Source organism: Corvus moneduloides, chromosome 12, assembly GCF_009650955.1.
Source record: "Corvus moneduloides isolate bCorMon1 chromosome 12, bCorMon1.pri, whole genome shotgun sequence".
Classification (NCBI taxonomy): Eukaryota; Metazoa; Chordata; class Aves; order Passeriformes; family Corvidae; genus Corvus; species Corvus moneduloides.
This window is the reverse complement of record NC_045487.1, coordinates 19,512,477-19,638,739: the sequence shown is the minus strand read 5'-3', so window position 1 is coordinate 19,638,739 and position 126,263 is coordinate 19,512,477. Positions and strand designations below refer to the sequence as shown.

The 126,263-nt window shown below is 42.9% G+C and overlaps 6 protein-coding genes across 7 annotated transcripts; 2 read left to right on the top strand and 4 right to left on the bottom strand.

The window, feature by feature from the left end:
• Positions 1-6,065: 6,065 nt before the first annotated feature.
• Positions 6,066-23,137, bottom strand: UBA2 (ubiquitin like modifier activating enzyme 2). Its single transcript, XM_032121944.1, has 17 exons — positions 22,956-23,137; positions 19,383-19,466; positions 19,046-19,116; positions 17,865-17,929; positions 17,325-17,425; positions 17,058-17,179; positions 16,316-16,383; positions 13,935-14,056; positions 13,078-13,177; positions 12,395-12,555; positions 11,380-11,473; positions 11,177-11,289; positions 10,560-10,715; positions 9,923-10,019; positions 9,257-9,362; positions 8,323-8,459; positions 6,066-7,402 (listed from the first exon to the last, which is right to left on the bottom strand). The coding sequence occupies exons 1-17, from the start codon at positions 23,097-23,099 to the stop codon at positions 7,119-7,121; spliced, it is 2,025 nt and encodes a 674-aa protein (XP_031977835.1). The 5' UTR covers positions 23,100-23,137; the 3' UTR covers positions 6,066-7,118.
• Positions 23,138-24,491: 1,354 nt separating this feature from the next.
• Positions 24,492-30,135, bottom strand: PDCD2L (programmed cell death 2 like). Its single transcript, XM_032121937.1, has 7 exons — positions 30,022-30,135; positions 29,762-29,925; positions 29,582-29,651; positions 28,108-28,547; positions 26,958-27,071; positions 25,177-25,325; positions 24,492-24,651 (listed from the first exon to the last, which is right to left on the bottom strand). Exons 1-7 carry the CDS (start codon positions 30,130-30,132, stop codon positions 24,521-24,523), a joined length of 1,179 nt encoding a protein of 392 aa, XP_031977828.1. The 5' UTR covers positions 30,133-30,135; the 3' UTR covers positions 24,492-24,520.
• A 2,394-nt stretch (positions 30,136-32,529) lies between these two features.
• Positions 32,530-42,771, bottom strand: LOC116450047 (fatty acyl-CoA hydrolase precursor, medium chain-like). Its single transcript, XM_032122097.1, has 13 exons — positions 42,675-42,771; positions 41,045-41,249; positions 40,082-40,226; positions 39,504-39,637; positions 39,037-39,190; positions 38,041-38,142; positions 37,101-37,205; positions 36,282-36,422; positions 36,111-36,197; positions 34,990-35,137; positions 34,671-34,802; positions 34,305-34,377; positions 32,530-33,902 (listed from the first exon to the last, which is right to left on the bottom strand). Exons 1-13 carry the CDS (start codon positions 42,745-42,747, stop codon positions 33,731-33,733), a joined length of 1,671 nt encoding a protein of 556 aa, XP_031977988.1. The 5' UTR covers positions 42,748-42,771; the 3' UTR covers positions 32,530-33,730.
• A 4,286-nt stretch (positions 42,772-47,057) lies between these two features.
• On the bottom strand, positions 47,058-56,710 carry LOC116449983 (fatty acyl-CoA hydrolase precursor, medium chain-like). The gene is made up of 13 exons (XM_032121993.1): positions 56,516-56,710; positions 55,754-55,958; positions 55,296-55,434; positions 54,898-55,031; positions 54,268-54,421; positions 53,927-54,028; positions 53,074-53,172; positions 52,467-52,607; positions 51,206-51,286; positions 50,239-50,386; positions 49,461-49,610; positions 47,679-47,751; positions 47,058-47,529 (listed from the first exon to the last, which is right to left on the bottom strand). Exons 1-13 carry the CDS (start codon positions 56,589-56,591, stop codon positions 47,340-47,342), a joined length of 1,692 nt encoding a protein of 563 aa, XP_031977884.1. The 5' UTR covers positions 56,592-56,710; the 3' UTR covers positions 47,058-47,339.
• A 2,323-nt stretch (positions 56,711-59,033) lies between these two features.
• Positions 59,034-61,091, top strand: CIAO2B (cytosolic iron-sulfur assembly component 2B). Of its 2 annotated transcripts, none has more exons than XM_032122013.1 (5): positions 59,034-59,273; positions 59,349-59,428; positions 59,632-59,757; positions 60,237-60,282; positions 60,484-60,781. In XM_032122013.1, exons 1-5 carry the CDS (start codon positions 59,135-59,137, stop codon positions 60,639-60,641), a joined length of 549 nt encoding a protein of 182 aa, XP_031977904.1. In that variant the 5' UTR covers positions 59,034-59,134; the 3' UTR covers positions 60,642-60,781. The 2 variants fall into 2 exon arrangements, with proteins under 2 accessions (XP_031977904.1, XP_031977906.1); XM_032122015.1 differs by lacking the exon at positions 60,484-60,781 and adding an exon at positions 60,788-61,091 and having other exon boundaries at positions 59,046-59,273.
• Positions 61,092-75,725: 14,634 nt separating this feature from the next.
• RRAD (RRAD, Ras related glycolysis inhibitor and calcium channel regulator) lies at positions 75,726-79,744 on the top strand. Its single transcript, XM_032122048.1, has 5 exons — positions 75,726-75,844; positions 75,973-76,310; positions 76,458-76,531; positions 77,043-77,247; positions 78,736-79,744. Exons 2-5 carry the CDS (start codon positions 75,977-75,979, stop codon positions 79,011-79,013), a joined length of 891 nt encoding a protein of 296 aa, XP_031977939.1. The 5' UTR covers positions 75,726-75,844; positions 75,973-75,976; the 3' UTR covers positions 79,014-79,744.
• Positions 79,745-126,263: the final 46,519 nt, after the last annotated feature.

Genomic DNA, 126,263 nt, shown 5'->3' with positions numbered 1-126,263 from the left:
GGCAGGTATCCTTACAGCAGGAACTGCAGAGCTGAAGCTACAGCTCACACTTACAGCAACAGTGTCCTGTAGCTCTGTCCTTCTGAGCCACAAATCTGCCCTTTTGAGGCGGCTCAGTTCTGTGCTGCTTCTTCTGCCAGCAGGTAGCAGGTTTCTGCACTAAGTCTATTGGTACAGAAGTCATGAAAGCATGTGCTTTGTTGAGTATGCACTCATGGGAAAAACATACTGCAGAGTCTAAGGAAACAGCCCATTTTAGTAAGCAGTGTGGATCAAATGATAAAAATCACTTACTGTTTGAAAGCTTATGCTTGATAAGTAACTCCTGGGCCAGAGCATCCTGGTACCGTGTTCCCATCTCAGCCCTGCTGCAGGGGCAATGCTCCTGGCTCCCTTTTCACTAGGGAGTTGTACTTCTGTCACATGCATGAAGAACATCACATTTATCTGCAGTACAGCCCCAGGTGTGGACCATACAGGTGGAATAAATATGCTTGCAGTGGTACACGGCACACAGAGCATTGCTGCATTTCTCACAGAGGACCGTCTGTACCAGGCTGTGCAAACAAAAAGAGTGGAGTTAAAGCTGCTGTTGCTGTACTAAGTAGCCCCATCATTCTCCTCACTTTTAAATACATGAAAATCCAAAGTATTGGGTAGTTCCAGCTTGACAATCCTGATGTGGTTTTCTCCCCACATAATTTTCCATATACTTGCTTGATTATAACAACCATCAGTAACGTGTATATACTGCAAAAAGACTGACACTTCTGCAACTAAGAGCACAAGAGCTATGAGAGCGTTATAAAAGCTGAACTTCATTTCATGGTTTGGTGTGGTTATCCTTATGCCTGATTTTAAGTTATTTCAGTAAATCAGATATTAAGTAAAGCCAGCTGCTTCTGTTAAATAAACTCCATTGTCTAAGACTCAGAGGGAGCAAAATAGCCAGGTGGAGTTATTGATCTGTGAATATCAGCTGGCCAGGCCTCCCAAGAGCACTCCTGTTCCTTGTAATTGCCAGCGTCTACAAGGAAGCACTGCCCAGGCCAGCAGGCAGGGAGACCTGCTGCTCTGCTAGGCTTTGCTTCCCGAGCTGCAAACAGTTTATTACCAACAAAGCAGGGAATCTGTCAGTGTAAGAACTCCCCGTGGAAAAGTCAGCTCGGTTGAAGACAATGGCAAAAATCCCATTACTTGTGTTGTGGTGTGTGTGTGTTATATCAGACCTGACACAATGCAGGAGGGAGTTCTTTGTCTCACTTCATCAACTGAACAATTTGAAGCTGCTCCACAGATTTGCCTACTGAACTGGATGCTACCTGCTTTTTTGCAATTTCCTTCTTTGTCTCCAGCATTAAGAAATCAATGAAATTGTATGACATCCACAAGGTAACTGTTTTCCGCTTTTAAAATGGATCGGTTTCTTGGTAAGGAACATAAATGATTATTCTTTTATCTCTGGTGTGTTTTAAACCTGATGAAAAAAACTCAAACCCAAACAAACACAAAACCCCCAAAAACTTTGTGAAATTAATTCAAAAATTATGCTAAGAAGTGTTTTTATTTTGGGGTGGGAGACTGAAGCTTTGATTTTCTTTGAAGTGGTAGCTGTATTGGGTTTATATTGCTTTGTTTTGCATGTTTGGATCCTGTATGTTAATTTGTGTTGCAATACTTTTAAGTAGACGCAAAATTTTTGGAATATGAAGTTTGGATATTAATATGTATTTGGACTTGGGTGATTTGTTTGCAAATCTCTCTGCTCCGACCTGTTTTTTAAAATTCTCATTTGCAATTGATTGCAGCTTCTAAAAATTGTAATTCTAGAGTGTGTTTTAGGGCACCATCTTCTGGCAGACAGCACACACTGTATTTGAATGGCTGCCCTCGCTAGGCACAACTATTTAAAATATTTCTGACTAACACCACTCTGCAGGCTTACAGGTCATTTCTCCTTCTAAATCTGCAATAAAACACTATTTAACATTTTTTACATTCTTCTTATTCACTGCAACTGCAGCTATTCACTGTGCTGCACAAACATAACTTGGGACAGACCCTGTAAAATTCCAGTCACAACAGGCGCTTTGTGAACGTGCTGGGGCAGACAGACAACATCTGTCCAAGCACTTATGATTAATGCACCATATATGTATCTTATTTCTTTTATAGCTTCATCTTCCACTTCTTACATATTTCAGATAACCACACTTCTGTCCAGTACAGTTTATAGGCTCATACTTTGGAGGCTGCACAGGGCACTGGCCATCATTCCTTGCACTCACAGGTCACAGTCACTGTATATTCCAATGCAATCAGTTAGCAAATACTACAGTTGCATAAATCCACATTTTATTTGGCCAGTTCAGTTAGCAGTGCACTCACTTAGTACTTTTAAGGAGGTCTGAAGTTACATAGCTTCTGATTTTAGAGGCTTGGAGGAGCTACAATTTCTCTTGATATGATAAAAAAGAAAGTCCTGATTACAGTACTGCAAACCTTCATCCAGCAGAGGAATCAGAGAGCACTAGTGCACTGAATAAAGAATAGAAACACTGCATGAGGGTCAGGCTGCCAGACACATGCCCTGCTCTGCTCTGGTGGTGAAAAGTATCAGCCTGACTGTATGTGCCTCTTTATAGCCATTAAAGAAATGAGGCAGGCTATGAGCACTGACCTCCTGACCTGGCAACACAACACACTTCAGCTGTGATGAGAAGGATCATTTCAGAAGGAAAAGGACATTGATTTGTTAAGAACACCACTTACATTTACATTTCATTGTATTTTCCATATAAAATGGTATTATAGAGGTATCACTTGTTAACTGAAAATAATGCAAAATTTGCAAGGATAGAGCTGTTCCATAAGCATGACTAGTGAAGCCTGGTCTCTGCGTTCCAGCATCCTCTGCACTCTCCAGCTTGTAGCTCCTCTCCAAATCCCCAATAATGCTTCAGTCCGATGAGCCCTGTGTCCCACAGAGCTCTGGCCCTGCACTTACCCAGCAGCAAAGGTGTCAGTCCCACACCTCCAAAGCCAAAGTGCTACCACAGAAGCTCCTGGGGGTCTGTCTCTTCTTATCTCCAGCCACTGCCTCAGTATTGCGGGGATGGAATTGCTTAACGTTTGCAGGTAGCTTCAAGTGCTGCTGAATAAGTATCTTTTCTTTTGGAAATTGTTCTGCAAACTTCTTTTTGTGTGAGTGAAGGAGTCTGCTGATGAGAGAGATAAAGGTAACGTATCTAAACAGCAACTTCCTTCTTTTAATATAACAGATATCAAGCTATATCTACAAGTACATGTATTTACTTCATCCTGTTCCTCCCTTACAAGCATCAAGGCCTCCAAATCAAAGCATTGCCTCTCCCTCACGTACATTTGTCTGCAGGTATAAGCTCCCTGTAGTCATTCTGCTTAGGCACTAGCCCAGAAATAATCTCAGGCAAGCAAAAACCAGATAACTGACTTGTGTACGATTTGCTGTATTATCCTGATCCTAGTTCCTGCTTTGTTGCACATTCTGTATTTTAGATGCACAAAATGGAGGGCTTCTTGTCCTTATAGCTGCAAAGAAAATGAACAAATATCCCTACCTATAGGCACAGAAACAGAACAACCCCAAATTTATTTTCCTTAATTCTGTGTTTATTCAGTTTTCTAATCAAAATTTAAAATTTGGGGGCAGTAGAAGTAAGCTTGAAGCAGATATCAATGGTATCTACAGACTGAACACAAGCTGATTTGATCTTCTGAAGTCTAATAAATGGTTAGCAAGAGGTCTTTGTTGTAAAGGTCAGAACTTGAAATGGCACATCAATCTGCTCCCAGCTGTCAGAGTCCAGAGGCCAGGAAAGGATGCACCTTTCTCTGTGGTTCAACTATGGAAGGGTTTCATAAAGTAAAGCTGAAATGTCACATAGAAACACTACAAACACTAAATGATCATCTACAAGTTACAGTGGCTCTTTAGAAAATGGGCATCTGTCACCAGGGCCCCTGAGTTCTTTCTCCTGAATGGTTATCATTTGCCTCATAAAGGTGATTCTCTAGATGCTTTGGGAATTCCTTCACCCTCCCTCAGAACAGCTTAATGAATCTCTGGTTAACTGCTGTCAGTCATAAATGGTCAATATTTCTTTCCATGCTCTGCTGCAGAAAAGGGATATTGAATTAAAAGCATGCAGACACTAGGTACACTCTGTAATAGTCTGTATTTTCTTGTCCATACATGGCACTCAAATTCACCAAGTAAATTAAAAATGCGTCAAGAATTGTTTCTATAAAAGCAGCCAGAAAAGCTTATCTGCATTAGAGAATTTTGCTTGACTATAAACAAACAACTTGAGAACTGTGACAGCAGAGCCAATTTATATCACTGCAAATAGCAGTTTGTAGACTGATTTAATGAGCTGAGCTCAAAAACTGTAAGTGGAGACAGAGCCTGCATTAGGTTGCCAAGCCAAAGCCCTGGGAAGAATTTTTCCTCCATTTTAACATTTAGATCTTGTGCCTTCCAACTGTATTCCTTCCATATGACCATTACTGCTATTAGGAGTTGAACAAATTGTCATTTGAAAAATTGAAGTTTAATTACTTGAGAGCTTAATTAATGCTTCAATTGATAATTTTTTCTAAAGAGCAAGAGAAAGTTTAAGTTGGAAATTCTACATTAATATCGTGTTGGTGACCAGTAGCCTCATACTCCACCAGTTCTGAAAAGCAGCTTTTCATTTCCCACAGCAGCAGCTTGCATTCAGTGGCTCATTCTGTATTACCAAACTTCAAAAGAACTGACTAGAACAGCCAAGAGCCTGTCCCATGTTCTGTGGGAACAGCCCATGTAAAGGAAATACATTAAAAATCCTTCACTTCAAAGCATGTTACAGGAGGGATCCAGGAGCTTTCTCTGCCCCTCCAACTCCTCCCTACCCAGGCACGAGCAGCACAGCTGCACCTCCTAAATACCTCACCCTGTAGTTGCTTGTGCAGTTCCATTCTGGCCGTTCATGCTGTAAACCAAATTATGACACACGGTTAAGAACAAAAAACAAGTAATAACCTAAGGAGAAGCCAGGGGGACAGAACAGAACCACACCTCCCCCCCCCCCACCCCCATTTTTTTCACCCCTGAATCTCTCAGTGACATTTCAGTCCAGCTCATACAGCACTCAACTTCCAACTCACTAACACTTTCAACTTCAGTAAAACTACTGCAGTAAGTTACCAGAATTACACCCTCTACTGTTGTTTTTTAAAAAAAGTTAGAAATTAAATAAACCACTAATTTTAGTTTTAATAAAGCTTAAAACCAAAATATGTCAGCCCTAATTTTTGGAAGGTGTCATTAGACATGAAATTCTAGTGCTTCAGCTGTTTATGGCAAGAGGTTTTCCACTGTAGCACTGAAATCCTTTCTGCACCACCTCTTATTTGCGTCTTTACCTCTGCCTTCACTCCTGCCAGCCGAGCAGCAGCTAACTCAAAAGGATGCCACTGTGAACTATTATGCCTCCAAACAAGCCACTGCAATATGACTGTTACTACACTACCTTAAAGAAGAAATAAAACATTAATTGCGTCTGAGAAGCTGTTTTGTACAGCATTGGCAATTTTAACACAATGATGAGCTGGCCTTTGCTTTTTAACATTCTCCTTCTATAAAATTCACATTTGCTTTACAATTCACTCAATCTGCAAACTGTAACAGAATAAATCCTGCTGCTCAACTGCAGTGCTCTGTAAGGCTCACTGCACACTCACCTATGAATGGGAGCAGTTTTGGTTCCCTGGCATGAAAGTGGGAGATTATTTTGGTACAGTGACAGAAATGGCCAATTAATGCATTCTGAGAACCAACACTGACACTTCTGAGTTACCAACACAAATGCAGTAGGTTTTAAGACACGAGTTCTAAACATTACACTTTTGTCCTACACACAAAGTGTAATGTATAAAAATTAGAGCTTTCTTCATTCTGAAGGCATGAGGTGGTGAAAGCATGTGTGTGGTGGTGCAACTGCTGCAGCTCACGAGCCCAAGAACTGATTGTCCAAGAAAAAAAACATTCACAAAAGTTTTATTAAAAAAATTCCCCTTTCACCTCAAACAAGTGAAGCTTAAGTTCTGTACTACTAGGTTATGTTTAGAAAAATGGAAATAATACAGTAATTTTTGAAGGCTATACATTGTAAAATCCCATAAGTCAGCATAATCTTGGACTGTGCAAGCAAATATAGCAAGTATTTCAGATGTTATTTATTTGGTCCATCAGATGTACAGTATAGTAGTAGTATCTGAGTTTACAAAACATCAAATATAAATAACCTGAAACTGTAACAATACACAAAAATTTGCTTCTTACATTGACATACCAGGCAGTACGAGCTGAAAAACTGGAGTAAATTAACAGTTTTACAGTAATGTACATAGTGCCAGCTGATGTTTAAGAACACTGTTAAAACATGGCACTAATTTGCTTTGTTGGATTTTCTTCTTTACTTGTTCAGGGTGTGAAAAATGTTTAGGACTAGGCTAAAAATGTTTTTCTTCAAGCATCTGTGATTCTGTGAATGCTGGAGGTGAAGCAGTCACACTTAAAACACAGCCTCAGAAAGGGATAAGCAAATGTGCAGGCAGGCCACTGCTGGGAAACTTCAAAAGTAATCACTGAAAAATAAAAAATGTAGTTGCTTAAAATCTGGGCATCTGATGATGGCCCTTTTCTGAACAAAAGTAGGGGGTTTTTTGTCCTGTTGGATGATACCTAAAAGGTATTTACACAAAAATACCATGCTGTTTTCGTGACTGTTTAGGTAAATACTTATCTGTAAGTATTCATAGACTATGTTTCTACTACATTTACTATATGGAGTACGGAAAAGACTTCTGAAAAGAGTCTACTGATACGACAGCTTTATCATCATGAGAAACAGACACAAATTATTTAAGCCAGTGATTTGGTATCCGCTTTGAACCAAGGCCTTAGAGTTAGTCTAGTTCTGGACATTTTTCACATCCCACCACAATTTGCTGTTGCAGTATGACATTATGTGAATCACTTTGTCAAGGGGCATTTGGAGGTTCCCCCAAATGCTCTTCATCTTGCTCTTAGCTCAGCACACGCTCTTCGCCCCGACACACTCGCACCCTTTCTCCTCGAGTTTTCTCTTGAGGCTCCTGTTCTCCTCCTCCCCAACACTGCTGGAAGCACCTTCATCCTCAGACTCCACGATCATGAGGTCGTCTTGCTCCTGCTCAGCGCGCGCTCTCTTGGCCCCCACGCACTCACAGCCCTTCTCCGCTTTCCTCTTGCGGCTTTTGTTCTCCACATCGTCAGCATTGCTGGAAGTACCTTCGTCCTCAGAGTCAACAATCACCACATCATCCTGGTCTGGAGCTGCAAAAGAGGGGTTTGGAATTCAAATGGATACTGCAAAGACAGTCTACTCTCAAACCAGTTTTCACACATAAAATACTGGAGCATTCTTTATCCACATTCTTTACCATGCAACTGCAAGAGTATCTTAAATGTCCCTGAAATTACTATAAAATATGGTTTTCACACTGGTATTCCTTCTGCACCACAGGTGTGGAAAATACTGCAATAAGCCAAAAATATGGGAAATGCATTAGTTAGCAGGACTTTTTTTGCATGTACAAAACAGAAGAATTGCTGCTGTCTGCAGTAGTTGTTGGGAAAAGAAGTTTTACGCACACCAAGCTGTAGAGCAGCCTCTCATTTCCCTACTGCACTCAGCACAACTCCCACAAGAGGCCACATTCCAGGAGAGAGAACTCACAAAGAGAGGGAGAAGTGGAAGGTTGAGCAGACTTACAGAGCTGAAGGATAACAGTGGATAGTATGTAAGGGAAAAGAGAACCCAATGTGAACTTTCAAGACATGTAATGGATTTTATTTGGGTTTAAACACAAATTCACTGTAAAAACTAACTTTATGCAGTTTTTAATATAATTTGAAGTAAATTTTAGCAATACTCTTAAAATTGAGTTTTCCCTCAAACAAGAGGCAAGGGACTACATACTTAGTGTCTTAAATCTGCACATATCTTACAGGCAAAGGAACACCAGGTAAATAATACAATTTCAAGGCATATGTACCATAAACTTTTGTGCCTTTTGTGCCTTCTGTAACAATTGTAAATGTGTATTTTTTTATTTAGTATGAGTTATACACAGAGGCAACTTAAATGCCTTTTATTTTGTATTGATGAAGCTAAATCATACAACTGAAGACAACTTTAATTGGACTGCACTAGTGAAAAACTGTTTTGTTTAATATTGATTACTGTTGATTACCTGTTGATGTTGAGGGTTGTGCTCCATCATCGCTACCATTGCTAATGTTCTTGGATGTTGGTTCTGATGGCTTAGGGCCAATTCTTTCAGGGGTATCACCAACAACTTCAAATTCTACATCTTTTTCTAGGTCTTCACTGCAGAAAAATACACATGCTTTTAAACAGCCAGAAAACAAACTCTTGTCTTTTACACAAAAAAAAAAAAAAAAATTCAAGTATTTGAGTACCCTGCAACTATGACAAAATGAGAAAAACATATTGAAAAAGAGGAAAATCTGTTCAGTCCTCTCTTGTAATTTATGCTTTGTCTATTCTTAAACACTATTCCACCCAGTGCTATGAACTCAAAATGCTTAGGAATCAGAAAATCATTAGCTGAACTTCCCTTTCTTCCTTAACATCACCGCCCTACTCCCACTGAATGTGCAGTGTGCTCAGTTTCGGTGTATAATATGTCTATTACTTACCCAGGGTTAAATACACACCCCAGCTATTTCAGAGTGACTTCTGAACACATGCAGTCAAGCAGAGGATCTATTATTCCAGCAGGCTGGGGTTTTCTTGCCTTTCTAAATTTTAGGGTTTTTTTAAAATGCCAGTTTCTTTCTTGTTGGTTGCCCCAAAAAATAATCTGTTTTTGCAATGTATTCTTATGTTGTGTAACAAAAAAATTACTGAAATAAACCTCTTTCAGTTATTGTTGTAAAAAACAAAACCACAACAAAAGACTACAAAAAAGACACAAAACAAAACCAAACAAAACCCCTTAAACTATAATTTCTTAAAAAACAACAATTCCTCTTTTGCCTCTATATTTCCTTTCAGCAGCTTAATCTGTGAACTTCATTCATGTACTTAAATTGTGAGTGAAAAATTCCCTGTGGAACTGTTCTATGTATATACACAAAAAATCCTTATTTCAGAATCCTTACCTATGAAGCACATTGATTAACAGTGTATAGTCCTGGAGGAAATCATCTGCTTGTAGTCGAGTGCCATTTCGAATTCCAAAGTCTGATAATTTCCTGTGGTTATTTGCTACAAAAACAGTAAAAAGCCTGCAGTGTAGAGAGCTATTTATAAAGATCTTTACACCTGAATAAATACAGAGTACTCCAGAACTTTTATGTAGGAACATAAGATTAACACGTATTAGCTCTATTTAAATTAAAAGCTGACATTTAAGCCTACTAGGAGTTAAAGCTACTTATGTTTGATTTATTTACTCCTCATGCCATCGTGTTCAAGCACTTCACAATTACTGCATTTGAGAACGTTTTGGAGATGGTTTCTGGCATCATGAACAGAGCACCATCTAAGAAGCAGAAAATGAAGGGGACTTGCAGGCAGATACCTGTTCCTGAAAGGAATCCTGACACGCCAGCTGAGAAGTGCTTTGTTCAGGAAAGCTGAGCTGGACAGCTTGCACACAATACCACTGGCTATCCTCAAGCCACTTGAAATACTAGCAAATCCAGTTCTCTTCAAATACTAGTCCACAGGGTGAACACAGCAATGTCTGCTATACATATATTCTGTATGGTGTCCTCCAAGGTTTTATGTACTCTTATCCCAAGACCCTCGGGAGGCATACCTACCTTCTGTTTCACCTTCTTCTGAAGAGATAAGGATAGTTCCCTTTCCATCATCTATTTGTACATCTGGTGCTACCATAGCAAATTTTTCTTTCAGTATCTGAAAATACAAATATATTAAAATATATTCAATCAATCTCTGACTTTGAAAGATTTATTTAAAAAAGAACCTTGAATTATGTTTATTATTCTGGCTCATTTTCAGACATTTACTGAAAGTCTATACTTTTTTGTTCATTTCCATGAACAAAATGACTGTATTTTTGAGGTCTGATATCTACAGGTTTATGTATGCTGGAAAGTTTTTTAGAATACTTCATAAAATGACAGAATTATGAATCAATAGTGACTACAACTGTAATGTAGCTACTGAACTTTCAACTGAAATACAAATTTAGTTTTTTGCTCTCAGATATTAACAGGCTTTAAAACCACCAAAATTTGCAAAATGCAAACATTCTTTCACAAGACATACAACACACATGGGCAAGAAGCATAGTGGCTATCAGCTCTTCTTGCAGCTGAGAGAAATGGAGAGTAAATAGGAGATGCTTAGTCAGAATATATTGAGCAAATACCTTATTTTAATAATTTACAGTATTAGGTTCAAAATGAAATGTAACTATAGCTCAAGATTTACCTTGTCCTGGAGTGTCAACACAGTAACTTTGTGTGTGTTAAGTTTCACAGTCACTTCTGGCTTACTTGCACATACATAACAATTAGGATTTGGTGGATCCAAAGCACAAGGAACCAGTAGCTTCTTCCTGGGATTTGGCTGCTTGTTCAGAAAAATCTTGAGGACAGACAAGAAGAAACCAAGTTATTCTGTAAGTACCAGCAGGTCTAAAGCCTGTTTTCCTGCAGATTTCTTCTCCTGGTCTCACAAGCTGTCCTGTTCCCTAATCCTCTCTGCTTTGCCTGCTGAGCAGGAGTCTCACACAGCCAGTCCACCCCATGCTGACTGCCCAGCTCCTGCCCAACACCCATAACACCAAATAACCACAGTGCGAATTATGGCAGCCTGGTTCTCTCTCCTACCCAGCAGCAAATTTTTATTGTCATAGGAATTTAACGATCCTTAAGACCTGCACTTCTCTCTTTCCATTGTGACTGAAAGCTCCCAGCATATTCAGAATCTACTCAAGTGACAAGTGAGAGACAGCAAAACTACACAGAGTAGTCAATGAATGTTAAATGGAACTTTTAAACAAATAATAAACAGCAAGAAAGCAAAAGCGTTTTATTCCCACTTACCGTTCTACACTGATCTATCTTCCCCGATAAAATCTTCAAACCCTCCAGCACGATCAGCCCAGCTATCACTGCATTGGTAGTAGCTATAGCTGGGATAATATTTCCTGCCATTGCTGCAAAATAAACAAGAGTTGGCAGACTTTTAACAGCGAAAGAAAACAAGATTATAATTTAAATGAAACAATGTTACATTTTATCCTTACACTTGATATCAAATCTGCTCTTCATATTCATTCCAAAAACATGCATCCTGAGGTTTGCAGCAGAAGTGACGAAATCCATGGCAGAAGGGTCATCCTAACAAGAAGTTATTACAAAAAGCATTTAAAAATCAGATTACTCATTGGAAAGAGTTTGCAACACATGGTTCCTAAAACCTTAAAATCCGGAATTAAAAAGTAAAAAGTCTGTACAGTATTTAATTTTGAAGTCCATATACTTCCTCTTTCAGATGGTGTACTCGGAGCAGTAATACTTTAAATACTACCTACAATTTCTAAACATATGTATTTTAGTACCAAGTTAGTATATTATTCGTACTAATAAAATGCCTTGTGTGTTACAAAAATGTTTAAATCCTAAGTCTTACAATGTTTCAAACATTTTCAACATTGAATTTCAACACCGAATCAGCTGTTTCAAACATTGGGTGTTTCAGAGATAAGAATTTTTACTATTGGTCATAGTAATATTTTACTATTTTTCCCCCTCCCATATTTACAGACTACTTTTTTTCTTATGCCAAATGATAACTGACTGGAAGTGATCCTGTGTGTGGTGATAAAAGAGAAAATTCTTGTCTTCTTCAACAGAACTTGTATTGCACACCCATCATCAGCTGATTGCTCATAACCTCAGCAGAACCTCAGCTACTGACCACTGGCTTAGAGCATGTTTTGGAGAGAGGTAAGAAGGGAAGAATGAAGTTGCATTATTAAAATATTTTCAAAAATCAAAATATGACAAATACTTGTGAATTTGTGCTTTTATAAGCTGGAGAATTTGGTGAATTAAGTTATTTCACGCCACAGCAGTTAATCCTTGCCCTCAATGAGTCACACAAGACAGTGTTTAAAGAATGTATTTGTTGATGTATTGAAAGTGTTTCCATGAGGTGCCAGATAGTTTTGTTCTAAGTAGTACTATTTTGGAAGGAAACTGAATGAGCTCAACTAATATTTGTACTACACACGTAGAGTTTATATGCAGCAAACTAACCTTATCCCAAATAAGTGCTTCTCCATCAGCCTTCTCAGCCAGGTGAAGGCTCAGGGTTTTAACACTCTTTGAAAACAGGTCTGCATAGCTCCTGACATTGAGAACCTGCTGATCCTTCAACACTGCAGAGCTCTCATTCTGCTGGTCAGATATGTTTTGCTCTTTGGGAAAAAAAAGAAAAAAAACCCTAAGATCAGGAATAATTGTAAGTTCCATAGAAGTTCTCTCAAATAACTTTCCAATTTCAGCAAAATTAAGTATTTTCTAAAGTATTTTCTAACATATTACAACAAATCCACATTTAAAACTGCAACTACAGCTACGGCATCAGTCACCTAAACATGCACAAATTACAGCAAATGTAAATTTCAAACAAATTAAACTTTGAGAGATAAATCTATCAGTGCTTATGGCAAGGTGTCCTATAATAAGCTGACATGTAATTTTGTTAAATGTGTATTTTCTACAGCCAATACCGAGTATCTAAAATAACAACTGAAAAACAGTCTTAAAAAAATGTTATCTTTACAGAGAAAAATTTGAAATCTTCAGGAACTGTAAAGAATTAATATATTCATTATCAGTACTCAACTGTGACAGTAAAAAAATGTACATATCACAGAGATGCCTTAATAAACAGCAGGTGTGATTTACAAATGTACAGTAGGAGGAGGGATAGTTACCTTGCTTTTGTACCTCAGCCCAGTCCAGTGGCACTGGAGGCTTTCTTTTCCTCCACAGCTTATCCATTGTCAGCAGGTATCTAATGTCATCTTTGAAAAGCTAGGAAACATAAAAAAAAAATTTTAAGTGGAAGGGGAACAAAAAAAAAGACACTGAAAAATCAGCATTACATTGATGAGGTTTTGATTTTCTCTTTGACAGTATTTTCAACTACATAAAAACAGTCTAAAAACTTATTCCCCACTCTCTAACACCCATGTCATGAGCAGACACAGTTCTGATTAACCTGGGGAGGAGTAAAGTGAAAAATCAAGAAACAGTAATCTAAACAGTGGTTTCACCTGTCTACTGAAGCCATCCCTACTGCTCTTTGTATGCCCTCTCTGAGACACGTGAATGAACATGCCAATGAATTTCCAAAGAAAATTATTACTACCTATGAACATTACTCCTCTAATTATCCACTTTCAGTAACTATTTAGAACAAAAACTCCTAAATCAGTTTGTTTTCTCTTATGCCAGAGCCTGATGATGCACAGATGACTGATAGCTTTTAGATTCTCAGACTGGTTCTGATTATGTCCAGTGCAATTCCAGAGGTGACACAGACCCTCTCCCATTAAAAGTAATTGCAATGGAGTTTTGTCTGCAGAGGAGGCAAGCTGCTGCAGCCATCTGTGCAGATGCAGGTGGAATCCTGTAAAACAAGCAAGAGACCAACACAACAGCAAAACTGGTGGATATCATAACATGATCACATAATTGATAGCTAGCATTAAACATCCAAGCTGGGGTTTGATTTAACTTTACAGCACCTCATACATTTCAAATAAAGACATTTGGATAAAGAAGATACCTTAGTAAAAAGTTTGACAGGATCATAGCCAGTTGATTTAGCCCACTCCTTAGTTGAAACACGTTTAATCTCACCATCTTCATTGGATGCTAGTGCTCTGGCTTCTGCTTCTGCTGGCTCCCCTATTAATAAAGTGATAACCAGTATTTTAAATTAAAAAAAAAAAAAAAAAAAAAAAGAAATCCCATCCAAATATTACCCCGAGTCAATTGCCAAAATTATGCAGGGACCATAAAATGGCTTTATTGCACCCAGCAAAAGCTGAATTAGGTACAGTGTCCCTGTTCCTCTTTGCCTCTGCAACTGCAACTCACTGATTTAAGTTAGTAGCACCCAACTCCTTTATTTGCAGAAACAATGAAAAACTGTTTCCCATTAATTTTCTCCACATTATGATGTGACTTCATAAATGTCTTACCACCCCTTTTTAGTTGTCTCTTTTTCTGGCAGAGTCTTAGTTTGGTTGGGATTTCAAAACAAACAAACAAAAATTTCCGTTTCCGACCTCTGATTCTTTTTATACAAAAAATTCTCTAGAAAGATGCTAATAATTTTCTTTCTTTCCCAGTCACATTCAACAATTGCTATCATGATTTCTAATAAGCAGGTTGATGTTTTCATAAAACTATCTATTAACATTTTGAGTGAATGAGAAAGATCAACTCAGAGATCATAACATGATGCGTAAATTTGTGAATATTTCCCACCTTTCACCAATGCATCATTTGCATTATTTCATATTTATCTGCCTCATGTATCATTGCCCAGTCATTCTATATTGTGAAGCTTTCTACTACTTTTTGCAGTTATTCCTCACCTTTTTTATTTTGAGTGACTTTGTTCAATCATCCATGCTGAACAGCACACATCTCCCATCTGGGACTCCTCTCACCACCATTTATCATTCAAGTAGTTTAGCCACTTCAGGATCTTCAGCCTTTTTTGTCCCCGTGGCTGCTTATCTCCCTCAGGTTCCCCTCAACAGTTTTTGAATCTGCCCCCTGCACATTCAGAACAGTCTACACCAGATACACTTTCCAGAAGTTTGCTGATTCCTTCCAAGGACCCACAGAGCCGTGCAGGGCACGACTTCCCTTTATAAAGGTTGCCTTGACTCTTCCCTGGATATCCTGGTTTGGGCTGGGAGAGAGTTAATTTTTTTTCTAGCAGGTGGTCTGGTGCTGTGTTTTGGATTCTGCAAGAGAACAATGTTGGTAACATTGCTGATGTTTTAGCTGCTGCCAAGAGGTTACTCCAAGTCAAGGACTTTTCAGTTTCCTGTACTCTGCCAGTGAGCAGGAGCACAAGGAGCTGGGAGGGAGTAGAGCCAGGAGAGCTGACCTTAACTGGCCACTGAACTGGGATATTCCAGACCTCAGAATGTCCTGCTCAGCACATAAACTGGGGGAGTTGGCGGGGAGGGGCTGATCTCTGCCTGGGGACTGGCTGAGCATCCATTGGCCAGTCTGCAACTGTGTCACTTGTTTGTCTTTATTCCCCCTCTCTGTTTACTCCAATTATAATAGCACTAGTATTACATATTTGTTTGTTTCCATTGTTAGCTTTTCTTACCCCAGCCTGTGAGGTTCACTTTTTGTGTGGCTCTCCCTGCTCTGGGCAGGGCAGGGAGCGAGGGCTGCGCAGTGCCCAGCTGCCAGCTGGGTCAAACCCGGCCACTGTGTGACCAAGGCACCCTGACCATGGGCAGTCTGGCACTGCAGACACCAGGCTACAGCTCACACCTCCTACAAGTGCCCTGGTGTCTTTACTTAAAGAAGTGGCATCGCACCTGCTACCTCTCGAGTACTTCAGCAGCCATTGTTTTAAGTGACTTTATATTGCCACTCTTTTTAAGACTCACCTATTTCATTCTGGATTTCCTGTAGAAACAACCTGTTCAGTGATCACTATCTGATGTTCAAAGAATTTGAAGAGTTGAAGGATCCTCTAAGCTCCCCCTCCCAAGTCCATTCATCTATCAAAGGATCCAAAAGAAGCAACCAACAATGATGCTTATTCACCTCATAGTAACTATGACTACTGTCCTTACAGAAAAATACTGAATAGCTATAAAAATATCACTCAAAATGGGCATATTTCTCATGTAGATTAATGCTGGAGTGCTGCAGGCTAGAAGAGTTCAAACATAATTCCTGCAGTTCCTTGCAAACCCTCAGCTAGGAGTGGAAAATGCAGAGAGACTACAAATATCACTCAGTGTTCTGTTCAAAATACAAGCCTCCCAGAGGCCAGAAACAGAATCTTCTTTAAAGAAAAGGAGCTGAACTCTCTAACCTTAAGAAATGTACAGAAAGGAGTCATAATCTCTGAAACAGAACATTTTGGTAACAGGGCAAACCACCAGCTTATATCACACTCACAGGCAGCTTCAGGATCAGCTCTGTCAGGTGAGACTTCTTGATCAGCATCTTCTTCTCCAAACAACTGGCTATGTAACAATGAAGAACAACAACAAGACTAGAATTTCAGCATAGCTGGTTAAAGACTCAAATATTTGCTAATGGATACATATTCATTTGAGGATTTTGCTGTCAGACTGCCACATCATACATTGTTTTTAAACTGCTGGGATTCATCACACGTGGACTTAACACTGACAACACAAAATGCCCAATACAAGAATGAATTTAGCAAAACATTTTTCTGTATAATTCACTCAACAGTTCACCCAATATTCAGTCTAATATTTATACTGCCGTACTAAATGCATTTTTAGAACCTGTGGGATATCCAAGATTCCAACAAACTTTATACTTGTTAAAACATGCATTAAACTGAAAAATGTGCTTACTTCATATGAAGATGACGAATAAAGCAACCTCAACCTACACTGCTGTGCCAAACTACTCTGCCAGATTTTTTGTGCTATTAGAGCAAGGCCTAAATACTAATCAACCTTCCATCTTTATAACAACCCCAGAACCCAGGTCAAGAAACTTGGGGTTTTCACCATAATCTCTTTAAATTAATTTAAAATTAATTTAAAATATACATTATAATAAATACAAAAGTGTGTCAATTTTATTTCTCTCTCTGTAGGTTTAGAAACCAGAAGAATGAACCATAGTACCTATTTAAAAAAAAAAAAAAAATATCACTTACTTGAACAAATACTTAGCCCACACAATGCAGTGGATAGGCTCCGAGGGCGTATTTCGGATTGTGCAGCCTGGGAACGTTTTCTGAGTTGGTTTAGGCTGACATTCATAACATTCTGTCACTCCCTGGTGAAAAATGAAGCATTTACTTGTCACTCTGAGATGGCTACTGATAGTTTAGGCTACTAAGAGATGAACTGTAACTCTATCTCCAAACACCCACTCCTTGTTGTCTAAAATAGCCAAGGACAAGAGTAACACCCCACCTAACCTTTTTGATAACTGTGACTTGTCCAAGGTAGCCTGCAGTTCCACTCTCTATAAGAGGAATATCAGCAGCCAGACACATCCTGTTCACATGGTTACGGGCAGCTGTAAATCAAGAGGGTTTTAAAGAAATAATTTGAATAGTTAAGAAAAAAAAAGTTTTACTTCTCCAAATTCAAACTAGCATCCTAGGCAAACATTCATCCTTAATCTGCCTTGTTTCTTTATAGAGCACTACACCATTTTCACAAAGTCCAGTTTCCCATTCTCACAAGATGTAGTGACATTAATAAACACAGCAAACTCAACTGACTAAAGCTACACTGAACCCACAATACCCATCAGTTCCCATGAAGCAGCAATTAGCAGTTAACATTTACTTTCAAAACACCTGCAGAAACATCAGCCACCCTTTCAAGTTTCTAGCAAAGCACACAAGACTTAGTCCAACTGCAGAGGGGTTAAGAGGATACTTGTTACTCAAATGACACTGCAGCAAGGAACAAGCAACATCTGCAATATAAAATCATAGTGAAAACTTCACCTCTGTTATCCAGAGCATTCATAACCAACGTAAACTGGCGGAAGAACTCTACGTTATAGTCAGGGCTACAGAAAACAAAAACAACATTTCAAATGGCACAAAGTTGTTGGTTATATCTGCACAAGAGAAACTCTACACATGCAACCGATGTTCGTGTGATAAATTACACATATTATAAATTTAGCTACCCTTTAACTGCCCCATTTGTCTTCTGCCCATTTTAAAGCTGGGTGAAAGCATGAATTTATGCTGCTGGAAGGAAGCTACTGCAATTAGTACTAATTTGACCAATGAAACAGGCAGACAAGGAAAAGTGATTAAACTACTCTGACCTAATGAGTAAATTGGCTGAGCTGTGGTAACTGACCTTAAAAACCATCAGCTGTGGCTAAAACATGCACACTGTAATTACCACAGCTCATCAGACTGTGCATAATTCATTGTACTGTGATAGCTCCATTGGTTTGACTGTGTGTCCATACCCTGAGGAGCCAACACATGGGACCTTAAATCTCAATACTTCAGTTATCTTCACATTGCATTTTTCTGACTTAAAGAAGAAGGTGGAAAAGAAGAGAGAGTAAAGAGGAAACAGGATTAGCAGTTTCAGGAAAAGGATGCAGTGAGTCAGTGTTTCACTGGCTAATGGCAACATCAGAGTTCAAATCTTCATGATACAGAATATCCATTTTTTAGACATTGGGGCAAATATAAATGAAAACACGGGTAGCAGCTAATGGAACCCTACATAATCTTGTACTCTACTCGCTGGTTGCAGATCATAAAGACTAAATTTTAACAGCTTGGGGCATATATAAATAACAGTTACCTACACACACACAAAGGACTTAATTTTTTAAATCACAGACTTAATATTCGCATGTCTTTTAATTTAGTTATTGCTCAAGACATCGGGGCATCCTTACAGAGTAGAAACTTACATGGCAAATATAGCCAATAAAATGAAAAACAGACACAAACAAATGACTACAGCTTACTACCAGAGCTTAAAACCCATGCAAAAACCACACTCCCACTCAGGTGTGTGGTAGTTCACATTTACAGCTATTTCTCCTTACTGAGGACGCTTTGTAAAATATCTTAAAGCACACCATTGTAGCATTTAAATAACACAGTACTTGCAAATCAAACATGTAATTAGAGCTTAAAACCAAACATACTTCATGATGCTATCATGGTAAGCTATAATATTAGCTTCTGGACAAAACTGTAACACGCTTTCCTTGGCAACCTAGAAACAAAACAAAAAAAAAGAAAACAAAAAAAACTTATTATTTCTTCCTTCCTTCTAAAAGACAGACTTGATACCAGCTGTGTATCGACTAAGTTGACTACCTTAAGAGATTTAAATACTTTAATAATGAAATGCTGTGGACAGCCACATTCAACCAACCAACACTTACCTCTTCCCAGCAGAAACTAAATTGTGACATGTTTCTAACACTATCCATAAAATAATACTGAGTAATGAGACTTGGGCTTTGACTTTTTCCTCACCTGTGATTTTGATCTTCCAACATGTTTCTTTTGAAACAGAAACTGTCTGTTGAGATTGCTGACATCAATAGTATCCAAATCAATCTATAAACACACAAGAGAGGCATTTCACTTTCACAGAAAGAGAAGGAACAAAACCATTAACACAGTTTGAAGAAAAGACAATTGGCCAAAATGCAGAAACTTTACAGACCCCTTTTCAGACCTTTCAGGTGTTACATCAGCACCACAGCAACTGAAAAGACACAAGTGGTCACCTAATTATCGTCAGGAATCCATACGTGATCAATCATTGCTGACAGGGGACCATGACAAAAGTGCAGGGCTACCACAACAAGCTTTCTGAAGAGAGTCCCTGCCAAAAACGCACGTGACTCTTGAGAGAGCTCCTCACAGCAGTGAGCAGAACGTCAACACCACCTGTCCTGCTTACACAGGATAAAGATTTTAGTGGCAGTTCCTGAGGAGCAAACTCAGGAGGGAAACTGCAGAAATCCATCTGCATGGGTCCAGCCAGCCTCTCCCTGCACTGCCCACCCTGAACACTGGCTCTGTGCTTCCCCAAGGCCCAGGAAAGGCTGCTCCAAATCAACTGGTCCTTCCACTTTATACGAGCATGGCTTTAAGCACCTGAATCAGTAAAACAAGGGCTGCACAGCCATCTTACACACACACTGCAGGGCAAAAGCTTTTACTGCCTGTGCCCAGCAGTAACTGCCTAAGTGCATGTTAACAAATTGTGAAGTCTACTTATAAAAAAAGAAACCAAATCACACAATCAAAATGTTTAAAAACACACAGCACCAAACACCCCGAGGTGCAGCCTCAAAGGATGCCATGACTGCAACTCCCCTAACAGCTATGCTTCTATTTATTAATATATACACAGCAAGAGCATAAATTCAAGTATCTTTAGCCCCCACAAGAATTTAAAAGATTCAACTAGAACTTTGACATTTTTTCCTAGCTTTGTTACCACTACTTTTTGTGCAATTAAAGTTTCTTTGATCAACAATTCTTTTTAGAAGCCTTCTCCAGAGTTTTTCTGAGCATTAGAGAGATTTCTCCCAAATTCCCACAGGTAATGCTGACATACTCAACACAATAACACCTTCAGCTACCCAGAGAGCACTCTCAGACTGACTGTGCAGTGTGAAGTTAAATTATGACCTACTCAGGGTGTTCTCACACACTTCTAACTTCATTAACCCAACCTGAATTATGAAAAAAGCACGGCACACACTCACTGAACATCCTTTGTGTGACAGATCCAAACTCCAATATTAACTTTCCTGTTTTCTGAAGGGAATATTTTTAATTGAAGGACTAAGTTTTAACATACTAAGAACTGCAATAGCTAGAGAGTTTCATTTAAACAGTTAATAAAAGCACGTGTGGATACAGAGCAAACAGAAAAGATACATTTTAAAAATGTATTATAGAGCTGAGACTGTTAAACAGTACTAACATGGTATCATAGTAACTACCCACTGCCTTGTCTCTTCAGGAAAATGGTATTTGCATGATTTACATTTCTACCTCCTTTTCTTCCTCATAAGACACACAGAAAGCTTGCTTAGTCCAAAACCAAAAAGCCCTAGAACCTCAAGGGAAAACAATAAAGTGCAAAACTTTGTTAAAACCTTCACTACCCAGAAAGCTTTGAGTATTTCAACTGGAGACGATGACAAGTGACATCAGCTCCTGCTAAAAGCAGGAATTAGAGCACTAAAGGGAGCAAAGGGAGTTCTTCTCCAGAGAGAAAACTTGAGACCATTAGACCTCAACAGAAGCTTCACTCTAGCTAAGAATGATCAGAATTTAACAGCTCACTTATAACACAACTACACTGTTCCCATTTTTGTAACCTGGAAGAAAAGGCATCATAACAACATTTACTCATGTTCTTAATTCAGACCTGGATATTGAAAAACATTCATTTTGTTCTTCATTCATAGGACAAGGATATGCCTCTCAACATACTAAAGCCCTGTATTTGTCAGTTGTCTGGTACTCAAAATGACTAATTTTTTTTAGTATTAATATTCTTTTTTTAAAAAATCACAACTTATGTATAAAAAGCATTTTCAGATGTTCAAGTTTGTTAATATTTAAGAACTGAGGAAAACCCTCAACAATATCACAAATGTTGACAAAAGCAATTTATTCTGCTAATAGCAAATTCCCTCTTTATGTAATAATTCTTTTTTTGCTCTCACCTTGTCTTGTACCCGTTTCCTATGTTCTTAAAACATTACTCTCTTGCATAAAACACTGCCCGTGATATTGTCATATGAAGATAGCCCTGATCCAACATGTACTTAAGCTAATGGAGTCCCACCAAGTCAGCCTTGAAAGGCAACACCAAACCCCAAACTATAATAAGTGAAACAATAAGCACACCCCAGTGAGATTTGTGCATAATGACTAACTGGAAAATCAGGAGCTTTAAGCTCTATTATAATGGACTGCAGGGGTATATAACTGACACAGTAGAGCAGGGGGGAAAAAAAGAGGAGAACAGTGCAGAGAATGCCTCCACTCCTCTGCAGTTATCTATATCCCTGGTGCAATGTTCAAACTGGACAGGCTCTCAAACCAAAGGGACAATTTGGAATTAAACATATTCTATAAGTTTCAAAAGCATTCCAGTAGGAAAGCCCAAGCCGTAAGAATAACAAGGCAAGCCAGTAACTATTTTTTTCTACAAGCTGATTTGGTTTTAGGTACGCGCTGCTCTGCTCAACAAGTCTGCCTGCAAACCCAAACTCCTCACAAGCTGTCACACAAAACTCTCAGATGTGACTCCTGGGCACGTTAGTAAACCGGTATTCAAGGAAACAGACCTATGCTCTGGCTGGATTTAAAACCGTATGTTCTTTCTTACTACAGTAAGAAACCAGTAAAGGTCTGGACACCAGGCAATCAGCTTCACCAGCAGTATTTGTCTCTATCCCGTTTTCGTTACTACCCTCTCACATCTGCCCTTCCTGTACGCATTCACAGATTAATATCTGGAAGCAAAAGTGAAAGCACGAGCCCGCGGGAAGCGCCAGCACTGAGGGAGTTTGCAGCCCGCGATCCAAAAGCACAGTTCACCTCTGCCGGGGGGTTTCTCGCTGCAATTCATCACGGGACCATCACCCCCAGCACCGGCAAAGGCGGCACTGGGCTAAACTAAAGATTTTCAAGGTATCGCCGGGCAGCAAACACGGCACAGCGCGGTACCCCGGGCGGTTCCATCCCCGGGCTCCAGAGATATACGGCCTTCCCAAGGAAGGCGGCCGGACCTCGGCGGGGGAAGGAGGAGCTCCCGCGCCCGGCGGGAGCCCGGGCTGAGGGGGGGGCGGCGATGGCGCGCAGGCCGCGGCCCCTTTGTGGCGCTCCGGCCCGGCGGTCCCGCGGCGGCTTTGGCGGGCCGGGACGCTTTGAAACCGCGCACACACAGCGGCGGGCGGAGCGGCCGCGCCCACACCGCGCCCCCGCCGAGCGGCACCCGCGGCCCCGGGCCCGGCCTCCCCCCGCCCGCCAGCCCCGGAGCGCCCCAGCCCCCGCCCCGGCCTCGACCCGCACCACGTAAATGCTGCTGAAGCCGGTGAGCACCAGGTTCTTGAGCAGCTCGCAGCCGATGCCGCCGGCCCCCACCACCAGGACCCGCGCCTGGGACACGGCCTGGGCCAGCTCGGGGCGCAGCGGCCCCGACAGCGGCGCCGCCATGACGGACACGGCGGCGGCTCCGCGCGCCTCCTCACGGGCCCGCCGGGACAGAGCGCCGCCCGCGCGCGCGCAGCGCCCCCCGCCGCCCCGGAGGGCCGGCACCGCGCACTGCCCGGGGAAGCCGCGGCGGGGCAGGAGAGCCGCGAGTTCGAGCCCCGCTCCAGCCGGGCAGCCCCAGGGACGCATTCCTGGTGCACCAGGAGATTTTTATTTGTTATAGTCATTTTTAGTATATTTGTAGTTCAAATATACATATATAATATATTTATATGTTTAATATTTTTATATCTGATATTAATATAAACAGAGTTCAAGAAGTTTTTGGACAATGCTCCCAAGCACATGGTGGGATTCATGGGGTGACCTGAGCAGGGCCAGGAGTTGGACTTGGTGATCCTGATGGGTCCCCTCCAACTCACCATATTCTATGATATTTTTAATATATTCATATTTATTTCTAATGTATTTTTATTTTTTATATTTATTTTTATGATTTCACCTAAGTTAACTAACTTGCCTCTAGAAGTTGACATGGTAAGCTACAATTCTTCCTTACAAAGTTTTGCAAACATTCCATCACCCTTGTGTGTCATTTCCTCTCCTCCCCACCTCCCCTTATTTTAAACCCACACCTTTAGTGCATTAATTTCTGTTGCAGCATTAAACCTGTACAGAATGCTCTAAGGACACTTAAACTACTTTTCCTTCAGTCAGATAAGACACTGCAGTTCAGCCTAAGCCAACAGGGAAGGCACAGGAGAATTCAGATGGTTTTAACTGAAGCTGCACCACCACACTGTGGTACCAAGGCAGGTGCTCAGCCCGCCCCAGTTCTGTACCTGTGAGAACACAAGAGTTAACTCACCCCTCCGCCTCCTCCCCACCCAAACCCACGGCACTGTCACAGCTCATTTAACCACACAAATGGAACTTTTCCTTCGCTGGAAAAACACAGAAAAGCTTCATGCTGGAAGGCTGCAGGGACAGCAAGGCCCTTCAGCCACTCGCCAGTGAATTTCCAATCTGTGGTCAAATCAAAGCAGAATTGCTTTTTAAAATCAAGCTGGCATTAAGTTCTCCACTTCTAGTATGGATGAATACTTCCAATATATGAGAAAGGTTTTCTCATTGCAGTTTTCTCCTTTACTTCTTTCCCCAAATGCTGAGAGTAACTAGAACTGTGAAACAATCTCTACACCTCAACTTCCATGTGTAACTGAAGTACGCAAGTTTTGTCACCACATTTTAGAGGCATGCTAATAGATTTCAATCAGTTATTCCTGGAAATAAGCACAATGCCATCAAACAAATTTAATTTTTCATCACATCTGAGGAAAATTCTGTTACCTAATTAGACACTTGTAGTAAAAAAAACCCCAAAACACACCAACAGACTTTTCATCTACGCAGAGAAATACAATTTATTTAAATAATCTCTGATCTGGGTCTTCTTGTACAAAAATAAATTCTTCAAGAGGGGTTTGATGATTTGTTGGCCAACAGCTTCTCTCACATGTGTAAACTATAACAGTTCCAAATTCCACTGACAGATCTAAAAACAAAGCAACAAAGGTACATAAGGGTAAGAAAAATGACAATCAGGGGCTATTGCTTACCACTACACTTCAGTCTTAGCACAGATTATTAATCCAGAAAATATTTCTCATATTCAGTCTCCTCTGAAAATACCATTTTCCAATGTTAACCACGTTAAAGGTAGCCAAATCGGAATTTTCCAAGAGATTTTTAAGTGTCTGCAGTCTTACCTCACAGCATTTATTATTTTCCATGGCCTCCTTTAAGAGACAGTACAGACAAATTATTCCCAAGGCCATGGAATTATCCCTGATTCAGTTATTAAAGTTCACTAGTGAGCGAGCCAAGCTGCAATCAGAGCCTCCATAAAGCAGAGTTCTCTCTTAGTTCAGTGAAACCCATAATGGAGACAGCAGACCCTCTGGAACACCACCACTGTGGTTAAGCACATGTGGGTAGCAGGAAACAACCCTAACTGCAGTTCACTACACTTTCCCACAAAGAACACTGTTAGAAATATTGATTCAAGCAAGTCAAGCACCTGAGTCACTCTGGAGCATGCTGACCAGTGTGGGCATCAGCTGGAACTCAAACACTCTGCTGCTTCCACAGTTACTGCAAGCTGGGATATCCTGGTCCAGGTTGGCTGGAGGACGCGTTATGAATAAAGGTTGGCCACCCCAAGAGTATCTGAGAGAAGACAGGGAAGAAAAAAATCATTATTTTTTTAATATCTAAATTTGATAGGAAAACTTGTATGTTGGCAACAGTGTCCAGGATTTGCTGAGATCTCTGAACCTGCTTCAAGTAAAACATGGTTGTGAATCAGAATCATTGCCTCGGCTACAAAGGAGTCACTAAACAAAGAATAAAGATGGGGAGGGGGAAATAGCTGGTAGGTTAATGCTTGGAAAATCTTAAGGAAAGAGCTGGATTTAAAGGAGACAAATGCTCTGAATGGACACCTCCAAAATATGCTGTACCAGAACCATTTCATTAAGCAAACCACACTTTCCTGAAAAATGGAATCCTAAACAGACAAAAGACATAAAAGATAACATTCAATAAGCCTTAACACAGAATAGGTCTCAAAGCCACAGTAGCCATGTCTCAGAAGTGATGGTTTATTTGTAAGAGCTATCAGAGCTTCACAACTAACAGCAAACAGACCAAGGATGGTTTCCACTGAATGCCAAGCAGATTTGGTGCTCTGCTGAAGGGCAACAGGGACCCTGCAGCCAGGAGAAATGGGAGTCTAAGAGCACACTGACAGTGCCCAGGGAGGGCAAAGGGAGGCTACGGAAAGATTGTAACCAGGGACAGCCCCAGGGAGCACCAGAGCTGATCTCTTAGAGGAAGGGCAAATTCAAGGAGCACAATACTGCAAAGTGACAGATCCAGCGAAAAGCTGTCTGAAAATGCTACTTGCACTCTGCATTAGAAAATCTCCAGTATAATCTTTGACAGTTAATAAAAGTGTCTCATGTTCTTTTCTGTCTACGCAGCCACTCAGACTTTTAACTCCTCATCAAAAAGGGACCAGTTAGTTCCACCTGGTACTGGAAAGTTGGTAAACAAAAGCCCTGCCACTACACTTAGGCAGCCTTACCAGACAGGCAGCATTGGACTCCCTGGAACACTTGCTATGATCCATGAAAACCTGTATTTTCTGGTACTATGAATGACTTAGGATTTACTCTTTGCTATACTCCCAACCAGAATTAACTCCTCTCCCAGGAAGAGCAGCTACTCTGAGGTTACACCTGCTTCTGTTCTAGGAAAAGCAACAGACTTACAAGACCTGAAGACTGCTGGGGGCTGAGAAGAGTCCACAACAAGCTGCAGAACTGGGGCTTTAAAACAAGCAATTCCTTGCTTCAGTCAAGGACAGATATTAGAAATTCCAAATAGGTCACAAAATTTCAGAGGTGCAGATAGCCTTGTAAATCTATCACAACAGCACACCACTGTGTGTTAGACTTCCACCTCAACACTGTCTCTTGAAAACCTCTGTGCTTGGATTTCAGTGAGGCTTCAAAGACAGTCGGGGTCTTCTCATCAGGTCTTATGTCGAAAGTCTCCCACAGCCAGAGCTACGGTCTCTGATCCTGTTTGCTTCTCATGTACTTAAACTCTGTATAAAGAAAGCCCAGCCAGGGACTGAAGTCTGACCAGAGACATGGCAACAGCCTCCACAGCAGGTTTTTTTTAATTAAGAAATTAAAACATACACATATTTCCAATTAAAGAATTCATTTTGATGTACCAACCATCCATGCCAATGACTTGTATCTCCCTGTTACAACTAGATTATCAACATACCTTAGAATCTGTTCAGGACACACAGATATTCTTTTCATGAATTTATGGAATGTGTGGTCCCAGCTTTTGACTTCACTCTTCTCATATTTTTCATTACCATCTTCACCTGCAAAACTGTAAGAAAACAAGAAACAAACTGTCCAGCAAGACTTTCAGTATGACATGAATGTTTTAAATACAGAATGGCTAATATACACTCACATTAAATTATACTAAATACATTGAGAAAAGATATACATGTTAAGAGACAATTCTTGTTAGAGGTTGTAAGTGCACATTTTCCTTCTAGTTCTTTGGTTTCTGGTGGCTTAACTACACAATTACTAGCAGTGTTTCAAACTATCACATGTGACTCAAATCCACCATGTACCTGCTTTATTCCATCAAAAACCCCTTCCTTTAATAACATCTCAAATTTTTTTGTGGTTTTAAATTATGATGTTGTCTTTTTCAATTTTGAATCAAGCATAATTAAAGTTCTATGATTCTATAAAGGTCAACAAAACTCAACAGGAACATCACTGCTGAAAAGTTTCCTGTGCAGATTCTGGGACTGACAGCAATTTTAGCTATAGACAAATTCAATGTTGTCCACAACACAGGCACAAGTGGCTGAAATGTAAGTGCTCACTGTGACCACCTAAGTTAAATACTTTACTAAGAAATTATTTTCGGTAACTGCTCAACAATTGTTTTTCAGGCAACCCTTACTAAACCTTCAGGTGTCTTACCATCATCCCAGTCTCTAGCCAAAATCCCTAAATAATCAAACTCTTAAAAATGCAACTGAAATACAAGAAAAGCTTTAGCCCTGTAAAGAAAAAGCCATGAAATGTCATGATATAAAGTCATGCCATTCAGCATATATATTGTGTCAGAGATGAACCATCTGTTGCCCCACCTGGAGCCCACGAACACTCCAAGTGCTCAGTCACTCAGAAATAGCTGCATCTTTGAGTAACTCCAGATTTGACAGCACTGGGTGCACTGTTCTGTTCCTCCAGCACAGCTCTACACAGCAATGGTTTCTGAAGGAGCTTCCAGACAAAATCATTCAGGTTCAGTGAGAGTCCCATTTAGATTATCAGTAAGCATACAGGGAACTACACAATTCCTTCAGTTTCACCATGAAATCCAGACCTGTTCTCACCTTTCTGACATCATCTGCTCCAAATCAACACACTCTCTCTGCTGATACTCCTTCAGTAGCTTATCTGCATGATGTGTATCAAGGAAACCCATGTAGTCTTCCTCATCCACAACATTAATGTAGAAGGGCTGGAACACAGGAGCTGAACCAGCCGTTGCCATCACCATGTCCTCACTGGCTGCAGGGTGTGTGTCCTGGGGACCTGGGCCATCCATGCCCTCACTGGCTGCAGGATGTGTGTCCTGGGGACCCGGGCCATCAGCAGCCTCAGACAGGTGGAGCTGTTGGAACTGGGATGTAAACTCCACCTTGCTGCTCACAGCTTTGTTTAGCCCAAGCAGCTGAAGGGAGGCACGTGCAGGAAACTCTGCTCCATCACAGGCTCCCCAGTCATCTGCATCCTCACACCAATCCTTTGCAGCAAAGTTCGATTCTTGCTTCTGAGAACCAAAAAAAAAAGAGAAGACAACACTGCCAAGGTTTGCCATCCTACTGCACTTCAAATTCAGCTTCTAACAGATGAGAGAACTGAGACCTTAAACTAATGCTCAGTGTTATTGCACCCACTCTCCTCACAGTGGTACTTCCCAACACACCCACATTTACTTCTCACACCAGCACAGTTATGGCAAAACCATCTCACACTGGAGAATCAGAACAAGAATTCATCAGGCTTTTGAGTGGCCCTTGTGCCTCCCGCTGCCATGCCCTGGCTGTGGCTCAGCCCCTGCCAGCTGCCTGGGCAGCTCCAGCACCACAGGCAACCCAAAGGGCAGAATACAGAAGGAAATAATAATAACAACACCATCATTTTACCAGAGTAAAAGCTCATTTACCACAGGCCAAGATTTCACATTGCAAATGCATCAGCTGAATAAACCCTTCCTGCCTGCCTTCACCAGTGTGGTGCCACCCTACTCTTCCAATCTGCTTTAGCCAACATGCCGTTTTTCCTCACAAATATATTAACAATAATTGAGTCAGATTAATGTAAAAGCCTGTGTTAAATTTAAAGAGATCAATTTAAATTAGAAAACAAAGAAAACAGCTTAAAGATCCTAACCTAAATAGTATAGCCTTTATTCTTCAACTTCAAGCATCACTTGAAGTTGAAAATAAAATGTAGCTAGCTGAACTAACTGAAGTATTAAGTATCACTTTTGGCCATACAGCTGGACTGCAATCTCCACTTAAAAACCCGCCTGACATAGACACAAACAGGAGGTTAAACACTGTTTAACAGTCTTATAGTAAACAGTGTAGTACAGTGACAAAAATTCCATGACTATGACTTCTCCACACAACCACAGAACACGACTGGAAACCATCGCAGAGTGCAGCTTCTGGAGGAAGGTTATGGTTACTTAAACAAGGAGATGTAGGGTGTGAGCTCCTGCAGCTCAGCTGCGGCTCTGGTTCAGAGCGTCCTCCCTGCAGCCCCGGCGCAGCCCGCGCGGGCAGAGCTGAGCTGTACCTGTTTGCCGCTGAGATCTCGGCTTTGATTCTCCTGGGCCTGCGAGTAATGGGAGCGCAGCACCTTCCAGCTTCGATGTGCGGGGCAAAGAGAAACAGAGGGTGAGGGGGGGACCACTGACCAGCAGCGGGAACAACAATAACAATAACGCTGGTAGGCACCCGCGGCCCCCGCGCTCACCTGCGGGCGGCTCCCCAGCAGCGCGGCGCGGCGCAGGCGAACACGTGGAGCGCGCGGTGCGCGGGGCCGCGCTCCAGCGGGCAGTACACCTGCGCCAGCAGCAGCAGCGCCCGCCCGCACCGCGCGCACCGCGGCGGGCCCGCCCGCACCGCCGGCATCCAGTCCTGCAACACCGACACCACCGCTCAGACCGGGCCGGGACACGCCCCGCCGCCCCGGCCGGGCCCGGCCCCGCCAGCCCAGCCTCGCCCCGGCCCTACCGCGCTGCCGCCCAGCTTGTTGGTGGCCCATGGAGGGAGCGGCCCCGCCGGGCCCGGCCCCACCATGGCGGCGTCGCGCAGCCCCAGCAGCACCGGCGGCCCGCCCGCCATGGCCCCGCCGGCGTGCGCGCGCCCGCGTGTCCGGCGTGCGCGTGTCCGCCTAACCCGCGGCGCGCGGGCCCGCCCGGGCCGGGAGCTCCCCTCACGAGAGCTCCGTCCCTGCGGCCGCTGCTGGCGCAGGGCAGGCACAGAGCCTGTGCCAGGGAACACGGTCCTGTCCCAAAACGGGCTCTGTCCTGCGACAGGCCGAGCCGCACAAGAGCCCTGGCATATGGTTTATTTACACTTCTGCGGAGAAGGGGGCACTGGGTGGCAAATCCACCGAGTCAGCAGCACGACTGGCAAACCTTTCCACTCTTTACAACTTTTAGCAAACAAAGATATTAATGTGCATTGGTTACAGGGTACATAGCTCTCTTATTAATTAGTATTCTATCTTCTATTAGTTAAGGAGTCTCTTTGCCTCTCATGCTAATTAGCGCCACGATGTATCTATCTGTCTGTCTGTCTGTCTATCTATCTGTCTGTCTATCTATCTCTTCCTTTGGCTCGGCGGTTTCCTGTGTGGGTGGTCCGTGAGTTGGTGGTCCTGATCTGCCCCTGCCGGGATTCCCTTGCCCAGTCGGAGCTGATTTCAGTACAGTTGCTGAGTTGGCTTTATTGGTTTCTTCCTTGTCTTGGGGGTTCTGCCAAATGTCCTCGTGGCCCGTAAATTCTGCATTCTCTGTGTCCGCTATCAGAAAAAGCTTCTTCCCAAGCTTTGTTAATCTCCCGCTGGGCTGAGATCAGTGAAACATGTCCAGCCCTAAACCTTAACAAGGCAACTGGGCTGACCAGGAATTTGTATTTCTAACACCTGGACATCACTCAGAGCTTGTTGGCTGCTCTGTTTCATGGATTAAATCTCCCTCCTTGTTAATTAGGCCAGAAAATTACAAAGATCAAACAGCAAAGAACATCCTATCTTAATAAAATTGTACATATTTCACGTTTTGCAACATGATGACCTGAGAAGCAGGACTGGTACAGAACAAATATACTTGGTGACCAATTGGAAAGGCAATTATAGAAGTTATGGATAATTAATACATTTTAAAAAAAAGATTAAGGCTTTTACTGACAGAATGGGAAAAACAGAACAGCAGTAGTTCTTGTTGAATATTATCAGTAAATATACTGCTAAGAATTTCTTCAAATATAGGTGCAACTGGAAATCTATACCAAGTGGCCATTAATACTAAAGTTATGAAATAAAATGAGGTTTGGGACATAATGTAAGAATCTGCTACTTAAACATATCCTATACATTGTGGCCATGGTGTTATTCCTTTCTCAGCTGTTTGACAGCGTGCCAGTACTTATATTTGGGATTTAAAATGCACAGATGGACAGAACACTTCTTCTCACACAGTCAGAAACTATTTTGTTATCATCCGTGCCTAATAAAATACCTCCCTTTTACACAGGAGTTATTCTTATGGCTTTGCATTCCCAAACACACAGGATTTCTTCTGTCTTGGGCAAGATAATAATTTTGGTGAACCTACAAGGAGAGACACGTTGATTCAACAAACAAACAAACCAATAATAGACATAAAGGCTGTGTCAGACCAAAACAAGGGAAGGGATAAGAAATGTGTGACACAAGCAGCAGTATGGTTGCTGCAGTCAGCTGTTACTAATTGTATCAAGTGGTGGTGTTCACAAGTCAGGGAAAATGCACAAAAGGGGGTGGCCAGGGAGTGTAGATCACGCTACTCAAGGTCCACAGGTGTGCAAAAGCAAGTGAAGCCAGAGGTGAGGAGGAAGAAGACACCTACAAAGGGTCAACATCTGCAGGCAGGAGCTTGGGTTGTGTCACTGTGAGAGCCCCTCCTGGGGTGCTGTAGGATGTGGGAGCTGGGCACCAGTTAAAGGGGTAGTTAGAGTATTGCTGATTGTTCATTGTCATGAGGAGAGCTCTCCAGGATTCCTGGATTCCCAGATTGTCTGTTTCTTTGTATCCTGCTTGTCATGTAACTTGGCAAAAAAGCCACTTCACTACCTGTGCGCCCTGACCCATTCCAGATGTGCCGAGAACGTGGTCGCAGCTGTGGGAGACTGGGGGTGCACACTCTGCATGTCAGCAGATCTTTGTTGATACTGAGCCAACAACATGCAGCGAACAGCACCAGCCTTTGCTCTCCCCTCTGCCTCCGTGGGCATCTGTCGTGCCAGCAGAGCTTCCTCCCTCCAGCCACTGGACTGGGGATTTGCCAGGAAGGGCGACGGGCTGCCCGCTAGCCAAAACAGAAGGAGCCCAGAGGTCCAGCTGCACCCTCTGGTACAAGGCAGCACTGAACACGAAAAAGGGTTCAAGAGTGAGCTGCTCACCCGATGGGAGCTACTCCTGGGCTGACTGGAGGGCACGCACAGGCAGAGGCGAAGAAGGAAGGAGGGGACTCCTCATACGGATTCCACAGACAAGATTTACTGCGAAGGTACCAGGAACGAAAAGCCACAGACCTGAACGTGTCCAGGGGTTTTATAGTGGGGATAGGAAAGGTGAGGATAAGGGACACAGCCAGTGAGATAAAGGGAAAGAGGCGGGGTTGAAGCTGAGGGAACTAATGGGATTAACACATAGGCGGGACTTAGGGAAAGAACCAATGGGGTGTCGAGGAGTACAGAACTTTCTAGAACTAATACATAGTTAACTCAGAGAAATAATATTTATAGCTTCATACATAAAACAAGATGGGGAAAACATTAACCAATCACATAAAAACATGTAGATTACAGAACTGGGGGGTTATGGGTTCTCACCCTAACTGCGAGTGAGTGGTTAAACTTCGGTGCCTGACCGCCAGGTGTTGGTCTTAGTTGTACCTTCAGCGGTCGGGGTGGTTACAGCCACCTGCACTGCTGCAGAAGGCTTGAAGGACACACAGTTACACCCCATCTGCAAGAGCCTTAAGCCTCAGGTCCTGAACGATTGGTACTTGAAACCCTTTAGGTTGAACAAAGAAACTGGGTGTGTTTCTGGTTTCTTGGGTGTGACAACCTCTTGGAATTAGCTTCTGTCAGTTAAGTGAAAGAAAAGGAGGTGCCAAAAAATCGAAGCAACATTCATTTATAACAATTCACAAAGGAATAAAACAACTAGAGATTTTCTGTCCTCTTTTGTGAGATGTCAAGTCCATCTCACAGACGTAGTTTGATGGATGCTCTGCTCCCTACAAGTTATATCCAGTTAGAGAAAGAAGAGGCTGTAGGAAGGACAACTGACCATGTTCTTCTGAAAGAAGAGAGGAATAAGCATGTAAGGTAGTCTGACACTTATGGTATATTCGGTATAGATAATTTCTTACAGATTTCAATTCATGTGCCCATTCCCACCTCATTATTCAGTCTTGACATGCACCGAGTAGGTACTGTGGTCTGTTTGAACCTAAATGATTGTGGGAATTTTTTTCTGCTTCTTCATTAAATAGTGATTTTTAGTCAGACGAATATTCTGAATTCCCCTTGTTTCTCCCCTTTTGCTGTGATCAGGACAACAGATTACACGACAGTGAGTTAGAAGGTGATTATTACTCTGCATCCTGACAAACTCATTTTGTTTGACTTTTCTTTGGGGTTTAAAAGCAAACTGTGTCCTCCACAGCTCTTATAGATCTGTGTGTTTTCTTTCAGTCTGTGTTTGTTTCGTGAGTTGTGCCCAAAACTCCACTCTGTGTTCTTTCAGTTTTTCTGCTGCCTTTTGCTGCAGGTCTATTCCCAGGTATCTTTCCTCCAGGTCATACTGAGGCCAATGGACCAAGCCTTCTCCGTTGGGATTTCTGGAAATAATAGTACAAAAAGTTAGCTCTCCGTTTGCCAATCCATTGCTCTCTGACTGCTTGGGTTCAGAGCATTTCAGAAAACCAACATGAGCCCAGATTATGTGATTCTGGGACCTGAATAAATGGGCAGTTTTCTATGAAAATGCCCATCAGTGGAACAGCGAAAGTGTGGTAGCTGCCATTACTTTTAGATCTAAAACTCCATTGCAGATGGAGTAACAGCTCTTAGATTTTTTTTTCTCCTGTCTGCAGGTTCATTTAAAACACCATTAAGAACATAAGTTGCTTCAATATTTATCTTAAATTCTGACAAATTTCTAGGAACCAGCTTCAGGCAGGTGAGTATATTCTAGGCAGCACAGCCTAAACTTGAGCTGTAATTAGCACTGTGATTCTCACCCATTTTTAGCAAAGTTGGTCCAGTATCTCATAACAGTTCTGCTAAGTGTATTTTCTTCTTTTGTAGCATCTCCTGCAAAGGGAGAGATGAAATAGCCACATTAGAAAGTAAATAATCAGTAGCGGCTATATGAAGTGCAGCAGGCTGTAGTCACTTCTACTTGTTGCCCTGAGCTATTGGAGTTTTTTCTAGGAGAGAACTGCAGATGAATGGTTTAATGAAAAGTATCTGCAACCAAAGACAGAAAATGTTTATGCCCATTACAATGCTTATAAGAGAGAAATTCTATTCTAAAGCCCTGCAGTAAGTAAAATGAGTAATAATGAGGTTCTAAAAGGAATATGGCGTAAGCCTGGATACATCACCAGCTAAGAATGGCTTTCCAAAGACAAAGGCAATCTCAGCTCCATGATCTGCTTTTACAAACGCTGGTACCACACCTTCCACTGAACTTGGTCGATGTTGGAATTCATAGAAGTAGACTGGGTTGCCTGCATCTGGAGGATACAGAAAAGTGCTAGTTTGAGAGCTGAAAATACCTGCTGCAAAGATGATAAACTTTCATTAACAACTGTTTTGGTTAAATGAAACACTACCAGTTCTCTGGATAGTGAGGAGTGCTGCCTACTGTCCACATGACCCCCAGGAGAGAATTCTACAATTGCTCTAATGCTGCTGAGTTACCTCTGTGGTATCTGGCCACTTCCACAGCTGAGATGACAAAGAAGACATCTCCCATTGCCTCCAGGAGGCCATCTCGGACCTGAGCAGGGCTTTCTGCATCCCCCATGTACTCCTTGTACACTCTGTCAACAACTTCAGACGTAATACCCTGAAACAGCAATAAAAAGTACTTATCATGATGATGAATATTATAAGGAGTAAGAGCAGTAAATGAGTGTGGCATCTGCACATCCCTGGCTGAACCCCAAACATCACCTTTCAGAGAAAATCCTCAGCTGTGTCAGAGCTCAGGACTGGAGTTACACAGCTATGGATATTGGTGTTCTCAGGGAAAAGAGGGATGCAAGATCAAGGGATCAAACACCTTTAGATAAACAGCAGTCAGTGATGCTGATTTTTCTCCCTTCTGAGGGAACAATCCTCATAACAGCAAAGAAATCCTGCTGGATTTCATAAAATCCATTGATTGTTGTAGATGACCATAATTTCTCCCTTTCAGAACAAGCCTGGGCTCTGCATTTCTAAGTTCATGGTGGATGTTTGTGTCACTGAATGACACCTTGCAAGTACTGGCCCTGTTCATAGAGTCCTTAATTCTTACCTTTTAATCAGTATTTTTCTATATAGTGGTTTCAGGAGAGCACAAAGGCACCACAAAGCCAAGAGATTTGTGAATTACAGGGAACCAAAAACTCAAGAAACCTGAACATAGGTGTCAGTTCACCCTAAACCTCTCAGGTTTTCCTTTCTAGTGCCCAGCTACTGCTTTAGGAGGTTGTGTCCCACAGGTCTCCTGTCATACCTGCTGGTACTCTGCATGTCTTGGATAACCTGGGAGTATCTCATATGTCCCAGAGACCTGTGTTTAGGTACCTGCATCACTCCTGGATTCCCACAGAACTCCTCCTTTTTAAGAAGAGGGGCATTTAGACTAGAAATTTAGAGTATTTTCAGTCACAAGAGGGAACAGGAGTGCAGTGCTTCTCTGCCCATTTCTGCCTGATGGCAGGGAGCTGTACAGTAGAATGGCATTTCCCTGTGAAATAGATCCTTCCAGGGGTACAAACAGAGCCAGAACAGCAAAGAAGCAGCACTGGGTTATTCAGGAAATGGTCTCTCACCTTAATGAATAGTGCTAAGCTGCTCTGTAAAATTCGACGTGCAACATCTTTGTCCAGACCATCCACAAAAGGAGGAAATTTCATCATCTGCGTGATACAGAGAATCATACTTATTAAAACACTTTGTATTTACAAAGGGATGTTTAAATAACAACACTGTAGGTCTCTTACCATTGGAATTCCCCATCCAAATTCACAGTTATTTACTCCTATTATGTAGGGGACTGCATTGATTGATTTTTCAGATAGTAATTCCATGGGACTCTTTGGAAAAAATACACCATCTACACATGAACTGATGAAAAAGGAATCCTAAACAATAAGGGAAAAAAGAAAAAAAAGCTTCATTAATACATTAATTTTGCTTCTAAAAGTTTAGATTTTTACTGCAGTTCCAAAGGGAAGCCTAATGAAAATAGAAGTAGTAATGGTATCCAAGCCATCTTAAAATTTTCTCTGACGGATTTTCTGCACTAGGCAGAAGATTCTGTGAAGATTAACATTGTATTTCTAATGCTTGTGAAACAAAAGTCCAAAAGTCATTATACTGAATTTACATCTTTTTTTAGTTCAATATTGCCATGGATGTGTGGGACGGTGGGGGAAAAAATCAACTTCTGTATTGAAATGTCAAAGGCACATGGAGTCCAGTATTGTGATAAGAGCTTTTAAATAAGACATAATACATTATTTGATTTTCAGGTTCTCCAGAATAATCTGTGCCATTTTCTTTTCCTTGCCCTGGTAGAGCATGGCAGAAAACCACAGGTAGCTCCAAGTGCCTGCAGAATGGAAGGGCAGTAACCTGTTTGCACTTTTCAGGCAAGGCATCCCTGCACAGCTGCAGTGCTGTCATGTCCTGAAAAGGTCAAGAAAGTCAGATTTTACATTCACTTCAAGTTCTCCTAATATCACAGCGCACAAATAGTATTCTCTGTTACGAAAAAGTCTGAGATGTCAGTTAAATGCAAGAAGTATCATTTCACCTACCATCTTCAGTGCTATCTGTACTAGCTCTTCTTCTGTTTTTTCTCTCAAGCATTCAACTATTGCAGCTGAACTGGATTTTTCACAGCCAGAGACAGCAGCAATTTTCTGCAAGCAGTAAAAACAAACAGTTTTGAACACATTTCCTATATCTGGCTCTATGAGATGCCGAGTCCAGCTGGAGGAGATGGAGCTCCTGCACAAGAGTTGCTGGAGCCTGGCATGTCCCAGCTCCAGAGGGAGGGATTTGGAAGCCCTCACAGCCCTTCACACCACAGGATGGGCAGAAGGACAAAACCTCTGCCTCCAGATTTTTCTTGATACAGAAGTATTCCAAGATAATAATTCTGGTAAATAATGTGCTAGGCTGAGAAGGCTGGGTGACATAAAGGAGTTAGAGAATAAACCATCTACAGGGTAACAGAGACCACATTCTACCACTCTTGGTGATGTCCTTTTGGCTGGAGTAACAAGCTGTCATTAGAGAGAGCTGTCTCTTTTATATCCCAGGTTCCAGGAAATTGTTTCTTTAGTTGAAGAGAAAAGAAAGGGGTTGAAGCCAGTACTTCTCAAATTAAAAAATTTAATGAAGTCTTGTTTATTTGCACACTACAGGCATCAAACAGGAGGGGAAGAGAAGAATATTCAGAATCTGATACCATTTTCCAGCCAAAAATTATAGGTTGACTTTTCTTGAAGACACTATATGTTATACTATTCCTTTACATTTAATTCTTCCCTGCCTTCTCTCTTCTTCTTTGTGGATATTTGGGTGTTTGAACATCATCATTAAACATGTACTATTTGCAACAGAAATACTGTCTTTAATGACTGTGTGCTTTGTTTCACAAGGAAAAAACCATGTTTCTATATTTTGGAATGAACAGTTTAAGATATGCAAAACTATCTGGAAAAAGTGATTAAAATTACCACAAATACTCACTTGTGCTTCCTCTTTAGGCTGGTCAGTGAACAAACCCAGGCCTGCAGTACCACTCTCTGAAATGGCCTTGTGGAATAAGCCCTTGGCCAGGGGAGATAAGACCTGTGGAAAAGCAAGAACGAGCGTGACGAGCGCTGCGTTCTAACTAGCCGCTTCGGATTTCAGTATCAGCAGTAGCCATTTGAAACATTTTGAACGCCCATGTCGTAAGAGTGTTACTGTGTAGCCGCTGACCATAGTCCAGCTGAGCAAAGTGCTTCGGCAGCGCTCTCAGGGATCAGGAGCTCAGCTGCCTGTCCCCTCCCCCGGCACTTTGCTTCCAGCGCTTCATGGCACTGCACCGCAAGCCAGGTACAGATTGAATGTGCCCAAAGCAGTCTGGCTATGCTGCAGAAGGGCAATAAAGAACTATTGGCCAGAGGAAACAGGAATTTGTATCCCATGTACAATGAACCCTGGTTCAACCGTGTGATCTGCACCAAATTGTGAGGGATTGCAGAAGGAGAGCGTCGTAGCCAATGTGCTCCATGTTGATACAAAGATTTTACACAATCACTGGGTCACAAACTGCAGGGCTAGTTCAGCTATCATGACTATTCACCTCGATTACTTTGCACAAGTGGCTGTCAAAGCAAACAGGGAATGGGCAAGGGTCCATAACTCCTTTTAAAGGACTTTTCTCATTAGGTTAGACTTTGAGGGAATTTTTACATTAAAAAAAAAAAACCCAAACCAACCAGAATTTAATTCAGCAGATCAGTAATAACATTCTGGCACTTAACTACAACATTTGAGTATGAAAATTACAGAGTTTCATCAATCAAAATCTGTATTGTTTTGCTGTATTGTTGCCTTACTGCTGTATCAAAGACCCAGGTGATTTGTCACTGTAATACCATCCCTTTTCTCTCATTGACTTCTCATGGAGATACTGAAAATGGATGGTGGGGTTTTTTTCCCCTAAGTAATTAAAATTCAATATTACTGTGAACTTACAAGAGCAGAAACACTGATTCCTCCTGCAGATTCTCCAAAGATAGTGACAGATCCTGGATCTCCTCCAAAATGTATGATATTTTCCTGAATCCACTGAAGAGCCGCTACTTGATCTAAATATCCCCAGTTACCTCGGGCATGCTCATCACCAGTGCTGCAGGGAGAGAACAGATTTGTTTAAATGCTCAATGCAGGCAAAAAGGTGAAGGAAAATACAATCTGTGGTGTGAAAAATCATCTGCCATTCTCTACACAACTGACAAATGAATGGCTCGGAAAGCCCTGAGATTGGAGCAACCCCTCAAGAACAGGTCTGGAAGCTGCCTTGGGACTGGAAATTGTTCCCAACTCTTGCAGATGCAATTCAGAAATGTTTCTTTGCATAAGCAAGCCTTCTGCGCTTCACAAAGACTTTGCAGACATCATTTTGGAAGTCACTTAGGAAAAACTGAGATAAAACATCTTACCTAAGATATCCAGCAATACCTAATCGGTACTGAATTGTTACAACCACAACATTGTCAAAGGCTGCTAATGCTGAGCCGTCATAGGATGAAGCTGCTCCAAAAACTAATCCACCTCCATGGATCCATACTAACACCTGGAAAGAAAAAAAACAGGATCAACCCAGCACAGGTATGAGCTCCCAGTGATAAAAACTAAATACAACCCAAGATATATTATTTTGTGCTGTTTCACTCCTGATTCTTTCAGATTACATTTCACAAATGGTAGAAATCTTTCGAATCTAAGGCCTACAGGTCTACAAATTTGCATGATTTTGTTAAATACCTACACTGTCACAGTGCCCTGTGACTTTGGACAGATTATTTAGAGTCAATCAAGCACTACTTAGCTAAAATGCCAATACAATTTTTCTTGTAAAATAGTATTTTTTGTCTCTTTAATTTCAGTTAATATTTGCTGGGGCAAAGCGTTGAAGTTTATCATCACTACAGAACTGCCCTGTAAGTCTGCTCATGGCACAGGCTGTAGGTTTGCTGTCAGATAATTTTGCTCACGGTGTTATAAGGATTTTGCTTACAGGCAGCTTCTCCTGTTTTCCTGTAGAAACGGGTGTGTACACATTCAGGTACAAGCAGTCCTCAGACACTTGGAGAAGAACTTTCTCTTTTCTATTGGTAATAATGTCTGAAAAATATTGTCCTTGTACTTTATCCTGTAGACACCTGAACAAGTGAAAAAGTAACAAGCAACAGAATTAACTAAAACCTGAAAGCTATGAAGTTTTTTTGTACTTCCACAAAAAAGTGCAAAACAGAAACTGATCTCTAGTACATTTCTGGATTGGTGGCAATTGAAAACTTTTTTTTTTCTTTTAATATATTTTCTTCCTTTGACCTGTCATTAATGAGATCTGTAAAAATAAAGACACTGCAGTACACAGTGACATGCAGATACAATTTTGCATGTTTCAAAATATCACAGAAATATATCTGCAAATACATATGGCTATAAATGACTTCAATGAAAATATAAATTAATTATTTTACATCTCCAATAGCTTTTTATTTTGCAATGGTAGATATTAGGCTTGAGACACTAAACAAGGGCAGTAGGACAACTGGAGTGAGACAATTACAATGTCGATTAGAATTGCTCTGCATTTTTATGTGCCCTTTTAAGCACTTGACTCAGCATTTTTGCCTAATGTTGTACTCCAGCATTTCCCCAGCTTCTTTCTGTATCTACTCGAAAGGTTTATAATCAATGGTAAGGGATAGCCAAGTGCTCCTGAGCCAGAGCATTATCAGAAAAGTGCTGGTCCATCTCAGTTCATCACTGATGCCCATAAGATAGCAGCTTTTAGTAAAGAGAGCAGCTTATAAAGGTATCTTTAGAAATGCATCCACTGTAAGAGCTGCAGGTGCAACGAGATGGCACCAAGGAATTTATCTTTGTGGATTGTCCTGTGTATACATCAGTGTCATGGAATTGCACAGAGTGTAACATCATTAAAAGTTCAGTGGTTTTGTCATTGCCTTACATTGGTGGGTAAGAAGTGGCGTCTCTGACACCTTCCCATGGCTCAGGTGGCTGGGGTTCAGTAAACCTCAGTGGTCCAACTGGAGGCTTAGCAAAAGGAAGTCCCAAAAAAACATTTACAGTCCTCTCAGCTGTGTCTACTTTGAATTGGTACCCTTGGACTCTCCCATATTTGGTCTCCGCTTCTGGTTGTTCTGCTTTTTGTTCTGTGGGACAGGAGCACAAAATCACATAATTGGTCTATTTCTAAGCTATTGCCAGATTTGCTACTTAAATATACGCCTTTAATTTACTTAAACAAGTAATTTTTATACATAAAGCTTCAACAAACTCTGATCAGTTTTAACAGTACACTATTCTAATCTACTATTTTATTTCACTAATTTGATTACTAGTATTTACTCATTTAAATTTTAGATTTACTAATTTATTCTAACCAAGTTTTATTACACCTCTATTAAATCAGTATAGATGACATTGTTTCAGCCTTGATGTTTCATTTTGATTGGTCTGTATGTATAATCTCCCTCAGGTATATCATATATATTGTCTTGCCATACACGCATTAGTGGCTGCACATAGACCTTAATCTCTTTTTGCCCTGGGTTGTTAGATAAAAACCCAATAGATTGCTCTCATTAAGAAAAGGCAATGAACAGAGAAAATATGTTCCAGACTCTTGATAGTATGTACAGCCAGGAGAAAAAGCTTCTAACATACCCAAAAATAGTCTGGCACAGACAAATACTGTTAACATTTAAGGAAGACTCATTTTAAGATCGGTGTGAAAGTTCTTAATATCAAATTGCAGATGTGGTGCTGCAGCTGCTCGGCCTCAGCAGGCAAGATTTTGGGACAGGGATTTGATTTTGCTATTTGCGAAAAAGGCAAATAAGAGAAATGACTGAAAGCAGATTAAAAACTGAAATGAGCTTTTTGCTACTGCAGCTCAGATTGTGGGTCCAGCTGTGCACGGAGCTGGTGCCCAGCTCAGCCCAAGGTTTGCATCCAGCTCTGCCCAGAGCTTGTGCCCAGCTCTGCCCAGGGTTTGTGCCCAGCTCTACCCAGGGTCGGTGCCCAGCTCTGCCCAGGGTCGGTGCCCAGCTCTGCCCAGGGTTTGTGCCCAGCTCTGCCCAGGGTCGGTGCCCAGCTCTGCCCAGGGTTTGTGCCCAGCTCTGTCCAGGGTCGGTGCCCAGCTCTGCCCAGGGTTTGTGCCCAGCTCTACCCAGGGTCGGTGCCCAGCTCTGCCCAGGGTCGGTGCCCAGCTCTGCCCAGGGTTTGTGTCCATCTCCACCCAGGGTCGGTGCCCAGCTCTGCCCAGGGTTTGTGCCCAGCTCTGTCCAGGGTCGGTGCCCAGCTCTGCCCAGGGTTTGTGTCCATCTCCACCCAGGGTCGGTGCCCAGCTCTGCCCAGGGTTTGTGCCCAGCTCTGTCCAGGGTCGGTGCCCAGCTCTGCCCAGGGTTTGTGTCCATCTCCGCCCAGGGTCGGTGCCCAGCTCTGCCCAGGGTTTGTGTCCATCTCCGCCCAGGGTCGGTGCCCAGCTCTCGGGAGGCACAGGGGCTGCCCCGGGAGGCAGCTGCAGGTGCCCTCTCGCCCTGCAGGGACCACAGAGCAGAACCCCCCGCGTTTACCTGTGGCCACCAGCGCCGTGCCCCCGATGAAGAGGATCCAGGCCAGCAGCGCCGCGTCCCTCGAGGCTGCCATGGTGCCACTGGCACGAACCCCGCAGGCCGAGGCTTTATAGGCTCGGCCAGGGCCGCCTTACGCAAGGCAAACACGGATAAGGCGAGGGAGTGCTCGGGCTGCGAGCCAGGACCGGGACTGCCGGGCTGGGGTCGGGAGCAGGGAGCCCTCCTGCCCCACGGGGCTCCTGCTGCCTCCCCGCTGCTCCTCTTGAGTTTTCACAGAATCTCAGGCACATTGGGCTTCAAAATGCTTTGGAAACAGCCTTGCACTGCACCGGGAGCGGTGTCCTGCTGCTGCAGCACCACCGGCTGGGGCAAGGCGGGGAGGATTTCCTCACCCTGCACAGCAGAGAGACCTGGAAGGCACCTCGTTTCTACTTTATGATGTTTACTTCATTTTGGTACTAAGATCTCAATGTAAGAAACGCAATATAGCCAAATCCAAACCAACACCTCTGAAGAGTGGACTTTTACTGAAGTAAGAGTTGAGTGATTTTTATTGTCATAAAAGCATATTTTCTGACAAAACCAACACTAGAAAAATTCCAGCTTTTCCTGCAGGGTGCAGGAGACACCTGTCACTCAGTCCTGTGTGTTCAGGGATGTTTGGTATAGTGCTGCAACACAGTTACAACAATAAAGAGATGAATTATCAGCTTTTGTAATGTGGGAACAATATTAAAGGGTAGTATTTGGGTGGTAACTAATCCAACGGTTTTATTTTCAGTCATTTCACATCCATAATTGAAGGATGATTTGAAAAGGAGAGAATAGAATAGCTGAATAGACATTTTCTGCTCATATTAACTAAGAGCTTGTGTTGGTTTTACGTAAGTATTAGGCTCTGCCTTTTTCTTTTTTTTTTCCCTGACTCAGTAGCTCTTGCCCCAGAAAGGTAGTTTTGCAATTTCAGATCATGGGAATTCTCAGTTGTCAGAAACAGCATTTCAAAGAATCTTATGATATGACCACAGAATGGTTTGGGTTGGAAGAAAACTCAAAGCTCTACTCATTCCACCCCCTGCCACGAGCAGGGACACCTTCTACTATCCCAGATTGTTCCAAGCCCCATCCAACCTGGCCTTGGACACTCCCGGGGAGGGGGCAGCCACAGCTTCTTTGGGCAGCCTGTGCCAGGGCCTGCCCACCCTCACGGGGAAGAACTTCTTCTGCATATCTGATTTAAACCTACATTTGTTGGTTTGAAGCCATTCCCCCTTGTCCTGTTACTACATGCCCTTGGCAGAAGTCCCTCTCCATTTTTCTTGTAGGCTCCCTTGGGGCACTGCAAGGGGCTCCAAGGTCTCCCCAGAGCCTTCTCTTGTCCAGGCTGAACAGCCCAACTCCCTCAGCCTGTCTCCACAGGAGAGGTGCTCCATTTCTACAGATCCCTTACTGCTCACACCTCTCTTCACAGCTGAGTGGGTTACAAGACCCAGAGTCTTTAAATTAGTTTAGCACACCTATTATACACCTGTTAATCCTGTGTGCTGTGGCTCTGCTTGTGCACTTTACTCTACACCACAACAACAGATGTTGCTTGTGTACTTTACTCCGTATCTTCCTGTGTGTACCTGCACAGTTGTGATTTACAGCCCCTGGAGGTAAACCCCCGTCAACTTTAACCTGGACTGCTCACAGAGCAAACTGTTGGAAGGTAACTGCAGGTGACCTCATCCAGTGCAGTGTCTCAAGCCTTTGCTGTGTTTTTGGTGGCTCCTGAGCTCTGCACCAGTGCCCTGTGCACCCTACCAGGGCTGTGCTGGGGTGCAGCTCCTGAGCCTGAGGGCCAGTGCTCGCTGTACACTGGCACATGGATAACTCTGTAAATCTGAGCTGCTGAGAAAACAATGAGGACAAATGCTTCAGTGCAGAATTACAATGAACTGTGGCTGTATAGGTGTTCCCTGGGAGACTTTTTTCCTTGTTTCTCAAGAGTGAAGTTCAGGACACTAAGGGTCAATAAAACTGCTCTGGGAGTAGTCTGTGCTGCTTGAATGTATAGTAATGATAGATATATGCATTGTTTAATGCAATTAATGGAACAGGGGCCTGGGGTACAAGGTATGGAGCTTAGAATAAGTTATCTTTTACCTTTATCTGAGTGATAAAGGTTTCTGAGACACCTCAGAAACACTGCACAGGAGTAAACTCTGCACTCCTGTTTGCCTGCTTGGGTGCCGTTGTAAATTCTCTCACTGTCTCCTTACCTTGGATTGCTTTGGTTCCTGGCAAGGAAAACTGTTTCCATGCAAGGTGGAACTACAAGGATGCCTCCTTGTGGGTCAGATCCTGCACTGGTGGGCATTCATGCCTCAGCTCACTCGTGACCCACAAGCTACAGGAGGGCTCCTTTGCTGCAAAGCCAAATACCCTGTACTCCACCTGCTGCTCTCTCCTTTCGCTATAACAAACTCTAGTTCCAAAACCAATTTATTTTCAATCTCCTGGTCTTTACTAGACTCCATATTTTCCCACTTACTTTCCTTTTATTTTCCCCCTTCATTACTATTTTAATTTCCAAGCTTTTCTCTTCAATCTTTGTTCTACTCACTACTTCTCTTCCAAGTACCCACTCCGCAAAAAGTCTGAGCCCATATCCCATCCACAGACCTAGAGAAGCAGCCATTCTGAAAACATTATGTGTGCAAAACAGTTTCTGCAAATTCTGCCCTTCTTACTTACAGTAAGATAACAAAAAATGGGATTTTAGATCCCTACAGCCTTGTCTGTAGATACTTTGCAGGATCTGCAAGCATGGCCTATATGCTTTGCAAATGTAGAAACTCTTACCCTAGTGGCACGGACTAGACTTGTAGAATCTGGGGACAGTGCTACATACCTGGTGAGTACCATTCTTGAATCCTGTTTAATTTAAAGATATTTTGCAGCTTCCCCTCAGTCAGTGAATAATGCGTAAATCAAGGGTCAACCAAAAAATCCTGCCACATGGTGACCTTTGCCTCTTTGTAGTTTAACACACTGCTATCTTTCCTGATTTCAATAGCTGAAAAAAAATAGACAAATATCACAGCCCCTGGTGAGGATTCAATGAAGCTACAGTATATAGAAATAGGGGCTAGAGCCTGTGAAACTTGGACAGCTTTACCACATGCTAAAGAGCCAGTGTTAATCTCACCTCAGGATGTCTCTGGGATGAGACAGGAGTATCACAGTGCTTATCTCTACATAGAAATGAGTAAAATCTTCTGACATTTTCCATTGTGATTTATTTTTAGTGCTGGCCTGTGCTCAGAAGTCAATTCAACTGCACTTCTCTGCACACACAAGATGAGCATACATTCTGTGCACTGCCTGTTCATCTCCTTTTAAAGGAAGTGGCACAGTACCTCAAGGGTTTCTGCAATGAAGATTTAGCAAGACTATTTTGAACTTATATTCCCCTCACAACACAAAGGAGGTAAAAAAAGGAGCGGGGGCAGATGCTTAGGAGGAAGTTCTGCTTACCAGAACTGCAGTTGTCCTAACAGTCTCACCCTGCTCCTGAGTTCTGCCTGGCAACAGAACTTGGGCAAGAAGATGTAGGAAATCCCACCCTACTCCTTCCAGTAAAGCAATTTGGAAAGGAGGGTTGGGTAGCTAGTTGCTGTAGGACATTATTAGCCATGAACAGTTTAAAATTCTTCCAGAGATTTAGAGGGGAGATGAAGGGAGGGGGAACTTATGTTCATTGCCCTGTAGGATCTGTGGAGCTGCATCACTCTGCTGTGAGGCACCAGTGTGACCAGGAATGTGGCTGGGATAGCTGGAGCAGCCTAGGAGCCAGGTACAGGAGAAAAAGACATGGCAGAGAAGTGATTGACAACTCTGCCATGAAGAGTCCAAGCCTTGCTCTTGGCAGCCCAAGTGCCAATCAGCCAGCGAGGGCCCTAGAGTGGCCCTGGGACAGACCCAGTGCTGGCAGTGAGGCTGTGAGCCAGTGCAAACAGGCACACTGGCACTGACTGGCACTGACTGGCACAGGGAACAGCCTGAAGCACAGAGAGAAGCACTGGGGAAAAGACAGAAATGTTAATCCTTGTAGGGAAGTTACAGCCAAATTTAAAAGGAGAGAATTGTGGGTACTGGAGGCATATTCTCCCTTTGGGAGAAGTCTTAATTCCAGCACTACTGTTACAGATTAGGTACCACAACACTCAGAACTATCCTGTCTCAGTTGTAAAAACAACTGATGAAGCAGAACAACTGATGAAGCAGAAGATGAGTAGTCTCATCTTCTTTCCACAGAGGACATTTTTGTATCTACACCACAACAAAACTTCTGTACCACCGATAAACTTGGCATCAAGAGACAGTTTTACTCACAAATTGGGTCTTCATTGATTTCACTTTATTTAAACAATGTTGCTGCTACATTCTGTCTTCAGTCATGGGGGAGTGACAGAAAAATCTGAGCACTGGGGAAATCAGGTAGCTGTATTTAACAAGTGAGGGATCAACTGGAATTATTACAGGGAATAATTGCAAGTATGAGAACTGTGAAGAAAAGGTGCAAAGAAGGGAAGTGTAATTTTATCCTCAAAATTACTTCAAGTAATTCCTTTTACTATCCTAACAGCTTGCATTTTATGTGCATGTTTAGACTGTAAACTATAACTCTAATTTAACCTTCTTGTTTTCTATGCTTTTGTTCTTTGTCTTTTCAAGGATCACTTTTTTCCAGAATTCTACCTTCTTTTCTTTCAACTTTTTATCTTTCTTTTGTTGTAGATTTATCTGCAAGTATTCTTCATTTTGGTTGTAAGATGGCCATTCAACCAGACCCTCTCCATTAGGATTTCTGTAAGCAAGAGGAAAGAAAGAGTGAGTGCCCTTTTCAGTTGCAGGGGAATTCAATCACAGAAGTTAAGACTGAACCAACAAAACAGCCAATTCCCCATGGAGTCAGTGCAAAGCAGCAATATCTGTCATTAATCTCATGATTCTTACCCATTTCGAGCAAAGTTAGCCCAGTACTTCATTAGAGTTCTGCTGAGGTTCTTCTCTTCCTCTGTAACTTCACCTGACAGACAAAATACAGAATAGTTCCTCTATGTGGCAGAAATCAAGACATTGCTACTACACGAGCAGCATTTCTGTGTGTGAACATACTGTAACAACTTAGCAATTGCAACAGAGACACAACACCAGCAAAATATCAGCAATACAGCAAGCATCAAGGGATGTCAGCACTCCTCATGAACGACTTCTGCATAATTACCTTACTGTAGAAATCAGGGAATTAGGGTACAAGGAAATGAGGTGATGTGCCTGTAACCTTCCAGGAAATCAGAGCAGAACCAAAAAAACCCCATGTGTACTGCATCCCAGTACAACTCCAGGAATGGGCCACATGGCTTTGTTTCCTGGATCCCATTCTAGTGTTGTGGGACTGAAATTCTCCCTATTACTCAGTGCATGACTAGGCAAAGATTTCTTCATTCTCACACAAGATGATGCCACTCCATTTCTGAGCACATAAGATCACTGTATCACTGTGTGAGAATTACTTCAGTTCCAGGGTGTTTTTAATTATAAATGCATCTCAATACACTAAGAAAAGTATTTGATATCTTAATGCCCTTGGTAAATTCAGGCAAAGAGGAGAAGAACTGTTCAGTGTTTTCTAGTGCCAAGATATGTAAGTAAAAAAAATAAATATAAAATATAAGCAAAAGGAAAAGGCTCTGGTAACAGATTAACAAAGGGCTTTACAACATAGCTGGATTGCTCCAAAGTTCAATGGAGTAAAAGGAAATACTTTCACTTATGTAGGCTTTGAACCAGACTTGAACTACGCGCAAATGAGAAAAATAAAACCAGAAAAACTGGTGAATTCACTTAAAATAAGCAGACATTTTGTGTCTCTTTGTCAAAATAAGAACTGTTCCTAATTTGTTCCATGGGAAAGCAAATACTCCATGTTGAGTATTACTGTTTTAGGCATAAGTAATTAAAGAATGCTGCTGGATTCATAATGTTCCTTAGGAAGTGGCATCATGTATCTTAACTGTTCAGTGATTGGCAGATTCATCTGGAATGTAACAATGTGGAATTCTGCCAGAAGGAACTTCCAGAATCCCATGGAAATGTTGGGATTACACCCTTAATCCTCCCTCAATGGACTGGTTCCATTTGAATAAATGCTCAAGTATTAATTGAGTTGTGGAGCAAAACAGACCTAACCATTAGATCTTCACACAGAAAATGAAACACTGGAATTCCAAGCCTTGCTCTGAACACAGCTGGAATCACTTCCTGCAAAAAAGACCAAGTCCCTCAGTCTCTGGAGCCTGACAGCCCATGAGATTTCCTGGAAAGGAGGAGACACTGGCCTAAACTCCTCAGGAAAAGAAGAGATCCTGGATTTCCTGCTTCCCAAGCATTCTGCAAGTTTAATTGACCTTTCCTTCAATTTAATTTTCAGCCAAAGCTATTTGGCAAATTCATGCACAGTCCTGGGATAATGACAGTGAATTTTCTAGCAAATGTCCTATTTGCTGAATTGCTGACAAGATGTGGAACTTACTGTGCTTCAGAACAAGCAAACTGTACAGGAGAGAAGACAGAGAGGGTTAAATTTGTAAAACCAAATCTGTCAGGAGAAAGGGTTATGGTTTGATCTCACTGCCAATATATGCACTTCAGTCTGATAAAAATGAATAGAACACTGAATAGAAGAACGCCAGTGCTACCAGATTAATTTATGAGTGAGCAGTGTCTGTTCCTTACTGCGGAGCTGGATGTCACCAGCCAGAAATGGCCCCCCAAAGACAAAGCCAACTTCATCCCCATGGTCAGCCTTCACATAGTCTGGTTTGCTATCCCAGTATGAACTGGGCCGGTGCTGGAATTCGAAGAAGTAGGTAGGAGCTCCAGACTCTGCAAGACATAACATTTAGAGTTAAAGAAGAGATACATAAACTACAGCTGTCTCAGCTGGTTAAAATATTACTTTAAACAAAGCTTTATACTGGGCACATTTTTAATGCAATTCTTACATTCAAGTATGTACTTCTATTTTTAATGCAAAATTAAGAATTCAGCACTTACCAAAAAAAAAAAAAAAAAGTTAAAAATTCAAAGATCCACCCTAGGAAGACTCACAGAAAACAAAATAACATCAGTCTATTTCCAGTTCTGGGTATCTTGGCATGGCTTGTCTACACTTTCAGACCAGAAAATCTCCAGACCACAGAGCTGGCCTCCCAAGTAGCTGTGGGCCAAAGGACAAAGGTTGCTTTGATATGTTTTGATTTTTAAGCCTGCATACTTAAGTTAGCAAACATTCACCTGTGTTATCACGCTCTGCTCTCAATATATTGTGATTATGAGCACAGTGCAAGACACTTAATACAAAGAAAAGGGACTACACACAACCCTGCAGACCGGTATCATTCCTCAAGTTCCCAAAGGCAACTTGCCTATATATGACAAGATTTGAGTCTACATCATTTGATCCAGCCTCCAGTCGGAGGTTTAAATGTCCCACTGCTGTTGATCAGCTTACCCCTGTGATAATTCAGTGCTTTGATGGCAGGCATAACAATTGCCATGTCCCCCAGCAGGTCCAGGAATCGGTCCCGTAGCTCTGCAGGATCCTCTGTGTCTCCCAGATATTCATCTATGATCATGGGCAGAAAATCTGAGGGTACATCCTAAGAGACAAGAAACAAACAGACAAATGATCACTGTCTAAATTAGCAGCTGAAATTGCCATCTTCTAAACTTCAGAGATTCTGCAAAGGCACAAAGGTCCATGACAGCACCCACGTTGATGCAGAACAAAACCTATTCACGATTTTTGTAGGGAAAAAATACCAAACAAACCAGCCACCTCAGGTCAAATTTGCACTAGATTTATATGGGTTAAAACTCTACAGGAATAAGTGTAGATCCAGCAATTTCTCCTGACAATATCTTTGGCTTCTGTTTTCTTCAGGAGAAGAGAGATGGGAATTTCAAAAGTAAATTCTCAGTCCTTGACAGATTTATGGACTATTAGACAAGAAGACAAGGCCAATGGGATTTCCAAAAACAGTGTAAGTTTTCAGGGTTAGAATTTGCTGCCTGAAAGATACACCTCAAAACTAGGAGTGCAAAGTAACCACTTTAAAAGCTACAATTAATGTAAACATACTGAAAAATATGCCTTGAAGCCCCCCAAGCAGGAGACTAGCCATGAGATACTTTAACACTCAGGATACCATCACAGTAATCCTACAAATATGTAAGATTAAAGTATTAGTTGAGGTCTAGAATGAAAAAGGCATTTTCCCAAATCCCAGGCCTGACTCAATCCTATTTGTGTGCAACTCTGTACACCCTGGTCCTGTCAACTTTGCTGGGACTCTCCCCAAAGCATAACATGACCTCAGCCCTTAGTGACACTATGACTCAAGCAGTGAGACCAGGTCTGTTAGACACCTGAAAAAGAAAACTCACTTCTCAAATTAGATTAGTGCAGCAGTACTTACTATCATTGGTAGAAAAAACTCTAGAGTTGAGGCAATTGATTTTCTATCTCCTATTTCCCTCAAACTTGTCATTTTTGATGTCTGTACAGAGAAAAAAACCAATGTTATTAGCACCATTCAATGTCTCCATTATTTTCAACATTGGAACTACATTATTCCATTAGTTCTTACTACTGGTGTTTATTTTTGAACACCAAATCACATGCAAAAGCACAGCACAATGCAGCAGCTGTCTCGAAAAGCTTGTATTTACTGCAGTAAATGTTGCCTTGGTGAAGGTTTCTACATAGACCACTCATACTACATAGTTAATCCTTAAATCAACATTAAGAAAATTGCAGGACCAGAAAACATAAGGGCAGAGTTGAAGCAAAAAGCTGCCTCTGTCTCACAGGCAGATTTTCATTCTCCTGGGGGAGATCTTAAAAGTCACTGGCAGCCTGTCTCTAGTGCAATTGTTTGAGCCCTTTGAAATAAGGATAAGGCAGGGTTCCTCCTCTTTTACAGCATTACATAAAACAACTGTTCTGGCTGCAAAATAAATTCAAACAGATTTCACTTTGCACTGGGAATTAAAACCAGCATGTTCCCAGAGACAGCTGCTACACAGATTCAGAACAAATGCTTTGTACTGCAGAAAGGAAACTGAATACTTAGGAAATGAAAAAAAAAGGGACAAGAAAGAGAGAGAACATAAATCCATCTCCTGCAGTTTTTGTGCACTGAGAGCATTTGCTCATGTTTTTGTGTTACCCATTGAGTTCCTATGAGAAAGGATTTCTGCAGAGTGGGCTGGACACCTGCATTGTCCCCACACTCTGCCCCAAGGTTTTCAAATGAAAGCTCTTTCTGCAGGGTGGTGATGACACACAAGGGAAGCTGGTCTAGGTGATCAGTGGCACACTTTTAAACACACTATGTATCAACCCTGACTACTGTGGGGGAAAGGATTGGCTTTAATTTTCTTTCTGTAATAAGCCCTTGATTGTTGCATTCTTTTTCCTCTCTCTGCCTGGGTGAGGGATTAAAATTCTAGGATAAGAAAATACTTTACAAAATTGATGTTCCAGCTGATGTGTCCATGTTTAACTTGCAGATGAAGCCTCTCACCCTCTTGTGACCAGGTGGTTCTGGGTCACTGCAGAGCCACGATGCAAACAAAGTTTACCTTGTATGTATTTCCAACAATGCAAAGACTTGTCCTAACACGTAACACAAACATTAAAAACACACTAAAAGTGAAGAATAGACATTAAATTACAGATCTAATATTCCAGCCAAATTCATTGTTGGTGACTCCTATCATAAATGGCACTACATTGAATTCTTTTCCAGCCAATATCTCTTCAGGTGGCTTATGAAGAAACACTTCATCCAAAACTAAGGGTAGAAATGAGATTTCCTGAAGGAAGAGAAAAAAAAAAGATCAAATTAGTTGTTAATAGTATTTCCAAATTTCCCTTGAAGTCATGTAAGTTGTCCACATTCAATGTCCTAAGTGCAAAAAAGGGCTTTAAGAAATTCAAGTGTCTACATCCACTGTAACATAAATTTAGTTTGGCACAGGAGTATACAATGGCTGGGTCAAGGTGTAGAGGAATGTAATGGGTTCCTGATCCTGTGCTGCTTCTGACATTAAAACATAGGGATGCTCAAACCTCGCTCACAACTTTACAGGTGCTGCAACACTGCCGAAACTTCCAGAGAGAAATTCTGCGTGAAATGATTTCAACATTTAGGGAGTATTTTGACAAAAGATAAGAAAAATCAACTTTGGAACAGACCATCAATGAACTCTGATCAGAGGCTGAGCCAAAGTTTTGCAAGAGAGCCATTAAAAAATTCTGTTGCCATGAAGTCTCACCTACCTTGCTGTTAAAGACCAGGTGCTCTGCTTCCTGCTTCCTCAAGCAGCTCAGCAGGGACAGGGAACTGCTCGTCTCACACTTAAAGATACTGGCAATTTTCTGAAAATTACCAACAAAGACAAGCACTGTTAGAAAATCATTATACACACTGTTGTTAATAGCTGGATTTAGTGGCAGATTTAGGTGAGCTTGATAGATCTTTGAGTATTTTATTTTACTAGAAATGCTACAATTCGATCACAAAGTGAAATCATTCTGGTGTACTTCTCTTTCTTGCTGTATTTCCATTCACTGTTCTTCAAACTTTGCTGTAGAGATAATACAAGCTTGTAGCATAAACCAAATAAGGAAAGAAAATCCAGAAACATTTACATTATTACTGTCTGCCATTACAGGAAAAGAAATTAAAAGGCACTTATAGAAAAAATTTTAAGATTTTTTTTTTATTTTAAATTAATTTACTTCACATAAAATAAAAGACTCCCTTAAAAAACTGTAGGTCAATAAAACCCTGAATTCTTCTTCTGGATTCCTATTAAGTTTTCCATAATAAATGTCCCAGTTACTGTATAGGGTACAGTGGGTACAAAAATGGACATTTGCCTAGCTTGGCATGTGTATGACTGAATACACCTTTGACAGCCCACAGGTGTTACAATCACATAGCTGTACAATCTATTTCTAACACCAAATAGACTGAAATTAAACAGGTGTGCTGCAAGAATAAACTGGATCATCTTTGTTGCACAGCACACAATGAGATTTTCCCCTTTTCTCGTTTAAACAAATTATCACATATAAACATCCTATTTTAGGTTATAAAGACTTTAAAATGCAAAAAAAATGAGCCTACCTCAAGATTTGTTGAAAGATGTAAGTCTTTATTGGGGGGAATTAGAATTCCACTCTCTGATATTGCTTTATGAAAGAGACCCTTGGATAAAGGAGATAACACCTGCCAAGAAGGGAAGAAGAGAAAGTATTTATTCTACATTAACACCCTTATTCATAACTCTATGCTTGACTAGGCTCCTGGATTCAGTGGGGAATTACACATCTTTATTTGCTTACAGGGGAAGTCTCCAGATTTAGCACAACATGCTGTTAAACTTCCTGTCAAAAACCAGATTAAGCATGAAAAGTTACACTAAGTGAGTTTTTGAAGACTTTTATTCCTATCTACTATATACCTACATGTGCAAAAACAGAGCAAGATCCTGCAGATACACCAAAGAGAGTGACAGAGCCTGGATCTCCACCAAAGTGCTCAATGTTTCCTTGGACCCACCGAAGAGCTGCGACTTGATCCAAGTATGCCCAGTTCCCGCGGGCGTGCTCATCACCAGTACTGAAAGGAAAGCAGCACAAGCCACTCTTCAGGAACACCAACAATCCCACAGTAAAGTCAATCTCAACATTTTATATATTGTCCAAAGTGTCATATTTGGCCCTGACCTCCAGCCCCGCACGGTCACACCTCAGCCCCTGACTCGCCTCCACTCTCTGCTCACCCCTGCATGGGCGGATCCCTGGCCTTTACTCTACATGAGTTTTTGCTCTACACACCAGAGGATGGAAGCAAAGGCCAGAACAAACAACCCATCCAAATAAGCCCAACTATGATTTGGTAGCAGGCTGCAATCACATGGGATGTACAGACATTTCTTGGTGTTCTGAAGCCCTGATGTCAGTGAATTATGTACATTTAAACCACTGTAACAGTGGGAAGCTGATATAGAAGTTCAGCAGATTTAGCAAACAGAACTACCCATGCTTTAAACATGACAGCAAGTACTTTGTAGAAAGTGAAATAGGTGATCTTACTTGAAGAATCCAAGGAGTCCCAGTCGGTACTGAATTATTACCACCACAACATTCTCGTAGGCTGACAGTGCAGAGCCATCATACCTAGCAGCACCACCAAATATAAAATTGCCTCCATGGATCCACACCATTACCTTCGAAACAAAAGGGTGAGACACACCTTTATGCACTGGTTTGCATATTTCATTTCAAAAAGGAAAGCAACCTCCGAGAATTAGGAACACCAAATCACTGAAGCACGATGGCAGCTGAATTTCAGACCGGTGGACTTTGAATTTTACACGCTAATATTATTTCTGCCTGTGCAGCATCACATTTTCAAAAGCAATTAAGTCTCTTAGGGGCAATCATTACTTGCAAGCTTTATAAAACACAAGTTTGTTCAATGGTTTACATACAGGTAACTTGTCCTTCTTGCTTGAGCCAGCAGGGCTGTAAACACTGAGGTACAAACAATCCTCAGAAGTTTGGAATGCAATGTGCTTTTCTTTAAAGTTTTTTTCAGCTGCTTTCAACAGGGACAGATCTTGAGGACACCTTCACAAAAAAAAAGTACAATTATTAGTACAAAAACTGCAATTGCATCAATGTAGCAATGATTGAGAAAACACACTTTTTTTTGCCCCACAGGCTGAATCCCCACAGGGTGCTTGAATTTTGTGTTATTTAGAATCAGTGAGAGGTGCAGCCTGTAAAAGCACATCTCCACACCTGTACTTGAAATATTCCAGTACTGGCAATGTATCCACTACCAAACATAAACTCCTCAGCAAAAATCAGGCCCCTGTATCCCAATAAACACAACCCTGACCAGCATGGGCAGGTTCTGTCTACAAATGAACTGAACAGCTCTCACAGTGGTGGGTAAGAAGTTGCATCTCTCAGACCAGTCCAGGGTTCAGGCGGTTCAGGTGGGGAAAACCTCAAAGATCCAAGAGGGGCTTTTGCAAAAGGAATTCCCAGGAAAACATTCACACGCTTGTCTGTCCCCTTCACTTTTGTCTGTGTTCCTTTGAGCCGTCCGAGTGCAATAGTCACTTCTGGCTCAGCAGCACTCTGTCCTAAGCAACACAAAAGGTAAAAAAGAAAAAAAATTAAATTGCATCTTCATAATTACCAGATAGACTTTTCTATTAAGTATTTTTAACTGACTGTTTAATTTAGAACATTTCAGCTTATTCCTTTCAATTTTGTCCAGGTTTCATTTTGCTTTGGTGCAGTGGCAGACACCCCATGCCAAACCCTCCTGCCAGTGACACCTGGAGCCAGGTAGGACAGAGTTTACCTGTTTCACTCTGCAAGAGCAAATTTCGGAGCAAACAGCAAAACCATTAACATTTCCTGAATTTATAATTTAACAAGATCTTAAAAATATTTTGTTTAGATAATTCAGAAATGTTGCTACTTTCTACCTTTTAAAAAAGACAGAAAGCTTTCTTTTCATTAAATCATCTCAAAAATAGCTTCATTCCACAAAACCAGTAATTTTAGCAATATGAAGGCATTTTTGCAAATTGGTAACCAAAGCATAAAAGATTTACTGCCTTTGAAAAAAACATTGCAACTTGTTGGTGCAGTGGCTTCCCCAGCAGCAACAACAACAGCTCGCGTGTCTCACCTTCTGCCCCGCACACGAGGAACACTACACTACAAAACAAAGTGCAAAGCACTGCAATCGGGCTTGGAAGAGCCATTTTTCACCCTCGAGTGGGCTCTCGATGACTCTCTCCGGTTTTATGCGGAAGAGAAGGGGACAAAGGTCCCAGCGAGGACACTCGGCGCAAGGGAGCGCGGCTGAATTGTGAGCGTGAACTGCAGCGACCGCCTCCAGAGCACCAGCACAGTCCTGAGCACCAGTACAAACCCTGAGCACCAGTACAGTCCTGAGCACCAGTACAGTCCCTGAGCACCAGTACAGTCCTGAGCACCAGTACAGTCCCTGAGCACCACCAGTACAGTCCCTGAGCACCACCAGTACAGTCCCTGAGCGCCAGTACAGTCCCTGAGCACCACCAGTACAGTCCCTGAGCACCAGTACAAACCCTGAGCACCACCAGTACAGTCCCTGAGCACCACCAGTACAGTCCCTGAGCGCCAGCACAGTCCCTGAGCACCACCAGTACAGTCCCTGAGCACCAGTACAGTCCCTGAGCGCCAGTACAGTCCTGAGCACCAGCACAGTCCCTGAGCACCAGTACAAACCCTGAGCACCACCAGTACAGTCCCTGAGCACCACCAGTACAGTCCCTGAGCACCAGTACAGTCCCTGAGCACCAGTACAGTCCTGAGCACCAGCACAGTCCTGAGCACCAGCACAGTCCCTGAGCACCACCAGTACAGTCCCTGAGCGCCAGTACAGTCCCTGAGCACCACCAGTACAGTCCCTGAGCACCAGTACAGTCCCTGAGTGCCAGTACAGTCCCTGAGCGCCAGCACAGTCCCTGAGCACCACCAGTACAGTCCCTGAGCACCAGTACAGTCTCTGAACATCACCAGTACAGTCCTGAGCGCCAGTACAGTCCCTGAGCACCACCAGTACAGTCCCTGAGCACCAGTACAGTCCCTGAGCACCAGCACAGTCCCTGAGCACCACCAGTACAGTCCCTGAGCGCCAGTACAGTCCCTGAGCACCAGTACAGTCCCTGAACATCACCAGTACAGTCCCTGAGCGCCACCAGTACAGTCCCTGAGCACCACCAGTACAGTCCCTGAGCGCCACCAGTACAGTCCTGAGCACCAGTACAGTCCCTGAGCACCAGTACAGTCCCTGAGCACCACCAGTACAAGCCCCGGGCGCCACCAGCTCGCCTTACCTGCCCCCGGCAGCGGCCCAGCAGCGCTCGGGAGCAGCAGCGGGAGCGCCAGTCGCAGTTCATCCGCTGTCAGTGCCACAGGCAGGGTAAACAGGGCAAATGTGAACAGCCTCCAGAGCTTAAATTCTACAAAGTTCTCAAAAAACCCCCCTTAAAACAACAAAAATCTCACTGAAACACCACGACAAACAAAACAGAGCAACAAAACCCCCAAAACACCCCCCACCCCAAACAACCGGGATTAGAGATTACAAATAACTAGAAACTAACGATTAAAAAAGAAGAAAAATCAAAATAGTTAATTCTTGCCTTAATCCCCTTTTAAAGGAGTGTATGAAGCCAAAGCATGTCATGGCTACACTCTATCACTCCAGTTTAAGTTTGCGGGGGATTTTTTTGTTTGACTTTTCAAAGCAGGGAACAGATGAGATTAACAACTTTAATCGGAGCATCCTTGGCAGCACCGGGCCCAGCCCCGAGGCCCCTGACGGACACTGCGCCGCCAACCGCATTCGCTTCCAGCCTGGAGCTGCAGCCGAGCGCCTGATCCGGGGCTCGGGGGAACCGGGCCCGCTCCCGGGACGCTCCCTCAGAACCGGGCCCGCCCCAATCCCGCTCCCGGGACGCTCCCTCAGAACCCGGCCCGCCCCAATCCCGCTCCCGGGACGCTCCCTCAGAACCCGGCCCGCCCCAATCCCGCTCCCGGGACGCTCCCTCAGAACCGGGCCCGCCCCAATCCCGCTCCCGGGACGCTCCCTCAGAACCCGGCCCGCCCCAATCCCGCTCCCGGGACGCTCCCTCAGAACCGGGCCCGCCCCAATCCCGCTCCCGGGACGCTCCCTCAGAACCCGGCCCGCCCCAATCCCGCCCCCGCTCCCGGGACGCTCCCTCAGAACCCGGCCCGCCCCAATCCCGCCCCCGCCCCCGGGAGGCTCCCTCAGAACCGGGCCCGCCCCAATCCCGCCCCCGGGAGGCTCCCTCAGAACCGGGCCCGCCCCAATCCCGCTCCCGGGACGCTCCCTCAGAGCCGGGCCCGCCCCAATCCCGCCCCCGCCCCCGGGAGGCTCCCTCAGAACCGGGCCCGCCCCAATCCCGCTCCCGCTCCCGAGAGGCTCCCTCAGAACCGGGCCCGCCCCAATCCCGCCCCCGGGAGGCTCCCTCAGAACCGGGCCCGCCCCAATCCCGCTCCCGCTCCCGAGAGGCTCCCTCAGAACCGGGCCCGCCCCAATCCCGCCCCCGGGAGGCTCCCTCAGAACCGGGCCCGCCCCAATCCCGCCCCCGCTCCCGGGAGGCCGCGCCCGCCCAGGGCCCCGCGCGGTGCGGCGCTGATCGCGGTCCGTGCTGGTTCCGGTCCGTGCTGGTTCCGGAGCTGATCGCGGTCCGTGCTGGTTCCGGTCCGGGCTGGTTCCGGTGCCGCTGCCGCCATGGTGGGCCCGGGCCCAGGCGCGGCGCCGCTGGAGAATGCAAACCCCCTCATCTACCGCCGCTCCGGGGAGCGCCCCGTGACGGCGCGGGAGGAGGACGACGAGCTGCCCGACGCCATCGACGACCGGGAGATCTTTGATATCCTGCGGGAGCGGAGGGCAGGGTCGGGCGGGCCGGGCCGGGCAGGGCAGCTCCGCTTTCCTTAACCCGCACATCTCATCCGCTCCATCAATGACCCCGAGCACCCCCTCACCCTGGAGGAGCTGAACGTCGTCGAGCAAGTGCGAGTGAAAGTGAGATCCCGCCGGGATGTGCTGCCTCAGCCGTCCGATAGCTAATTGTTTTTGAAAAATATTTAAATATATTCATCGTAGTACCTAAACATAGTACTGAAAAATGCCAATGAACAAATCTGTGAGCGGGTCGAATTTGACCTGCAAGGCCTCGGGGTAGGCTGGGGTGAGAGCAGCGGGTTTGTTGGTGTGTTTTCCCGCAGGTGAACGATGCCGAGAGCACGGTGTCGGTGGAGTTCACTCCCACCATCCCGCACTGCAGCATGGCCACCCTCATCGGCCTCTCCATAAAGGTCAAACTGATCCGCTCTCTGCCCGAGAGGTTCAAGGTAAGGGGTCAAATCAATGGGGAAAGCAAAAGAGGGGGATTGTGTTCGGAAAAATTTAAAAAAAAAAAGGCGAAAAAAAAAAGTGCTAACTATCTTATAGTGAAAAATAACTGCTTTTTTCCATTTTTTGTGTGAGGGAGACTGCAGGAACCAGAGAGGGCAGTGGGCTGAAATATCAGTGCACAGTTGTGGCTCTGGGGCTGTTGTCATGGGCCAGTGGGGTTCTGAGGGGAATCACTGCAGTGCTCTGTGGCACGGCAGGAGGAGAGGTCTCACCTTGGCTGAAGCAGGCTTAAGCAGATGCAAATGCAGAATACTCTGCGATTTCAGACTTTTATTCTGTTATATAGAGTAACTGATAGTGGCAAGAATGTCCTTTCCCCCCTCTTTTTGTTACTATCCTATTTTTATTAGTTTGAACTTAACCTTCCAGTGTTCTGTTGAACTCATCCTCTGTTTCTTTTGTGATGCTATTTCAGCTGGATGTTCATATAACACCAGGAACACATGCCTCTGAGCACGCAGGTAAGGCTTTTAGTCCTCTCTTGGGTGGTTTTTATATCTGTTTTAATCTTGAAAATTAGAGAGGAGAGAGATTCCCACAGCTGCAGAGCAGCTGCTCGGTGTCTGGGACTTCCTGTGCGTCGGATTCTGGGGGATGTTCCAGAACAGGAACATGGAGTGTCACTTAGATTGTTCTGTGGTGTTCTTTAAACATCTCCTCAGGCAATCTGTGCTCTCAGAGAGTCACTGATTTGCCTGAGCACTCGGAAGAGGGGAGGAAAATGGGGATTTCTTGCGTTACACCTCTGGAGCAGCTCCCTGCTGCTGAATCACGGCCAGCTCGCTGGATAACTGTGATGACAGACAGGCTCTGCCTTTAGACAGCAGCTCTGGGGTGCACTTGGCATCCTCAGAACTGCCTTCAGTACCATGGCAACTGCAATTATGTGTCTCAAGGTAAAATGCTTTCAAGAAGACATCGAGTCCCAGTGCCCTGACTGGTTTCTTGTGGGTTTTGTCTGCACAGTTAATAAACAGCTCGCTGATAAAGAACGTGTGGCAGCTGCTTTGGAAAACTCTCACCTGCTGGAAGTGGTGAATCAGTGTTTGTCTGCTCGGTCATAATTGCCTGGTGAGGAAGTCATTGGTATTCTGATCTGTTAAACTAATTTGGTATAGAAGTGGTGATGTTACATTATACATAAATCTCTGAGCAAAATAAAATCACTTAAATTCCCTTGAAGAAATGTTTCTTTGCTCTTTCAAAAAATGCTATGTGGGGAGTTAGCTTACAAACAGCTACAAAAATATAATGAAAATTGGCTTTTTAATTGTGTGAGTCATTACATTGTACCTATGTAATGTACCTATTTTCATTAAAAATTTTTTTTTCAACCTGTTTTTAACTTATTTCTCACTACTAAAATTAAGTTATAAGCTGCATTTTAGAAGCGGATTTTGCACACTGGACTAAGCAAGTACACCAAGATAATTTTAAAATCTTTGCATTCCTATGACAGTTTCAGACTGCTGATATAGTTTTGGCTTCAGACATCACAAATTGTACAAGCTGGTGTGTGCAAAGTTGGAGGACATTTAGCAGTAAGTGTCCACCCTTCCAAATCATGTATCTGGTTTTAATTATCTTACCTTGGATTAGCCAAAAATGGAAGGCTCTCTAGACCTGTATAAATCATGATTTATTTTTAATTACTACTTCATTAAGGTAGGAAATACAGTACCTTTGAGAGAGGTTTTATTTGTGCACCTGCACAGGAGTCATTAACAGTTCTCAGTATGAACAGCCCAGCAGGCTCTGCTGAAAGACTGTCCTGGCAGTGTTTGACAGCTGAAGGACAAGTTTTGCTTTAAATGTCTTGAGATTTAATGCTAAAACCCAGCCTATGCTTCTGCTTTGGGACCTGTGCCATTCACTAAACTGTTGTCTTTGACAGACACTGACAATAGAAAAAATCATTAAGAATTAATTTGAATTTTTGTAGAAGATGTCTTTAGTCCTGAACCACATGGAAAAATAGCAGCCTGTTGAGAAATCCTGTTGGGTGTTTTGGTGCATGCACACATGACAATGTTGCTTTCATTGCCATCAGTTATCTGGAAAATAAGATACGCACTTTCTAAAATAGAGGTTGTGCTCACCAGTTTGGTGGTAGTGCTTTGTATTCCAGTAGCATTTTCTCTGGGAGGGTCTGAGAAGCTGTTCAAAAAGGGTGAAACTTGTGGACATTGTGTAAAGCACAGCCTGGCAGTCCAGTCCAGTGCTCCAAGTGTGACATCTGAAGTCACACAGCAAAATAGGAGATAAACAAAGCCAGACCTTCCCATTCCAGAATTGAGCCTCCCTGTTTGCACAGGGCTTCTACAGAAAGCTGACTCTGCAGCAGCCTCACCTGCTCATTTGGCATCCTTTGAATGGGCAGCACTGCTGGGATGTATGAATGAAACTGGAAATAAAGACAGTATTTATGTAATATTAATATTGGGCAAGGAACAGAATGACCCAGCTTTCCTCTCTGCCTCTTGTTGAATCACTGAGCTGATTAGTTCTGACATTGCCAACGTTTGCACCACAGATGAAACTTCAGCCATGGTAATGCATGCAGGCAGCTCCCAGGCACCACGCTTGGTTGGTTTGATTTTGTTTTCTGGTTTTTGGTGGCTTTTTTAAAAGAAAATAAATTTTGCCTCCTAGATTTTGGGGAAGAAAGAAATGCCAGTATGTACCAGGGGGAAAACAGAAGGATGATTAAGCTGCCAACAGATTGCTTCAACCTGCACTTCAAATGGAGAAGGAATCAGTAAATGGTGCTTTGCTGAAGCTCTCTGCTTGGCTTTCACAACTACATAATACCAGTATTAAATTATTTGTTGGGGTATTGGCACTTGCCTCATGAAGCACACTGTACACAGCAACCCTGGGGATGCACTTTGTACCATTTACCTTCTCAGGGAAGCAACAGGTTGTGTTTGATGGTTTATATTTATAGTTAATAGTTGGGGGATGACTTTTCAGTAAGGGGAATTTGCTGTGGGTTTTCAAGGAAGAGGTCTGACTTCTGCTGTTTAGGGTCAGAGAATTTGATTACTTTAGATCTGACATGTCTGTTTAAGTGATGTGGATGTTGTATTTATGATAGAAACAGCCACGGTGACTTTTCTGAAGGCCCCAGGCCCTTCTGTCCAGGCTCCCTCAGCTCTGTACTTGCTGATAATGTACCAGCCAGTGCTGGTGAAAGTCTTCCATCCTGCTTTTAATGATCATTAGCTGGTTCCTGTTGTATGGAGACAAAGTGGGAGAAGAAAACACTAATTTGTTAGAAATATTTCTTTTCAGATGTTTATTTTTCCAAAACTAGCCCTAAATTTAGCCTCTGGAATGCTTTGTAATTGGACACATTCCATGAGAAACTATGACCCTTTGGAGCAGCTGTGTTGCATACAAACAGCCTCATTCAAGTCCAGGAAAAATGCCAGGAGCAGACATCTGCTTTGCATTCCTGGGCTCTGGGCAGAGCCTTCTGAGGGTGGCTGGATGGCATTCCCCACTCCCACTGTGGCCAGGGGCTCCCTGATGGCATTCCCTGCTCCCAGGGCGCTCCCAGGGCAGTTGTCTGTGCTGTCCCTGCTCTAGAGGGTGTTTGAGCCCACACACCAAGGCAGCTCCTGCACCTCGGGGCGGGGGCAGGATCCCTCCCACTGCTGCCACAGTGTCCCAGCAGCCTGAACCTGCTGCGGCCCGTGCTTGGCCCAGGATCACCAGTGGCAGGGAAGCAGCTCAGCAGCTTTGTATCCAAACCTGTCCATGGAAGAGCTTCACCCTTGCACGGCACTCTTTCCTGTGGCCCTTGGGTGGAGCAGCGTATGCCACACGCTGGAAATGTTAATTAATAAAAGCTATTTCGGTATTCTGGCTGTGCTCAAGAGTGCTGTGTCTGCGTCAATAGAGGGCTTTGATAAAGATCTCCCTCTGGAGCTTTGATTTATAAACTCTGTGTTTTACAATTTATTTTTTTTTTATAGATGTTAAAAGCATTTCACTTCAGCCTGTCAAGCAGAGAACTGGACCACTTTCCCTTCCTTTACCAAATGCACTGTTTGGCGTCAATACAGACTGAAGAAGTGGAAGAGGCAACGTTTTTCCATAGGCAAAAGAAAAGTTTATAGCAAAATCTCTCTGATGTTACTAAGTAACAGCAAAGAGAACCAAACTAGGGAAAGCTGAGGTGTGTTTGAGTTTGCTGGTATGTCTCACAGCCATTTGCCAGCAGCATTTAATAGCGCATAAAATTTTCATTCCACAAAATGCTAAAAATACAGGGCATTTTTACAAAATGCACAAATAGCAGAGAGCCCTGATTTTGTCCAACAGACTTCAGTAGCTGCACAAGACATTCTGTCACACTCTGTGACCTCTTCACCTTTCTCTTACTATCAACTCATACATTTATTATTTTATGTCCTACCTGTAAAGAGCTTTTGCATCCTGCCACACACAGGGTGTCTCCATTCCTTAACTTTCCTTTGTGGAAAGGAGTAGCACTGTCTGCAGTGATAAAAACCTCCTGGTTCTTTGAATGGATGGATGGATGAAACCCTGCTCTCCTACTTTCATCCTACCACTCCTCAAGGTCTCTTGCCAGTTGTCTCATCAGTTTGTTGCCTTGCAGCATCTCATTGCAGCACTGGCACCCTTCAGACACCAAGGTTCTTGAACAGGAGCTACGACAGGCTCTGGTTCCTGCCATAGCTCAGCTTCCAGAGCACGACAGGAGGGAGAGAACAGGCCAGAAGTTAATTTCCACTAAATCTGTGGAAAAAATATGACCTGGGAATGAGGAGCAGCTGCTGCCTGGGACCTTTGGGAAGAGAAAGAGAAATGGCAGGGATGTGCCACACCTCCCTGTGCTGCCACTGCCCTCGCATGGAGCTTCTGCTCTGCTGGAGGCTTTGTCCTTCAGATGGCAGGGAAATAAGTGAGCTCCCATCACCTGATGCTAAACACCTCCTTCCCCTCTGCTTTCCTCCTTCCCTACAAGCTGCCTGCCTGGAGGGGAGGTTCCCAGTGGGGCCTGTAGCCCAGGCACGGCCGCAGCCTGGCCCCCTGTGCCCTCCCTGGCTGGGCTGTGACACATGCCAGGAGTGCCCTGTGCTGCTGCCGGGCACTGCTGTCCCCCTGTAGGTGGGTCACACACAGCAGGAGACAGGAGGATCAGGAGAACCAGTATCCCCATAAACCCCATGTTTTAAGCTGACAAAGGGAGATCTGGCCCACTTGCCAGCTCTAAGTGCAGTGGCCAAAGGGTTTGGGCACAGCTGTGTCCCTGCTGAGCCGAGCAGGACCCAAGTGGCTGGCCAGGCATCGCTGCCAAACTCTGCTGGACCTGATCCTCCCTGTTGTTTTGATGTAACTTGGAGATGATGGTTTACCATAGCACTTTTTTTCCTAATTGGCCCAGATTAGTTCCTTCTGGGTTCCCATCAGGTGTGCCACACATGGCTTTGACTGAAATAACCTCAGGAGGTCGTCAGGAGCTTGCTTAACCCTGGGATCCCTGGTAGCTTGATTTCTCCACTTGGCTAATGGGAGAGCTGGCACATGCTCTGCCTAAGGATTATGAAGGTATCTAAGCAATAAAATACTTCTTATTTCTCCTGCAAAGTGACAAATAAATCATCCACGTAGTCTGAAATGCTTGCAGAGAAAAACAATAAATGCCAACAGATTTCATTTTTTTCCCTAGTTTTTATTACTGAAAATCATAAAATGGTTTCACTAACACTGCAGCCAACCTTTAAAAGAAACCCCAAACAATTGCTTTTTAGGCAGAAATAATTAGGAATGAGTCACATAAATTCTTTCTGTTCAAATTTGTACTGACTTATTTTCATAAAAACATTTATTCAATGGGTTTTTTGAAACATAAGTCAACATTGTAAAGAGCCTGTCAAATGCTACTTTATTAATGTTTCTTACTAATGACAAAATTGACTAGGAGCCTGAAACAGGAGCTGTTGTTTAAAAAATTTCTTCCCCTTTCCACTCACCTTTTTGGGTCTGATACTGAACATTTAAGACCTTTAACTGAGGTTATACTCTGGATTATATTCTTAGCATAGAAGTGATGAAGTTTTGTCATATTTATCTTTGTTTATAAGGACAGTATGGGGCCGTTCCTAGTAAAACAAGAGAGTAAATTTATTTTTTCAAACAAAACATAAACATTGTATCAACTTTAATTTCAGTCATATCTGCCTTCCTTTAAATGCATATGTCGTTTGGGTGCACACAGGTCAGTTCATCTGTAGTTTAAACAGTTGGCTGCACAGGAGAAGTACTTACGCACCTACCAAGACACACAATTAACTGGTTTTCTGCATTTTATGGCTGAATAAATAAACACTGTAGCTTAGATGCAAATGCTATACACATCAGTTAATGCATCACGTTAGATTAGCCCTTGCAATATATTCTGCTAATCCTTAAAATGGCAGGAATTTGAATTTTGCTGGGAGCGTTATGAAGCCGATGCATCTTCCTCTGACATTCTGCCGCCCTGCGGGCTGCAGCCCTCTCAAAAGCTGCTTGAGTCTTCCCCTGACTACAAGGGAATTGTGTCTTCTCCTGGCTTGCGTGGCTAACTGGGCAATCCCTGCTTCGACAGGATGCGAGAGACACGAATCGTGCCTTGGTCCAGCTGGGAAGAATGAAAGCCAGTCCCCAGAGCGGGCTCTGGAATACACAAATAAAACAAGGTGCCAAGGAGAGGAAACACACGAGAGCTGCCGAGGCTGTGATGTAATGTCCCTGAGCAGCCGCAGTCAGGTCTGGGCCAGCAAAACCTCTCGCCGCAGGAGCGCCGCGCACTGAGCCCGAGCTGGCACGGCCAGGACACCTCGGGAAGCTCCGGGATGGGATTTTTCCCTGCTTCCCGCAGCTCTGCCAGCGCCGAGCACGGCCCGGGCCAGCCCAGCCTGGGAAACACCGCTCGGCAGCGCTGCGGGTCCGGTGTGCGACGGCACGGACAGACACACCCGGCGAGCCGGAGAACAGGGAACGGCGGGGAAATGGGAACGGGGATGGATCGGCAGCCGGGCCGGGGTCCCCGCGGGCCGGGGTCCCCGCAGATGGAGCTGCGCTCTCGGGCGGGAGCGGCCGCACAGCCCCGCGGGCACGGGCAGCGGCTGCCCGGGGCTCCTGCCGGGCGCGGCACCGCCCGGAGCGCACGCACTGCCCGGGCGCCTGCCTCTGCCGGCCCCGGTGTGCCGGCCTCACCGTCCTCATCCCGGGCTCCAAGGCATGGTCCCGCTGCCCGGATCATCTCGGTTTTTCTGATATGCACTTGACCAAATCCCTTCACGAGCAAAAAATCAGTGTACACCATCCACAGCAGCTCCGTCCCTACATATAGTGATGGACTGTTCTTACAACAGGATGTCTTGTCCATTCATAATTTTTTTTTTTTTTTTTAAAGCTGACACAGTTTCAGCTGAAATAAGATACAATTTATTTCGGCCGACTTGGTAATTATTGAAGCATTCAATTTTAATCTGGGTGATGGTTAATGAAATCTGCCAAAAATCGTTTGTGGTTTTAGTCTTTGTAAAAAAACTCACAAATATGTAACAGATACAGAGAAATAAATAGGAACAATATAGAATACACTGTTATTTTCTGTCACAGCTCATCAAGGGAAGCCTATGCATCAACATGATTTGATGTTGCCAGGATGACAGACTCATTTCTCCAATGAACCATTTTCTTCTTATATGGCAAAAAAGCACTGCATCTGTATGAGATCATCTAGAAAAATCCTTCTTCCTGTAAAATACTATATTCTTTTTCGTTGCCTAGCTACATGCTGCTGTTACCCTAGAAGGCTGTAGATTCATTTGAATGATTCTGGTGGAGCTGGTGTGCTTGAAGAGAGGACTGATGCAAATTTATAACCCTTGTAAAGATATGAAAGAAAGGGGGGTGTGTGAAAGAAAGGCTTTGCAGCAAAGCAATTTACTGTATTTGTCATATTCTTTTATGACATTAATAGTTGAATAAAGACCATTTCACCCCTCAGCCCGGGGTGCACGAGCAGGCAGTGAGTGACTGACACAGACTCGACGTTTTTCTTGTGAGAGTGTTTTTCTTGTGAGAGTGTTTTTCTTGTGAGAGTCTGATGCCAAGAAATATTTGCCTGGTTCATGTTAATTGCTGCTGTGAGTAAGTGTAGAGAAGGGAAAAGAATGCCGAGGCCTGATTCTGATCTCATTTCCAAAACTGTGACATGGAAAAATGCCATGAAAAGCAACCAATGGGCTGAATTCCATTAGCACCAGAGAATGGGATGATCACTGAGTCTTTCACTGAATATAAGTAGCTTTGATGACTTGGAAAATGAAGTGCCTGAAGCCCAAAGGTTTACATTGTAATGTGCCTGTCAAAAATACCTCTGACTGGAAACTCCTCATGCATGAGACATGCAGAGATTGAGAGCTGAGCAATAACTCCCTTTCACTTTCCCAACGTGATTGGCAGCTCAGGATGCCCGAGTGAAGTAAAGTGAGGTGAGGTGACAGCCTCACTGAAGACTCCAGTATGCTGCTGTTCACTAGATGTGGGGAATTTGCCTGTGGGAAGACGAACAGGGAAATAAAGTTATTTCTTACCTGCTTCACTGTAACTGGTTTGGGTGTAGGATGTCCTTGATATGCATCATGATTTTGTAGTTTTGCCTTTAGGACTGACAGACTTTTGGCACTGGAGTTTTGATTCAGATTTTTCTAGTTAGGGCTGGCTTTCAAATTAAGATCTGCATTTGCTTTCACAAAATAGCATTTTTCAAGTCTACTGCCTATAAACCCCTTTAGATAAGACACACATTTCATACCATTCTCTTACCTCAGTCTAGGCTTGTGCTTGCTCTCTGTATTTAATAATGAGCATAAATACTGACCATTTTATATTTTTTTGATAGAAGGTGGTAGAAAATGAAGCATATTATGATTGTAATAATTACATAATTTCTCAAGAATAGAATCAGAGAGAACTTTGACAATTTAAAATGAGAAAAAAAAGAGAATTCTTTTCATTCTAGTATACTTCTACGATAAGAATTTTGAAGGTTTTCACCAGAATGTCTTGTATAGCAGCAGAGGCAAAGCAGGAAATGTGACATTCAAGAGAGGGAGAGATGCCTTTTACTGCTGTGGTGCAAATTTGGCATTTGCCAAACTGAGCACATTCCAACTGGACAAATTCTCAGTTTTTCCTGGAAGAGATGATAATATCCCTCACATCCAAATTCCCACACGCTTTACATGGGTGATTCCACTCAGCAGAGGAAAAGACACCATAAATTCTGCACTTGCTTATAAAGAAGTACAAAGCTTTTCCAATTCAAACTCTTAAGTCTCCCCTATGATTGTGAGGTTTTGTCCCTTCTTCAAGGGTTTTGTCCCTTTGTTTATTGAAAGATAAGGAAAATGGAGTTTCCCCACAAGGGAGACAGGAACAGACTTTGTCACCTAAAGCAGAAGGGCAGATATGTTTGATTCTGTCCCCACCAGGAGCCTCACGTAATGTGCAGTGATTCTCAGCATTGCAAATGCACATTTGGACACAGGACAGAAGGCATCTGTGTAAGAAAAGACACATTAAACATTCCTTGTCCTTTTTTTCTTATCTGGTACACAGAAGAGGGCAGCACAGCTGAAGTTTCACTTTATATTGCCATAAACATTTAAAGTTGTGTTTCTGTCCTGTGTCCTTCCCTCAGCAAGGCATCGATGTGGCTCTGAATGCTGGAAGCCTGTTGGGTGTTTCCTCTGAGGATCACAAGGCTGCTTCTATTGTGGGTTTTCAATCCAGGGAGACTTTTCCTTCTTCACCTGTCATTTTCATGGAAGTACCTACAATATGACAACTCTATCCAGATATTCAGAGCTGTTAACACGCAACTTTTGAAGACTCTGTCCTGCAGGTGTATGGACAAATGAGCTTGTGGGTTAGCAAGGGTCGCTTTAGGCTGTTTTCTGCCCTATTTCCTGCCTAGTAAATGCTTAGTTCCTCAATAAAATAGAAGCAGGTCTGCAAAAATGTTGCTTGTAAACAGATGCTAGGAATTCTTGGGATTAACAAAGAAAGCAGAAAGCCTCATTATCCACAGTGAAAGTCCATGGGAACATGCAGTTTGAATAATCCATGTTTCCAATCTGTGTACTTTCTGTCCCCTAATGTCTAAAAAGATGTATTAGTACAGATAGAGAAGGGCAAGTAAGGGTTCCTGTTTATACACGGAGTGAGGAACTCCAGTTTCCTAAGCCACAAGAGAAAACTCCTGCAGAAAGCTATAAAACCACTGCATGTGTGGAGAAAATGAGCGAAATCTTATTTTCTGCTTCACCATACAGTAAATGGGGGTCTTAACAGGGCATTGAAAATCTTTGTGTGCTAAAAAACAGTTAGAAAAATATGCAGAAAAATCCTTCATCTGGAGCCTCTGGTGGTTGTGTGTGTGGAGTTTTAATTGTGTTTATCATGTTCTTATTGTGCACTCTTCCTTAGATATCTGCTACTGACAGCTGCTGGAAACTGGCTGTAAGCTGAGTCTGACCCAGGATGGCTCCTTTAATTTGTTATTGTAAATAGACTCATTCCTCTCGCCAAGAGCTATTGCTGGTAAACAATAAATCTTACATTCTCAGTTTGCTTCCTTAGCACTACGTAATTCTTAGTAAGACTGAAAGCCACTTACTTTGCCCACTCCTTAAACCAACTGTCTGTAAATTCAGAAACCTTTTCATGGTCTCTGAATTCCAGATATTTCTCTTAAAGGAGTTCTGAAATCCCCACTAAGGAGAATAGATCCCGCAGGAACCGTAACAGGATATTTAGCATTCCAGTCGTGGAGGGATGATGTATGTCACACACATTGGCTATGACAGATTTACTTCTGAAAAAGAGGAATTAGGGGTGATTAAAGAAAATAATTATGGAAGTATCTTAGGTCATGTTCTGCTTTTACTCCAAACTTGAAATGCAATAGGGGCAAACAGCTGACCACATACAGTACGTGCTGGGACTCCAAGGGGGATCCAAGCACCCAAGCTCTGCCTCCCGCAGCCGGGGCAGCACGAGCAGCTGCTGTCCCAGTGAGGAGGAAACTCGCAACTGAAAAACTGAAATGAAGTGGAAATTTGAAGTTAAACTAAGACAGAATGTTTTCCCCAAGTGTACCCCAATATATATATATTAGTATTTTACTAACAGTCTGTGAAAAAGAAGCTGAGGAACTCCACAGGCACAATGAAATTGGATCTGCCTCTTGTGCAACTCCTCCTTTTCGGGGCAGTGATTCACCTGGTTCCATTGGTCATGAGCTTATCTAGTACTGGAAGTTTTGTAGCTTACTCAAAGCAGTGAGAAATTCAGAGCAGCTGAAAGATGAACCACATTTCCAGTTATTCTTGTCTCTAGTTATTTTTTGCACTCCTTTGCAAGAGTTTCAGAGAGACAGGCCTTCGCTTTACGTTATGAGCCATGGACTTGAAATATACCTATTTTATCAGTCTCTGCCTGAAAATGCATTCTTTTGCAGTGGTCTTTGGAATTTCTGGTCTGGAGCTGAGAGGAAGCACAGTGGCCATGAAAGGCTGATTCGTTTTGTAGCTATAACAATGGTTTTAGCTGGGTTTTGCTTGCATATCTCCCTCGGCCCTCTGTGTGAGCTTTCTAAGCTGTATCGATTTCTATCGACTCCAGAGCTCATATTTCTCACATTATTGTTTCAGCCCAAATTCATGGCTACCACTGCTCAATCAAAAATATTACCTGCCATTAAATCCAAGAGTAAGTATGAGGGAAAGCATGGCCCCTTGGCTGGAGGGGTGCCTTCCCTTGGCAACACCCAAAGGCAGGGTCAGCGTGGATGTGACATTTGTCACCTTCCCACAAAGGAGTTCCTGCAGGGTTGAGAGCTCCACCACTGCTGCTTGTTGTACACTTCAAAGAGTCCCCTGCTTTTACCCCACGTATTAACAGCAAGACAATGGAATGCAATATGCCTCACGTGAAAAGGTCTGATACAAACTGAACCAGTCAGCCCAGGGCTGTTCAGTTCACACTAATCTGTGATTTTAAGGGTGATGGTGAGGAAAACTTGACACTATGTTTTTACTATATCCTACTTTTTGTAGGATAAGGAAAAAAATGTTGTTTTTCATTTCCCTTTACCTCTGTCTCTCTTGCTTAGGTTTAAAACCCCAACGTATTTCATACTGCTGCCTCTGTCTCTTCTCCCAGTGGCCTGAGTGTGTCAGTTCTGTAATAAAAATAATAATAAATGCTGCTATTTCTTTCTCAGTCCAGGTATTTGGGAGGTAGCCAGGCTCCTGCTTCTGCAGGAGTAATGCTTCATATAACTTGGCAAGAACAGACCCCTGTGGATATCTCCACCGTTTGTATAGAAATAACTTCACCCACATAATGGCTGATTAATTAGACTTGAGCAGTGCAGATGAGTTGAAAAGTAAGGAGGAGAGAACCCCCAACTTCAGTGCAGAGCCACACTGAGAACAGTGCTGACTCCCCAACCTCGCTGCTGCTAATCCAGCCTTTGGACTGTTCAAAATATTCCTATTGTTCCTAATCAGTTGTGAAACTGTTCTGATGTAAGGCAGCAGCAACCCCTCAAACTGGAAATAATATTAATTTGATGTAAAAAATATAAATTCTATTTCTAGTACGGCATTTGACCTTGAATGAACACTGATGAGGAAGAATCACAAAGAGTTAATGCAACCCCCCCAAATTTTCCTTTTTAACCTGAGAATTCAAAGGGGAGGGAGTTAGGTGTTAGGTATTACATGCTTAGTTTTGTTTAGTTTAACTTAGTTTAGCACTGCACCCCCTGCGAAGTCTGTGCTCGTCATTTAGGCCATGAAATGCACTTTGCACCTAGTACAGAATAAGGGAACCCCTTTGGCTCTGTTGCCCCAGGAATACATAACTGGAAAACCAGGATCAAACTGCATGTTTTACATTTTCCAGATGATGAAATGTACTCAGGCCAAGAGAGTGCACTCAAAATGAACACTTGAGGAAATGTGAGTGGGAAAAGAGACAGAGGAAGAATAAAACAGGAATGAGATAACAGAAAAAAAGAAACTGGATGTACTACAACAGTGAAATGCAAAGAAAGGCACCTTAAGTGGAAAGTAAATGAAATGAGGAAAATGAAAAACACACAAAGAGGAAATTAAACTGAAAAAAAAAGGTAATCCCTTTTTAGAAGCTAGAACAATAGAAAATAAGAGTAGAAAAGCAAAGCATGAAAATCTCTTTTAAATAGAAATAAATTACATTTAATGTATCTTTTAGAAACATGGTCACACAGAAGTGGAAATGGAGGGCAGGTGAGAAAGAGATGATCCTAAAGTCCTTCAAAGAAATGGAAAGATCACCGGTTGAAGCCTGTGGACTCATGCACCCCACTGAAATCAGTGGGTGCCACAGTAATATATACACAAAGATACAGCAATAATTACCAGCAAATAGGAAAAATACAGCAATAACTACCAGCAAACAGAATTACATGCTATGTGAAGAGATGTGTTACGTTTCTCAAGTGATTAACCTGAATTATCAGCTAATTCCTTCCAGCTTCACAAAATAGCTGGACTTTTTAAGATCAAAGGAGACGACCCAGCTCCGTGACCCCTGTGATCCCCGCAGGCAGAGGGGAGCAGGAACAGCCTTGGCACGGCGCTGCTCATCCCTCCAGGAACGAGTGAAACCCCGGGGACACAATCCAAGGCCGTCTCACTTTCCATTGAAAGACAGTCAAGGCACCCAGTGTCACCCAGTGCCACCCTGAGCAGCATCCTGTAACCATGGTGGTGTTTTATGACCATTAATTCACTACTTGTACCTAGGTGCTGGCAAAATACCCCGGTATTTGCCACAGAATACTGAATTTTCTCTATGATTTCTACTGGGTATAATTTTTTTTCAATTCCTTTTCCTGCTGAAACACTTTTCTCTCAAAGTTTTTATTCATCACTTTTACATATGCCTTTCCTGATAGTTTTTGGCTAGCAAGGGGTCTATGTCGCATTTACATCATTAAAATATTCATAATTCTCATCAGCAAAAGGCTTGGAATAAAATACAGTGTCTTTAAGTCCTGTCAATGAAATTCTCGTTTTTAGTGTGTTTCCAGTCAATAGTGCTCTATGTGGTACAGAAGTGGCACTGTCTCTTTGGTTCTGTTGCTTCTCAGATTTCCCTTTTTTCACACAGAAAAGAATTAAAAATACCCCCACTTCATATGTCAATGTCTGAAGTGTGACCCTGACACACAGTATAGGCATGCAACAAAGTGGTGCAAAAGACTTGAAGACTCCCTGGGAATAGTTTCAGTCGACAATTTTAAGCAGAAAAATCCAAAGTTTAAAAAAGTCAACTGAAGACCGACCATATCTAGAAATGTATTTACATAATAAATTGTTTATGAACTCAGAATGATCAAGGTGGTTTGGCAGATTGCAGTTTATCCAAATACCCACAGTGTACTTCCAATAGTAACCATAATTGATGTAATAAATGATTCCAAATGCCACCAGAGGTTTCTAACTCAGTTCAATCAGCTGAAACACACATGTTTTGCCACCAAACTCTGACTATTTAAACTGACAAGGCTATTTCGGTTGCTGTTTTGTGAGACAGGCAGGGAGAACTTGCTGCAAGCGCTTGGTGATCTTTAACAACCACGTTAACACCCCCAACTGCAGTTTATCAGTGTGAAGAGGCCAAAACCACTGCAAAAGCGTGGACGAGAGAATTACAATTGGCTCCTGAAAATAACAGAATATTCAGCCCAATCCCACAAATTTTTTCTTTCCCTCACTTTATTCCCTACATCTCTAACTCCGTTTCCATCACCTCCCTATCTCTTGCCTTCTTTAACCTTGTTTCTGCCGCTCATTTGGAAACCTCTTGAACTGACACGAGTTTGATGGCAACTGTCCCTGTCCAGAGTCACAGGGATTTTCCCGCTCTGCTCGGGCTGTAATCTTTCGGGAGCAGGGGCCAGGGCTATTTTGGCTGTACAATGTCTAACATGTTTCGGTTGCTAGGTAAACAACAAACTGTATACACGGCGCTGGGTGAGCCATTCAGGAGACAAGTATAGTTATCTAGTGAGTTCTTTCTTCACCCGATCACATGGGAATGACCGTGCCACTGATGAGATAAGACTTTCACTGCCTCGCTTTGCTGCTCAGGTGAAAGCAAGAGGAGAATTTGACCCTTATGTTTGATGTTGGCCTCCCAAACCGTTCACCCCGCACGTGGGGGCAGCGGCGCGCCCGTGTGTGCGTGTGACCCCCGGCACGGGCGCTGCTCGGAACCCCCTCCGAGCGCTGCGGAAAGCAAGCACAAGGAACGCAAAGAGTGCAAACATTGTCCCTAACACTGCTGTACACGCCAGGAGTGCACCCCAGCTCCCGCGCCGTGGCAGAGCCGAGGAAAGCTCCCTGCGCGCTCCCTGCGCTCTCACGCGGGCTGGGAGGGGAAACAAGCGACACACGGAGCAAATACTGCGGGCATTGCACCGGGGGCATCGAGAGGGCAGCGCCGGGCGGTGGGGCCGAGCCCGCCAGCCCCACTGTTTCCACAGCCGCGCTCCGGGGCCAGCCCTCGCCGACCCCCGGTGCTCGCTGCCGGCCGAGCCGCGCCGACGGGCGGGACTCCCGCGCTGACAGCGGAGCGGAGCGGAGCGGATCGTGCCTCCCCCCACCCCCGGGGGGCTCCCGCCTCCTCCCGGGCTCCCCGCGCCGCTGCCACCCCCGCGCAGCGCCGCGGAGCCCGCGGGGGCGGAGGCGCTGCCGGCGGATGCGCTGGCGGAGCGCCCGCCGCGCGTCACGGCGGGGAGGGCCCCGCGCCTCGGCCGGGACATAAAAAGCGGCGCGGGGAGCGGTGGCGGCAGCAGCGCTCGGGGAGCTCCCGCGGCCATCGGGGAATCCCTCACTGAGCCCTCACTGCGGCCCTCGCTCCGCGCAGCACTCCGAGGTAAGCGCGGCTCCGGGGCGGCTCTGCGGGGCTGGGGCTGTGCGGGGCAGCGGGTGCTGACGGCTCCGCTGTGCCCGCAGCCCGTGCTGTGCCCGCAGCCCGTGCTGACGGCCGTGCTCTGCCCGCAGCCCGATGACTCTGAACCGCGGCGACAAGCGGCGCGGCAGCACGCCGTTCGCGGCGCAGCAGCACCTGCACCGCCGCAGCATGCCCGTGGATGAGCGCGATCTGCGGCCGCTGCCGCCCGACGAGCTGTCGGGCTTGGTGCGCTGCACCTCGTACAGCCCCGGCGGCGCGCACCGCCAGAGCTGGGCCTCCGACTCCTCCGACTCCGTCACCTCCTCGGGCAGCGACTCCGACGGCAGCCTCTACAAGGTGATCCTGCTGGGCGAGCACGGCGTCGGCAAGACCAGCCTGGCGCGCATCTTCGGCGGCGTGGAGGACTGCGCGGACGCGGAAGAGGCCGGTGAGGGCGCGGGGCACAGCGCGGCTCGGAGATGCCGGGGACCCCCGCCTCGGAGCCTCCCCTGAGGCCACCCCCTCCCAGACCACCGGCAGGGATGGAGGACAATAACTTCTTTTTCTGAACTTTTTTTTTCTTAATTTTCCGTAGGCAATACATACGACAGATCAATTATAGTTGATGGAGAAGAAGCGTCTCTCGTGGTGTTTGATATATGGGAGCAGGTACTTACAGCTTTTTCCTTATGCTTTTGCTTTATGGCTTGGTCTGTAGTTCTCTTTAAAAAAAAAGTAGAAATGGAACAACTGTGCCTATTTCTTCAATCAGACAGGTGACATAAAAAAATTAGAATTCGTACTGCCTTTTGTTCTCTCTGCAATTAATTTCTTGTAGCTAGGCAGGCAGTCTAAAACCCTGCATAGCGCTGAGCGAGACTCTCTTAACGCTTTGAATAATCAGCATCTTACATGAGCAGCCAAGGGAATTACTGTAAAATTAGAGGTGGTCAATCTGATCAGTGCACACTTGATACTCTTTCTGGAAATGAGAGGTTTCTTTTGTTTTGTATTTTAAATAACAGAATCTTTGAAATTTTGGGGAGGTTGGCTTACTTTTACTGACTTTTTATAAAAAAGCTAAGAAAAGTATCTTCAAGGTGCTTACAGTAATAAATCATTACCCAGCGTGGAATAGATTTTTCGGCACAATAAATCTATTTCTTGTCTGTTGTTTCAGGATGACAGCCAATGGCTCCAGAACCACTGCATGAAAATGGGAGATGCCTATATTATTGTATACTCAGTGACAGACAAAGTTAGTTTTGAAAAGGCTTCTGAGCTGAGAATCCAGCTGAGAAGAGCAAGGCAGACAGAAGACATTCCTATTATCCTTGTGGGAAATAAAAGTGACCTGGTCAGGTCCCGGGAAGTCTCAGTTGATGGTAAGAGACACTATGAATTTTGCAAGTGCTGCCTAAAGTAGTAGCAAAGGATATGCAGGATCATGGCCAGCAGGAACGGTTTGGGTTTGATGTAGAAAAGTGTATGATTTGAGGTACACTGGGGAAATGGAGCCAGCTGGTTCATGCTGAAGGACTTGGTACCACAGAAAACACTGGAGATGGTGGTGGGGGAAGATGTGTGGCTGCACAGAGCTCTGAGCTGCAGCGGGAGAGAAAAATGCATCACAGCTGCAGCTTTAGCACAGGGCTTCGTGTAGGACTATTAAAGCCGGCCTTTATTTGCATGGTACATGTGCAGCAGCCCTTGCTAGGCTCAGGATGTGACAGTCTGAGCTGTGCCATGTCACGGAGCCCAGGCAGCCGTAGGAAAGGGGATCCCACACAGCCTGTGCAACCCTTTCTTCTGGAGGTGACTTTGAGTCGAGCTGGTGGGACCAGGCTCACACTACTCAAAAGTCTTTTTGTATATCTTCTCCAGTTGTGATCAGTGAGAATCCTTTCAGTCAGTTCCAGCTGCCATTTAGGTACTTAGAGCACAGGAACCACTGCCAACACCACAGTATTGATTCTGCTTGTTTAAACATTTTGTGAGGCTTTTTGTTTGGTTGGGTTTTGTTTTGGGGTAGATTTTTTTTTTTTTGTTCACCACTGGAGAAAATACTCTGAAATATTGGTGCCTTGATGATGAACCATCTCTCCCTATCTGTTTTGCCATGCTCCCAGTGTTAAATTCCTGCGCAGAAAATTTCCGGGAGTTCGTCAGGAGAATATTACTTTTTTTCAGGCTGGGGCAGGGCAGGGCTGACCTGTTCTGACATCTGTACTTTCCTCAGGTTTACAACTCTGCCTTTATTTACCACAGCCGACTGTGGAACTTCATGCTGCAGCAATGTTTCAGGGTTAAATGCTTATGTCCAGAACACTGAACATTGTGTATTTCAAAAGCCCTGGTCAGATCCAGTGGTGCACAACCTTGTGACCTCTACCAGTGTTTTCAGTGACTTGACCTTGTGGCCTGTATCAGGTCCATTTCTGTTGGTGTGGAAAATTCACTTGTTACAGCAAGGCAGAGGCACAGAATTGCTCAACAGCTTCCAGAATAAACCCCATTTCTTCCTGTACCTCACACTGTTCCATATCAAGCAGCAAGCATGCTTCCAAGGGCCTCTCCTAAATCAGCTTTAGCTTTTAAACGGTACAGGGACAGCCTGGCTGAAGGACTTTGCTGCCATGTGTTCATTCCATTGATCAAATGAGATTTCTGACCATACCACAACAAAACCAAGAAGAGTAAGGGGGTGAAGCTGTGAGAGCAAATTTGGGTTTTCCTATTTTGCAGTAAAGCTGTTTCATGGCATTGAAACCACTCCCCTAACTTAAAGCAAATTTTTGTTTTGTTTTTCTGCCAGTATATATGAAGACAAAACGTCCATCTCCACTCACCTTCTTTTTTGTCTTTCCATGCAGAGGGCCGGGCCTGTGCTGTTGTGTTTGACTGCAAGTTCATCGAGACCTCAGCTGCTCTGCACCACAACGTGAAGGACCTGTTTGAAGGGATCGTGCGGCAGATCCGGCTGCGCAAGGACAGCAAAGAGGACAATGCCCGCAGGATGGCCAACACCAAGAGGAGAGAGAGCATCAGCAAAAAGGCCAAGCGATTCCTTGGCAGAATTGTGGCAAAGAACAATAAGAAGATGGCTTTCAAAGCAAAATCAAAGTCTTGCCACGACTTATCTGTGCTATAGGAGCTTTCAGCAAGGCCAGGTGTTGCACATGGGATGAACAAGCACCTGACTGTTCAGAGAAGTGTGTAGATGATCCTCGTGGTGGTAACAGCAATGACTTTTCCTTTGAGTCTCTCGTTAATGCCTTAAGGTGCTCAAGCAAGTCTGGAAGTTACACTACAGTGCTTCATTGATAGATGGTTTAAGTTTCAATGTGTGCAAGTAGATGAACTGACTTGAAATATGAGGCTTGACATGCCCACTGTGTACATATGTTCTATATCTTCTTGTCTTGTGGATACCAGAGATGCAAAGATAAGAAAGGATGATAACTATCACCACAGACTTGTCTCGTTTGCAGAGCAAAACTTAAACTTGTACGCAGGCTCGTACACTCCTTTTAGTATAAAGCAAGCAATGATAAATCTTTTTAAATTTAAATGTAGGGAGGGGGGGTAGAACCACAGTAGAATGGGAGAAAACAAATTATATATATATATTTAAATACAGAACAGATATCATTTTATGAAGTTAATTTGCACTTCCATTAACTGTTATTCAATTAATTGGTTACTTGTTTACATGCAGATTTTATAATAAAATATTATTTCCTGTTATAATAAACTGTGCTTTTCTCATAATGTGGATAAAGAATGAGAGAGCAGTATTTTTATACTGACTTTTTTCCACTGTACAAAATGTTATACACAGACTGAAGATTTACATGTGATAAAGTTCTGGAACAAGATGAATCAGGAAAATCCTGTGTCCTTTTCTTTAACAGAGAGTTTCTTTAAGAAGTAAACCCTGCTTTTATGAGCACTCTACTTCAACAGCTCTTCTTGCAAGAGGAGGCCCTGACCCTTCATATTATTTTTCATCCTCAACCTGGTTCTCATCAGCTCTGGCAGGAACAGGGCTTTATATACTCCCTTTAGTTAGATTGATGTCTTGTGTTTATACTGATAAGTTGAGCCCTGTAATGTTTGAAGTCCTCTCCTGGCTTGAAGGTCTTGTGTTGCAGCCCATAAGCAAATGCAGGAGGTTGGAGTTTTCCTTTTTGGCAGCAGTATAACTGTCCAGCCTATTCCCACTCCTGTAGATACCGTCCAGTGGGTTCAAGAAGTTCAAAGCAGCCTAGGAAGGGTGTTTGAAGGAGTTGTAGGATTCATTTGTGTACAGTGGCCTTCAGTGCTGTCAAAGTTTTCATGGCAATTTAGTTATAATCCTCATTTTTCCAAGATTTTCCCCTATTTGCTATTAATGAAGTTCGAACAGGTTGCAGTGCAAGAGCTGGGACTTACGACATTTTCTTTATAAATTCTTCTTCATAGAATGTATTCTCTTAAAGGTAATCCATAAACTCAGTTCTCAAAACCCATAAAACACACAGTTCTCTGCCCCATTCCACTTTCCCTGCCTGATTCCAACTCATTAGAGATTGTTCCAGCTGCCTGAGAGCCCAGTTTGTCCATGGTTTTGAGGGGCTGTGCTTTCCCAGAGCTCTGGGAGGCTGCCTCAGGTCTCACACCTTACACTGGGCTTCCAGAGCTCAGGCAAACAACTCTCCATGGAGTTACCTCAGTGCTCGGGCACTTACCAGGGAGCAGTGCAGGAATTCACATAGGGAGTGACAAAATTTGCAAATTAGCATCTCCTGCTGCGCTGCTGGTGGGCCTGGCTGCTTACATGCCCACTTTAGCTTGTGTTGCTGCTAACAGGTCACATTTCTTATGACAAGAAGTGTTGCCTTTGTGTTCTGAGTGGTCTAAAGTGAATGGTTCTGTCCTGCAGTCAAAGCTCACATTTACCTGAGCAGACATTTTAATTGGATTTGGCTTTTTTCCCCACTAGCCTTGCTTTCTGGCAAGCTATTTTCTGTTCTATATCTATTATTATCTGTTGTATATCTCTTATTATCCATTATGGGACATCTGACCACTGTCAGAGTATGGCACCAGGCATCTCTGTACATGGAAGCTTTTAATGTCAACACCAAAGCAATTGCTCTAATCCTGAAAATTCAACAGCGAGAGTGTCCAAATGTGGATAAATGTGGCACATCCCTATTCAGGTACATACCAAGGTTAATGACAAAACTGCATCGTTGTTGGCACAGCCTCGGGCTTCTGGTTGCCCTTTGCTTTCACAATGGCCAGGAGAGGACTGACCTGTCTGATTGATTTACAAGATGAAATGCTGTCCATAATAAATACAAGGAATGGGATGCACACCCAGAGTGCAAGATTGGGCATTTCACAGAGCAGCAATGATGTGTTGCATCACTGCGGCTTCCAAGACTCTCCAAGGTAGTGGTTACCAGCTGTGATTTTTGCACACTGACATATGAATCAGACTTTTTACTGTTCATGAACTCAAAGGTCAGTTTTGGGCAGTTCTTAAGCCTGAGATATTTCTGAGGAGCTCTAGCACATTCCTAGTGGCTCATTTAAACTGTAGAAAAGAATTTGTGTTTTGCAAGTATGTCATACAGGACACTGTGAGACAATAAACTGTGGGTCACTCTAAAGGAACGTGGGCTAATCTAGAATGTTTTCCATCGGGTAATACTGTACAATAAATTACTTATTCAAATCCTCATGATATAATTTTTTTTCATTGATTTGTTTGTACAGGTATTAGCATAATTCAGCCATGGCTCTTGAGAAGAAGAAGGTTTGTTATTGCACCTCTGACAATAATCTGCTCTAGAGCAAGATCATATTCTATGCTGTAGAAGTATTATTATGAACACTGTTTTGCAAAGATCTTGAAACTCCTGGATGATACTCTACACAGAAAAAAAAAATTGGGTATAATTTAGTGGAATTTCCAAGCAGACTTTTTGGAAGCACATATGCAGCACTAGATAAAAACCAGTAACAGGCTGACAAATGTCTCTAAAAATCAACTTTCTTCAAAAGGTTATCTGTATCCTCAAACATTTGAAAGTCATCTATAAGTTTTTGTAATTTGAGATGTTTTGCTGGTGTGGTTACTCAGATTCTTGTCACTAATGCAGTGAATCTATCGTGTGAAAATAGTGAGTCCCAGACAGCAACATTGTCTCTAATTGTTGCCAAAGTAGAACAGAGTATAAGGGGTAATGTGTGAATTTTCATATTTTTTGCCATTGCACATCAGTTTTAATTTGGAGAGACAGTTCACACAGTCATTTAATCTTTACTGCTTTCTCTGCTGCTGCCAGCTGAAGTTCCTACTACTGCTAATTGTGGTGGTGGATTCTGTGTTGGCACAAATCCATTTGGAGCAGCCAGTTATTAACAACCACAGCACAAGGACATTGTCTTTTATATGTGACACGTGCTAGGAAAACAAATCAAACCCTCTGTGCTTGCTGTGATAAACCAGACTGCACATTCTTCACCATATGAAAAATCTAAAAAATATAATTCCTCCACCTGCCAAAACCACGAAGCATAAAATCATGTCACATAAATATAGACGAAATGTTATCTGCTGGGGAAGACTTGAGATCACCAAAAATGAAGTTTTACTCAGATGCATTTTCTCAAAATAGGACTAGAAAAATCAGAGCATGATCTACATAGTAACATTGCATAACATCACCATTCCTCACCAAGAAGGAAAATACAGTGAGCTGACAGTGATTAAGACTGCAGTGTATGACAGAAAACTGGTAAGATGTAGTCTAAAAAAAGTGAGTTAATGCTCACTTATATTTACTTCAGTGCTCTTAGTTTTATTAAAAGACAATACAGGTTTAATTTCAAGTACATCACAGAGACCTGAAGGAATCTACAGTTGCAATCAAACGTGATGCCTGTGCATTCCAGGAGGGTCCTTTAACTTATAATTACCCACAAGACCTTTGGCATTGTAATGGACACCTTGACTCCCTCTTTGCAAAAAGGAGCATCTGAACACCAATACTACTGAAGATACAAATCTCTAAAAATTGAATTAGCAAATGACATCAACTGTCCTTGTGCTCTATGCCATGGTTGTTGAACAGAGAAGTAAAAGATAAAAGAAAGAACAAATTCCAATTGCATGTCTGCAAATATCTCTGTAGCCCACTGTTCAGAATTCAAGGGGGAACAACATTGTTTAACTAAAAAATGTACTGAGGATTCTAGCACTAGAAGGTATGAAGCAGGCTGAAGAATTTACCTCACCAGCAAAATAGTATCAGTTATGTACCACAAAAATGTTCTGCCCACTGGGTAAAATGGCAGTTGTATGTCTTAAAGACTTTCCTCTCTCTTGCTGACTTCTCCCCCTCCCCTTTTTCCTATTTATAAATATGCTGCTGGATGAATCGTTGGAAACCAATTAGGAGCCTACAGATCTCTTTTTTTTTCTAATAATACTCATATTTATCACAGGAAATGAAGAAAATATTAATCTGAACTACAGTTTAGTGCTCAGGGACAGAGATAAATATGTTTGAAAATATTAATTCTTCACCCTCCTAAAAAAGCTTCGCCAAGTTCTTGAACTTAGGGGCTGGAGAATGGAAAGGATTTGGACCACAAGTGCTCCTGCTCAGAATAGTTTAGTCAGACCCAGGAAAATCTCCTCATCTTGTTCCTGGCACTAAGTCCCACTTCCATCAGCCTCATTATATTAACATAAATAATTATGGCACTGTTAAGCTTGCAGTCCCACTGAAGGCTGTGACCCTTTCTCTGGGAATGACAGCTTTCAGTTCAGTAGGTGCCTTGGCAGAGGAACAGTAATTTTTGTCACATCTAAATTGGATTGTTGTAATGCCTTGTGCTTAACAAAGAGCTTCCAGGAGCTGTGGGTAGGAGGAAATACAGCCCTGTAGATGGAACTGGCTGTGGCAGAGGAGCACAGCACTTCTGTGTGCAGGTCTGGGCTCCTACACTTCTCAGCTGAAGTGATGACCCTAGAAGGGCTGTAAATGCCATTGGACAGCACCAACGTCCAAAATGCCTCCCTTTGCTGCACGTCTCTTGGCTGGCTACAAAGCTTGTGGGACACCCTACAGAGTCAGAGGCATTGCTTGGATTTGGAGCGCTCCACAAGAGCAAACTCTGCATTTCTAATGGCAGCGACTGAGGTAGCTCATTACAGGTGTTGGGGCCACCACAGCTGAGAGCATTTGATGCTGCACTGGGACCTACAGGAGGTCCTGCCCTGTTCATTCCTCCTGCAGGTCAGGGACCCCTGACTGGACTCACACAAGGAGCCTTAAATCCGTGCAGTTCCTTCCAGGCCTGGCGCAGGAATTCGGAGAGGAGAGTCCACCACTGCCCTCAACGAAAACAATAATGGGCTGTGGGTATCAGCCAGGTGCTGAACAACTTTCTCAGAGATTTTTCAGCTTTGGGTATCTCAGTTGTGGAGCACCTTTGTCCCATGCTTTTCATGTCAGCTGCAGCTTTATTTCTGCAGCCTCCATGGTAACGCATTGTCACCCTTGCACTGCTCTGCTGCTGCACGACTTACTGGGAATCATCAGCTGTAACACGAACCTGGGCCCCCAGCTCACTGCTTTACATAATATTGTCTGGGTAAAAATGTCAGATTTTGCTGCACTTAAGTCCCTGGTTAAGACAGCATAGCAAATTAAATTACTCTCTTCCTGAATGTCAGGGCTATGGTTGCATTTGCAAGGCAGAGGGAATGTGAGATTTTCAGCTAATCTGTGTATGGAGAATACAAAGAAAAACTTATGGAATCCAATTGCCATTTTACCCTATAGCCAGTTTTTCAATGGAAATAGTTTTGGCTATTGAATATTGTTGTGTATGCTCTTCTGCCGTCTCACTACTCATGGATCTCTATCCTTCCTGCCCAGTTCCATATGGAAAATGTTCTTAGAAGTCTGACATACGAGATCTCAGGGAAAAAAGTAAGGTGAAAGACATGAGCAGTTGGAAAGTTTCCATGATTTTGAAAGGCACTAATAGAAGCATTTTATTCAACAAACCAACACTTCTGTGCAGGGTTTACAGCTTGCAGTCTACAGCACTTTGGTAGCCCATTAAAGTAAAAAACCTCTATGTTATAGAAAACACAGAACTCATTAGTCTTCATCGATAATAAGTATTTTCAGTGTCTGTCTCAATATCCTGCAGCAGATCTGTCTGTAAAAAGCCACACAAAAGTAGAGAAAATGAAAACTACAAGACCAGGCTCTTCCAATCAACTTTTTTGTCACTACTGATAACAAGCTTTCACTTGTGCAAATAAAGACCCTCAATTCATATGTATGATAAATACACAACAAATGCATCTACATATGGTCCTTACTGCTGAACTGTTTTTCTTCCTTTTTTTCTTCTTAGGTAGTAATCAAAAAAATAACACTGGAGATCTAAGTTATAGCATAGAAGTAAATAAGTGTGAAAATAAGGCAACAGACAGCACTGAGTAAGCAAATAATGCCTCCTGCACATCTGTCTCATATTCAGTGTCAGGTTTTCAAGACGCTGCAGAGCTGAGGGATCCCTGCATTCTGCACAACATTTATCCAAAGGCTGAGCTGGTCGAGTACCACAGCAAAACTCCTGAACAGCTGAGTCCTCAAGTACAAAGATTTAGGCTGCAAATAAACACCACTGTACCTCCTACCTTCCCAGGGATTTCATTAGCAGAATATTCAGCTCTGTTTAGAAAGGTTTCAGGGGTTCTAGAAAACAGTACATTATCTTCTATAAACATAGTCAAAACCAAAATGGTGTTAGGAGATTTTTAATGAACAGTTTTATACTCAGCCTTCAGAAAATTAGTAGCAAATTAGATTCATAGTTAAAATTTAAAGATCCTGGCTTGGTTAGCAATCGGTTCATTTTTGATTACAGAGTAAATAATTAACGAACAAATCTTTATTATTTCAGTCCCCAGGTAATGTTCTGCCCTTCAAGGGTAAGATGGATTAAGAGCATTACATTTTAACCACAGAAACTGTGAATTGGTTGACTTTCTCTTTTTTGCTGGCTTGGATTGTGACCCCTTTAAACTCACCCTGCTCTCACCTGTCCCCCCTCCAGTGTGAGTGAGGAGATCTCCAGACTCTGAAGTGAGACCTGCAGTTGAGTGTTTTCCCTGCTTTTCTGCTTTTGCTTTTCTTTTTGAATGACTACTGCTACTACAGTATTCATCTGAGGAGTCCGATGTAGAGCAGATGTCAAGTACAAAAGAACAAACCGCAGGCAAATTCTGACAGGAGTTTGGATGTTGTGAATATTGTAAAGGCAAATTAGTATTTTGGGTGGTACCTTCAGGTCATCCTCGACTTTTAATACTCTCCTCATTAAAAAATGTATTGTCAGTACAAAAAACATGTCAGTGTTTTGTAGGTTTGCTTTAATTTAAGAGCTTTTAAGCATTCAGGTACTCTCAACTTTCAGTTTTGTGCTGAGTGGGGTAAGTTTGGCGGCAAGTATCAAAACCAAAGTTATTTCTATAAAATCACATCCATTTTACACTGAGTTTTCCAGGATTTTTTAATTTGGGTATCACGGTCAGACTGACTCTGTTGGCAGCCACTGGTGTCACACAGAAGACAGACTGAAAAGGAAAGCGTTGACACGAACTCTGTGTGCAGCTCGATATTCCATTCAAGGGAAGGGCTGGAGGGTTCGTGATGCAAAGCACCCCTGAGTTCCCTGCTGGAACTGCAGCTGGAGGGTGGAACGGATGAACAGGCCACAGGAATCCTGCAGGTCCAGCTGCGTTGGGCACTCTGGGTCACCCCTGCTGCCAGCTGTTCCCTGCCCACACTCCACAGCCAAATCCAGGGGTTCTTGGGCTGAAGCAGAAAAAGGAAGGACAACCAGAGGAGGAATAAAAGCATCACTTGCACTAATTCCTGGTCTCTGAGCTGCTTCAAGAAGAAGCACAAGGATTGCTGACGTCAACAAGGAGCTGTGCCTGGAGAAGATCAAGTGAAAATCTCCAAAGTGCTCAAGGAGGAGTTTGCTCTTCCGTGCCATGGTGGGAAACTTCCTGCATCTCAAAGCATCACCTCCACCCTTCCTACTCTTCCCTCCCTGTTTCCCCCCAGAAAGCTATTTTTAATTCACTGATCGTAAAGCTTTGTTTCCCAACAGCAGGATAGAGGTTTAATTAAAACTCCACCTGGTACTAACATAATCCAGCAAAATCCATCCGTTTCAGGAAATAAATCCTTGACGAGGTTGGTTAACCCAAGCAATGCAGTTTTCTCCACTCTCCCTTGAATTGTGCTGTGAGAAATTTCTGTGAGAAAAACTGCAAAAACCATTCAAATCTCTGAAACATTTTACATGGCATTGGAAATGCTTATTAAGGTCACTTGGTGAACAACGGACAAAAACCATTTAGTGCATTTTAATGCTTTTTGTAATTCCCACAAGGATGAACAGCAAGGAAACCCCAGGCTGAAATTCCCAATACTCCTGTCCCTATCTGGATGGCAGAGAAGGCACAGCACCTCTGTTGTTAAATGTACACACAGCTTTGTAATTCCTTATTCAACTCAGTACTATTTATGCAAATAATGTTATTAGGATCACAGGACAAATCCTGCTCTCTTCTGGAAAGTCAGCAGATTCAGGCCCTGCTTTTGGAAACACCAACTCCTGCGTCCTGTCAGCAGGGTACACTGTATGTGTACAATGAAAATTGAATGAGTGTTCCCAAGGCTGTTGGTTTAGAGTTGTGTTATTGCTACACTATGAGAAAAACAAAAATAGAATTGGGCATTGTGAGAGTGTCTGCTTCACCTTGTGAAAATGAGTGGTACATTTGCCTTTTGAAAAGAGAATAATGGCAGGGCAACTTCTGTGAGACACGAGCACACGGGGGCAAAGACGTGAGCAAGCAAAGAGAGTTCTCCAAACGGATCAAAACCAAAGACAAACAGTTCTTCCACTGATGAGGAACATTGTGAGCTTAAAGGTGAATATTACATTTTTTCCCTTGCCTTTCACAATTCAGACTCATTCCAATTTAGTTGAACAAGGGCATCTTGGAATGGCTCTGGATCCAGCTGCTTTAGCTTCCAGAATCACTGCCTGATGAGATTCCTCCACTTCTCTAATGCCAGCAGAGAATATCCTGGGGGGTTGTCCGGAGGCTGGGAAGAAGAAACAAGCTGAATGGCTCCAAGGATTGAATGGGAGGACAAGGGTTTCCTGCTGAGCCCAGCAAACACAGTGTGTTAAACACCACCCCGGGTGAAGTCCCTGAGCTTTCTTTCCCTCAGACCTGACTGCAGCTGCATTTCCTGTCAGTAAAGAGGCAGTACCTTGAAAAAGCACAAACAGGAAAACTACTTATATTTTCAAGTGTATTTTGGACAAAATGGCAAACTATGCAGAGAAAGAATTTCAAACCTGTACCTCATGTTACGTGTTTCACACAGGAATGTTTTGACAGATGGATGCATTCAGACAGTGAAATTAAGAAAATGAACCCAGTAAAGTTTTCCTGATTATTCTTGTTTCCAGCATCTCGAATATTTGAATGACTAAATGCAAAAGTATGTTTCTATGTCTGGGAGGCAATTAACAACAACAAAACTGTGGACAAGTCTTTCGTTTTATTTGATTAAAAATAGAGCAGAGGTCAGAGTCCTACAAATGCTTCCACCACACTTTCTGCTGCAGAAGAGCTTTGTTGAGTTCAGAGGAACAGCTTTAATTTAAGAAATTAAACATCTGCTGGGGTTTTTGAGGAGCTGACCTGCTCCAGCTCTCTCTCCCCCACCTCTTTGCCAGCAGGAGCATGTCCTGCTCCCCAGACCCCTGGCTGACCTAGCTCAAGGCACAGGACTAAAAGTAGGGCTGAAATACCACCTGGATGCTCCTCACCTGAGAGTTCCCCTCCTTATTTGTTAACAACATTTTAAAGATCCACAGCAGTGTCCCAAAGCTCTCCCATCACAGCTTTCACTGCTGAGAGTTCTCCTGTACAGGCACGTGTGTGTTAAAGAATGGATCAGAATGGAAACTGATGGGCAGCTTTACCAAAGGTAACTTTACTATTGCTCCTTTCCTGATTTGCTGACATTTGGCCTTGTGCTTGATGCTACTTGAACAAAATTCAAAGTAATTTGTGCACAAGTATTTGCAGAGCTGCTGCTCTAATGACTGACCAGGACATCCGCTGTGCTATTGGTCTTCTTTTTGTGCAAGCCAATATTTTTATCTCAGAATAATTTATTTAAAAGACATCAGGATAATACTGACAAATTAAAATAGTGCCCAATATTTACATGAAAGCAGGAGAAATCAGAAGCATTCATCCACTGTTGGATTTCGTGGCTTTATATCATGGGAATAGTCATTTAAATTTAGTCAATTCTTTTAATTTAGTTTATACCAGGGATGCAATTAAGCCAGTTTTCTGACACTGAGCCAGACAGTAGGCACAGCTGGCTTTAAAAATTATTTTTCCACATATTTTTCTTTTACTTTCATTCACTTCCAGTAAACACAAGCTTTTCCACACAACTCTAAAAATCATCCATTTAATTTTAATGAATATTATTCACAATAAATATTCTTCTTTAATGCCCCACTCTGATCAAATTTCTACTTCCAATTTTCTGGTATAAATGAGCTCTTATTTCACCCAGCATCCCTCTCCCTTTCACAGGGCTATTTAAATATCAGGCTCCGGGTGTGTGCCTGGACAGAACCATCATCAGCCTCACTTATGGAAAAATGTTTCAGTGAGGTCTCAGCACAGCACCAAGGACACCAGTGAGCTCAGCCCCTTTCTAATGAGCAGGTGTCAGCTGAGATCCCTGATAAATGCCTCCCCTGGCAGACACCTCTCTTTAAGGCTGAAGGGTGATTGCTTTTTTTAAGTTAAAACTCCGAGTCTTAAAAAGAAACAACATTTTATTTGCAGCTGTAAATGAAAAAGTAATCCAGAGCCATGATAGGTTAGAGTTAGGCCTTTTAGAAAGAAGTCAGTGTTTTTTTCCTTTACTCTTTCTTTTGACTGAAGGGTCCAAGAGTAAATTTATATGAGCATAGTTTCCACTGGAGATGTGTGCACAGTAGGATACCTACTGCCAGGAAACTAAGCAGGAATCCTCCCTGCTTCTTGTTTAGGTGCTGTATATTCCTAGTTAATTTTTTATTTCATAGGGGTTACTGTATGTATTTAAATAACATTTTAACATATTATTTGCCTCTTACTCCATTAATTTATTTTGAATTTTTTTCCAGTTATTTCTAAGTGAATCAGAAGATTAAAATAGGACAACAAAGTTTTCTAGCTATGTTCTTTTGCTTCATTTCAGGGTGTCTAAAGTAACATTTGCTGCCCCCTTACTGATAATTTCCTTTCCATACCTGAAAATAGAAGCAGTTTGCTCCTATTAATAACTTTGCTGTGACACAAACCTTAGGTCTCCATAGAGTAGATATTGTAGGATTCCACATGCAACATAAAATCAAACAATCACAGAATCCCAGAAAGGTTTGGGTTGGGAGGCACCTTAAAGCCCATCCAGTGCCACCCCTGCCATGGGCAGGGACACCTCCCACTGTCCCAGGCTGCTCCAAGCCCCAATGTCCAGCCTGGCCTTGGGCACTGCCAGGGATCCAGGGGCAGCCCCAGCTGCTCTGGGCACCCTGTGCCAGGGCCTGCCCACCTTCCCAGGGAACAATTCCAACAGAAGTCCCTGTTAAGAGAAGTAGTAGAATATTATAACAGGTGTGGTCTGGTCACTGACAAAAACTAAACCAGCATTCATTTTTACAACTTATTTTATCAGCATTAAAATAAGGAAATAAGCTTTTAGTGCTAAGTACAGATTTATGATCCCAGCTATTCTCCATTCTAAAGATGGAAAGCCCCTTCCTTCCAATAAAAAAATCTCCTACAGGGCTGTCATCCTCCTATGAGTAGTTGCCTTATTCATGTGCCTAAAACTGGATGTCTACTCAAGAAAGTGGGTGAATCACGGCTTAAATCAAGAGTTATTCTACTGAATTGAACTCACACTGCTGTGAGATCAGAATAGAATATAGAGAGAACCCTTCTGTACTTATTTTTTATATTTTTATGCAAAGTGAGTCTCAAGCAGCAAGGAGAGCAGAGGACTGGAATGAGGTGCCAGCTGCCTGTAAATAAATGAGGTGCAGTGGAAGGGAAGGCCTGGGTGTGTTGTGCCTCATCTGGAGGCAATCTCTGTGGGAAACCCCATCCGTGCAGGTTGCCCATCTCTCTTCTCACCCCACTGCCAGCCAGACTCACACATGGCAAGGCTGTGGTTTCCCAGCACTGCCACGTAATGCTGACTGATCCACATCAGTGACAGCAGGGAAAGAGCAGGGACAAGTTTAGTTCCAGGCTCTCTGAACAAACTGAGGTCTCAGCAAGGGCCAGCTAAATCCAAACATTTAGAAATTTAGGGTGAGCAGACAAGACACATCTTCACAGTAATAACAATAATGGGATATTTGGATCATAACACTGTATCTAAGAGGAGCAGGGGACCAAAAGAGTAGTTTGTACCACAGATACTGTTCCTGGATCATAAAAAGTGTGAGTTTTGTCCCTAAAGTACACAATGAACCTGCTCTGGGAGTTTGAACCATGAACAGAAACCTGACTATGATTAGGATTGTTGTAATCTTGTAACACATTTATCCACAGCCCATTTATTATTGCATTTGTTCCATAATTAGATATAAAAGGGTGCAGGATGACAAAGGCAATGACCCAGTAAAGCAGAAAAGTATGAAAATAAGGTGATAACACTGTAGGAGAGCATAACAAAGACTTACAAAGACTCAGATAAATCTCACAGCCGTGCACTGACAGAATATTGAGCCACAGCCACTCTCCTCGTTTGCAGGAGTGAGTTTGTGCTTTGTCTCACTTGGATACCACGCTTCCCAACAGAGGGAGATTCATCCCAGGAAACGTCACTGGTATTTCTCGCAGCACTGACGTCTGTCTGAGTGGTGACATCAGCACCAAAGGAGCAGAGTCTCCATTTCCTTGCTCTTCACACCTTCTAGATATTACAGAAAGATTTCCAACACTCCTGTGAGGTCTCTCCATCCTCGCAAAGAGCAGCCCATAGTTATTCATATTCTTTTTCCCTCTCTGTGGTGGTTCACAATACAGCAAATAGACACAAGTCACATTTTTCCTTCTGAGCAGTGAAACATCTGTACTGTTTTGACCCATTTTTCGTGGGACTGGTGTCATACAAAAAGGTACAATGTAGAGTTTTATCCAAGTTTGGTTAAACCTAAGTTTCCTTTACTCAGAGGAGTGGAAATGGCTCAAGCTTTTCTCTCACTGCTTACTATGCACAGAATTGTTAGCTCAGCTGGGGAGTAAATAAAAGGAGGTAACTTAATTACAGTTCATGTGGGATATTCTATCTTTCCCGTGGGTCACTTTAATACAGAACATAGATAGAGACCCCATATCTGAGAAATACCTTTTATATTGGTACACTACTATACCAGTAAAGTTATAGCAGTGTGTAAGTAATGGCATTTGCATCAAGGAGTCCTGATGACTTTATATTATTAAATGGGCTGATACATTCGTGACACCTTTCAGAGTCTTCCTTTATGCTTTTTGCCTTTTTTTAATCTGTGGAAAACATCAGTAACCAAATCATGGAAATGCAACACCTATCAGTCTCCCAAGTGCTCTCTGCTTCTTCATGTCATCTGATGGTCAGTGATTTTACAAACAAATGTTTCTGCAGTGATGGGAATAAGGTGGATTTCTTCCACATGACCTTTACAAGAGCAGAATGCTGTCACCTGAGCAGCCACCTGTGTAATCTGCCCATCTGTTTAATTACCCCAAAACTTTATTCAGACCTGATTAAAGGTTGATGGTGATTATTCAGATGATCATGAACCATAAACTTATCCTGGGGTAAAATTTTTCAGAAGTGCAGGGGCATCTATTGCTCAGATTTTGTTCTGACCATCTGTAACTATAATAACCTGCCAGGTGGAGATTATTAAAGAACAAGAAACTTGACTGTACCAGGTACTGAGGTGAGCTGAGGAGCTCAGCCCAAACCCATATGCATGATTACAGGTTGGTTCAGAGCTCATTCCTGAGCACTAAAAGCTGCTCAAGATCAGGCAGGTGAGTTCAGATAACTGTGGTTAGAAACCTGACACGAAGACATTCTGGATTCCAGATGATTCAGTGGACGTGGTCAATGTCCAGCACTACTCAAGATTAAATCCTCTATGATAGTTAGAGCTTATCCTTTCTACTGCCAGGAACAGCCTGGACATTTCCTTGAAGTACAGCCAGATTTCAGCCATGGGGGTCACATTTAAAGGGGAGATTAAACACAGAATGTTGTGTTTAATTTCTTAACCTATGCAAACATTTCTGTTGTGTAGGAGCATTTCTGTTCTGTGCTTAGGGGCGCTGTACAAACAAGCAATTATTCTGATTAACAAGAGGAGAAAGGAGGACTAAGGTCTGCTCTAATGCCTACCAATCAACTTCAGAAGAACAGGACTAATTATCAGGGAGTCATGGCTCTGAATGAGTTTGGTATTGGTCTCATTGCCGAGAGGAAAGGCATCATCCTGGTTATTTGCAATTGATTTCATCTGAATTAAGAAGATAATTTATCTTTTGGGTTTTTATGCTGTTTTTAACAATATATCTCATTAGCAGAAAAGAATATGTAGAGGAAGCTGAAAGGTATGGGGGCTCAATCCCACTGTGTTCCTTATGCTGCCATAAACCCACCCAGGACTCCACAATTGTTGCTCTCCCTTCATTTCCACGACTTAGTAGCACCACCAAAGTCCATGAAATGCACCACTGCAAACCAAGAATGAGCCAAACAGACTAAGCTGGCTCACCTGCACTCCCACAATCTGGTGCTGCAGACAGGAAACCTTTCAAACACATAAAGAAAACTTTCAATCTCAGCTTGCTGTGAACTTTCCAATCCCTTCTACTCTTCCAGGTCCCTGTGGCTGGTATCCAGGAAATACATGAAAAATCCACTAGTATCAAATAAAAATATATTGATTTTAATATCTCTGTCTTGAGCAGCCTCTTGTTTGCTTTGTATCTCAAGAAACTTTTATACCAATAATGTTTTTGAAACAGACCAAGAATAGAATTTCAATGTAAATAAGGGACTAGAAAAGTTTTGTCTGGCCTTTATTTACTTAAAAGAATTATCTCAATGCTTAAAAGAAGTATTCGGAAAATCTTTTTCCTCCAAAAAAAATTATCAACAGAAACACATAAGCATGTTAAAAAAAATCATAGAATAATTTTAAAAAACCTCCTGAAAACTTGAGCCTGAAATTTTTGCTGTGGTAGCTCCAAGAAATCACAGTTCATACTCTATTCTGCTGCACGAGCTGGGTCCTTAACAGGCAACAAGCACTCATAAAGCACCAAAGTGTTCCTGCTTCTTCCATGTGTAAAGAGTTCCTGATCATTCTGCATGAAAAACCCCAGCTTGGATAATAGGTAAAGTCCAGAGAGGAGAGAAGAGCTGTAAGAGAATAGTCCAAATATATTCTTTACTATATATATTCTTTACTACTTAAAGCCTTAATTTTTCAGTTTTCAGTCAGCAGCTACATTTTCAATGAAGATTTTTACATACCCAGCCTGTCTTTAGGTCTCCAATTACCATGTTACATCACCTTTGCACAATCAATGGTGGAAAACAAACACAAAACACAATATCCTACATTTGTAAGGACAGATGCTGTTGACTGGAGTCACACACTTAAAATACATTTTGAAACAATGTATAGTGGGTACTTGGGGTCTCATAAGGCATGGGGAGATTTTGGAGAAGGCATCATAATTATTCAAAAAACCTAAGTCCCCTTAACTTAAATATTCTCTTCCTGCTCAGTCTTCTCATGGAGCCTGCAACCAAAACAAAACAATTGCCATTGATTCTGTTTGCCTTTTAATTCCTAACAGCCAGTTTGACTTCAGTAACTGCCCTCTGCTAGAACAACAAATGGAAATTCTCCTTCCCAGCCATAAGACCATCTGGCATTTCATAGGTGCTTCAGTGACTCATTAATCTGTGCTTAAACTGACTTTGCACAGAGCACTGCCATTTTATTGCTGCTGTGCTTTGCAGCACCTCCTTGAATCCTTGAAGTCAATGCTGAGAGTGTCAATATCCCTGAAAACTCATTCCAGGTTTGTGTAACCTGTGCTGGAACTTTGTTCTTATATTATTTTCTGCACCTGTCCTCTTCTGAATTCTGAGCAGCAATATCATCCAAATAAAACCATGCTATTTTTCATAGAGTGAAGCTAAAGAATATATATTTTTAAGGGGATGTAAAAATGTTTTGTATGAGCTAAAAGTGTGTTTGGATTGCATAACTGTCCAAGTGTGAGTACAGAGTTGATTTTTGTGCACTGAAATAGATATTAAATGCATATGGAGAAGTATTTCTAGAGATATTTTGGATCTTTTTTGAAAGGCTACTCAGAAAATATTAATCGAACCTCTTTAAATAACAAATTTATACCAGTTTGCCTTCTCCTTAAAATCATTTTCAGATGCATCTGTTTCTGTATACTTTATAGCTACTGAATACAGACTAAATCCTTAAGGTCATATTGCTTAAAAAAACCCTTAAAAATTCTTATTACAACCAATGTATGCTTTGCCCATGTCTATCAAAAATGTGGTTTTATACACATCCCTTTTCTCTTGTGTTTGTCACGTCCCTACTTGTTATGGCAGGCCTGAAGCACTGCACCTGGAGGTCACTGGCTGGAAAAACCAAGTAGCCCCATGTAAGTCCAGATTTCTGTCCCTGAGACTTTGCTACCAGCAGTGGCAGGACTTGGAGATCTCAACAGGAGCCAGATTTTGTGTTCCCATCACATTTTTCTGAGGGTGATATGAGGGACAAATTCAGACAGGTTAGAGAAATTTTATCTCCACACCTCATTCCGTTGCTTTTGCCTGTATTTCGAATATTTTAAAAATTGGATTTAAACATCATGTGCCGTTTATTAGTAGCAGCTAATAGAAGTTTTCCTATGGCTCTAGTACCAACATGTGCATTATAAAACATGTTTTAAAAATTGGCATGAGGAAAAGATGAAGGTGAACAGCCAGAATTGAATTCCCTGGCCGTAACCACAGCAGCAAAAGATGAGAAAAAGCAATATGACCAAAGGTGTCTTTCTCCTCTGCAGCTCTTAACAAAACTTAGCAAGGTAACACCAACCTCCCAGCTCCTTTCTGAAAAGGCACATTCCCCTGTCTTCTCCTACTTTCAAAGTCAAAGTTTTTGCACAGCACACATCTCAATCTTTGTAAATTTAGTCAAATGTTTCATTATAATAATTCACTTTATATAAATTACATAGTTTTTATACTAATAAGTTCAGACATTATTTGCATTCCCAGAGAGAAGACTAGAACCGAATATCAGAAAAAAACCCGAATATAAAATGCCTTCCCTCCCCAAAGACAACCACAACCATCCATGTGGGAAGGAGAAATACCATGCCTTACTCTTTGGGATTAAGGCATTCTTTTAATTTGCCATTTGGCATTAAGAACGCAGTAAACAAAGAGAGAAAATATAGAAACCATGTGACTGCTTGTTCCGTAGCCCTTTGCATACTGCTGCTGGAGCCTTGCCTTCAGATGTCAGTACAAAGCTGCCTGCTCACTGATGCTCAGTAAGAAATGTCAGGGAAGAGATAAGCAGGCTAAAAGGAGACTATTTTAGAAACATGGTCTGTTCTATCATTAGTTCTATAGATAAACTTCCCAACATATTTTTGAAGAGCAAATGTTTTTCCTTAGCCAAATGTAAAGTCAAAAGGAGAGAGTGTTTTAATATGGAAGTGGGGGTGGTTTCAGGACCTTCATTTAGGGGAGACACTTTAACCTTGCTAGGCTGGTGGTTTAAGCTGCTACTGTACTTAAGCCTTTATGTTAAAATGATTCTGCTTGTCAGAAAAATGGGGAAAATATAAGTCTAAATTTTCAGGACATAAATCAGAAGTAGAAGATTATCTGTCTTCATGTTAGCATTAAGATGATGTGGAATAATAAATAAGGGCCAAATTCTTGATAAGTCTCAGTTTTGCAATAAAAGGAATTCATAGAATCATAGAATGATTTGAGTTGGAAGGGACTTTTAAAAGCTGTTGAGTCCTGCAGAGAGCAGGGACATCTTCAGTGAGATCAGACTTCTCAGAGCCCTGTCCAACCTGACCTTGAATGTTTCCAGGGATGGGGCATCCCCCACCTCTCTGGGCAACCTGTTCTGCTGTTTCACCACCTTCACTGTGAAAAATTCCCCCCTCCTTTTAGTTTGAAACCACTGCCCTTTGTCCTGTCACCATGGGCCCTACTAGAGTCTGTCCCCATCTTTCTACACGCTCTCTTTAGGTACTGAAAGGTCACTCTAAGGTCTTCCCAGAGCTTTTTCTTCTCCAAGCCAAACAAGCCAAATGTCCTCAGCCTTTCTGCACCAGAGAGGTGCTCCAGCCCTCTAAACATTTTTGTAACCTTCTTCTGGAGCCAATCCATCAGCTCCAGGTCCTTCCTGTGCTGGCCCCAGGGCTGGGGCAGCTCTGCAGGTGGGGTCTCAGCTGAGGGGCAGAGGGGCAGAATCCCCCCTCCCCTGCTGCCCACGCTGGGGCTCAGCCCAGCACAGGCTTGGCTCTCCAGGTTCTCACCAGGACACATTGAGCTTTCCCTCAGCAGCACTCCAAGCCCTTCTCCCCAGGGCTGCTCTCCATCCTTTCATCCCCATCCCTGTTCTGACACTGGGTCTTGCCCTGAGCCAGGTGTAGGACCCTGCACTTGATTCTCATGCACGCATTTCCTGAGCTGGCCCATTGCTCTGAGCCACCTCATCTCTGGGACCTGCGGTACCTGATGGGCCCCTGGTGTTCTCTGTCCTGGCACGTGAGCTCTAATGTTCCAAACAGCAAGCACAGGGCATGTCACTCATCTCCTGGAAACGTTCCAGGAAGTTAAACTGGAGGGATTTGTCAGCTTCCCAGCAAAAAGATCCACTAAATTAACTCTGTATCTGCTTGTGGTCTACTCTTGTCAGAAAGCAGTAAATTCGGGTGCCTCACGTTTTACTTTTCAATGTTTACAAGACAGAAGAATGTGTTTGGAGCACAAAGGACAAGAGGTGGTTTTACACCACCTTAGGCAGCACATTATGGACATTGTCAAAAACTGGAGAGGTGACAGACTAGATAATACTCTAATTTCTTGAGCTGATCAAATAAAGGCACACTCAATCTGTATATCACCTTTACCTGCAAGCATATATTAAAAATGTTCTTTTTTTTCCCAATAAAGCATGTTGGTTAACATATTTTTAGAAGTCCTCTTAGTCACATCTAAATGCATGCCAAAGGGATTTAATTTAGACTGCAATTAATTTTCCTCTCCCCTACACAGCAAGTACAAGTGGTATAAAAACTCCTACATGAAACAGAAAGTATTTTAAAGCCATCAGAGATGTCAAGGAGTCATGATGTGAGGTAGAAATCAGCAGAGAGTATGACCTATTTGGTACTTACTCTAGTCCTCCAGCTTTGTTATAAATGAGGAGTAACTCCACTGAGCTCTGGTTTATTATAGTGATGGAAATAAGGTGTAAGCCAGAGAATAAATTCCTTGATTAATCACAAGAAATTTCCTTCTGTCTGAAATACTTAGCTGTCTTCAGTGAGAAGGTTTCCTCAATATATTCTTTTGGCTTGCACTGCTCACGCTGTTTTGCATTATTTTGCCTCAGAAGGTGGCTTTTAACAGCAATATATGTTATATTGTGGACCTTGTAAAGGGTTTGCTGTGCATTTCCATATGTTTGCAAGAGAGGAAAAAGTCACTTCCTGCCACAGCAGCAGAGGGATTCATGGTGTGAAGGCTAAAGAGTTTTAATGGGTACTTGTCATTTGCTCCAATCTGGAACAAAAAGTCTTGAGAACAAAGGGAAAATAGTAGAGAAATGGAGTGCTCCAATCCACAGTGTATTATAAAACACGTTTTAAAAATTGGCATGAGGAAAAGATGAAGGTGAACAGCCAGAATTGAATTCCCTAACCATAACCACAGCAGCAAAAGATGAGAAAAAGCAATATGACCAAAGGTGTCTTTCTCCTCTGCAGCTCTTAACAAAACTTAGCAAGGTAACACCAACCTCCCAGCTCCTTTCTGAAAAGGCACATTCCCCTGTCTTCTCCTACTTTCAAAGTCAAAGTACATTACTGATATTTCATGTAACAGTGGTTTTTTTAGCTATTTGTTAGTATTGCTGCTGTTCCCAACACTGACCCTCCCATGGGCTGTCTCCCCTTTAATTTCAGTGCAAATTCACTGTGCTGGGTGAGGTGATTTATCAGTGCTGACTCCCCAGAGCAATTCTGCAGAACTTCATCAGGCCTGCACTATCCCTCACAAGAGGAAGAGACACATTTTTGTCCTGGCAGACCCTTTGGGATTCCCTGTGAATGTCAAACCACATGATTCCAACAACACCATTCAATTTGCATTTAGCAAATGCTACCTGGTTGCATAAGCCACGAACACATGGAAATTCTGCACAACGCCCAGAAAATCCCACTTACACTGGCACATAGGCAAGGGCAGAGTTTGGCTAGGTTTTGACCATGGAAACAGCTGCCTCTAGTGTGGAACACAAAAGCCATTTAGCAGCTGTTTAATGCACACACAAAGGTAAAAATGAAAGGTATAAATGCTTCAAGGTATGTTTCATTTGGAAAAAGTAAGCAGCACGGTGTTGAAATATAGAAAGAAGAGAATGGACATTGTTCACATCAGGGGAACTCCCTGAGTCAAACCAACACTCCAAGCAGAACATCTGTTTGGTGGCTGCTTCTCACCTTTGCTAGAGAAATGGGAGAATTGTGTTTCACTCGCAGCAGAAGATGAATGTTTTTTACATATTGCCATCCCTGAGTGAGAGGCCTAGACCTGAACTTACATCTGAGCTATTGCTGGGCTTCTTGTGCCACAACGGATCTCAGTGAAGGCAAAAGGAAACCCCATGGATCCAGGAGGAAATACTGCACCCCAGCTGGAGTGGTACTGATGAAGATGAGCCTCGCCAATATTTGTGCCCTGCATTTCCATCATTTGTACAAAGCACTTTAATTTGTTTGGATTTTGTACCTTTGGCACAAGGAGACACACACAGGTGCCTGAAGAGTCGTTCTCTTTACTGCTGTGTTCCTTCCACACATCACACACACAGATGTAACAGAGACCATAGGAAGTTCTTTGAGCTCAAATTCCCAGGTTAAGTTTTCTGTCTGACAGTTTAAGAACAAAACCAGCAAGGAGCAGTCTGTACCTTCTTCACATGTTTCCAAGGCACAAGACACAGCCTGTGAGAAACATCTCCAGCTGAACTGAAGGGTTTAAAGAGCAATAACTGGGAAGAACCTCCTGTGCCCAAAGCCTCGGGCTACACTTTAAAGGTTTCTGTGCAATCAGGAAAACTTGCTGTTGCACAACAGCCTCATCAAAACTGTCAGCAGATGGGTTAGTGAGAAAGACAACAAATCCTGTAAGAGGTAGTGGGAAAGACAGCAAATACTGTAAGAGCTGGAAACTTTGAGCCTCCAAGATGGGGCTGGTAAGGAATATAGTAAGACCCTTGGATGCCTCAGAGAAAAGGTGCTATCAATTTGCTCTTGCTGGAGTCTCTCATTTACAGAAGGTATCCAAGGCAGCCCTAAGATTTAACAACTGAAAGGACATAAGTTTAAAAAAAGAAACCATTAAACAGGCAGAGAATGCAGGATCAGCTTGAACACAGTAATGATGAGAAGGAACACACTGCTCTGTCTTTTCCACCTGGAAAAACCAGCAAAGTGCCACACAAAATGCCTATAAATACAATGCTTTTAATGTTTTCAGGGTAGGCAGATGCTCACCAGGAATACAAGTGTGTCTTTAAAAGGATTTGTCAAGTTGAACCCTGCTGGGTTTTAGACAGATTGCTATGCCACCAGAGCCAACCTGCAGCCCTTCAGCCTGGAGCATCCTTTTGGCCTGGCTGTGCCGCTGACCCCCATCACCCTTTGTCCTGGTTTGGGCTGGGACAGAGTTAATTTTCCTCCTAGAACCTGGTCTGGTGCTGTGTTTTGGATTCTGCAAGAGAACAAGGTTGGTAACACGCTGATGTTTTAGCTGTGCCAGGTAGTTCTTATGCTAAGTCAAGGACTTTTCAGTTTCCTGTACTCTGCCAGTGAGCAGGAGCACAAGGAGCTGGGAAGGAGCAGAGCCAGGAGAGCTGACCTGAACTGGCCACAGGGATATTCCAGACCTCAGAACGTCCTGCTCAGCACATAAACTGGGGGAGTTGGCCATAGGGCAGGAATCACTGCCTGGGGACTGACTGGGCATTGGTGGTGAGCAATTGTGTTACACATCGCTCATTTTGGATACAGTTTTACCATTATTATTATTTTCCCTTCACTTCCTGGCCTATTTATCTGTCTCTATCTCAGCCCACTTTTTTCCTGGCTCCATTCCCCATCCCACTGAGGGTGAGGGGAGCAGTGAACAGGCAGCTGTGTGGTGCCAGCTGGGGTTAAACCACCACACTTCACACCAAACACTGAGTTACGGTACAAAACCCTCCCACAGGCTCCAAGTCACCCTTCAGAGCATATGTTCCAGAGAGATTCAAGGACATGAGCAATTTCTTTATCTGTAGAAGGTAAGATACAGCTGGGTAATTCTCTCTTGGTTTGTACTGAAGTGTTGGAACAATTACAGACCTTAAGCCTTAGGAAGCAGGAGTCAGTTTTCTATTTTGAGACCATGTAGAAGACAGACAAGCATGTGAACTAAACAAAGGAATGTCTTTAGAGGCTCGAGGATGTACTGTCTCTTTTAGAGTAAGGAATAAGCTCTAGGTTTGGAGAGCTGTTTGGGTGCTGTTACCACATAAAGAAAAAGTTCCTGAGCTCCCTGCACTGCTCCAGTGACAAAACCCTGAATAACCAAATTAACACAGAGCAGGGAAACAAAAGCACCCAACAAAGCAGCTGTCACATCACAGAACTCCTTGGATTTGTATGAAAACAAGGTCTTTTAGTCATATGTGATGTAAAATTTTCCATCAGGTTTTCAGTTCTGATTTTAAGTTACTGAAGCTGCAGAAACACAATACCTTGGCATTACTCACTGAGTGGAGCTTCACAATGATCTCAGTAATACCAAGATTTTCGTGACTCCAGGCACAAAGCTTTACAGCAGCTTGCATCCCAATGCACCTCCCACGAGATGATGCTGCCCTGATGAGTCCTACCCTCACTTCTTTTGTGAATAAAATCCAGGAAGTTGTGCTTTATAGTAGATTATTTTTCTGAATCTGCAGATCATAAAGTACAGCTGAGAATGTGCAGATTGTTGTCCTTGAAAAACACTGCCTGATGCTTTGTGTACACCCACACAGTGCCCCACCACCAGTGACTGGGTTCTTCTGTTGTGCAGTGAGAAGTCTTTTTGAAGTTCATTTTGTGTGCTTGCAGTAATTTTGTGCTGTATGAGAGTCTTCAAAGACTAAATCCATACTAACATAACAGCCACAAAAACTTTGGGAAAGTGCAGCTAAAAAATAGATGTATGGGATGGGGATTAAATAAATCTATCTGGGTTTTTTTAAAACCAAAGCTTGGAATTGTGTCAACAAACTGCATATTATTTTGCCTCAGTGGGAAAGAAAAGAGGAAGGGAAAGGGAGCTACAACACTTAAAGAAAAATTACTTTCCTTTAAAAAAATCCTACAAAATAATAAATGTCAAACATTTCAAATGAGAACTACAAAGGTCAAATGTCTGCTCCCCCAAAACAGGACCTCCAGCCTGAGAAGCCTTTAATTACACGCTGTATTGCCCAAAGAATTAATGTTTTGGCTCGAGCTGCAAGGGCCTGGTTCTGTAGGAGATTCACCTTCCTTGGACACTCTGCAAATGACTTTTTTTACAGAGAAAAGCAGCTTGAAGATACCATAGTCGAACATGACAACAAAGAGACAATAATGGAAAGAACCAGGAAGGTGGAGTAATCTCAGTGTTTGAGAAGCTAACCCAGGTCACAATGCCCTGTTTAAGCATACATCACTGCATTTTGTTACAACAGCACACAGAGGTGCATTCCTGGTCATCTCTCCATGTTCTTTATGCAAGAGAATGGAAAACTTCTACTAATTAATTACAAAATTAAAAGTGCCAGTCTGTGAAGTGCTCCTCAATGTATTTTTCACTTATTTTTACATTTCCATACGCTATGTAAGGCTCACCGCCACAATGGGAAGAACACTTGAAAAAAATCCTAATGCTGAGACAGTAATTTAAGTGTTTTCATGGAACTGGGAAAAGAGATTTTCTGATGGAAAAACAGCTGATGGCCATCACTTGAGATCCTTGTTCATGTTGTAGATAAAGGCTGAGGTCAGAGTAACACTCAGGAGCAATGACCAATCTGACAGCCAGTTTCTTACGTTATGGGGAGGCTGTTCTAACCAAATTATCACCGAACATGTGTGTCAAACTAAGCAACAAACACTAAAAAGAAATCTTCAAATGAAAGAGATATTTTTCCAGTTTTCTAATCTAATATTGCTCCTCTAATATCTAAAATACTAGAGCTGTCCTTCAATTGATTTCCTTTGTTCCAGGAGCAGTTTAACAGTGAAACATATCATCCACATAACTCTGTTTTGGGTAAACAGATGGAAAAACACCAGGCTCTAAAAACTTCTCCCTCCTGGCTGCTATAACTTTTGTACTGACACAGTAACCTGATACAAATCTCAGCTCTGGTACAAAAGCAAAAGCATCCTCTGCCTCCCTTGTGATAACAGAAGAGCACATCTTCCCTCATTCAAGAGTTCAGAGAAATTTCCGTGGCTTTCAGGTATTAGTCACTACAGAATCATTACAGAAAGCTGCATCACCAGCTCGACAGAAATGTAGGAGGGAGGAACATTCAAAGATAAATCACTGTCCCCCCTTCAGGCTCCTTCAAGATAAGCTTAAGCCCTCCATCCCCTCCCACACCTGACATTCCTGACTCCAGTCAGAGATTACTTGTACAGAGGAGGCATGAAGGCAACCTAGCAAAGTCCTGAGCTAGAGCAGAACTACAGAGCACTTGGGGAAGGGAAGGGCTACCTTCTGCTGGAAGGGCAGGAGGGCAGGTAGGAGGCAACAGTGACAAATTGCTGGAGCTCAAGGTCTGAGACTGCCCTCCCTGGGGAAACACTGGTCCCCTTGAGTCAGCCTGACATCATCCCTGCCCAGCCTTACTCACACCCTCCACGCTGGCACACCGGGAGCATCAGGCTGCCTCGTGCAGGAGGATTAAGGAGCTGGTGTTAGCTTGTCTAAATGGATCCCTCCACTGGGAATGGGAAGGGGCACTTCCCTAAATCCAGCTTCTGAAAGCTCTTCCGCCTGCAATAGCAAAGCAGTGTTCCGTGCTGCAGGGTGTGCAGTCCTACTGTCACAAGAGCACTCAGGAAAGGGATGGTGAGCACAGGCCACATCATGGCCCAGAATGACATCAGTTTGATATCGAGGTGGCTGTCCCTCATTTGCCTGCAGACCCCTTCATCTGCCCCTCAGCAGAGCAGCTTTCTCCTCAGAACCCAGAGCTGTCCTTCTCTCTGCCAGCACCTCTTATTCAGGGCTGCTTGCAGACCTTCTCCTGACAGGGCTTCATTCCCTTTCCAGCAGCAAAGGCTGCAGGCACCTAAAAGTGAAGACTGAGCTTCAGTAACCTGGGACTGTCAGCAGTGAGCGATCAGTACAATCTTTACAAGACCCTGAAAGACTAATAATGACACAGAGGTGTCATGGAAAATACGGTACAGGTCTGTCCCAGAAGACCCCCAAATTCTTCCTTGCTTCCTTGCTGCCTTAGGACCTTGCTGCCACTGGCAGTAACAAAAGCAGAATGGACTGTAAGTACAGAAATACAGAAAAATACACAAATCCAAGAATACAGAAACATCCCCGTGGCAAATAGCTGCTGTAATTATTAAGCAGCAATTAACAAGAAAGGCAGCTTAATTCCATGTTCCTGGACCAGCTGTCATGCATTTGCAAAAGAATTATAAATGTCTTTGCTAAGTTTCCCTTATTTGTAGACAGCTCTGTGCTAGACACATCTCGGGTCAGCAATTGTCATCTAATTGTGCAAGTCAAAGATTTGGGGAATCAGTCTCCAGGAAATTGTGCCTTAGCAACACTGGAAATCGCAATTACGGAAAACACTCGGGTGCCATTTTCCTTCCAGTACTTCTGAACATGAGTTATCTTCAGATCATTTCCAAGGTAATTCAGGAGACCCTGATTTCCAAGATCATTAAACTCAGATGAGCTGAGATTGTCCCGCAATCCTAAATCTACTCTGTGCAACCTTAAATCTACCCTGGGTAAATCCTTTGGATTAGGAACATTGGCTTTGATGCTGCAAACCTGTGATTAATTTAGGCTTATGAATAATCCCATTAAATTCAGCCTTTTTTGTACATTCGCAGAAATGCTGCTGCGTGCACAGGTTTGTTATGAAAGGCACATTTGCTGTGTGCTGCATGCTGGAAAACAAAAGGGAAACGTGGCAGCAGGGGAACGTGGCCCATTTTAATGAGGGGGCCAGGAAACAGCTCTCAGGTGTACGACCTTCAAGGGACAACTGACAAGCCTGGTTCACCTACACGAATGGTTTAAAGTCACCTACATGCCTGTGTTTTGGACTGACAGTCTTGTGTTTCTCCTTGCCTAAAGGAGAAATGCTAAACTCCACACTTTTGCATCCTGCCCCTGATGTTCTTGGGAATAACTAAATTCACTGCTGCGCTTTCCCAGGATCTTGCTCCAGTCCTCACTGCCCATTCAGCAGTGGCAGAAACACGGGGCTGCCCAATGCAGAGTAAAGCCTGCTGTTGTTTTATTTATTGGGACTCCAAAGGGAATCCCTCAGGCATGCAAAGATTCAAAAGGGGTAGGAAAAAGTTGCTTAAAATAACAATCTTATTTTAAACATGGGTTAGAGACTGCCCTATCTTTCCTTGTAGCACAGCAAGTAATGCAGTGAGGGGAGCGAGCTGCAGGACTGTATCCACATACCTTGGGAGGGCAGTCAGAGGGGTTAAGGGGCACAAAATTGAAACAAAATAACCCAAGAAACACATGAATGCATAAACAAATAGATGTTTAAATTAGAATGAGGCCTCTGTCACGGCCTTGCCCTGGTGTTTTGAGGACTGATGTGGACCTGCACACATCCCATGTGTAACAGTCCCTTTCTCCTCTCTCCTTCTTAGGAGCTGTTCTGCATCCATGGAGTTGAAAGGGTTTATGGCTTATAAAAAGAACTGACAAGCTGTATTTCATGAAGACTGTACAGTCCAAACACAAGAGTTTGTAGCTACATTGCCATGGTAACGGCAAAAAATTGGGTTATCATTTTCTCAGAGGTTGCTGTCCATTCTTCCTTAGACTCTCTGGCATAAAAGAGTTTATTGCTTTTCACCAGTGCAGTACTGCAGATATATTTTTAGCTCCACTAACTCAATTTCATATTCAAATCAATCTGAAAATGAGTTACCTTTCAGTCTGCCAAAGGATGTCAGGCAAAGCTTTCACTGATTTGGTTTTGCTTTGGCTTGTGATGATGGAAAGTTCATACCATGTAAATTCATGTTTATACATGTAAACATGTAATACATGTTTATTCCCATGTATACATGGGAATGTGTCCCAAAGTTCTAGAATTCCATTATTTCATTATTTCATTTCAATTTCATTATTACCCATTTGAATTTAACATAAAATGTTGTTGTTTGGAGAACTGTGGAGGCTTGCACTATCTCATCAGAAGTCTGAAAAATAACATAAATACATATTCAAAAGTATCTCAAAGCAGAGTAATAAAATTGCACATAAAAGTCCTGCAATATTGCAGGAGAGAAGCACAAATTGTTATATTTTACAATAACTGATGCAGGGTATTTAAATGTTCATTCACAAATCCGGTAAAAGCCAATAGAAACCAGTTAACTTCAGAGTCGTAACTCCCCTGCTTTCTGATACACAGAATGAGCCAAGCCCAGCAGTTCTCGATTCCCAGATGCCTTCTGTAGCCACTAGACCATATCGCAACATTTTTGATAGAACAAACTGCTTAGGAAGCCAATTCTGGCAAAAGCCCTTGGCACAGCCTCCATCACAGCTGCTCTGGGAGCAGACCCTGCACTGCAGGGACATTCCAGAGCTCTGCTGTCCCCAGCTTCATTCTGAGGCCTGCTGCCTCTCTAAAAACAATAACCGAAAAAAAGGATTAAGTTCTTTTGATAAGAACAAACTCGGGGCTGCTAACACCAGAGACAAGGCTGGTTCATAGTACAGGGCAGTGCTCTGAGTAGATGATTTCTGCAGGGCAGTTTCATTTCTGTGCCTGCTTATTCTGAACAGCAACTTCCTGCAGCTGCCAGCAAAATTTTAATGCTGTTTCTGAGGGACCCTTTGTCCTTGAGATTTAAACATTCCAATATTTTTCTTTTTATGAAACTTGGAATACTTCCATTTACATTAATGCTTTACCCATGAACCCAGGTTTAGTGGCAAAGTAAAGAGGTCCATTACAGTTTGAAGGGGGGCTCCCTCAGGGCTTTTTTTTTCAGTTGATTCAGCTGGAAATATTTATGTAGCACCAGAGAGAGTTAGTGACAGAGAAATCAGGCAGAGGTAAGGAAAAATATAAGGAGCAGTCTGAAGTTGTAGTATGACTTCTTCAAGTACTGCTCGGAACATCTGAGTACAGAGAGGATTTTCTTAATATGGATTAAGGAAACTTCGCATTTGTGAAACAATAGGATTCGGAAAGATAAGGCCGGGAAAACAATCTTTTGTTTGCTATTAACTCCTTGTCTCAGCACTAGGATTTCTGTCCCTGCCACCCTAATGCTCACCTTGACAGAGAGCCCTTCAGCATTTCTGGGCAGTGGGGAAATGCAATTGTCTCATCCTACAGAGGGCAGGACACAAGGTAGAGCCACTCACTCCTACAGGCAGCCTGTGACTCACCTAGGAATTATACCCTGGTCAGTGCCCTACCCGCTGAACTCCTCCCCAGAGGAATAAGCTCCTGAAACCATCTGCAGAAAGCAGATCTACTTTCCAGTACAGGCAGACTGGATTAAGAGAGGGATTTGACCCTCAGCTATAAACCCAGTGATTTCTCACATATAACTCAGATTTTTAATTTCCATTTGAGTTGAAGCATTAACTCTGTTTAGATTTTTACAGCAGTATTGCACTCCTTTATACTTCTTCCATAATTATTTTAATGGGATTATATCTTGTGATCTTTCACTATGTAATTAGTTACAATTCCCCCAAAACACCAGGGATATCAACTGTAATTTACCTGAAAACAGAATGAAAGCCCCAGCCCCTGGCCCACTGAGGACAGAAACAGATTCTGGGTTAAAGGTACTGCCTGGGGCCCTCTGAGGGAAAGCAGAGCACAGAAAGCAGTTTGGACACTGCTGCAGCAACACAGGTCTGGCAGCAGCACCAAATCTGGGTTAAAATACTCTTTCATGTCCTCCTAAACTTGACTCCAGAATCAATCAGCCCATAACAAGCATTATTAAGCAAGAATACTGATCCAAATGTTGAGCTGGGTAGACACAGAATAGATATTACTGTCCAAACCATCTTGTGTTGGATTTTCTGATGTCCTTACTGTGATGCTCCTGTCCCACTTTTCCAAAAGGATGTAAGGGCAAGGAGTTTACTGATGTTTCAGTGATGCAGGAACATATGGTCCTAGATATTTATAGAAAGAGCCCTGGGACTTCCAGGCATTGGGAAGGCCTGCAAGCTGCCATCTGGGACTCTGCAGCTATTTTCTGTCAGTGTAGTGGCCAAAGGCTCAGAGTCCTGGTGGACATCAGTGACCAGAGGTGTCCCTCAGGGATCTGTACTGGGCCCAGTGTTATTTAATGTCTGCATCAATGACACAGACAGAGGCATCGAGGGCACCCTCAGCACACTTGCAGGTGACACCAAGCTGAGGGTGCAGGGACACCCCTGAGGGACAGGGCCACCCAGAGGGCTTTAGGTTTTTCTCTGGAATCTGTAAAACTGAGAATAGTGCATGTAATGAAGTCCTGTTTGAAGATCTACTGACAAACTTTCATTTTTAAGCTCCCACACTGTCATTTGACATGGGAATAAATGCTCGTCACAGAAACTTGCAAATAGAAAGTAATTTTAGCGCTTTGTATTCCAGCTCATGGCAGAAACTCTGAGCTTCTGGACAAGACTGAGCACTCAGCTCGTTTTGGTGATGCATCACTTCCAGACTAGAGAGGCTCCGAGGTTTGGAGCATCTACCAGTGCAGCCCACATGCTGCATGGAGTAGCTGAAGAGTGAATTTTTATACCTCCCTCTCAGACACAAATGACAGAGGCAAAAAAGGAGGACTTTTAGAATTTTTTCTTTTTTAAGCACACTGGCTGTCCCCTATTGTATTCTCCTCTCCTGTTCTTATTTCCATTAATTCTGCTAATACAGGACTAGGCTTTGAGCAATCTAAAAAAAAAACTCCTTGAAAAGTTTTATATAACACCAGGGTTTTTTTAATATTTATATAAAACACAAGCTGCCTGTGCAGCTTAACACAGAACTTGAACAATTTTAACCTCTTTCACATCCTTATAACTTTTCCAAATATTTTTTTAGTATTAAAAGTCAGATGAATGTTATGTCTATCTATACTGCAGATCACAGCAGAGTTTAATGCAAACGGAATTATTCATGCCAAATTCTACTAAGATTAAAAAAGAACACTTTTAAACATATAACTTAAATGGTTTTTTCACCAATCTGAGCTGTATCAGCCTGAGTTTCGGGTTCTTGCTGGGAGCAGTGACAGGCTGCTGTACAGTGACCCCCCCTGAGGCGCTGATAACAGTGGTGGATGGGAATGACAACCTGCCAGCATCCACCCAGGAGTTTTATCAGGCAGCACTCAAGGAGCACAGCCAAATGTGAGAATGGTTCTTAAGCAGTAGCTCAGGCTGTGAAATTAGGATGGGCCCACCACAGCTCTGAGAAAGAGCAATAATTTCCTTAGGACTCAGCTGTGCAGTCTTTGCTTCAGTGAGAATCTTCCCCTTGAAGTGGCTAAATGAGAGAAACCAGTGAATCCCGTTGGTTTTGCACAGGACTTGCAAGAGCACTTGAAGTTTCATTGATTTTAATCTACAAGAGGCATGATTGCCCATGAAGTAACAAAAAACCTTTGACGGAATGCTTAGAGATAAGCAGTGGGGAAAAAACTTACTAAAAATTAAGGCCTCATTAATCTAATTGGAGATGAATCTACAATACCTGAATATTCACCATTTATTTCTCACGTCTGTTTGTTTTAACATCTTGTTTAATTTGTATTTCTACAAGGAAACTCATTATCACATTCTTTACAAAATATATATTACAAAAACTCTCAAACCACTCTAAACAACTTTTTCCCAAGCAGTGATCAAAGGACATACATAATTAAAACAACCTTTTTACCTGCTGTATTTATGTTTGGGTTTTTTTAATTCACTCTCAGCTCAGTGTTCCTGTTTGCAGGAAGTGAGATCATCCCAGTGAAAGCAGAGAATATTAATGACTCAAAGACTAATAGGCTAATTGCTTATGGCATACTGAGCCAGAAGCCTCAGGTATCAAATGGCTTTTCATTAAATACTGGCAGAGACAGCTGCATGATAAGCAAGGAAATTGGAGTGATAACCTTGCAGGATGACAACGTGGGTGCCAGTGCTGTGTTCCCCTCCCTGCCCAGCAGCAGCCCTGGCCAGAGGCTCCAAGCACAGCAGGTTCCTGCAGTGCCTGGAGGGATAAATGCTCACTGCAGGTCCCTGCACTGGGCACCACGGTGGCTCCTGAGGTGATGCAGCAACACAGCACTGCTGCAGCTCCAGTGACGCAGGCATTGCTACAGGAACCTTCTGAATACTAATGGCAGTCCCTGTCTGAAGTGACCAGCCTGGCACACAGATCCTTTTTGCACAGAGTATCCACATGCACATGTCACAATGCACACAATTTTACAACTAACACTGCCCTGACTGAACAGATCACTCAGACTTTGCTATTCTTTCTTGAAATCATTTAGAACAGACCTTGAATCAGAAGAGCAGATTCTTTCTTGTCAAACTTACAGCATCACAGACCATGTGGCAGACAGAACAGCTAAAGAACCTCTCCTTCTGCAAAAAATATTTACTTCGGGCCAAGGAGTTCATTTGTGTTTCCTTGCCAGATCTCAGCAGCTCTTGTAATCCGTAATAAGGTGGAGGTAAACAACTCTCCCCCATTCTTGCAGAGGGCTGCTCTATTCTGCTGTTGGCAAATCCTGCTCTGTAGTGCATGCTGAGTACTGCTACAGCGCTGCATCAGTGACTAGGAGATGTTCTCTGTAGCAAAGGCTTCTCAGAAGCATCTCCCACAGTGATCCCCATTGCAGCCTTGGGCTTGTCTCCTGTGTGTTCCACACAAGAAGCAAGCCCAGAAACACTGCTGGACAGTCAGTAAACTGGGAAAGACATGGGGACTCAGATTCATAGTGTATTTATCAACCATGAACAGCAAGCCAACGTTTCAATGAGTGAATAGGCACGCAGCTGTTGGCCAAAGCATGGGTGGTTGCCCTACCTGTGATAGTACAGAGGCACATTTTGGGGGCTGGGGGGACTGGAAATACGCTCATATGTCTGCTTCTGCACCTCTAAGCGTGTATTTGAGTACATGTTTCTGTGACTAGCAGTCCATGTAGTTGCTGCTTTGGGAGGTGTGTGTGAATCCTCCATGCAGGTGTGCAGGAAGATTTACCTGCTCTAGCATGGGCCTGTATTTGATGTACAGTCAAGAATCTGTTTGTACAGATTGTGCACCCAGTAACTGAGTTACATGATGGATAACCATCTCTGGATGTTAAAAACATCAGAGTGAAGGCTCCCAGATCATGACATTGCTCTAAGTCCAACAGCCACAGAAAGAGATACATTTACACACAAATTGTGAAGGGGAGAAGGGAAAAAAAAATTGCCTTTTGTTTTTAAAACCTCTGAGTTTCAATCAATTTGCATTTCTACCCTGCCTGTGGGAGCTAAAGCTTTGTTAAAGTACCAGTTTTCAGAAGATTTTAGCAGCACAAGCCCTGGGCGTACTAACTTGAATATCTACATACCTGTACCTACTTGACAAAATATCTAGTGTATCTTGAGGCTTTTACTGCAGCTCAGAGTTTTAACCTGCACATCCAGGTTTGACAAGGTCTCCTTTCCATTGGGTTCTGAGGACATGGCCTGCTTAGGTCAGAAAAATCCTCTGAAAACTAAGAGCACTTCAATAAGATTGACAGCTCTTTCTCGCAATCTCAGTATTTCTCAGTTGTTTTTAGAAGAGCCTGTGAGGGCTCATGGCCAAGATAAACACAGCTCAAAACAGAGCAGTGACTCCAAGCATCCCTGATAAGTATCTGACTCGTTAAGATGTTGTCAGGCTTATTATAGAAGGTGCAGTGTTTGATCTCAGAGGGGCCAGATTAACACACCAGACGTGGAAACTTTCCTCTGACAGGCAGCTGTGGCAGGAGTGCTGACATCCCAGAGGGCTCACCCTGCAGCAGCCCACAGTGTTCAGCTACTTGCCAGCTCAAGCATTTCTCCATGTAGACAGCTGTGACACAGGGTAAGGGTAGACCTGACTTTGTTCCCACTAAGGTCAGTGATAAAATCTTCATTAATTCTGCTGGCAGAAGATCAGGCTGATTGCAGTCTGATGCTGTGTCCCAGAGATGATTTCAGTGCTGGAAATCTGATTACACTGGCACAAACCTTCCCCAGCGTGAGACAGATGACTCATTCCTGTGAAGACACCGGAGCAGGAGCTGACAACAACCACAAGCACAGCAGGTTAAGCTGATATCCAAGTTCATTCACTCTTCGGATGGTAGAACCTTCTAAAGTGTAAATGACCCCCAGACAGGCACAGTGAGACCTGGGCTGAGAAGGTGCCACAGGGTTTTAGCCAGCGACAAAACAATTTGAATCTTGTGAACCAACGGGTTCAAAGTGGTTCCTGTTAAGAGGTTACGACACCCTAAAACCACAGCCTGGATTCAGCCAGTAGGTGTTTATACACTTGGTCCTTAAGAAGAGTCCCTCAGAGAGCGTGTGTTGTGATACATAAAAGGTTGGGAGTTACATGGCAAAGTTGGTATTTTTGGATTGGATAATTCACAGGTCAAAGTGTCTAGCAGAAGAGATTTACCAGTATAAACTAACTTCTACATTTAAACCTCTGGGCTAGATAGTAAATTCCAGTATACAAATAACATAAGGTGTCATTAAGAACCCCAGTCCAGGGTAACTGTGTGTTTTGTAGAGTAAGTCTGGGTTTTGCTTGGAATTGAAAACAGAATTTCACTATTTGTGTTTTCACCTCAGACATTAGACTAATTCAGCTAATAAATACTAGAATAGTGGCAGCTCCTAATATGAACTGTAGAACTAGAAATACTATTTCTAACAGTGGATGCAGGAAAACCAATAGAAATACCTGCATGATAATTTTTTTTAAATTACATTTTTATTCAGTCAGCTCTGTCCATAGTTTGCTCTTACTGTGGTGCCATATGACAAGGGAAGTGTTATTAGTACTGAACTGCCTGAATGTGATGCTATCTGACAAACAAAGTTATTATTCCCAGATATTTACCAGCCTGAGGGCTGATCCTGTAGAGCACTCCTGCCTTTTTGTAGCATAAGGTCTAATAAGGATTATTTAGAAGCAGTTCAGTCTGGTCTCTAAACCTGAACATCTTCTCTTCTGAAGATTTAAGGTAACCAGGGTTTGTGAAAATGACTTAATGACCCTTTTGGGCCTCGCTTTCACTGTTATAAATGTGTTTTTCTCTCCTGTGTGTAGGGCAAAGAACACAAGACTTTCTGAGGAGAAAAAAACCAAACCCAACAATAAAAAACCATAAAAAAAAAAAAAAAACAACAACAAAAAACAAAAACCAACAATGGAGAAAAGGCACTTTAGTCTTAAAATATATTAACCAGGGTCACCACTACGCCCTCAACCAGGGTGTGTATTAAGCTCACCTCTCCTACAACTAACCTCTAATTAATTTTCTACCTCCTATTTAGCTCACATATAATTATTTACAACAAAGGCCACAAGTGCATAGGTGTGAAAGCAAAGCCCTGGAGATTTTTTAACCTGTCCCCTGTTTTAAAAGGGATATTTGACACGCCTGGTGTCTCATGAAGAATATCTGAGAAACAAATTCTAAAACAGCTTTATCACTATGTTCTTTTTCCTGTGGTTTTCTACCTGAGATGAGGATCTACACAAACCCAAAGCAAATGGACAGTAGCCTGCTGCCAAAAAGAGCAGGCAGAGCTCTGCTCAAACTTTCCCTATCCATTCTTCTGCAATTAATTATGTACTGAAACATCTCTCTGCTCTTACTATTGCAGTACCATTTTCACTAATTGTTTGTGACACAGGAATCTACTCCTCAGACAGGACATTGTGATACTGATACTCTGCAAAGACAGAGCAGGACAAAAGCCCCCCATTCCCCACAATTTACTGTACTGGTATTTCTGCTTGAGCGGGGTAAATCAAACAGCAGAAGTGAATAGATCCTTACAATGTGGAGATAAGGACTGGATGAAGCTCAGGCTGGAACTCTGCATGTACCAACAGTCCTTACAAAATGCCTGCACATCACCAAGAGTCTGCTAGAACCACTGCCAGCCGTTATCCCTCTCCCTGGAGCTGAAACATTATTAAAATAAAATGGACAAAACGAAACAACAATCCTTCAGTTTGCTGTAATCTAGTTTCCAGGTAACTCCACTTCTCTATGAAAACCAGACTGCTCCCTCTTTTCCTGCCTGGAAAAGCTCGGCACAATGTGATATAAAGCTACAAAAGGAAAAAGGGAGATACAAATATTTTTTATTATTATTAAAATTAAATTATCTCTTTCCTAAAATATAGCCTTAAGCTCCTGGAAATCAGTGTTTAGTTCTTCCTCTACTTTAATCAAGCAATTTGGCTGTAATTGAAGTGGCAATGCTACAGAATAAGTAAACAAATGGGACATTGCACTTGTAAAAACAACCTGAATTATTTCTGCAGTCATCTCCATGAGTAGATGGGGCTGTGAATACCTGGCCTTACACTCCTTGTGTAACCTCTGCCCCATTGGAGGGAATCCTGCAGGGTGAGGGGTTTGAACTGAGTTCTGGGGATCCAGTTTCCTTCGGGTTTAGGTGGCAATGACAGAAGCCATTAAACCACAGTGTCTATTCTGTCCTGGGACCACATGAGTCACTAACAAAGGCAGTGAAAAAAGAGATTATCTTTTAGTAATTGTGTAATGCAGTACATCCTTATTGGTTTACTTCTGTGTAAATCAGCCTTGCCTTGCTGCTGACGTCAGTGAAAGGGTAAAACCTGGGATTTTTGGTGTCATCACTGAAAGTGCTAACGCTCCCAAGCAGCCAGCTGGGTAAGTGATAGCATCCTGTCAGTGAGGTCAGCTGGAACAGGATGTCTTTAGTCTCTGCATGTCACCTTCAAGGAAATTTGACTTCTGACAAAAGTGGCATAAAGTAAAACAGAATATTCAAACCCAGCAAGTTCTCAGTCAATAACTTAATAAGCACAGACTGGCAGCTATCAAGTACCAATTTTAGTACAAACTGTTCAAAACACAAGGTGTTCATTCAGAACTGAGCTTTCAAATGGTTTGTTTAAATCTGAAAATTTAAAATAGTGTTTTACCCAATCTGCAGATTACAAAATACGGGGTTTGGTGTTGCCAACTAAAAAGACACTTTGTCCTTAACATGTAACACAAGCTATTGAATCCCAGCAGATTCCAGGAAATACTCTGCAGCAAAACAAGAATATGGCAACATTATATCCGATGGACATAGCTTTAATTATGAAAGCCTGTTTTTATCGAGTGGTTCTGCTGCCTCAGGAGCCAGTACTTTCAATTACCTTAGAAATGAGGGCTACCTGTGTTCCATGGGTTTCTCCAGACTTTAATCTCTCTGTTCAGATGCCACTCCTGGCTGCCTTCCTCCCTTGGGTCTCTCTCTCACAGGATGAGCATAATCTGGGGAGCAGGAAAGCACTGGCTCTCAATTCCACTCCCCACAAGAATGTGGGGAAAACCCTGCTGGAGCTCTCTATCAGATTGTGTTTTCATGCACTGCAAGCCTGGAAACATGGAATCTGAATGGGCTTAACATAGTGCCAGTGGGAAATGCGTGGCCAGAGCCTGAAAGCTTGGAAACAAAGGGAAAAGAGTAATGTGCTTTAAAAAAAAAATACCCCAGCACACTTATAAATAACATACCAGTGGTCCACAAAATGCGGGGTTTGAATCAGGCAAATTCCTGAATGGAGTTTAGAGAGTTAGATTGCAAAGTCTGAGGAAGAAATCCATAGTACTCTCCTAAACTAAATTAAATTGGTTTTACTCTCCCGAGAGCTTTATTACTCTGATTTCAATGAGCTTGGCTCAGATTTCTGAAGTGTAGGAATTGAAGGGTAAATTCTTAACTTCCTAAGAAGGAGACAGTCAGTTTTCTCTCTCTGGTCAACATGTCAGTCACATTTCTGTAAAGCAAGGTCCAAGGGGAAAAAGCATTCAGATCATCCTGCCAGTGAAAGCTCCAGAGAGGAATTCCTGTCTCTGGATGACAGGTGGAGAGATGCAAGCAGCAAAGAAGGATGAGCTGAGGTCTCACAGTGCCTGGAACCCAGCACCACACTGCCTGTCCTCCTGAAGTCTCTGTACCCATCACTGTTATCTTGCAAGATTGAAGAGATTGTTTTAAACAGGGGCACACAGAAACACAAGTACTCATGTAATTGCTATTAAAACTAGAGATAAGTTTCCTGCCCATGGCAGAGGAGTTGGAATTAGATAACCTTTAAGATCCCCTCCAACCCAAACCGTCCTGTTATTCTGTGTTTCTATGTAACTGCTATTAAAACTGTGGCTAAACTAACTGGGGAAGTAAACAATAATTGTTTTCCACTTTTTCATAAATCACACAAAACCAGAGATGATCACAGGTAACCCCAAACATGGTCCCTCAGCAGAGACCCAGTGCAGCACAGGGTACTGCTTCAGAGCACACATGACTTTATATGAGCCGTGTTTACAGAGCAGCCCTTAAAGAGTGATAATTATTGTACTACCAAAATCTCATTTAACATCTCTGAGACAAATGCTGACTTTGTTTCAGTGTTTGGCAAGCCAACATGATTCTGCTCTATCTCTACAATTTTACTCTGGTTTGTGCACTGCCCTGATGCAAGCCAGGCTTGTCTGAATGTAAATCACCACATCCAAGACAGATGGAAATTTAAGTGTCCATCAAAACATTGTGGTATTCAGAGAAATTGTCCTCACTGCTTCTGATCTGGATCCTTCATTTGTAGCCAGTTTTTCTTAGGTGGGAGATACTCACCCAATAGCTTTACTGTTTTTTTTCTCCTTTGGAATAATATTTATCTGGGAAGGACACAGGCTGGGTAGAGGGAATCAAGGTGTTTAACTTAGCTTGAAGGTTTTAATGCTTAATTGTGATATCTGAAAAAAACCCACTCAAAGCATTGAATTATTAAAAGCATAAACAACATTCAGAATTGAAGAAAAAAGGCCCAAGGGAAAAATAGGACCACTACCTTGGCTCTTTTCTGTAACTGGATCCTGCTCAGTTTTCCCCTCTGGGAATTGAGGATAGCCTTACCTACTGCACTCACCTGGTGAATCTTGGGTTCTTTCCTCTGGAAAGAGAGAAACACCATTAAATATAAGTCTTTTGAATTCTTGGAGATATTGTGGTGAAAATGCCGCTTCCTGATAATGATTTTGTCATATCTTAATTACCATAGAGGCCACGTGCCAAACTCTCCACAGGCTCCACTGACTGTTTACAGCACAGCTGAGCAGGAGAAGGTGATGCACAGCTTCACAGGATGCACTGGGAGCTGTGCCCTGGCCAAAGGCAGGGAAAAGGAGGTTCCCACCTGCAGGGAAACCCTGAGCTGTGACATGTGGATGTCTTGAGCAGTGATGCTAAAAATGTAGCATGTGGTCCTTAAAAACCAGTTGAGCGTATGGGAGAGCTGAAGCAGAAGTTACTCTGGCTCCATGCACAACATGGACAGATTTATCAATACCAGCAACAGCACTGCTACATGTTCATTAATACTTCCAGTCAAAGCTATTTATCTATTCCATAAACTCTTGGAAAGTTTGAGCTTTGCATCAAGAGGCAGAGAAATAAAATTATGCAGAATGTCTTAGATTTGACAGTAAAGGCTGCTCTGGCAAGGAGCGTAATGTGAGGATTTTATTCACGGCTGTAGCTGGGATCATTGATGTCTTATTTACCCTTTCTTAGACCCTTATTTACACACCTTGCTGTCCAATGATTATAATAGTCAAAATCAATAAGGCAAGCTATTGGAGAAACAATTTTTTTCAAAAGGACTTGTGGACTTTGTTTCCTTAATGATGGAGAGGTTGTCAAACCCACACAAGAGACTGAGCTGTTTCCAGTAGCACCTGGATGCTGCCATTTGAGGAAAGAGGATGAAAAAGGCGTTGATGCTCTGAAAACATTTATCACACTCGTGGTCAGCCTTAAAGCCCACAGGTTTTTTGACAGCATAGCACATTTCCTTTTTATATTTCTTTTTTTTTTTTTACAGAACCTCAAATGGACACAGCAATGGTTGAAAGAGCAGCCAGGGTAAGAGTGAAAAGGTTGCTCATGTTGTAAAAGCTCAAATCTGGAATTCTGATTAGAGCTGAGGCAGTATCTAAGTTGTAGATGCTTTGGCACCCAGCCAGCAAGCACACAGGCACTAACGAGCTAATGCTTGATTTCTTTCAAAGCACAATCTATAACTCAAATTCTTTTCTGTTTGCCTTGTTAATGTGTGCCCAAACGCATGCATGCAAGAGCATAGATTCTTTTCAGAGTAGTTAAATCCCTGGTTAATAGGAACTGAATACAAGGGAATACCATACAAAGGAGCTTTAAAAAACCTAGATTTTTATTTTCTGCCAATCCAGCAGTTCGGGTAACTTACCACGTCCGTACCCTATCTCAGATCTAAAGTTTGTTAGCATTGATCTTTCTTTTCCTGGACTGCTTAGTACAGATTCTTCCTTTTCAAGCTCCTTAATTCAACTTCCTTTGATCTAAGACAGTGATTTGCATTTTTCTACCATTTCAAATATTCTGGACATCTAAATTCCAGGTAAAAGCGGTGGGCATCTCTCCAACCCAGCACAGCTCTCTGCCATGATGGAGATGTTGTAGCCCTTTACAGTCTTTCTCCAGTGCAAAAAATTTCAAGAATTGTAAAAGCTGTTTCATATGCAGACAATCAAATTACAAGATTGTTTTAAAGGATGTATTATGCACAATCATCCAGCTTCCAACATCACAATATACAGAGCGCAAAATTATTTCAAAAGCTAGGACATTATAAAAAATCAGACTAAACAATAATGGCCAAGAACATTATGAGAGAGTGCACCTGAGAAACTCCTATGATCCTCTTAGCTTCAAAGGCAAAACAAAGATGGAGGTTCCTACCTCACATTCTGTCCTTAGATGAAATTATCAAAATTTTTGTTCTTGCCTAATATGAGATCGTTTTTCCATAAAATTCTTCCTTTGTGGGTCATTTATTCCTGGAAAGGCAGGCTACATGCACGCTTGGATCAGCGGAGAACATTCTGCGGCACTGTGGGTACTGCAAGGATTTTTAGAAACCTTTGGTGTGGTTTCTTTTTTGTGTGACAAAAAGTATTTTCTTTCACACAAAACAAGTATCCTTCTGTAGCCCTTTTCTTTGTTTTAAAATTAAGTTTGCTGTCTCATAACCAAATTGTCCCTCAATGCCACAACATTGTATCATGAGAACCAGTACAAATGCACACAAGGAAGAGCTGAACAGCTCTTACTGGTTTTAAGGCCTTAATAGCAATTCCCCCGGATTCCAAAGTGCCTTCCTGGGAGGCTGGCTGGGACAGCTGCACCTTGGGAACGTCTCGGTTCTCTGTGAGTCAAGGGGGTGGCAGCCACATAATCCACTTTATACTGAGCGTCACAAACATCAGAACTTCAGTGCGACCTGCCCTCCCCAGGAGCTGCTTTGCAATCAGGTGAGAGTGGGAAGCAGTGTGAGAAGTGCCAGGCTGTGTGTGAGGACCAGGCTGCTCCTCCAGCACCGAGCTCCAGCCATCCCCTGCTCTGGGAGCTCTGTAGTGATTCACATGGCTCTGACATCAACCAGTTTACCTTAAAAAACCCTCCAAGTAAGTTGGACATGAATGCTTTTTTTCAGCCTCTGAATCATGTTGAGCTGTGACAGCAGATGGGGAATCTACTCGTGCTGTTGTTAATGAAAGAACCATCTGTGAGAGCAAGTGCTGTGAGTTAAAACTCATCTGTGTCACACCAGGCTGTTGTGAGCTGCCCGAGGTGGATGGAGGCTGGCACTCAAATCACCCCCAGCCAGCCACAACTGCTGACTGCTGAATCACTGACAGGATGGATTGAAGAGGGTAAGGTCAACAAGATGTCTGTGACCACATTTCTTTATAGACAATTGCAGTGAGAATCAAATGGGATGATTCATTCCTGAATATAAATAGCATCAAGCACTCCAAAAGTCCAGTCCGGAACAGCTTCAGAACCAGGACTGGAAGAAGCTGAGCTCTGCATTCCCAGCAAGTCTCCAGGAGTGCACTCACAACTTTGGGTGCTGGGAGCAGGATTAGGCACATCAGCCTAACAGGCTCTGGGTTGTTACTTTTGCTAATCCAAAACTTCCTTTGCTTGAAGGATTAATCCCAGTCTGAGATTCAAAGGTAAGCAGTACACTCCTCCTTCCATCATCTTCCAACAGATCTGTTCTGATTCCAACACATCTTTTGGCAAATAAGAAGAAGTTGTGGCTTGGTTTGCACCCCTTTTTGTCCATCAGCTTTGGAAGAGATTTCCTAGACATGTAAATTATACTTGTAATTTGAGAAATACTAGCATGGATTACGGACACTGCTTGAATCACATGGAATCCACGGACTCACGTGGCAGAGACTTCTCTTGTGGTCCTCTGATCATCATTTCTCTGCCTTATTTCAGCTTCCTGATTTAATAAAGTTGGGGGGTGTGAGAGGCTAACATGATGCGTATTTCTTTAAATGAAGTTGAACCAATGCAACACTAAAAGTCATTATTTTGCTTCTGCTTCAAAATCTGTCTCCAGACATCACATGACATCACCTGAGACATGAGTCATATAGACATTGTAAGAGTTCTTTTTGGCAGTGTTGGAATGACACAGCAGTGTCTGCATTTTCAGCTGTTGCTTCTAAATCTGTGCTTACAAAATACCAGACATTAAAAACTGTAGATCACGTGTGTGCAAGTAAGGATTTATTCTTACAGATATTCTGCAAAAGACTATTGCAGTATTTTTCTTGCAGTTTTAAGTAATTAAAGAACAGTTGAACACCAGCTGAACATCTTGCTCTGAAAAATCTGCACTGAAAGAGTCTCTAGGAAATGCACTGATGGAATGCAAGACCAGTAGAGTTCTTGGGATTCTCTTGGCCACAGTGGATGGCAAGGGTGGAAAAAGCTCATGTTGTTCCCTTCCCTAGTGAGTGGTCATATTAGGATCTGACCACAACTGCAGTTACAGGTAGAAGTCCCACACAAACACTACCTTGAGCAGCCTTGCTCTTTGTACACCTTTCAGAGAAGAGTGGGTAAGTTAAATATTTGTCTATACCATCTATAATGCGTGTCCAGGAGTGGGCCAGGATATTCACAGGACACTTTGCTAATCTGGCAAATTAAATTCCCTTATTTTCCCTGATTAATCTGCACCTGCAAGGATGTAGGGCACCACCAGATTGGTGATCAGAATGCTGCATTTTGACTTTAAAATCTCTACATCTATGAAATAAGAGTGCTCTTCACAGTGAACATTTCACTAGTCTGTATGATTTGCCTACTCATCCTGAGCTTCCCAATGTCCAGACTCCAAACCAAAAGAAACTGGTTTCCCACTTCATTCCCTAAAAGTTGAGAACTATTTAGGTATATACTTATATATTTATAAAAAACCCAAACAAACAAACCAAACCAAAACAAAACCCCAGAGATGTTTTTCAGAGAATTGCATGTTATGGCCCTGCCCTCCTGACAGCTTCATGTTAAGGTTGCTCCATGCATTCTCACTGATGCTATTTTTGCTGCCTTGCTTAGAGCTGCTCTCCATGCCAAAGTACAGTTTTAGGAGAAGCAGTTTCGTTAATCTGACAGCATGCTGTGGAAGCTCTCTGTCCCCCTGCCCCAACAACAAAAACTCCTGTGTCTCTGTGTTGCTGCTGAGCACTTGCCTCTGCATTTGGTAAATTACCTGCAACTTCAGCAGCATCTAGACAGCAAATTATTTTCTTGTCCTCATTTCTGTCTTGCCACCTGTAATGCAGGAAATAACTGAAGGGAATAAACCTTTTCCAAGACTTTCTTTTCTCTTGCACCTCAATCTGGATTAAGTGTGTTCAATGTCCCAGCACTACACCATTCTAACTATCTGTTTAGATACTCTATTTTAATTCAAAAAACACATTTTAATAATGAAAACTCCTTATGGAATTTATCTGCTTAATAGTTCCATTCGCAGGCTTTTTTCCTGTACTATAGATTCAAGTACATACAGTGATAACTGGGTGGAAAAACAGCTCAAGTGTATTTAGGAGAAACTGGGGGCAGAATGTGAAGGGTTTCCAGTGATGGTATCCACCTGCAGAGAGGGACTGCAGAAGACAAATGAGTTACTGAGTAAGCAGGGAAGGAGAAGTTTGTCTCCTGTATCTGGGTGGATTGACACATGAATAAGAGATGAAATCACACAAAAATAAGATATACAAGCTGTTAAAAACAAGTCTACATAAATAGTAAATCTTGTTTGACAGACTTAGTGAAATTTATTTTAAGGGCAAATGGAGAGGACACAGGAGGCTGAAGAAGGCAGGAAACAACATAATCCACATTCAGGAAAGGACACCTCTTGCCTTGCAGCCTAGTGGGCTATCAAGTCGAGGTAGCAACAGGACAACACTGAGAAAATAACACTAAAATATGAAAAAGGAGTAATGCCAGGAGTATGGAATGGGGCCTCATCTGAACCTTCACCACAGCACTTTTCAGCAGCTGTATCACATGAGTCTAAGGAAAACAGCCTGCAATTTATCCTGCACACTGACCTTTGCCTTGAAGGGCTAAGTTGTTGTACCTGCTGTTGAAGAAGTCATGGCATCTTAAAATAGAATTAAGAACAGATTGTCAACTTTTTTTTTTTCCCTGCTGTTGTCAGTGGCCTACAAGATCCATTTATAAATATTGCTCACTAGTTTCTCCAAGCCCTTACTCACCAGAGTGGAAAGGCCAAGGACTGTTACTGCTGCAGCACAGATGAAGAAAATTATTTCCACCCAGAGAAGAGGGCAGGGACCTGCTTTGCTCTTATATAGCCAACGTTCATCTGTGCAGAGCTTCCTTGATTGGCCTTAAGACCTCATATCTGTTTCTATGAAAGGTAGGATTAAAATGGAAAATTAGGAAGGGCTGCTGGATAAGTTCATTTCAGTTTGACGCTGGAGCATCGGGTACTACCAAGCCGCAACAACCATTCAGGGCAGATCGAGTATTATCCATCTAAAATGTTATTTCTGTGTTCTCCTTTCCTTATTTCCAGGATATTGATGATCAGTATTTGGTTTCCCCACACACAGAACAGTTTGCAGGAATGTACCAGCTCCCTGATGACCCTCAGCATCTCCAAGGGCTCAAATCAAAAGGAAGATCTCCTGTGACACCTCTGGGACTGACACCATCTGCCTACTCAGGAGATGTAGAATTCCTCTTGAAATGAGGCTGTATTTTCTTCTTCAGATAAGGTGTTCTGGCCCTGTTTGTAACTGCAGTAAGCCAGAACTGATCTCTTCTAGGTCATGCTGAGCTCCCACCTCAGGCTGGGCACCTTCACTCAGTGAGTGTGAAAAATGCCAGAAACAAAGCTCCCCTTCAGTTCCTGTGCCCATGCTTGCCCCACACTGAACCCTGCAGGATACAAACAGTGGCTTCTCTCCAGTGCCTGAGCTTTCAATGCCTCCCTGAAAAATCAGCCCAGCAACACCAACCAACAAGGACCACAGGAAGGAATTCAGCATGGCCAAGGAGTCATCCAGCCCTAGGGCAGCACAGGTTGATGGAACCTGAGGGACAATTGAATCTTCCTTCTTTGGTTTGCAGCTCTCAGCTACAGCAGGTACCTGCCTGTGAGGTGTGCCTTCAGGGGCACAGCTCCTTTTGTCTGCTGGGCCACTGCATCTGATGACACCTGCTTGTTGACAAACCTGGCCACGAGAAAGTTCTTCTGGGCCTTGCCTGGCACTGCCGTGGAGTAACCTGGCAGTCCTGGTTGTGGATCTGAATGGATAAGGACACTAAAGTGAATGCAAAACCTTGACAGAACCCATGGTAATTCCTCAGGGCCTGATCTGCAGTAAGGACACATCAGCTGTAGGGACCACATTTGTCACGAAATTCCCTTATTCCATGAGATTTCTTTTGCAGTAGGGTCCTGATCCCAGCTTCTACATGAGCTGGAAACAGATGAAGCTGCACGATGGTCTGATACACAATTTGCCAGTTTAATGAGCTTGAGATTTTTAATAGCTAATGCACTGCAGTGTATTTTGGCTGAGCTCCTAAGATGTTTCAAAGCCCAATTATATCTTACAAGGTCAGTAGGCACTTATTCTTAAGGGCCTATGATTCAATATCTGTTTGCATTCCATGCTCCCTTTAATGTTTTAATGTTTGTTATAAAAATTGCCACAGTGATTCATTTGCATGTATTTCTCCTTTGTTTGGAAGGGAATCGTTTAGAGTGGCTATTTTAAGGGTTGTTAAGTGGAACAATCCAAGTGTGAACACTCTGAAAAGATAAATGGAAACATTTAATATTTATGCTCTGCTATTCTACTGTGTCTCAGTCATATAAAACCAGATCGCTATCCTACAGCTCTCGTTTTAAAAAGACAGCACAAAAAGTAATAAAATGTAGCAATAATCGACTTGTTAAAACAAGTGGTGATAAACAATTCAGAGGCACAATTCTATCACACTTACAATGCTGAAAGTGCGCTGAATCCATGCTGAAATAAAGAAATACAAAAGAAAAGACTCTTCTATCCTCAAGCAACTATTTTACAGTGAGCCCGCTTCAGCCATAGCTGCATCCAACGTGATTTAGAGCTGCATCAGCCTCTTGCTCCTGCTCCCAGTACCTCCTGAAGGTGCAGTTCATGTCTCCTGGCAGCAATGTTAGTTTACAGAGTTCCCCCAGTTTTAGACCTACACAACTGCTTGTGAATGTACTGTGCAAATCTAATCATAGGTTCTTGTGTTAGCAAAAAGGGACTGTGAAAGACAACACAAAATCTCCTTGAATGGGCTTTGCTGCAGAAACCAGACTGTTCTAAACACAGCCTCCCAGTACTGCAGGCAAGACACTGATCCCAATTCTGTGAGCACTGAAACTATGGACGTGAATATGCTTATTTTACTGAATCAGAGCTGTACTGCATCCAGGACCAACTGCCAGGTACCAGGGCTCATGGAGCCCATGGGCAGTGGCCCAAGGACCCTACAGAGCCACCCTGAGTGACAACCACAGCTTCACCTCAAAGCCATTCCCTCTGGGAGAATTCTTCCAGCCTTGAGCTATGAGATGAACACACTGATTAAACTTGTCTTAGTGTTAACCAGTATAAATTTACACATTGCCCATATACAGATCTAGTCCCTTCTTGAATCTTAGTTCTCAGTCCTTACATTACAAGGATTGGGATCCACTGTGCTACACAGTCAAAGGGATTCCTTGTTAAGAGCATTTTGGATCAAGCTCCCACAGACAGACTGATCAGTGCATTTATAAAATCTATAATAAGTGTTCAACTTCTGGCATGACTTGGTGTCTGATTGAATTCTGAAAGACTATTTTTGTCCTTCAAATTGAAGTTAACAGATCTATTCATCATAGGAGTGTA

Bases quoted from the DNA above. Each gene is read 5' to 3' on its own strand.
- UBA2 (XM_032121944.1), bottom strand. From the start codon at position 23,099: ATGGCGGCGCCGCTGTCGGGGCCGCTGCGCCCCGAGCTGGCCCAGGCC. The intron at 17,426-17,864 runs GTGAAGTTTTCA...CTTGATTTACAG, and splicing joins GAATGCTCTGGATAACAGAG to CTGCCCGTAACCATGTGAAC. The intron at 9,363-9,922 runs GTAGGTATGCCT...CTGTTTTTGTAG, and splicing joins AGAAGAAGGTGAAACAGAAG to CAAATAACCACAGGAAATTA.
- PDCD2L (XM_032121937.1), bottom strand. From the start codon at position 30,132: ATGGCGGGCGGGCCGCCGGTGCTGCTGGGGCTGCGCGACGCCGCCATG. The intron at 28,548-29,581 runs GTACAGCTCAGC...TTTGGTTCTCAG, and splicing joins GAGATCTCAGCGGCAAACAG to AAGCAAGAATCGAACTTTGC. The intron at 25,326-26,957 runs GTATGTTGATAA...GTCTTCTCTCAG, and splicing joins TGTCCTGAACAGATTCTAAG to ATACTCTTGGGGTGGCCAAC.
- LOC116450047 (XM_032122097.1), bottom strand. From the start codon at position 42,747: ATGGCAGCCTCGAGGGACGCGGCGCTGCTGGCCTGGATCCTCTTCATC. The intron at 40,227-41,044 runs GTAAGGCAATGA...TCACTTGTTCAG, and splicing joins GCCACTTCTTACCCACCAAT to GTGTCTACAGGATAAAGTAC. The intron at 37,206-38,040 runs GTGAGTATTTGT...TACTGCTTGCAG, and splicing joins AGCCTAAAGAGGAAGCACAA to AAAATTGCTGCTGTCTCTGG.
- LOC116449983 (XM_032121993.1), bottom strand. From the start codon at position 56,591: ATGGCTCTTCCAAGCCCGATTGCAGTGCTTTGCACTTTGTTTTGTAGT. The intron at 50,387-51,205 runs GTAAGTACTGCT...CTTGTCTCTTAG, and splicing joins AGTTTTTTCTACCAATGATA to GATGTACCCTCAGATTTTCT. The intron at 47,530-47,678 runs GTAAGAATCATG...TCTTGCTTACAG, and splicing joins GCTAACTTTGCTCGAAATGG to AAATCCTAATGGAGAGGGTC.
- CIAO2B (XM_032122013.1), top strand. From the start codon at position 59,135: ATGGTGGGCCCGGGCCCAGGCGCGGCGCCGCTGGAGAATGCAAACCCC. The intron at 59,758-60,236 runs GTAAGGGGTCAA...ATGCTATTTCAG, and splicing joins CTCTGCCCGAGAGGTTCAAG to CTGGATGTTCATATAACACC. The intron at 60,283-60,483 runs GTAAGGCTTTTA...ACATCTCCTCAG, and splicing joins ACATGCCTCTGAGCACGCAG to GCAATCTGTGCTCTCAGAGA.
- RRAD (XM_032122048.1), top strand. From the start codon at position 75,977: ATGACTCTGAACCGCGGCGACAAGCGGCGCGGCAGCACGCCGTTCGCG. The intron at 76,311-76,457 runs GTGAGGGCGCGG...AATTTTCCGTAG, and splicing joins CGCGGACGCGGAAGAGGCCG to GCAATACATACGACAGATCA. The intron at 77,248-78,735 runs GTAAGAGACACT...CTTTCCATGCAG, and splicing joins CCGGGAAGTCTCAGTTGATG to AGGGCCGGGCCTGTGCTGTT.